This window comes from Schistocerca gregaria, chromosome 2 (assembly GCF_023897955.1).
Source record: "Schistocerca gregaria isolate iqSchGreg1 chromosome 2, iqSchGreg1.2, whole genome shotgun sequence".
NCBI lineage: Eukaryota > Metazoa > Arthropoda > Insecta > Orthoptera > Acrididae > Schistocerca > Schistocerca gregaria.
Window position 1 is genome coordinate 427,446,174 of NC_064921.1, and position 144,179 is coordinate 427,590,352.

The 144,179-nt window shown below is 44.3% G+C and overlaps 1 protein-coding gene across 1 annotated transcript; it reads right to left on the minus strand.

Moving 5' to 3' along the window:
• Positions 1-4,641: 4,641 nt before the first annotated feature.
• On the minus strand, positions 4,642-93,147 carry LOC126324229 (uncharacterized). Its single transcript, XM_049994943.1, has 3 exons — positions 93,097-93,147; positions 30,467-31,309; positions 4,642-7,508 (listed from the first exon to the last, which is right to left on the minus strand). Exons 2-3 carry the CDS (start codon positions 31,292-31,294, stop codon positions 7,119-7,121), a joined length of 1,218 nt encoding a protein of 405 aa, XP_049850900.1. The 5' UTR covers positions 31,295-31,309; positions 93,097-93,147; the 3' UTR covers positions 4,642-7,118.
• Positions 93,148-144,179: the final 51,032 nt, after the last annotated feature.

Here is a 144,179-nt window from a genome sequence, read left to right on the forward strand (position 1 = left end):
GTAGCTAATCGTTGTTTCAACGAATATCTTAGTCCATTAGAATGTAAGTTTGCTGCATTGAGCAGATGATTTGCGATCACAATACTGTTTCACGTTTGTTCACATTAGAACGCTGTAATACAGTATGTTGTGTTGTTCTCTACATCGAGTGACGTCTATTTATTCTACAATTTTATACTTTTGGTTTTATAAATGGTTTGTTTCTCCTTATATGTATTTTGTGAAATCTGATGGGACTGCCAATTTTCGCCCCTAAACTGTTACTACTATACTCATGAGAAATACAAGGGTGCATGGCACATTTGTTCATGAGGCTATAGTTCGGAAAGTAGATCTAAAGTAGTTATCCACATATATGGTTTTCTATATGCACAACACTATGTTAATCGCATTATTTAAGTGATACGATTGTTCATCTCGTACTGTAATTTTTATCCGAACTCTGTAAACTTTGGAATTTGTATTCAGTAACATAGCGTCATCTATTGGAAGTAACATAAATATGTCTTTTGATGCATTTGTAGTTCGTATGTACAACGGCAGATGGCCATTGATACCACTATTCGGTTTCGTCAATGACAAATAAGTTTCATTTCCTAAATTTGTGTGAATGAAATCATGTTTTTAGCGAGTTTATCTCTTCTTTAAATTTTGGCGATCGTGGTTTTGACGTATTTCATTTGTTATTATCATCTGACGAACAATGTTAAGACATTTTCACTTGCTGTAATTATTTAAAGTGTTATTATCAATTACCATCACTGTACAATGTTTTGTAATCTGATATATTCCATATTGCTTGTATTTTATATTACTGTTGTATTTTGCATAGGGAGCGGTTATTGCAACGTGGCGCCACTTCATTTTGTCTTGTTGTAGTGTTGACCTATAATGTGTTACTTCATGATAGAAATCTGCCAGGCCAAGCGGTTCTAGGCGCTCCACTATGGAACTGCGCGACCGCTACGGTCGCAGGTTCGAATCCTGCCTCGGGCATGGGTGTGTGTGATGTTCTTAGGTTAGTTAGGGTTACGTATTTCTTAGTTCTAGGGGACTGATGACCTCAGATGTTAAGTCCCATAGTGCTCAGAGCCATTTGACATTAGAAATCTGCTAAGGACAGTCCTTCTGCTTATGGCACGTATCGGTTAGAAAAATGATATGACTTTGAATTTTTATTTCAGGCATCTGTATGTGTTGTAATTGGTGTAACTATGTTTTTTGCCAATTTTTTCGTTTGTTAAAGTAGTTGTTGTGTATGCCTTGTCTCTTTTAGTTGTTTTAGCACCGATGATGACTGATATCAGCCGAAATCGAATTGCAACAAGATAAATAAATTATGTTTCCGTGACTGGTTGCTACATTCCTTTTAATTTAATATTATATCAGTATGTGATGATGACATGTAATGAACAGCTAAAACACTTTGAATCAGTCTGCGTATCTCGACTACACACTACTGAAACGAAACACCGACGGAGGAGTCACAGTCCACTGTTGGCAGCGGTGAGGCAAGGACGGCGTGGTTGTGTCCCGCCTGTTAGCATACCACGCGCGCGAATGTTTTCCTGTTTACCTTCCGCTGTGGCGAGTGTAACGCGTACTCTCCCGGTAGTGCAATGGCACACTCGTACCGCAAGTCTACAATTAAGAACACAGATGGTTCAGATGGCTCTGAGCACTATGGGACTTAATATCTCAGATCATCAGTCCCCTAGAACTTAAGCCTAACTAACCTAAGGACATCACACACATCCATGCCCAAGGCAGGATTCGAACCTGCGACCGTAGCGGTCGCGCCGTTCCAGACTGAAGCGCCTAGAACCGCTCGGCGACATTTAAGACCACATTTCAAGCGGATTACGCAAGACCTTGAGCACTTGAAATTGAACGTTTCATCCGAGAAGAACTTCACTGGGACCCACTGTTCTATAACAACCAGTGTCGTATACATAAAATTGATCAATGAAGAGGCGCACACTGATGTTGTGTGCAGACACACTCATGGACTTAAATTTAAGCATCCTGATGGCCACATAGGAACAGTAACGATCGACAAGCTGGATTAGGCCTTCGCACTTTGAGGGTCTTCGAGCTGCCATTCGAAGACCCGCCAGATGTGATGACACCTTTCAAACCATACGGCAACGTGCTAAGCCATCTGGCTGAAAACTGGAAAACTTTTGGGGTATACCCCATAGTGCGACTAATTAAGATTGCAATGACGAAGCACGTGCCTTCCTGTTAGTAATTGGAGGCTGCTGTAATGTATGAAGTACAACCGCGTACTTGCGCCGGCTGTGGCCAGGGAGGACATGTCCAATAGGCGTGTATTCAACGCCGACTGACTCAGACACCGGTTGGTGAAATTCCATCCCCAGCGACACCTACTTCATTTTCCATCACGTATGCAATGGCCGCAACCGCAACAGCTGTTCCTGCCCAGGATCGAAACAACATATTACAGTCAATGGTCGATGACAGTGTGACGGACACCATATCTCCCTCCACGACGTCATTGGCAGTATTACCTCAAGACGGTGATCAATTGTGCCACCAAGACGAAGATGAAACTAGAAAAGAAATTGTCCCGACTTCTGCCTTTCCACCAATGGAGACCGCATCAGACGACAGCCGCCCGCACTCTGACACAGAACAACATGTCCGAAAACAACGGTCCCCGCGAAAGCGCAAGAAACGGCGCCATACGCCATCCGATGATTGCCTGCTTCGGATGTGTGACCCGGAAGAAGATCCGGCGTCGGATGACACACAGATCTCTACCACCACAACCCGCCCGTCCCGTCACGATGCTACAACGAATACAGTTCCTGAGCCTCAGACTGACAGCACTAATCAATACTTACCCATTGCTACATCTGATTCTTGGGTGGATGATGTCGAGGATGAGCCATAGCGCCCGGAGGATGTCGAAGGCAGAGATGCTCCCTCGGCTGTACCCAGCTCCGACCAGCCACAGTGACTACCGCTGTATCGTCAGCCTCTGGGGGCCACCCCTGCCACCAACACCTGACCTCCTAAACAACCCAGTTGCCGACCTGGCTAACCAGACATACCGTCTAGCAACGATTAACATCAATAATATACGTGCCTGGCATATCCTAGCCATGCTACAGGATCTGCTCAATGCAGCAGACATCGACATTGCGCTCTTCAAGAGGTGTATGTCGAAGACTTCAAGGAACCCTATGGCAACAAGACTTGGGTCTCACATGCGTCGGCCAGTGGCAGTGGTGTGGCAGTGATGTACCCGCAGAAGACATCTCCCTGATGCCAGAGGCATGGCTCTTACTTTCCAAGGAGTCAAACTTACTAACATCTATGCACCGTCAGGATCTGGTCGGCGTCGCGAACGATCAACCTTTTTCGCTCATAAAATCACGCTCCTCTTTATGGGCCGTCAGAACGCCTTGATATTCGGAGGGGACTTCAACTGTAGCCAAGCACCTATGGATCAGTTACCACATCATTCTCCCTGCTCAGAACTTGGGACAATTATAAATAATCTTCAATTGGTGGACTCGCGAGAACATGTTTGTGGTGATCGGCCCGGATCTACTCATTACACCAGCCATTCCTCCAGCCGCATCGACCGCATTTACATCTCGCGCTCCATAGCTGTGGGGAAAAGAGCTGCCGAAGTTTGGTCCACAGCTTTTTCTGACCACGAGGCCTACATCTGCGCCATTACCCTCGGCCGCCAGAAGGTATGGCACAGCCGTGGTCCTTGGAAGTTGAACGTCGCCCACCTAGCCTCTCAGAAATGTCGGTGCCTTATAAAGAACACTTGGGATTCCTGTAGTCACCGGCGTGGCACCTACCGATCTTCTCTGGCGTGGTGGCTACTCTGCGCCAAACCAGCCATCCGGAAGACCTTGATAGGCTACGGTCGAGATGTAGCAGCATGGAAGAGACATACGATGGACTTTATTACAGCATCTTAAGGGAATGTACAACATTGCCGTACTCACCTACCAGGCAGGTGACGGTGAACTGTGCCAAGGTACGGATCATCAGATTTTCACGTTGTCACCTTGAGGGTGCGATCGTCAGAGAGCGCAATCAAGACAGAGTGGCCCAGGAGGAACCGTCCATGTACCACGTCACTGCACAACGACGGCGCCGACGCAGGACACTGATCCAGGCTATCACGACGAAAGACGGACGACGCCTTGATACCCAGCGCGATATACGAAACGTCCTTCATGCTCACTACACTAGGCTGTACTCGGAACACCTACATCCCCCAGTCTCTCAACTCACTTATGGCACGATCTCTCAGACATCTGCAGCGGATTTGACTGCAGAGGTAACGGAGGAGAAAATCGTGGAAGCAATACAAGCGGGGGCTGCTCATAAGTCCCCGAGACCTGATGGCCTTCCCCTGGAATTTTATCGGACATATCAGCAAGTCTGATCTTTTCAAATAAAGAGTCTTTATGACAACGTCCTGTTGGCGCTAGTGTAAATAAACTGTTTCTGGGATACACGCTTAAAAACAACTTAGAAGTTAATTCCAACAGTAATAAAATTCGAGACAATAACCGTCGATAATTTCGTGTTGCTGAGAGTGTACCAGGCAGCTACTTTCTTTTTAAATGAGTGAATGTAACACTCGCATGTTTTGAAGGAATTCTTTATACTTTTGTAAGCATATAACAGCAGACTTCTGTTATAGGAGAGAGACAGTCATGCAAATAGGTCAAAATAAGCATAGTGCACTGCTAATTTTTTTAGGCACATATTCACTTGTTCGATGGGCCACAACAACGTACCACAAGCTGTTACTCTTGCAGGCAGCCAGTGATACATCAGAAAAATGAAGTAATTTCGCATCTATCTTTTCCCAAATTAGTTGTCATTTGATTACTTATTTGCTTTAAAACTCGATATATTTTACATGTTCATATTTTAGACGTCTAAAGTACAATTATTTAAAAATTTTGCCTGTAAAATGTCTCCATACATTACCTTAGTACTACTGGCCTTATGTGTGGTTTGAAGTAATTAGCTGTCTTTGTAGATATCTCCAGTGAATCTAGACAGAAGTCATCGGCGTTCCCCACTGCGAAGCCAATACACAGATGTTACAGACAACAATAAAGCCTGCAAAAACTCATTGTGCTTGCTTTGTGGATATATTCATCACCCTCAAGTATGCCTTTAAGTCAGTCCATCGCAACGTGTATTAGATTCCAAAAATAATTCATGTGAACCGAGAATTTCTTCTATCTACTCAATTTCTGTGACTCGCATTATGAATTATATCTACACATCGTGCTCTTATCCTAGAACTTACAAATCTAAATCGCTCTTTCGGATAGTTATGTAGAGGATTCATACAACAGTCACTGAAATATTTAGATTTCACATTTAACATAGTCTTTCATGTGTATACCCACAAATAACGTGACTTTGGAAGTGTTGATATGCTTATAACACCAGTTTCTCGTCATTTATTACTACAGGCTTGTGCCGTAGTGCAATGCAATCTTGAGCTGGATAACAGGTAAAATAATAATTCTAACATTTACACGACCATAATGTTCCACAGCTGTTGACAGTTTCAATGACAGTCTTCTGGGACAGTGACCACAGCAGCTTCCCCAATGTTCGACGTTTCGGTTAGTTATAATAGAGGCCGAAAAATTTAAACTTTTTTTATGACACAGCAAAAAGTTTGATTGAAAAGTATGATTTCATGAACGGATAGCGCAATGTCGCAAAGGTTTAATATGAAGATGGAATGGAAGAGTAAATTGTAACAGCATCAAATATTGAAATAGGTACACAGTTTGTGGAAGACATAAGAAGCATGGATTCGTGGAAAGAGGAGAAGACTGAAATGTGGCAGGAAGAAGTGCTGGAAGGAATCAAACACACTCAAAGTTCTAAAAAGACCGCTCAATCAGTGAAGTCCATGTTAAACATCTCGGAAGGAGCAGCTGAATATCAGATTTGAAAGCCCAGTGTTACATTTGTAAAGGGATTTTTTTGTGAAACCGATCGGTATTCTATGATAGGTTTGTTTATAAAAATGAGTTTTCTTTATATTCTCTGCCATTTTTACGTAATGTTTTTGATGTGTGAGCATTTCTTCTTTGTTTAGTTGACTTTAATGTAAAATATATAAAAAATACGTAGTTTTTAGTTGGTTATCGATTTTAATATGCAGCTACTGGCGAAATTTGGAAGAACTAGTGCTTTCAGTTTTCTTATGGTCCATTTGTGCACAGTCTCGCACATGTCTTTAAACATCACCAACAATTTTCTGTGCACATTATTAATCGAAAATAACTTACATAAATAGTTACAATTACGTTTTTAGAAAAGTGTAAGTAGAAGCTCTTCCAAATTTCGCCACTAACTACATATGAAAACCGATAACCAACTAAAAACTGCACGCTTTTCATAGATTGCAGCAAAACAAAGGAGAACCTCACACACCAAAAACATTACGTAAAAATGGCGTAGTACACAGACAAAATGCCATCTCCCGAAAAGCGTCGTGTAAAATATGGATAAAAGAAAACTATAGCTGGTTGCAGAAAAAATATGTATTTTCAGTTACAGGCTTTCATAAAACCGTTTTTAACGGACAAAACCAGGTATTTTACGAAATAAAAAGGTTTAGAAGTAACAGACAAAGAATTCAGAAGAAACACATGCTAAAAGAAGAGACAGATTAGTCGGACATGTGCTAAGGTAACCACGAATGGCTAACTTGGCTCTGGAAAGAACAGCAAACCGATGAAAGTAAAGTGACAGGCAAAGATCAGTAGGGAGGTTGACGTACAGAGATGAGAAGATCAACGCATGAGTCGAGTAGACAGAAGACTGGATCATGGGATCACATCTACAAGAACATGATGAATTTTGATGTCTTCTTCTAGTGTACGGGTTTAAGTGGCGACCAGACGCTCTCACCAAAATGCGCACTCACTAACTCGTCACCCACCACTGCCATAGCCTCCTGCAGCACGCACACGCCTTACTGCCGAGAGCAAGCATCGCACATCCGTGACAAACTGGCGACATCGTGGTTAGTTCTCGCCCTCGTTTCAGCTATAAGCGAGAGGATCGTGGTAGGATGCGTGTCAGAGGAGCCCCTTGCTCTCGAAGATGGGCGTGACGTGTTTGATGTAGGAGAGAAGCGCGGGGTTGGTGAAGACCCTGCGGTGGACGGCGGGGCTGTTGGAGGCGTTGGTGGCGATGGCGTTGGCGGAGCCGCTGGGCGCCAGCGTGAAGCCCATGGCGTTGCAGGCGCAGTAGAGGCCGAGCAGCGAGTGGTCGTCCATGTCGCGGCGCAGCTGCTCCAGCGGGTAGGACGCCGCCCGCTCGTGCTCGCCCATCGCGCTCAGCGTCGACTGCAGCACGCAGTGGTACTCCGACAGCAGGTACTCCATGCTGCTGCGGTGCACCTCCTCGCTCGCGTTCCCGTACAGGAAGAACTGCAGATCTTGAGCTGGAGAGCCAACGTACGCCATCTGCGGGGGAAAAAAAATTGAGTACATGACGGCTGCACAGGCAGTGGTGTTACTGAAAAGGAAATGACCCAGCCCGACATGTAGAAATCCGGTGAGCCGTGTATCGACTCGTGCTACACCTTGTGTTTGGATTGCATTGGTTTTCCTTTCCTTTCCCTGACATGTTTGTTTGGTATGTTGTCTGTCATTAAGTGGCTGCTTGGTTGTCTTTTCCCTCTGCTATCGATATCTGCGTTTTTGCTTCCGGGAAACTGCTATGGAGGAAGTGAGGTCTTTGACCGGTTGTAACCTCGTATGGTGGCGCGGAAGGAGGGGTGTTGCGCGCAGAGAGTGTGGTGAACACGGGAGGGCAGTGTAGCTCTCCAGCGTGAAGCAGGCGTGGTCGGTTGTACCGAGTCGCCACGTGATGTATGTCGGCTGTGTGTAACGAACGGATCGAGTTGACGGAGCAGCTCCCTGCGTGTTGGTTGTATACAGAATCGCCCCACCAGTAGTTGCTGTTCATTTCACCTTGGTGGGACGTTAACAAGCTTCTTTAAATCCTCCGTTCCAACACTGGAGTTTAAAAGGGGACACATAACATGAAGGAGCGGTCACTACCCGTCAATGTTGCAGAGAAGACGTGAACTCCCGTGACAGAGCGTGTTGTCGCGTGGCTGTCGCGTGTTGGGTACGCTGGCGAAGCGTGCGCGGTCGGATGTGTGGATCCTTGCCATCAGAGGTCGTGTACTGCCTGTTCGAGCATAATTGCAAATTACGTTCGTGGAAGGTTTACTCATTAAGTAATAATTTTATGTAACCAGTGTCTCTTCGGCCTTATGGCCTCCGGCGACCGGGTGTCCTGTCCCTGGCACCAGTGTAATTGAAGACAGTGATCTTTCCTCCTCCCCTCGCTACTGTCCGATGGGAGGTGTAGTTTTGGCAGTTTAATTGTTTCGCTATTCTGTCATGTGTTATGAGTAAATTTATGCTTCTTGTTGGTTGATCGCCGGCCGCGGTGGTCTAGCGGTTCTAGGCGCTCAGTCCGGAACAGCGCGACTGCTACGGTCGCAGGTTCGAATCCTGCCTCGGGCATGGATGTGTGTGATGTCCTTAGGTTTAAGTAGTTCTAAGTTCTAGGGGACTGATGACCCCAGATGTTAAGTCCCATAGTGCTCAGAGCCATTTGAACCTTTTTCTTTTTTTTTTTGTTGGTTGATCATGTGGTCGCTCATTTCAGGACTGTGTGGTGTAATCTTTCCTTGCACGAGGCTAGCTCTAATTCTGTCAGCAAGTTAAGCCATCTTATAACAAGTTTTCGTTGGCTTAAAGTCGGTGCAGTGACTAGCCTGAGGGTGGCAATTGTGTTTATGGGCGTATTTAAATTGGTCAGTACTGTGTCTAACCTGAGCATCCCTGAGTGGGTGATTTGTGGCCGCCTTACACGGGCCCGTCATATCTTTTATGTTCTAATCATATTCCAGGACACTTTGGTTTAAATTCCTTTAAAATTTCTCCAAGTTTGTAAATTCCTTTTATTGCCATTAATCGTGTGTTTGCTGAGACCTGTTTAATTTTTTAAATTGCGGTGTTGGTAGCTTCACTACCTCACCGAACTTTATTAAAAAAGCTCTGTATTTACTTTAGTAGCCTGTTTACTAATGTTCTTCAAATTTATTTAAATTGTTGTGTTGCTATAAATTACTTTTATTGGCGTTAGCTGCATGTTTTAAAAGTCAGTTTATTGCCGTACTGCTAGCTTCTATGTTCTAAAAAAAATTTAAACTGTTGTACTGCAATAAATTACTTGATTATCGTTAGCGGCGTGTTTTAAAGGTTGAGTATTGCTGTACTTCTGGCTTCTGTGTTATTTTTTTTAAAATTAATTGTTGTATTGCTATAAATTACTTGATCGCCGTTTGCGGCATGTTTAAATGGCTGTTTATTGCCGTAGTGCTAGTTTCTGTAAGATACGAATAAAACATTTGTGAAAATCTCAACTTGACAGTAAACTACTAGAAATTTGGCCCCGTTTCCGAACTTGTGGCGTGGCTTGTAGTAACCGTAACCACTGTGTGTGTCATCCGACCTGAAACTATTGTTCATGAAGAAAAGAACGAAATAAAGGCACTGCAAGCATTTTTTTTATTGTTGGAGTTTACTCGTTGTTTTCGCACGAAGAACCGCTTAGCTGTAGTGACACAAGCTAATCAGAAGCACCCAAACCACACAGAAAATGTCATGTGTTATTAACGTTTTGAATGAGAGTCAGTTCACATCGACATCTAAGCTGTTGCGTATGCAAGTCTCACAAACGTGTCTAGCGGACGAAACTTCGAGGAGCGTTCGATAAGTAGCGCAACACATTTTTTCCTCGGCTAATTTTCGTGGATAAAATGCACAGTTTGTTGTGGAACATCGTGGAGTATACCCGCATTAGCAGCGACAACTTCGTGAAGTTCTCACCTCCTCCCCAACACCCAATGTGGCATTCGACCTTCCTGCTCTGCCGATGACCAACTCCTCCGCCTCACTCATCTCCTCTCCCTCCAGCTTAACTCCCGTCGCTCCGCCATTTTTGTCCCCCTCGACCTTGAAAAGGTCTCCTATTTAATATCCAGACCTACGCCCTTCCTGTCAACTACATCCGTCTGATTGTCTCCTTCCTCTCCCACCGCCCCTCCTATGTTACCATCCATAGCGTCGATTCCTGCACCTTCTACCCCTCTCCAGGTGTGCCCCAGGGCTCTGTCCTCTCCCCTCTCCTCTACCTCCTGTACACGTCAGATATGCCCCAACTCACCCCCCTCCAGTACACCTCCTGCAGTATGCCGATGACACCGCATTCCTTGCCCTTGCTCTTACCCTACAACGTTTCCAACACCTTCTCTGGAATCATCTTGACCTTTTTGCCTGATGGCATAACCAGTGGCTCCTGAAAATCAATCCTTCCAAGACCCAGACAATCATCATAGGTCGTACCACTCACCCCTTCCGGCTCCTTGATTTCTCTCTTACCATCTGCGCCCATCCTGTCCGCCTCTGCCCCTACCTCACCTACCTTGGCGTCACCATTCACCGTCACCTCACCTGGATCCCTCACTCCGCTCTATCCAATCCAAATCCCACAACCGCCTCAGCCTCCTCAAAGTCCACTCTGGCCGGACATGGAAGTTGAAGCTCTCTACCATCCTCCACACCTACAAATCCTTAATCCATTCCATCCTCTGTTATGCCAGTTCCAGCTGCATATCTAACCCCCCCCCCCCCTCCAGATCATCGAGTGCCATGCACTCCGCCTCACCTTCCATATACGCCTCCTATCCCCCATGTGGAGCCTGTATGACCTGATTTCTTTCCCCCACCTGCTCCTATTCCTTGAACATATTTGCATACTCTACACCTCCCGCCGCCTTGATCCCCTTCCTCCCCTGGTTGCTTCTCTCCTCTCCAACCACCGCTCTCTGTCACGTCTTCACCGTTGTGTCCCCCCTTCCCTCCATCTCTACACCCTTCATCTTCTTTCCCAAGGTGGCTTCCATCGACTCCCCTTCCCAGACGATGCCCTCTTTCCTGCCATTTATTCCTCCTGTCCACTCTGATCTTCACCTACAACTCCCTTCCTCTGTCCTTTTCCTGGGCTCCATCCCCCCTTCCATCCTGTTTTTTCCCCATCTACCCTATCTCTGCCTCCCTTCTCTCCCCCAAGCCCTTTTGCATTTCTCTCCTCTGCCTTTCCCCATTCCTCTCTCGCATCTGCCCTGCCCCCCTCCCTTTATGAGTCCTCTTCCTCTGTCGGATCCCCGCCCCTTCGTTTTTCTTCTAGTCCCCCCTTTTTTTCCTCATCTGTCCAGCTCGTTCTCATAGCTGGTGGCGCTACACGTCGTCTTCAAAAAGGAGTCGGTAACGGAGGTGCGTTCGAAGCAGAGAGCTGTCATTTTGTTGGAGGAAACTGAGAGCTTCGCAGATATCCACAGGTGCTTGCAGAATGTCGACAGAGACCTGGCAGAGAACAAAAGTACGGTGAGCACCGACGAGGCGACTGTCATCGTCGCAACATGGTCGCGCAAATCTGTCCGATCTTCCGCGTCCCGGTTGGCTGCACACATGTTGGAACGTGCGGAAAGACTCATTCGAGGTGACCGATTGATCACACTCAAATACTTTGCTGCAAACTGGACGTGTCTACCAGTAGTGCCGGCACATTCTTCCACCGATTGGAGAAATCGAAAAGCGTGTGTGCCTCGCCTTCTAACAGAAGACCATAAAGAGTAGGGACGACCATCCCTGTGAAATCGCTTGCGCGTTACGAAGCTGATCGCGATAATTTTTTGTCGAACATCAATGAAACATGTCTTCATCACATCGAACCGGAAACAAAACGGAAATCCGTGGAGTGCCGCCACACAACTTCTCCTCCGAGGGAAAAGTCGAAGCATCCCCATCAGCGCCGGCCGGGGTGGCCGAGCGGTCCTAGGCGCTTCATTCTGGAACCGCGCGACCGTTACGGTCGCAGGTTCGAATCCTGCCTCGGGCATGGATGTGTGTGATGTCCTTAGGTTAGTTAGGTTTAAGTAGTTCTAAGTTCTAGGAGACTGATGACCACAAATGTTAAGTCCCATAGTGCTCAGAGCCAGCCCCATCAGCCGGTAAAGTCACCGCGACGGTCTTCTGAGATTCTGAAGGGGTTTTCTCTTTGATGTCCTCTACCATCGTGCATCGATTAAGTGTATTATGCTAGCCTCAGGAAACTTAAACGACTTCAGCGTGTTCGTCGCCTCTGCATCAGAGAGGGTCTCACAGAACGTCATTGGAAAGTTCGTCCTCATTCGTCCTACAGCCAGATCTCGCAATTTCCACCTGTTTAGCCCAATGAAGGATGCACACCACGGGACGCAGTACAAGGATGATGGCGGGCCTATTGATGCAGCAAGGCGTTGGCTGCCACGATGACCAGCAGCGGTACTACGAGACGTACAGACTCTCCAAGTAAGCAGGCGTAAGGCCGTCGCATTGAAAGGAGACTATGTTGAAAAATATGGTTTTGTATCCAAAAGAGTGGGGAACAATGTAGTGCATTGAAATCCTGAATAAAACCAACCTGCTTCCAGAAAAAAAGTGTTTCATTTCTTATTGAACGACCCTCGCGAATCAAGGCAGTGTTTGACGTTATATTAAAGACGACTTCCATCAATCACGACGTTAATTCATCGAATGAAATATTTCTTACATATACATCATTTTATAACAGTCCCTACTGCACAGTTCTTGTGATAGCTTCTGAATAACCAATATTTTATTTACAAGGAGCTCCTTCTTTATTCCGCTTAACCGACAGTATAATGTGAACTGTCAATCGAATGACAAAGACAAACATTTTCCTTACACCAAGCACACCTGATGAAAGAAAATCAATGCTTTCAGGCACGTCACAGTAATTACTAGTATTATTTAGACAGAACTGGTGTGGAGTAAGAAATAGTACTGCCCATTGCTTTGCTTACTGTGCTGCACAATGAGCATAGTGAAAGCAACTTGTAAAATGTGCCGATGCAAACTGATAATGCACAAATGACTGAAATTTAAGAACACTGTCCTCCTAATACACCGTAAATGACACGAAGCTATCTGAAATAATATTGTCCGACTGTTTCCTTAATAGTTCTTTCACATAGTGGAAAAAATTCTATAGGAGGAATCGCATTGGTTATACCGGATGGAAACTGAAATATATCGTCTTTTCGTCATCGTCCTGAAAGACAGAGGTATCGTTATGTCAAGACCAAGAGTCCAACAACAGTAATGAATTAATTTCTACAACTGGTTAGAAACTGTTTCAAATGAAATGTTAAAAATTATTGTTTCCTGTTTTTTTAGGTTTTCATACACCAAGTATAAGAATTTGGCCTAATTTGGTCCTAATTTGTCATGGGGTCGCTGAAGACAAATGTAAATCTGCACAAGCAGTAATCCACTCTTATTTATCGCTGTCATTGTTGTATATGAATATTTCTTTATTCTTCTTTCTCGGGGCCTTTGTCCCACTGCAGTGCGGGGTCGGCTTTGTTACTACGGATTTGGCAGTGTTAATTGCAGAGGGTGGCCGGCTGCCCTTCCTGACGCCACCCCGAACCCCCCAGGATGGAAGTAGTGTACCCCAACTGTCTGCTCTGCATCTAGGGTAAGTCATGAAAGAGTGCGAACGTTTTCAAATGTCTGTGAGTCGTGTAACTGAGGCGGAACTTGAGGACCAGCTCGGTATTCACCTAGCGGGATGTGGAAAACCGCCTAAAAAGCACATCCAGGCTGGCTGGCATACCGGCCCTCGTCGTTAATCCGCCGAGCGGATTCGATCCGGGGCCGACGCGCCTACCCGAGTCCAGGAAGCAGCGCATTAGCGCCCTCGGCTACCCTGGCGGGTACTGTTGTATATGAATGTGTCACCTCGAAATGATAAACGGCGGTTTGCTCGCAGTTCTTTCATGAAAACTGACTGATCAGAGTTGTACACAGCAGATGTGGGGATGACAGCAAGCTTTGTCTTCACGTCAGCAACAAATTAATGGCATCTCCTGCACACTTTTACTTAAATTAAACATAGTTGTTTTGCGACTTCCTATACTGTATGATTTCTTGAATTTGCTTCACCAGGTCAAACAAGACTTGAAATCACTAATGTTCATCTTAGTTGCAATTTGGAGGGCCCAGTATCGTAGATCTCCATGGTAGGGTGAATTCTTTCTCATGAGCAGCTCTCCATTGCTCATATCCAATGACGTATTGAGTCCTAGGCAGAATAAGCAGCTGTCCAGGGTGGCGGATTTTAGAGGGCGGTGGGTTTGAAAGGGTAGCTTGTAAGACAATGCAAACTGAATTCACAGAGAAAAGGTTGTGAATAACATTGGTAACTATCACCTCAAATTTCATGAACTGTCTGGTTGGGCGGCGGAAGAATGACACGTTTTGTTTTAGTGATGACGTTACGTCGTGACAGTGTGACCATTATTCACTTTATTCAGTGTCGTGCCTACTAATTTGGTATACGTTAGGAAGGCAAATCTAGTTGCTCGCAGTTAAGCTTTGTGACGGAAAACGCCGCTATCACTGTCATAGATGTAGCCTGGATCGGCACTCAAGAGTGCCCATTCGAGCTTCAAAGTCACAGAAAGTACTAGCAGTCATTCTAACAGTCGGTCGCTTGACTGGCAGTTCAGTTTCATTTATATTTTAGCATTAATTAAAATGAATGACAGTCGGAGAAGAGTAAATGGTTCTCGATACACGAACTTCGCGAAAGTTAACAATAAAGGAAGAGGAAATTATGAGAAAGAGTATAAAAATGGATGTACTATTTAATAATGAAGCACAGCCAGCTAGTTCCGGCCCGATCTCGACTCTAGAAAAACCATATTGTAACAATGTGGAGTATAATAATGTGGTGAACAGTATCGAAAATAATGCAGGGTGTAATTTAAGAGTCAGTCGTTCCTGATATTAGAAACAATAATAATAGCGCGGAAACAATCAATTCAGTTGACCCATATGATGCAGATAAAGCGAATGATGATTGTGAACCAGTTTCTGACGATCATGCGAACTGTACAAGCAATGAATTCCAACGTCGTCATATCGCTGACCAAAGTCATGTGGCTCAGTAGATGGACTTCGATTTCAGTAATTCATGCAGGCAGTGTATTGATTTTTAAAGCAATGATATAAGTACCCTGCGTAACATGTTTATTGTTTAATGGAACATCATGAGGGATTTAATGAGTAGAAAAGCGGTTGGTCACGATTAGCTGCTTATGAAAATTCAGCTGAATATAGGAAATATAAGTTAACTTTAAAAGCTAGACAAAAAATCACGTGAAGAACAGATAAGAAACTAACATCTCAGCTTGATACAGCAGTAAAACTTTGGAGGGGTGCGTTAAAATTAGTTGTTGCTGTGGTCAAAAACTCTTCCATACAAAGTCTATCTTTCAGGGTTTCAATTATGGTTTAGGGTCAACACATTACGGAAATTTCGAGATAGCACTACAGCTAATAGCAAGATTCGATCCTTTTCTAGCTAAACATATAGAACTTTATTAGAAACAACGGAAAAGGGAGTACATCATACCTTTATTTACAAAAGTGTGAAATATCTATTCTAGCAGAAATGGTGATGAAGTATATTGTAGATCAAGTGAAGGAAACTAAATATCTTTCCACCACATTATATTTCACTCTCAGTATTAGATCAGCTGTCTTTTGTTACAAGAGATTTATTTAAAAATGGATTACCTGTTGAAAGCTTTATCTGTTTTATCACTAACTCGACCACAAATCAGAAGAATTAACTGATTCAGTAATAAACTTACTAAGGAAAATATGATTTGAACATTGACTTATGCAAGGGTCAGTCACATGGCAATGTAAGCAAAATGGCCGGTACTTACATTGGTTAAACAAATCAACCCTCTTACTGTTTGTTGCGTGTGCAGCTCACTCCCTTAGCTTGGTAGGATCGTAGGAAGCAAACTGTTGTCCTCAAGCAGATTCGTTTTGTCGTCTGTTGCAACAAATTTATACTATCTTCTCTGCTTCGATGAGCCATTGGAATGTTTTGCAGTCAAAAACAAATAGTTCAGTTTACGTAAAACGACTTCATAAACACGCTGGTAAGGGCGCCACGATGATTTCTATTGCCTCAGTGTTAACCGGACAGAAATAATTATAGCTTTGGAAGTTATTCAGGACGACGAAACTCAAGAGACTTTATTAAGATGCGAGGCGACTAGAATGCTGAGCAATGTGCAGAGTCTGGAAACAGTGATTACGAAACTCTTTTGTCAGTGATACTGAAGAGATTTAATGCCACAAACAAATTGTTCCAAAGTGTTGTTACTGATATTCGGACTGTAATAAAGTTGTATGATTTGTACTTGAATACGTTCGAGAGAATAGTTCTGTGTATGACACATATATAAAAACGCTGACATGGAATAAATATGTGCAAAAAAGTCAATAAAACTGGAAACAGACGAAACAGCTGAGCTGATACTTCTTTTGAATGAATGGAAGATTTTTCGGATGAATACATTACTGGTTATTATAGACAGATTGATATCTGAATTGGAGACAAAATATTATCGGAAGAGGACAGCAATTTTGAGTTTCCATACAATTTTCCTGGACGAGACAACACTTGACTATTGAATGTTTTAGTACACTGCACTAATGTTTACAAAGGTGACTTTTTTTTAATTTTTGAGTTATGAGTCTTTTTCATTTTAAAAACCCCCTTCCTAAGAACTTTATAGTATTTTCTATAGTGTGTTGCGTGAAAACCAAGATCAAGAACTGACTCCTAATTCGGAGAATGCACTACGAATATTTATGTGAACCACTGCAACCAGCTATTCGGCCGAGGTCTCTCTCTCTCTCTGTCTGTCTCTCTCTCTCTCTCTCTCTCTCTCTCTCTCTCTCTCTCTCTCTCTCCTCAAAAGATTCAAGACTTATTTGCTGTCACCCAGTCGCAGGATCGAGTCAACAGTCGTGTTGTCCTCTTCGTGTATTCAGACATAACACAACAACTAGACTGCGAAGATATGATCAACGAATTTGCTACGTAGACAACATGCTGTAAACGGTTTTTTCTAACTTCAATGTGGCGAATGCAGCGTACTTGTACTTATTATTATCATTATTATTGTATTTTATTTTTGTCATTACAGGGTAATTCAAAAAGAAAGAATAGATTTCATTTGTTTGTTACAGACAAACCATGAAAGACATCTCGGATATGCACATTTTCATCAGATGTGCTTGGCGGACCAATGCCCTTCCCTTTGCACATACAACGAAGTTCCATGAACGTTGTATTCGAGTCATGAATCTACTTGTGAAGGGCGCATTCTTACTGAATCGACGTGGAATGCTCATTGCACTTGAATAATGGATTGACTTCGCGCACAATTCCAACGCACAAAATGATTTCTCTTGTGGTGTAGACATTATGCTGCTACAAACAAACAATGCAGCTGTGTCAAACTTTTGAATAGTGAAATGTGCAATACGAATCTATGTTTTACAGTTTTTATGTAATAAACAAACAACTGAAATCGGTTCTTTCTTGTTTTAATCAACCAGTACTATTATTAGTAGCAGCAGTTATGTGCAGATGTAAGTTTCTTGGTAATACATTTGTGTCGATATAAAACGCCGAAATATTTTCTTTGCGTAGGGGCAGCAGATGACTAAATTCGACCCTGTTCATGTCTCAAGAAAATTCCTCTTAACAGCTGTTGTTCACGTTGTTTATTCTACACTCCTGGAAATTGAAATAAGAACACCGTGAATTCATTGTCCCAGGAAGGGGAAGCTTTATTGACACATTCCTGGGGTCAGATACATCACATGATCACACTGACAGAACCACAGGCACATAGACACAGGCAACAGAGCATGCACAATGTCGGCACTAGTACAGTATATATCCACCTTTCGCAGCAATGCAGGCTGCTATTCTCCCATGGAGACGATCGTAGAGATGCTGGATGTAGTCCTGTGGAACGGCTTGCCATGCCATTTCCACCTGGCGCCTCAGTTGGACCAGCGTTCGTGCTGGACGTGCAGACCGCGTGAGACGACGCTTCATCCAGTCCCAAACATGCTCAGTGGGGGACAGATCCGGAGATCTTGCTGGCCAGGGTAGTTTACTTACACCTTCTAGAGCACGTTGGGTGGTACGGGATACATGCGGACGTGCATTGTCCTGTTGGAACAGCAAGTTCCCTTGCCGGTCTAGGAATGGTAGAACGATGGGTTCGATGACGGTTTGGATGTACCGTGCACTATTCAGTGTCCCCTCGACGATCACCAGAGGTGTACAGCCAGTGTAGGAGATCGCTCCCCACACCATGATGCCGGGTGTTGGCCCTGTGTGCCTCAGTCGTATGTAGTCCTGATTGTGGCGCTCACCTGCACAGCGCCAAACAAGCATACGACCATCATTGGCACCAAGGCAGAAGCGACTCTCATCGCTGAAGACGACACATCTCCATTCGTCCCTTCATTCACGCCTGTCGCGACACCACTGGAGGCAGGCTGCACGATGTTGGGGCGTGAGCGGAAGACGGCCTAACGGTGTGCGGGACCGTAGCCCAGCTTCATGGAGACGGTTGCGAATGGTCCTCGCCGATACCCCAGGAGCAACAGTGTCCCTAATTTGCTGGGAAGTGGCGGTGCGGTCCCCTACGGCACTGCGTAGGATCCTACGGTCTTGGCGTGCATCCGTGCGTCGCTGCGGTCCGGTCCCAGGTCGACGGGCACGTGCACCTTCCGCCGACCACTGGCGACAACATCGATGTACTGTGGAGACCTCACGCCCCACGTGTTGAACAATTCGGCGGTACGTCCACCCGGCCTCCCGCATGCCCACTACACGCCCTCGCTCAAAGTCCGTCAACTGCACACACGGTTCACGTCCACGCTGTCGCGGCATGCTACCAGTGTTAAAGACTGCGATGGAGCTCCGTATGCCACGGCAAACTGGCTGACACTGACGGCGGCGGTGCACAAATGCTGCGCAGCTAGCGCCATTCGACGGCCAACACCGCGGTTCCTGGTGTGTCCGCTGTGCCGTGCCTGTGATCATTGCTTGTACAGCCCTCTCGCAGTGTCCGGAGCAAGTATGGTGGGTCTGACACACCGGTGTCAATGTGTTCTTTTTTCCATTTCCAGGAGTGTAGTTTAGTGGTTTGTGTTTGTTATTAATGGTAAGGAGGGAGTCGCCCCCGACTAACTGCGCCACGTTCGTTTTCTACTGAAACACCAGAGCAAGATACGCTGTTGGGCTGTACTAATATGCAGGCGTATTTTTATAAAGTTCGCTTATTTCGTACTGATGCGCAACATTAGCGCTTGTGGTGAAACTTTCATCACTTTCAGTTGCGAGGGTCACACTATTTTTTTTTAATACATCTTTTATTCTACATGTTTGAAAGTTTTACAGTGTGTAGATACATCCTTTAGGAACAACATTTTCATTTCTCCACATAATTTCCATCCCTCTCAACTGCCTTACGCCATCTTGGAACCAGCGCCTGGAACAACCTGTTGGAGCCACTGTTTGGCAGCGTGCACAAGGGAGTCATCATCTTCCAACCTTGTTCCACGAAGAGAGTCTTTCAGTTTCCCAAAGAGATGATAGTCACATGGAGCCAGGTCAGGACTTTAAGGCGAGAGTTTCAGTGTTGTCCATCCGAGTTTTGTGATCGCTTCCATGGTTTTTTGACTGACATGTGACCATGCATTGTCGTGCAGCAGCAAAACATATTGCTTTTGCCGATGTGGTCGAACACGACTCAGTCGAGCTTGAAGTTTCTTTAGTGTCATCACATATGCATCAGAATTTATGGTGGTTCCACTTGGCATGATGTCCACAAGCAAGAGTCCTTCGGAATCGAAAACCACCGTAGCCATAACTTTTCCAGCAGAAGGTGTGGTTATTGAATTTTTTTTTTCTTGGGTGAATTTGCATGATGCCACTCCATTGATTGCCTCTTCATCTCTGGTGAAAAGTGATGGAGCCATGTTTCATCACCTGTCACAATTCTTCCAAGAAATTCATCTCCACCATTCTCATACTGTTCCAAAAGTTCGCTGCATAGCGTTTTTCTTGTTTCTTTGTGAGCCACTGTCAACATCCTGGGAATCCACCTGGCACAAACCTTTCTTAACGCCAACACTTTCAGTATTTTGCAAACACTTCCTTCCCCTATCCCAACGTAGCGTGACATTTCGTTCACTGTGATGCGTCTGTCAGCAGTCACCAATTCGTTAACTCTCTGCACATTGTCTGGAATGTGTGCAGTACGAGACCTGTCACCGCAAGGACAATCCTCAATATTGCTGTGCCCGCTTTCAACAAGTAACCTGCTCGCCCACCGACTAACTGTACTGCGATCGACATCATCTCCATACATCTTTTTCAACCTCTTGTGAATCTTTCCCACTGTCTCGCTTTCACAGCACAGGAATTCTATGACAGCACGTTGCTTCTGACGAACGTCAAGTGTAGCAACCATCTGGAAGACATGCTGTGACAGCGCAACTTACGGGAACAATTTGAACTTGAAAACAAGCGGGAAGGATGTATCTACACGCTGTAAAACTTTCACACATTCAGAATGAAAACTGTATTTTTACAAAAATAGGGTGCATTTCTTTTGGAGTGACCCTCGTATATATGAAATCTAAAGCTTGAACAAATCGGGAAAATCATTTCAATTGATGACCGCGTTTTTATTTATGACAACCGATTTCATTATTGAGCGAACTGCAACTTGGGGATTGGAAACTTGAAAGTAATAACTACGCAGTTTCGACGCCAAGATATGACTACTCGGTTTTCTTGTATGAGGTCGGAAAGAGCATTTACTAAACTCACATCTGGGGTGAGGGGGGGGGGGGGGGCGGTGGGTGGTCGGTGCTAATTCCACACAGGAAATCAATTATCGTCGTGGGCTGCATAATCACATATGAGCCCAGAAGCAAAGTAGTCGGCTCTTAAAAATCCGTCCGGGCGCCATCCTCCGTCAGTGGAATCGGGCGTTGTACAGAACGCATTGTATACAGCTAGTTCGGAAAGAAAAGCGTACTGAATGGCACCACAAGGACCAAAGAAAGGCAAAGGTTGAGAATATTGTAAGTACATATAAGGGGAGGAGCAGCTACTACCAACAATTCATCGATGTATCGCAGTAAAAGGCTGTTACTTGGTAAACCTTAATGTTCTCAAGATATTTTAAAGTGAGCAGGAGTGCAAATTATAAGACCAAAGGTGGGCACAACACTACTGAAAAAGATAAAGCCTAGTCAAGTCCAGGAAAACAGTCAATAGTCGAAATGATGGAACAACCCTGCGTATCTGTTGCATCATTCATTTGAAGCGCTTGCATACTCAAAGAGTCCCGTGCTGGGCTGCAGCCAGTAACAAGAGACTTCTTTCCCCGTGTCGTGACGTCTGCTCAGGTTGTGTTTCGCTCGGTCGTCGCGAGAACGGGTTCGTGAAGGCACCGCGCGCGGCGCATGATGCAACAGATGGTCAATAACCTCGCAGAGCCGTAAAAATGACTATCACATCGCTATCGGAGCAGGACACGGTTACATGCATCAGACGTTTCAAAAACACATATATTTTCACTAATTTTTATTTGGGAAAATGATTATTATTGTCACAGAACGAGTTTTTCACCATTATCAAGTGAATATCGAAATCCGATATTTGCGCCCCCCGCCCCTCCAACTGTTTCGAGTTGGGAAAACATTTGAGTCTCCGTCCTAGCTTGCTGCCATTTGGCTGAAAAAAGAAACATGGGGGTGTTGTGTGATGTCCTTAGGTTAGTTAGGTTTAAGTAGTTCTAAGTTCTAGGGGACTGATGACCATAGATGTTGAGTCCCATAGTGCTCAGAGCCATTTGAACCGTTTTTGAAAAGAAACAAGGAAGTACTTTAACACTCCGCCAAGCTCTCACAGGTATGGAATGAAAAATACATCCAAGCTGCTGCTGAAGTGACGCTAAACGTTCTGCTGCCGTCGTATCGTCATTTGACAGGATCTCTCACTCACCTTCATTTTCTCGTGTATTTCAATAACTACTGTCTGTGATTTGCTTCTGTTGGCCGAACTGTAACTGTGTGTCCAACACGTAAAAGTTGAACTGTTTATACGTGTTTTGCGTCTCATTTCAGTACTATGACATTGGCAGATTTAGTAATTTCCTGTACCTGTATATGAGGGCATTATTCAACACTAGTGACCCGGAGCGGCTTCGGGCTGGTAGAACAAATTATCTTTGCCGAACGACTTGCTTATAATACGTAAAAATGTACACAAACATTCCAAGTGAACCAGTCTGTCTATTAGGGACAACGGTATCATAATCACTACAGTAGTTCCCGCGATCAGCCGTAACATACAGAGAGAAAAGCATGGCAACGGACCTTATATACATATATTCTTTTTCAGTAATCAGTATTCCGGTTGGTTTGATCCATCCCGCTACGAATTCCTCTCCTGTGTCAACCTTTTCATCTCGTATTAGCACCTGCAATCTACATTTTCCATTATTTCCTGGATTTACTCCAATCCCTGTCTTCACCTACAGTTTTTACCCTCTATAGCTCCCTCTAGCACCATAGAAATTATTCCTTGATGTCTTATCAGACGTCCTATCATACAGTACTTTCTTCGTGTTAGTGTTTCCTATATATTTCTTTCCTTGCCGATTCTGCGGAGAATCTCCTCATTCCTTACCAAATCAGTCCACCAAATTTCCAACACTCTTCTGTAGTACTACATCTCATATGCTTCTACTCTCTTCTGTTCAAGTTGTCCCTAGTCGATTACCTCTCTACCATACAATGCTTCCCCCAATAGTACATTCTCAGAAATTTCTTCCTCAAATTTAGGCCTGTTTTCGATACAGGGTGACACAGAATAACGGGAATGTTTGAAATCAGTAGTGGCAGCCATGGGCAGATGGCAACATTACGGGTTCTTGACAGTTAGCGAGTAAACAATCCGCCATTTCAGTAATCATGGATCAGTGGAACGGACAACAGGGTGCGTTAGCCATAAAAATGTTTTATCAAAACAATGATAGTTTGGTAGCGGCGCAGAGGCAGTTTCGACGTTTTTATAATTTAGGACGTCATGATGCAGTTCCGTCGAAACTCGCGATAAAATGTTGGGTTAATAATTTTGAAGAGACTGGGTCTGCCCTTAAGAAGAAACCAACAGGCCAACCAAGAAGTTCGTGTTATCCAGCAAACATTGATGTTGTACGCGAGTCTGTCTTACGGAGCCCACGGCATTCAATTCGTAAGCAAGCACCAGTGGTTGAATTGTCCCGGGAGACAGTTCGCAGAATACTTCATCTTGATTTAAAAATTCATCCGTGAAAACTACAGATGGTGCAACAACTGAAGGACAACGATTACCGGTTACGATTAGGATTCTGTCTACAAATGATAACAGAAATAAACTATGACGATGAATTTGTAAACGAGTTGCGGACGTCAGATGAGGCACATTTTCATCTCACAGGTTATGTGAATAAACAGAACTACGTTAGCCGGTGCGGCTGAGCGGTTCTAGGCGCTTCAGTCTGGAACCGCGCGACCGCTACGGTCGCAGGTTCGAATCCTGCCTCGGGCATGGATGTGTATGATGTCCTTAGGTTAGTTAGGTTTAAGTAGTTCTAAGTTCTAGGGGACTGATGACCTCAGATGTTAAGTCCCATAGTGCTCAGAGACAGAGAACTACCGTTACTAGGCAAACACAAATCCTAATGACGTTCATGAGCACACTTTACACGCTAGTAAAGTGCCAGTATGGTGTGATGTTTCATCACATGGTATTATCGGACCGTATTTTTTCACAAATGAACAGGGAAACACAATATGGTTGAAATGGCTCTAAGCACTATGGGATTTAGCATCTGAGGTCATCAGTCCCATAGACTTAAAACTACGTAAACGTAACTAACCTAAGGACATCACACACATCCATGCCCGAGGCAGGATTCGAATCTGCGACCGTAGCAGCCGCATGGTTCCGGACTGAAGCGCCTAGAACCGCTCGGCGACAGTGGCTGGCGGAAACACAATAACTGTCAATGCCTATCGTTACGTGGAGATGTTACGAACTTTCCATATGTTCAGGAAGCCTGGTTTCAACAGTACGGAGCGACATCCACACTGCAGGGCAGTCAATGGCATATGTGCGATAATTGTTTGGTAAGCATGTGATCTCACGATTCAGTAACATTCTCTGCCCCCCTTGATCGTCAGATTTATCCGTTTGTGATTTTTTTCTTGTGGGACTACCTCAAGATCAAAGTCTACTCGGCTCGACCAAGAACCCTGGAGGAGTTGAAACAGAGAATTCTGGATGCAGTTCACTGTATCCCAGCTTAGATGCTGCAGCGGTCAATGAGGCATTTCAGCAGCAGACTTCACGAATGTATTCGTATAGGAGGACACCATCTAAAGGACGTAATTTTTAAAAATTATTAAATGCCATCAGTGTTTCATAAATAGCCAAGTCGTAAGGTTTCAGTTACTATGAATGCAATTTCTTTCCTTCATCACTTCTAGTTTTATTGGATTGTGGAAATGTTCCCGTTTTCTGTGTCATCCTGTACTAGTGGATTTATCTTGGTCAGGAATACCCTTTCTGTCAGTGCTAGTCTGCTTCATATTGTAAGTAGGCTGTTTACGTTTTTTTATTGGTAACGCCGCCGCCTCGTAGCACTCTGTATGAAAATCACTGGCTGTGCCGTGTGCAGTCTGTGGCTGGTTTGCATTGTTGTCTGCCACTGTAGTGTTGGGCAGCGGCAGCTGGATGCTAACAGCGCATAGCGTTGCGCAGTTGGAGCTGAGCCGCCAGCAGTGGTGGACGTGGGGAGAGAGATGGCTGAGTTTTGAAATTTGTAAGAATTCGTGTCATGAACTGATATATATATTATGACTATAAAGGTAAATACATTGTTTGTTCTCTATTAAAATCTTTCATTTGCTAACTGTGCCTATCAGTAGTTAGTGACTTACGTAGTTTGAATCTTTTAGTTAGCTGGCTGTAGTGGCGCTCCCTGTATTGCAGTAGTTCGAGTAACGAAGATTTTTGTGAGGTAAGTGATTTGTGAAACATATAGGTTAATGTTAGTGAGGGCCATTCTTTCATAGGGATTTTTGAAAGTCAGATTGCGTTGCGCTAAAAACTATTGTGTGTCAGTTTAAGCACAGTCGTGTACAATTGTTCTAAGGGGACGTTTCAATATGTTCTCCTTGCTCCGTACATCATGGGTTATTTTGCTATCTAAGTAGCAAAGTTTCTTAGCTTCATCTGCTTCGTAATCACAATTCAGATGATAAGTTTTTCGCTGTTCTCATTTCTGATACTTCTCATTCCTTTTGTTTTTCTTTGATTTACTCTCAGTCCATATTCTGTTCATCCCGTTCAACACATTCTGTAATGCTTCTTTACTTTGACTGAGGATAGCAATAACAACAGCGAATCTAACCACTGATATCCTTTCACTTTTAATTTTAAATTCACTCTTGATCCTATCTTTATTTCTGTCATTCCTTCTTCTATATATAGATAGAATAGCAGGGGTGAAAGAATACATCACTGTCATACATCCTTTTTAATCTAAGAACTTCGTTTTTAGTCTTCCAGTCTTACTGTTCCCTCTTGGTTCTTGTGCATTTTAGATATTTCCCGTCTTCAGCTTACTCCTATTCTTCTCAGAATGTTTGCACCATTTTAGATTGTCCAACCAACGCTTTTTCCAGGTCGACAAATCTTGTAATGTGTCTTTATTATTTTTCAGTATCTCTTCCTTTATCAAGTGCAACGTCCGAATTGCCTTTCTGATGTCTTTACCTTTCCTACAGCAAAATTCGTCATCTGACAGATCCTCAGTTTTCTTTTCCGTTCTGCTGTATATTATTGTTGTCAGCAACTTGAATGCATGAGCTATCAAGCTGACTGTGCGATAATCCTCGCACTTGTCGGCTCTTACTATCTTAGGTATTGTGTGGATGATTTTTTTTTTCGGAAAGCCTCATGGTATATCGCCAGTTTCATACGTTCTACACCCCAGCGTGTACAGTCATTTTGTTGCCACTTCCTCCAATGTTATTCACCCCTTCTGCCTTATTTGATTCTAAGCCTTCCCAAGCTCTTTCAAACTCCGATTCTAATACAGGATTTCCTATCTCTTTTCCTGTCGTCTCTCGTCTCACATGTATAGAGATCTGTTTACCTGAGTGTGTCTAAAACTTGCACCACCAGAGTTAAGCTGTCAGACAGAGATCTCGTATCTCTGACGGCCGGAGTTTGCAGCGAGATAAATACTAACAGGCTGTCCGAATTTCAGATTAATTTCGTATCCTGTATGAGGCCGTAAGAAGGAATTGACTACATAGCTACTTGTAGTAGGCCACTGATTTATATGTTTACTGGGGCAGGAATCGCAACATCAATAAATAAGAGATTTAGAAAATACAAAACCGAGATATATTCTGGAATCAAAAGAGAACCGTGTACCATTTAATTGGGGGCAACCTCCAATGACATAAACACATTCGCAAGAGGACATAACAAAATTAGTAATGATCTCCGCCACACACCGTCAGGTGGCTTGCGGAGTATGGATGTAGATGTAGATGTAGACCTAGAGTCACAGACACATAATCGAGAAGACGTCAGAGAAAGAAGGCAGGACCATGAGAACCAGATTTGGGCACAGCCGACTCTGCTTCTGTCCCATTGTACCGCGAAATACTCTCTATCACCAAGCAAGCAAAATAGGGATCGAAATCGGGCGACATTACTAAACGCTGTTCAAAGTAATAAACAGTTGAATTTTGGTGTACCATGTTGGTGAAAGGCAACAGCGATGACAGGTTGCGGACGAGGCAGCTGCTCCAAGAGGACCTTACCGAGTGGTTGGCGTGGCGGCAGTCAGGCGTTATGTTAGTTGGGAGGAGTGTACTTACGCCCTCAAACAATAGGGCAGGTACCAAACCTGCTGGGTGAGTCAGCGGCTTATTCTCGTTCTGCTGGGCCATAGAAACTGGACGCTTCCCCTTTTCTGTTAGAGGTTCCCTGCCCTAACGCTGTTAACAACATTCAGTACGGCGGGCCTTCCTCTGTCCCAGTGCATCTCACCACACTCCGTTCAAAATGAATCTTTTCAACGGTAATTTTTTGGAAATTCGTGGTAAGGACTTATGGGACCAAACTGCTGAGGTCATCGGTCCCTAAGCTTACGCACTACTTAATCTAACTTAAGCTAACTTACTCTAAGGACAACACACACAGAACCATGCCCGAGGCAGGACTCGAACCTCCGACGGGGGGATCCGCGCGGACCGTGACAAGGGGCCTTAGACCACGCGGCTTTTCAACCGTCGCTGACATCTTGAACACATTATTAATTCATCTCAAAACGACAACAGCCGTTATCTGTTTACAGATTTTGGTTTTCTGTATTCGAGAATTTTTATAATGATGTCTCTTTCCTCTGAAGTTACTTTCGTGCTTTATTCGTGGTTGAATTTTTTTAGGTATTTAGCAGTGAAACTGATGCACAAATTATGAATATAATAGCTGTATGTTCATCCAGAACCGGTCATCTGACTTAATACTTATTTAGGGAGGGTGGGCACTTGCCTGCAGGGGAACACCGACAGTTAGAAATTACAGTTGTAGAGCCGCAACAAGTCGCATGTAACTTTTTTCTTTAGAATTGGGGAAATCCTATATGTTACAGCACCATACAATAAGAAATTCGCAGATTCAGCTTACTGTATGGTATCTTCCCGCGCGGGATTAGCCGAGCGGTCTTGGGCGCTGCAGTACGGCTCGTCCCGGCGGAGGTTGAGTCCTCCCTCGGGCATCGGTGTGAGTGTTTGTCCTTAGGATAATTTAGGTTAAGTAGTGTGTAAGCTTGGGACTGATGACCTTAGCAGTTAAGTCCCATAAAATTTCACACACCATTGAACATTTTTGTATGGTATCCTGCATTACGTAGCCGACGGCCAAACGTTACAAACAAAAATGGTTCAAATGGCTCTGAGCACTATGGGACTTAACAGCTGAGGTCATCAGTCACCTAGAACTTAGAACTACTTAAACCTAACTAACCTAAGGACATCACACACATCCATGCCCGTGGTAGGATTCGATCCTGCGAACGCAGCGGTCTCGCGGTTCCAGACTGACGCCCCTAGAGCCGCACGGCCACATCGGCCGGCGACGTTACAAACACCGGGCTGTATATAGCGCTTCCGTCATATGTAAAATGGAGTTAATGGCTGTGTACAGTTAACGTAAAATCTCTGATAAGTTGCGTTCTGAGATTAAATAGCAAGATACACGATTTCGTGTAATACATAGCCGTACATTAGTCTTTATGAGGTAGCTTCAATGACAGCGCATTTCGATAGTGCTTTAATTCGTTCAACAGGAAATAAGCCTTGCTCCTTAATCTCAGAATTCACGTTAACTTTACACAACAAATTTACTCCATTTTATGTATCAGGGCCGCGCTATGCACAGCCCGACATTTTTAACGTGTGGCCTTCGGCGAGGTAATACAAGTTATTACATTGTAAGGTGAATCTGTGGATATATCTTATTGTACGGTGGCGTAATATACTGTACTTTCATAGTTCTGTAGATAATCGCATTGATCGAGTGGAACATGTAAAATAAAGAATAGTTACATGGGATCTGCGGCGAAATCCACAATTGTAATTAAAATTTGTTGATTACTTCTCGACGCGTCCTTTGTTTTCCGTCTTGCACGGCCGACTACACGCTTATTACGTCACATGGCGTTCTTGGAAGAGTTTGTAACACGGTGCGTTGGAAATTCTTATTTACATAGTGTTTAATCTCCTCATCTGTCGTTAATTTGTGTTAGTAGCTTGACAATAATCAACGATTAAGCTCTACGCCCCTAGTAGCTGAGTGGTCAGCGCGACGGAATATCATACCTAACGGCCCGGGTTCGATTCCCGTTGGTGTTGTGTTGTCCTTATCATCATCATTTCATCCCCATCCCCCACGCAAGTCGCCGAAGTGGCGTCAACTCGAAAGACTTGCACCAGGCGAACGGTCAACCCGACGGGAGCCCCTAACCATTCTGCATTTCCATTTCCAATGTTTAAGCTAGAGGTGGAGGTTAATTACGCCTACAAATACGAGAGGAAGCTGACACTTAGGTAATACGCAGGATAGAATGTGTGAGGCAGGTATCTATTATAGCAAGAGAAGACACTACCGGGAAGAGACTCACGAGGAAACACGGCAAGCGCTATTAACCGATTTCACAGGACCTTTACTCAATGGAAGGCGGTTCAAAATAAGCGAATACCTGTTTCGGCTTCTACGTAGATACTCGAACGTTTCTGAGAAAACGACGGTAAAACATTTCGAGGTACTCTATGAGCCCTTTAGCGTGTCAACAAATCAACTGAAGCGGCTTCACAAATTTGCTTCCCGTGTTCGGAGCCGGATAACTGCTCTTAACTCTGGAGTTCATGAATCTACACATGTCCGTAGAAAATTAATACACGAATGGTTTCCAGTGTACATTGAAATAGCATTGTTGTTATTATTTTCAACCATAATGGCTATGTTTGTGAACCGTGGCTGTGTGGGATAATTATTTAAGTTTCTGCTACCAGTCACTTTTTATTTTATGCTTAATCTAACATAACGCAAAGTGTTTAGAACATGTTCTGTTCACCTTCAGGCGTATATACATACATACATGCATAAGGAAATGTTACTTAAAAATAAACAGTCTTAAACTAGATTAATCTAGAACACTTTGTCCATTGTTTTTTACTGTAGCTGCTGGTGTGGCATTTGGGCGGAAGGAAGGGGGCAATGTACGGCGAGAAATCGAAATCAGTGATGTCTTCTGCTGGTTTTCTTCTTTGTGGATGACTATGTATATCACAGCCTGAATAGGATGCTGATAGATTTGCATCAGTTATGTATTACGAAAATAGTGTGAAAAGCTTTTATATGACAGTTGATCACTATTTTCGTCCTTGTATCGCGTAAAATGGTTATAAACATCCGTGTAGTAACTTTTGTAAGTACATAGGTAGAGAAATGAAGGAAAGTAAAACAAATTAAAACAATATTCGGGTTTCGAACAATGAGCGTAAAAGTGAAGAACCGCTACGATAGGCACTGTGCCACCATTTCGTCCATAGTGAATGCGTGCTGCAAGACATCTAAATTGCGCGGAAATCTTTGACCGCCATTTCTTAAGAAACGAGACGCGTGTCCGTGTTTTCTGAGTCCTGTTCCACTGGGCGAAGTTTGTGGGAAGTCGTGTTATGGCACTGGCCGTGTTTTGCCCGTCAGTACAGACTCGTACAGAGAAAACTTCCTTTACCTGGAAGTCGACCAGTCTGACGTCGACGGGCCGGCCGTCGGAGTAGCGGAACATGAGGTTGTTCCGCCAGAGGTCGCCGTGCAGCAGCACGCGCATGCGGCCCTCCTGGTCCCGGTGCAGAGCCAGCAGCCGGTCGAAGATCTTGACGGCCAGCTGGCGGTACTTTTGCGCGTACCCTGCGAAACCGGGCACGGCGTCGAGCGCCTCGGCCACGGCGAGCATGTTCTTCTCGGTGAAGTGCTGCATGTCGGGGCGCGACGCCTCGTTGAAGAAGGCGGAGTCGCGGAAGAGCTCGCCGACGTAGGGCTGGCGGTCGACGAGCGGCGCGGAGGCGGCGTGCAGGCGCGCCACAGCGCGGGCCACAAGCGCGCAGTGCGGCAGGTCCAGCGAGGCGCCGCGAGCCGCCAGCCGGAAGCCGGCCGCCGACAGGTCCTCCAGCACGAGCGCCTCGCCCGACAGCAGGCAGCGCGCCGCCACCGGGTGGAACGACGCGCCCTCCGCCGCGCGCAGCGCCGCCTCCGCGTCCGGCAGCGCGCGCGAGTAGACGAACACCTCCCTGCGGAAGGTCTGCTGCAGCTGCGCGCTCATGCCCACGGCCGGCGTCTTCAGCACCAGCCGGCGCGGCTGCGCCGGGCTCCCATCCGGTGCCTCCAGCTCCGCCGCGAGGCGCAGCACGCGGCTGCCCGCCACCTGCGCCGCCGTGTTGAGCGGCGTCGCCGCGAACGACTTCACGCGCAGCCCCGCGGCTCCGTCGTCCTTGCTCAGGCAGGTGGCCACGAAGTCGCGGTCCAGCCACTCGGGTGTCGTGTCCAGCGTCGTTTCCGTCATCGTACGGGACCTTTCCTGTTCACAGGGGACATCGAGCACGACTCGGTAAGCGAGCCTCCGTGGTGACTCCCCGTACACAGCACTGACTGTCACACAATGTAGTAACACTTTCATCGCGCTCACTGCGAAGTTAGAGTAACCTTCTTTCATACAATAGTATTGCAACGTCTCAACATCTCTATACTGCATGATTCTAGAACATATTCTATGCAGGAACACCCTGACATTTGTCGAAGATATGAAGCTTTTCTCCAAGAAGCTGTGATGCACTGTTAAAAATTAAATTAATTTTTAAAATATTTTTTTGATAATACCCTAATATTGGTATGATGGCGAGTCAAATCAAAACCTTAAATATTTTTTAAAATACACTACCCGCCATCAAAATTGCTACATCAAGAAGATGACGTGCTACAGACGCGAAATTTAACCGACAGGAAGAAGATGCTGCGATATGCAAATGATTAGCTTTGCAGAGCATTCACACAAGGTTGGCGCCGGTGGCGACACCTACAACGTGCTGACATTAGGAAACTTTCCAACCGATATCTCATACACAAATAGCAGTTGACCGGCGTTGCCTGGTGAAACCTTGTTGTGATGCCTCGTGTAAGGAGGAGAAATTCGTATCATCACGTTTCTGGCTTTGATAAAGGTCGGATTGTAGCCTATCGCGATTGCGGTTTATCGTATCGCGACATTGCTGCTCGCGTCGGTCGAGATCCAATGACTGTTGGCAGAATATGGAATCGGGGTGTTCAGGAGGGTAATACGGAACGCCATGCTGGATCCCAACGGCCTCGTATCACTAGCAATCGAGATGACAGGCATCTTATCCGCATGGCTGTAACGTGCAGTCACGCCTGGATCCCTGAGTCAACAGATGGGGACGTTTGCAAGACAACAACCATCTGCACGAACAGTTGGACGACGTTTACAGCAGCATTGACTACCAGCTCGGAGACCGTGCCTGCGGTTACCCTTGATGCTGCATCACAGACAGGAGCGCCTCCGGTGGTGTACTCAACGACGAACCTGGGTGCTCGAATGGCAAAAACGTCATTTTTTCGGGTGAATCCAGGTTCTGTTTACAGCATCCTGACGGTCGTTCCGTGTTTGGCGATATCGCGCTGAACGCACATCGGAAGCGTGTATTCGTCATCGCTACACTGGCGTATCACCCGGCGTGATGGTATGGGGTGCCGCTGGTTACACGTCTCGGTCACTTCTTGTTCGAATTGACGGCACTTTGAACAGTGTACGTTACATTTCAGATGTGTTACGACCCTACCCTTCATTCGCTCCCTGCGAAACCCTACATTTCAGTAGGATAATGCACGACCGCATGTGACAGGTCCAGTACGGGCCTTTCTGGATACAGAAAATGTTCGACTGTTTCGCTCGCCAGCACATTCTCCAGATCCCTCACCAATGGAAAACGTCTGGCTAGTCACAATACGCCAGTCACTACTCTAGATGAGCTGTGGTATCGTGTTGAAGCTGCATGGGCAGCTGTATCTGTACACGCCATCCAAGCTCTGTTTGACTCAATGTCCAGGCGTATCAAGGTCGTTATTACGGCCAGAGGTGGTTGTTCTGGGTACTGATTTCTCAGGATCTATGCACCCAAATTGCGTGAAAATGTAACCACATGTCAGTTCTAGTATAATATATTTGTCCAATGAATACCCGTTTATCATTTGCATTTCTTCTTGGTGTAGCAATTTTAATGACCAGTAGTGTACATTAGTATTGCAACGTCTCTATACTGCATGATTCTAGAGCATATTCTATGCAGGAACACCCTGACATTCGTGAAAGATGTGAAGGTTCTCTCACAGAAGTTGCGATGCCACCGTTAAAATTAAATGAATTTTTAAAATATTTTTTTGTCTTTGCTTTAGGGTGTTGATACGAGGGTGAGTCAAATGAACACCTTAAATATTTTTTTAAAATATTATTTACTGTGCAGAAGTGGTACAAAACTGTATCGCTTTTCAATATCACCGCCACCACGCTCAATTCAAGTCCTCCAGCGCTTACAAAGTACATAAATTCCTTTAGAAAAAAATTCTTTTGGTCGTCCGAGCAACCACTCATGCACCGCATGGCGTACCTCTTCATCAGAACGCAACTTCTTTCCTCCCATTGCGTCTTTGCGTGGTTCAAACGTATGTGCCGCGCGGGATTAGCCGTGCGGTCTGGGGCGCTACAGTCATGGAGTGTGGGGCTGGTCTCGGCGGAGGTTCGAGTCCTCCCTCGGGCATGGGTGTGTGTGTTTGTCCTTAGGATAATTTAGGTTAAGTAGTGTGTGAGATTGGGGACTGATGACCTTAGCAGTTAAGTCCCATAAGATTTCACACACTTTTTTTTCAGACGTATGGAAATCGCTTGGGGCGAGGTCTGGTGAGTATGGTGAATGAGGAAGACATTCAAATGCAGGTCTGTGATTGTTGCAACTGTTGTATGTGCAGTGTGTTGTCTTGCATTGTCATGTTGCAAAAGGACACCTGCTGACAGCAATCCACGTCGCTTTGATTCGATTGAAGGCCGCAGATGATTTTTTAGGAGATCTTTGTATGATGCACTGGTGACAGTCGTCCCTCTAGGCATGTAATGCTCCTAAATGACGCTTTTTTCGTCCCAAAAGAGAGTCAGCATAACCTTCCCTGCTGATGGTTCTGTTCGAAACTTATTTGGTTTTGGTGATGAGGAATGGCGCCATTGCTTGCTCGCTCTCTTCATTTCCGGCAGGTAGAAGTGAAACCAGGTTTCGTCCCCAGTAACGATTCTTGCAAGAAAACCATCACCTTCTCGTTCAAAGCGCCGAAGAAGTTCTTCACAAGCATCAACACGTCGTTGTCTCATTTCAGGAGTCAGCTGCGGTGGCACTCATCTTGCACACACTTTGTGAAACTGTAGCACATCATGCACAATGAGGTGTGCTGACCCATGACTAATCTGTAAACATGCTGCAATGTCATTCAGTGTCATTCGGCGGTTTGCCTTAACTATGGCTTCAACTGCTGCAATATTCTGGAGTCACAACTCCTTGTTCCTGAGCTGGACGAGGAGCATCTTCCACTAAAGTCACACTCTTTGCGAACTTCCTACTCCATTCGTAGACTTGCTGCTGTGACAAACATGCCTCACCGTACTGAACCTTCATTCTTCGATGAATTCCAATAGGTTTCACACCTTCACTACGCAAAAACCGAATAACAGAAATCTGTTCTTCCCTGGTGCAAGTCGCAAGTGGGACAGACATCTTTATACTGATACTGAGACGGTATGTCTGCATCTGTACTATGCTGCCACCTATAGGCCATTCTGCACGCTGTTTGTAGCATGCTCACCAACTTACAGGATAACGGCGCGAAATTTCGATTTGTTATTACAAATTTAAGGTTTTCATTTGACTCACCCTCGTATGTTGAAAGATCGATATTCGGTGTTACAGAGAGATGTAAAAGAAGTCAGCAAATGAGTGTATAAAACGGTTATGTTTGTATGCAACGTTCTTTGACATAAAAGAATTATTTCATACCCAATTGTTAATTAACGACAAGTAAAATGTTACAGCCATTCATTAAAAAAATTGTAATGACTTCAACCGCCCCAGAGCAAATTTTCATGGTTAACATGTTAAATAAATGTACAGAATAAGATGAGGGGAAGCAAAAGGGTTTTACGTGACCAGTTGTGAAGGTGACCTTGGCGAGAGGAGCGCCAAGGGAAAAGACGGTGGAAAGACAGGCAGTTGCGTGGTAGCCTTCACAGTGTGTGTATCGGACTGTGATAGGTCCGCTAAAGTGAGGCTTATATGGTGCTAAAGTTGTGAAAGAAGTGCAACCAAATATTCGGATGTCAGCTGCTTTTAAGCCCCAAAGTCGTCTCCAATAAGTATCAAGTCGGAAAGCAAGATAATCCGAACAATTTTATGATGGAATTCGGCCGACACTTCGACGAATAAAGATGACTGCTGTTTGTGACGTGGCTATCATTGGGGACGTGAAGAGCCGACCGAAATTGTTGTACCAACAGGACTATGAGCCCTCCAGCGCGCTACTCAAGGCAAGCACTAATTTTATAGACTTGTTTGTTCGATATCAGAACATGTAAGGGGTTACAGCCAACTTACTTTGAAATGAAAAAAATAGAAGATTTGCAAGTTTATTCTCCGAAAATTTCGGCCCAAAGCCATCACCAGTCCTGTTTCCGGGTCATGTTTGTTGTGTAGTGACGGTTTGGAAGTTAAATTGCTTGTTTGTTTAATAATTGAGTAAAAGGTACGATAAGTTAATTCATTATTATTACTAGCTGCTTCATAGTAGAGGGAGGGAGACTTTCAATCTAAGAAATTGCTTTGATTTATAACACAGTCTTTAAATGTGGTCGCTTTGTTCAAAGAAATTAACTGCAGTCCATTGAATAACATTAATTGTGCAACAAATTTAAATTTGCTTTGCTTGCTAATTCGTGATTTCCGTAACAAGTTTTAAAGTAAAGTTGGCTGCCACTTGGCCAGTCCCAGTTTCACTCAGCAAAAAAACTAACGTTATTATGTGCACTGAAAATATATTTACCTAAACAAAATTAGTAGAAGGAAAGACGTATGTAGTTAACAGTTTTTTTTTTTTCAGCTACGTTTCGTAAAGACAGTACGATTCCGCTCGATTTCGTACGAGAATTATTTAATACTGCAAATCGGTCATACGTGGAATCGGCGGGTTCGGTCACAAAGCCTCAGGATACACTAGTCTTGTAAAACACAGTCCTCCTGCATATTCTACACTGAAGCGCCAAGGAAACTGGTATAGGCATGCGTATTCAAATACTGATACACGTAAACAGGCAAAATATGGCCTTGTGGTCGGCATATGTCTATATAAGACAGCAATTGTCTGGTGCATTTTTAGATAGGTTACTGTTAGTACAATGGCAGGTTATCAAGATTTAAGTGAGTTAGAACGTGGTGTTATAGTCGGAGTGATGGGACCCAGCGTCTCCGAGGTAGCTGTGCAGTGGGGATTTTCCCGTAAGACCATTTCACGAGTATACCGTGAAAATCACGATTACGGAAAAACATCAAATCTCCGATATCGCTGCTGCCGGAAAAAGTTCTTTTAAAAATGGGACCAATGACGACTGAAGAGAATTGTTCATCGTGACAGAAGTAATACCCTTCCACAAATTGCTGCAGATTTCAGTGCTGGGCCCTCAGCAAGTGGCAGAGTCAAAACCATTCAACGAAACATCGATATGGGCTTTCGGAGCCGCAGGTTCACTCGTGTACCCTTAATGACTGCACGACACAAAGCTTTACGTCTTGCCTGGGCCCGTCAGCACTGACATTGGATTTTGATGATTGGAAACATGTTGCCTGGTCGGACGAGTCTCGTTTCAAATTGTATCGAGCGGATGGACGTGTACGGCTATAGAGACAACCTCATGAATCCATGGACCCTGCATGTCAGCACAGGACTGTTCATGCTGATGGAGACTCTGTAATGGTATGATGCCTGTGCAGTTCTAGTGATATCGGATCCCTGGTACGTCTAGATACGATTCTGACAGGTGACACGTATGTGAGCATCCTGTCTGATCACCTGTATCCATTCATGTCCATTGTGCTTTCCGACAGACTTGAACAATTCCAGCAAGACAATGTGATACCCCACGCTTGTAGAATTGCTACAGATTGGCGCCAGAAACATTCTTCAGAGTTTAAACACTACGGTTGGCTACCAAACTCCCCAGAATGAACATTATTGAGCATATCTGGGGGATGTCTTGCAACTTGCTGTTCAGAAAAGATCTCCACCCCCTCGTACTCCTTCGGATTTATGGACAGCCCAGCTGAATTCATGGTGTCAGTTCCTTCCAGCACTACTTCACACATTAGTCGAGTCCATGTTGTGTCGTGTTGCGTCACGCCTGCGTTCTAGCGGGGGCCGTACATGATATTAAGCACGTGTGCCACTTTCTTTGGACTCTTCAGTGCAAATCTAGCGTAATAAAAGTTACGTAGTAAATCTGGCGCTATGTACTGGCCTTCCAAGACATTCCGAGACTTATTTTATTCACAAATTTCCTGTTGGCTTCTGTCTCAAGGTTCTTCGGCCAACGAATTTTTTTGTGATTTTTCGTAAGTTTCGCCAGCAATAGTGTCTGGCATTGTCAAAGCTTCGTCCTCCATAGCTGGTTTACTGGACTGGAGGCCAGCTCACGGCAGCAGATTACATGTACCTCGCGCGACAGCGTCCGAGGGTCTTTCCGGGGGCATTTCCGATGCGCTTCTCCCCTTGCTACCTGTAACGATCGTTTGATGCAGCACGGGAATCCAGGAACCGTTTACCTTGAGGCTTTCTTCTTTCTTGTTGAAACTATTCCCAAGTTTGTGTATTTCTATAGCTTCTCTTTACAAGTGGTTGTAATAGCTCTCTTCTACACCAAGAACTTCCGTGTCGGTGAATTTTACTATGTGGTCGGTCTCACACAGCGCATGCTCCGCCATAACAGACTACTCTACCTTCTACAACCTGCAGTGCCGATTATGTTCGGTGTTTCTGGTACTGATTGAATTCCCAGTCATTCACACATAAACTTTTCCTCAAGTACATGTTATGTGGTGTATTCCTAGGTGGATCCATTTTTTTACTTTGCCGATTTGAGACACTCTTTGATCTTTGTCGCCGGAAAAAGAAATGTTGGGTGCGGCCTTTCTGTCTTACATTCCCAGAGTGATGGTCAGAATATTGCGCAAACACAATGTAGAGATTATTTATAAACCGGCGAAGGAGATCAGTGAGCGTCTCAGATCGACAACGGAAAAAGGGCACCCACTTGCAATGTAGGGAACATACCGCGTACATGCGGAAATGTCTGTGGGGGAATAACTGCTGTAGAGAAGGCAAATCACACCTGCTTGTTCAGAGAAGCTCTAGAAATACGCAAAGATAAGAAAAGCTTCAACAAGAAAGAAGAAAGTCTCATTGTGAACGGTTCCTGGATTTGTGTGATGCAGCGAATTTTGTACTTATTTTATTCCTGGCAAATAAGGGATGTCAGTAACTTCGGTCGCAGCTTGAATTAACACCTGTAAACAAGGAGAATGCAATCGACCAGTCAATTGTGACAGGCTGTGTTAAGTAGTGGAAGTGCGGTTGAACGAGGGGTGTTCAATAAGTAATTCTTCAATTATTTTTTCTCTCAGCCAGTTTCGCATAAGAAAATTTGGTGTGGGACGTCGTGCTGCATTCCCGTTTCACCTCCTATAGTTACATAAAGTTCCTATGCGTAGCCTTCAAAATGGCGTCTGCTGCGGAAGTGCGTTCAAAAGCAGGTGATGATGATTATGATGACGATTTGAGGTGAGGGGCGCTCAACATCATGGTCATCAGCGTGCTGACAAAAGTCAGCATTCCAGTGTCATGGTTGGGGACGAAGGCTGTCCCCACATGAGGACCTGTTTATAACCCATTGAAGTCTGTCTCCCTTCCCCAGCAATTTAGGAACGAGATCTGACAGTTCCCAAAATTTTACCACTATTGTATCACTGGAATCAGTATCAGCGAGGATAGTGGACAGATCTCCATCGAGACAGAGGACTGCCCTAATATCATTATATAGGACACATGTTGCCAAAATATGCTGAACTGAAAGTGGCAGACCCCAAACTTCACAGAGTGATGGATCCTTCCGCAGGAGGAGGAAGTCATGTGTTAGAGTGATGTTTCCGATGCATATCCTTATAAGCAGAACCTCCTTCCAGTGGTGACGCTGACATGAAACCATTCACAGTGAATGGCTGTGAGTGAATACAGCCATTCACTCACCCCCGCTAGCGTAAACTTTCGACCTTTGTGGTCGATCTGAGCGACCGCAGTTTGTTTTCTATCACCTGTGAACATTCAGTCTCACACTGACACATGATGCGTGTGAGGTAACGGGCGAGTTGTGGCGCCCTGGAAATAATCTAAGTTCGGAGTTGGCGTTGCCGCACGGGCCGTTGGGTGGGCTCGGCCCGCTCAGCAGGCCGAGCATGTACTGCCAAAGCAAGAGCGGTGCATCCCGATCGCGTGGCTAGGAATTCCATGTTGACGCTGTGGCGAGGACGGTGCTTCGTGCTGATGAAGGAGATGTTTATGCTGGGAGTGCCAAAGATGGTAGACTTTGTGAAACCATAATAGCAGACATTTCACACTTCTTATAGCAATTAATAGTAACCAGATGAATCATGATACCTCAAAAAGAAACATGTACATTACCACTATCTGCACGACGGTTCTGAAGGTGTAATCATATTTTCAATATCTTTATTAGTTTAAAGTTTAGTATCTGACAATAAATTATACAACTAACACCCAGCAACGAATTTCCAAAATCTAAACGATTAAGTCGACCGACGTGTCTTTAGAAAGCTATTAGTGTAAACCTAAATTAGAAAGATATTAGTGTAAACCTGAATTGGTATGAATTACAGGCATGTAACTTTAATAGCACATGAGTTATTGGAGGTCAAAGTGGCCGATTACTATCGATCCTGTCAGGCCATAAGTACTCCACAGTTACACGAAAAAACGGTAGCAGCATGCTTATAAATATATTTATTCATCTATGTCTTTGTTTATATCCGATATATACTATTCATGAAGAAACTGGTCAAATATTTACTGTGTTTTAGAAAGCACAGAGACATTAGGCTACTGGCCTACTTTTGCTTGCTATTCCTTTGATATATGTTTATCTAATTTGTTTATATATTTAATAATGTATGTTAGAGCATGTTTATGGTCCAGCCGTAGGAATATATATTTTATTTCAAGTTATCTAAATGTAAATCCAGTATTTCGAATGTGTTTTAACATGTTTGTAAGTGTGCGTTGGCTTGAAGACATGGCTGGAGCGCTCTAGCCAATCACAGTATTCGTTAATGGAGGGACTTTATGGAAGTGGGGGAGGAGCATGGTGGACGGCACAGAACACAGGAGGCGCTGGGCGTGACGGCGCGACGGACGACAGTCGGCGTAAAGACGTCGACAGTGGAGCAGCTTGCGCGTGGACGCGGAGGATAGCAATATTTCGGAGTGCCGACCTGTGCTCTTGTGTGATTTCCGAGGCTTCTGTAGTGAAGACGTAGCATGCATTCAGAAGTGAATATCTCGTGAGGTATGTTGTTGTTCATAACTAATTACCTGCTGTAGGGATCTATTCTTTCCCCGTTATTCAACTTGCTGGACCATCGACACCAATAAGTGTTTTGCAGAAATGTACCGAATTCTCAAAACTACATCTATTATCGCACGCATCATTTAAAGTCGTCAAGATAGTACCTGCGGATTTTATCTAATTGCAATCTTTCATTTATAAATTTATATGTTACATTCATAATTTTCAATTGCCGAGTGATAGAAACTTTCGACCATTCGATTCACGTGTGTATTCATATCATATACTATAGACCCAGCAGTATTTGGCCTGTGATGCGGCAACTACGTATCCCAGCCCCTAGACAACGAAACCATCGAAGACTTTCAAATTGCAACTTTGAGCCTGAGGGCATGTAGTTGAGGGTCACCACCTCACATGTTTTCATTATTTAATTAGAATGTGCGCATGCGTCTGTCATAAAATGAGGTGAGTGCAGTGGGATGGGACATTGATACACAGCACCATCCCGACATGCTACCTTGGGTGGCTTCGTGAGCCATGTCATTGCCCTGATCCCAATGTGGTCAGGTACCCAGCAGACAAGACCACGCCCTTGCCATGGTGTTGGAGCCACTGTAAGGAGTCATGGACGAGCTGAATCAACTTCTCTACGGGATACTTTTGGTGAAGTGCTCGTAGTGCACAAAGCGAGTTGGAACAGACAAAAAACCTTCTACAGTTATGTCTGTGAATCCTCTCCATTGCCATCGTAATTCCATATAACTCCACTTAATAATTTGTAAATTGTTCTTTAAACGAACGTACATACTTAAAACACACATCAAAAAAAGGTTTGCATCAACTCGGTTCCGACACCAATAAGTGTTTTGCAGAAATATACCGCATTCTCAAAAGTACTCAACTTTCAAATTCGTTAAGATAGTACCTCCAGTATTGACCGTCTAGGCATGGTTAACTACAGACAACACGAGCCATGTACCTCCTTCCTGGTGGAATGACTGGAACTGATCGACTGTCAGACCCCCTCTGTCTAATAGGCACTGCTCATGGTTGCTTACATCTTTGGAAGAGCTTAGTGAAATTCTGAATCGTCAAAGGGACTGTGTCTGTGATACATTATCCACAGTCTACGTCTATCTTCAGGACCTCTGGGAACCGGGATGATGCAAAACTTGTTTTGATGTGTGTAGAAGGAAACGGAACCGTATATACGTAATCTAGAGTACAAGTTTTCTTGTACCGTGTCAAGCTTAAAATCACTTTGGGCCTCTGAAGACATCAAGAAGCAAACGGAACCGTAAATACGTAATCTGGAGTACAAGTTTCCTTGTACCGTGTCAAGCTTAAAATCACTTTAGGCCTCTGAAGATACCAAGGCATTAACGAATTCCATCCCTGGCTGTCTATTTGGAGTTCTCATAAATACAGGTCCTGGAGACTGTCAGTAGCACATATACCGAATGGCTCAGTCGCAGAGGGCTGCCTACTTATTAGCCATTCAAAGTTGGGTTGGACCAATGCACTAAATGCCAATGACTGATGTGATGTTGAGATTTTCAGTGCCTGTCGAGCCAAAAGGGTACATCACCGAGTGGTGTTTCACCAGCCCCTGCACACAAACTCTGAACTGGGCTTGTCCAAAAGATTCCTGTCGGTATCCGAATGATCTCATGGTAGACAGCGTCTAACACCTGAGGTAGGCAATATGTGCTGATCCATAGACCACTCTGCCATAATTTAAACATGATCGATAAAATCCCCATGCCTTTCTCCTAAGGTATTTCAAAATATTCAGTGACTGGAAGCCTTTTTCTTGTAGGTTCCTCAGATGTGGAAGTTAATTTCGAGTCAAATAATAAACACAATGAGCGCACAGTTTCTTGAAAACCGAAAACATTGTTCTCCATTGTGAGCACTGATTGATTAAAGCTTCGACGACTACAATTAAAATTGACAGACATAGTTTTCTCTCGTGACAACCGAAAACCAGTTGTCCTGGCACAGGTTTTCAACCTCCTGATAGTCAGCTGTAGCTGCCTCACCGTCATTGTAAGGTGGGAGGAAGATTGCGAAGTCATCGACAACAAAAGAGAATTTGACTGGGCTCCTAACTACGGAGGAAATGACATTAAGTTGTCAAGGATGGAAAGGTAGCGCTTAAAACCACATTGGGAGCGGCTCAGGTGATCTCAGGATTCGAGCAGCCAGAGGGACCATGCGTCCAGGGGCCTTACCCATACAACTAATAAGGTCTACAGTGCTTAACGGTCCTTGTCTTGTTTCCAGAATGGAATTAATATTGCATCCTTCCAAGTTCTGGGGCACTGTCGATCAAACCAGATCCGATTGAAACGAGAGAGGAGCTGTTCCTGCGCTTCAGGGCATGGATGACGAAGCATGGCACAATCGATCTTATCAGGTCCTGGAGCAGTGTCTCTGCCCACAAACGGAGCTGATTCCAGTTCCCACGTGGAGGTCAGAAAGTTGTCAACTCCCTCATTACGCTATCAATACATGGAGCTTCTTCGTCTCTGTGGTCTTATGGAGCACCTGAAAAGCAGGAGCTTGTCTGGATGATGCAGTGACAGTAAAAAAGTGTTTAGCTAAACTCTGAGCCATGGCTTCTGGCATGCCCACCAAGATCAACAAGGCTGTAAGGGGATATGTACTCCCCTTACCTGACAACCGCGTTATTGATAAACAAACTTGCACAGTGGAAGTGGACCGATTAATTCTTTCCAGGAATCTCTCTACCGTTCGTTTATCACTCGCCTCACATATTCTGTTGCAGATTTGAAGGCTGAAGGTTTTCTGTAGTTTGATGGTGTTCGTAGTTCTGCAGAGCAGTTCGTCTGGCTCTGATTGCTGAAGGACAGTCGTCCAAGGTACAGGCCGTCGTCTGAGGTGATTAGTAGGCCAGGGAATGGGCTCTGAGGCAGCAGCCCATTGGCTCTCACAAGTGATATGGGCCACCGTCTCGTGTGTACAATTCTTTTGTTCAAAAATAGTCTGTCGACTGTACTGTAACCAGTTTCCCCAATCAATCACCCATCTTCGTGGTCTCCTGTCGGCCACCGTCAAGTCGGCAGACGAATTCACAATGGAAAATGGTCACTAGAACGTAAATCTGTAGCCACTTCCCACTGAACTGAGTCTGAAATAGTTGGTTAACAAAACCCAAGGTCAAAGGCCCTGTAGCTGTGGAAAAGTGAGTCATCTGGAGTTCAGCAGAATGGACGAGTCGCATCATTCGACCCCTGGAGCAAGTGGCAGCCGAGCCCCAAGGCACAGTGTGTGCACTGATGTCCCCCTCAAGAAGGAATGGGCGTGGGAGTGCCCGCAAGATTTCTGTCAGTGTGGTGGTGGTGGTGGTGGTGGTGTTTAACGTCCCGTCGACAACGAGGTCATTAGAGACGGAGCGCAAGCTCGGGTTAGGGAAGGTAATTGGCCGTGCCCTTTCAAAGGAACCATCCCGGCATTTGCCTGAAACGATTTAGGGAAATAACGGAAAACCTAAATCAGGATGGCCGGACGCGGGATTGAACCGTCGTCCCCCCGAATGCGAGTCCAGTGTCTAACCACTGCGCCACCTCGCTCGGTTTCTGTCAGTGTGTCTGCATGCAAAGCACCTTGAGGTTGAAGATATAAAGAACACACTGTGGTGTTAGATGGTGTTAGAACATACACAGCAACTGCTTGTATGACCGTGGAAAGTGGGACAGGAGAGGGGTGGCATCTGTCATCAATGAAAACAGCCACCCCCCTTCAGCTCTGTTTCCAGTAATATCGTCCTTCCTGTAGGGGTGGTAGCCCTATAACGCTGGTGTGTCGGTGACTTTCAAATGAGTTTCTTGTAAACAGATGCAGAACGATTTCTCCTGGACTAGGAGCTGTAATTCTTCCAAGTGTGATTGGTATCCATTTAAATTCCACTGCAACATAGAACTCCCTGTGGGAGCCATTGATTAGCGATGGTTAGTCTTGTCTTTCTCCCTTAGAGACGGTAATGTACTGGGGAGGGCAGGGGGAACCTTAGCCGGTTCCTGGCTCTCCAGTTCCTCCAATCGGAAGTCCATATTGACAAGAACATAGTTACCTGACAACATTGCAGCGCGTCAGCAATCGTTTGTTAATATAGTTACCTGAGAGGGAGATAGCTCCCCAATCCGAAGGTTGAACTGCTACTTTCTTCGACTCTGAACTACTTTTTGAAGTACTTTTTCCTTACTTTCCCACAAGGTTGGTTGCTTGGGTTAAGGGGACGTCTTAATAGGCATCTGATGGTAGGCAGTGGTATGTGTTTTATATGGTAAGCCCGTCGCCGACAGCTTCGGAAAGATTTCTGGTTGAAGTGTAGCATTTCCCCCGCAGGTACTTGAATCCGTGGTCTGAGTTTGTGTAGAGACATCACACTTGGCGATTGGCTTCTTAAGGGCCGATGCAAAAGAAATAGCAAAAACCGTAGGTTGCATAGCTTTAACAGCTGTTTTAGCTTCACCGCAGGGTATGCGTCTCGTGACTTTCAACTCCTGAATTTTCCTGTCCTCATTGTAAACATCTCACATTCTGCTCCACACTGGTTGATCCCTGGAGCAGTTTATACATTTAAAAGGGAATGTGCAAGAATTGTCTGATTCGTGAGCTGGACCTCCACAATTTCCACACGTGGTCCATTACATCCCATAGTAGTATGGCCAAATTTTTGACATATGAAGCATCGCATTGTGTTAGGAACAAACAGGCGAACCTTAAGACGGATATAGCCTACAAGGATGTGTTCAGTTAATTCTGGAGTACTAAACGTTAGAATAAGTGTTGTAGATTTTTTCCAATGTGCCATTGATATTTCTCATTTAGTTCTACACGTTCGTGACGCTCCATATTTTTTCAGTCTTCACATAACTCTTCGGTGTCCATCTCCATCCTATCTAATCCGGTAACCATACCTTTACTAACGTTAAGTGTGTTTTGCAACTCGTCCTCGACTGGGTAGTCACCTAAGGCCTTACATCCCAGAATCTTATATACTTTGCTGGAATTAGCAGTTTCAACTAGAAGTGTTCCATTACGGAGTCGTTTGATACTTTTTGGGAACCCAGCAATACCCTCCAATACCTTATGAAAACGGAAAGGGGAGACCTTGTCAGAGGTTTCCTCTGTTCTTTTGACTACAATGAAAGCGTTATGGCACACTAATGCCCTATTACTATGATTCTGAGACTTCTCTCAGAAGGACTGACCAGCCGAGCTCTCTTGGATGAGTGTGTGTAGGTATTACCTGACGGTACACCAATCGATCAGAAGTAGTAGGTTGATGAGACCATTCCACAGGGACCCCACGAGTCGCTAGGGAAACAACTGTAGGACTCAGTCAGAGCTCCGCATGCCGAGCAAGCCTCCTACAACTGGAGAGGGAGGGGTGAGCGGATTGGGTGGAAGGGCAAAGCCAAGACCGCCGCATGCCCAGAGCTCACGGTAACAGAGGACTGGTGGAGCTTACCAGTCTGCAACTCAGGATCCCGGGATCGCCAAGCCCGTACCCAGCAACTGCATGCTGAGTCCATGAGGGGTTCAAAAGCAGAGAGCTGTCATTGAGTTTCTTTTGGCGGAAAACCAGAGCGTCGCAGATAGGTGCTTGCGAAATGTCCTACAGTGACTTGGCAGTGAAAGAAAGCCGGGTGAGTATGTCAGCATCGCAACAAGGTGGCGCAAATCTATCACAATTCCCGCGTGCTGGTCGACCGTACACAACTGTGACTCCTGCAATGTCAGAAGGTGTGGACACACTCATTCGAGGCGATCGACGGTTCACAATCTAACAATCTGCGGGCAGCAGTGCTTAGATGATAGGGAGGTTATTGACGCAGCAAGGAGTTGACTCCGACATTGACCAGTAGAGTGGTACGCTTCGGGCATACAGGCCCTCCCTGTAAGGTGGGGTAAGGCTGTCGCATTAGACGGAGATTGCGTTAGAAAATATCGTTCTGATAGTTTTGTACCCAAAAGAGTGGGGAATAATATGGTGCACTGGGATCGTGAATAAAACCAACCTACTTCCAGAAAAAAAACGAGATGCATTTCTTATTGAACGCCCTCGTAGTTCGCCAACGTTTTGTGTCGCAGGTCGCTAAGGAAGACCATCAACTGTTCAAGACACTTTCTAGAATGTTTAAGGGAAGAGCAAAGTGTGTCCAAAATTTGTCCCGCACACCATGACTCCCGAACAAAGACGAGGACTTGCAGGTGCCTGCCGCAACTTTATTGAAGTACAACACGTGGACAGTTCTTTTCTGAAGAAAATCTTCACTGTTGACGAGACCTTGTGTTATCGGTACCAGCCTACCAAAAAAGGCAAAGTGGAGAAATTCACTTGAAAGGTCAGCACTTTGACGATATAACCGACATTGAAGCCAGTGTGAGGTGCGAGCTGAGCAACGTCCCAAAGAAGAACCTATCTGAAACTCTCTTGTGGTTCCACGAACGTTTCGTGCGCTGTACACTGTATAGAACACCGTGAGAGTTAAAACCACGGTCTTAACATTTCTCATTTTTTGATGATACAGTCTCGAAACGTTTAGGACTGACGAAGTATTTCAATGTCGGTTGATAACCACGTCACGCGGAATATCTTTGCGAATACTTAGTGCCTCGACAACTATTGACCGATAGAGTTGAATGCATTATACTGACGACTTACGTTCCATAGAAATGAAGCTAATCTGAGGTGTGCTCGAGGAAGCGTAATAATGGCGCTCATATATTCAGCAAACATTAATAATACGTCAGACAGTGTCGCCAGCCGCATTACATTATCCGCTAACGATTTTCTTCTCCATACGAGAACATTATCAATTCATGATCCAATGTAAGGAAACTCAGAATGACATGGACAGGATTTAGGCGTGTTGCAATGAACGAACGACAGTTCTTAATTGCGAATACATGAGAGATAATAACAAACAGAAAGATCTCGACAGTATTCAGTTAGATCAGTTGTAAACTTCTTGGCACATTACGTGGTTTAAGTATCTAGGGATAATGCCACCAAGCGATATGAAAAGAGACGTACGTGTGACAGAAATGATAGCGTAGATGTTCTAAATAGTTTTTTGAAAGGTACTCGAAAAGTGCTGGAAAAGTGCTGGAAAAGAAACTACACTGAAGCGAGTAACGAGACCGATTCTAAGCTACTGCTCCATCGCTTGGATTCTATATCAAGTCAAGTAGGAATGGCAGCAGCACCTACTTAATTTAGAGACGCACTGCTTCAATCGCTACGGTTCAGCCCATGTGGAAATACTGCAAAGATGCTCAGGGGACTTAACAGAAAAACTGCAAACAAATCGAAACGTTGTTGGGTATATTTAGCGAAACAGTATTCACAACAGTTTATGCTGCCACCATCGTATATCGCGCATCGGTACTTCTGACATAAGAAAAGGAAGATTAAGACTAGAACTGAGATATACAGGGAGTTACAAAAAGGTACGGCCAAACTTTCAGGAAACATGACTCACAAACAAAGAAAGAAAATGTGTTATGTGGACATGTGTCTGGAAACGCTTACTTTCCATGTTAGAGCTCATTTTATTACTTCTCTTCAAATCACATTAATCATGGAATGGAAACACACAGCAACAGAACTTACCAGCGTGACTTCAAACACTTTGTTGCAGGAAATGTTCAAAATGTCCTCCGTTAGCGAGAATACATGCACCCACCCTCCGTCGCATGGAATCCCTGATGCGCTGATGCAGCCCTGGAGAATGGCGGATTGTATCACAATCATCCACAATACGAGCACGAAGAGTCTCTACATTTGGTACCGGGGTTGCGTAGACAAGAGCTTTCAAATGCCTCCATAAATGAAAGTCAAGAGGGTTGATGTCAGGAGAGCGTGGAGGCCACGGAATTGGTTCACCTCTACCAATAAATCGGTCACAGAATCTGTTGTTGAGAAGCGTACGAACACTTCGACTGAAATGTGCAGGAGCTGCATCGTGCATGAACCACATGCTGTGTCGTACTTGTAAAGGCACATGTTCTAGCAGCACAGGTAGAGTATCCCGTATGAAATCATGATAACGTGCTCCATTGAGAGTAGGTGGACGAAACTAAAATTAGCTCTAACATGGAAATTAAGCGTTTCCGGACACATGTCCACATAACATTATTTCTTTCTTTGTGTGTGAGGAATGTTTCCTGAAAGTTTGGCCGTACCCTTCTGTAACGCCCTGTACAGATAGTGATTTTTCCTTCGATCAATGTACGACAGGGTCTAGATAATACTGAAATGGCGTACCCTCCGCAAAGCAGTAAACAGTAGCTCGCGAAATGTATAAATTATCTTCTCATCTATTTCATACCTTTCTCGTGACCTATCTGTCTACTTTCCAGGCAAATTGTTGATTACACAACACATTCTTCAAGAAAATGTTTGTATTACCGCACACAGCAGCTTTCGACTCGGCGTATACGTCACGAAACCGAAGTATCTGTTCTGGCGCACGTTTCAGATTTTCCACCTGTGTTCTAAGACCTTTCAAATGTGTGACAACAACGAACTGGTTCAACAAGAGTAAAACAACGTATACATTACAAAATCTGGCCTCTTGTTGCAACCATACCCAATGGGAGACGAGTGGCAGACCACAATGCGACATTCTACGCAAAACGCCTGGTGGAGCTTGGCTTCCTACGTTCGATGGGGGAAAAAATACTACATTCCTCCTACCTTCGCTTGTCTGTGAAATGACAAGAGAAAACAGTACTTCAAAAGGTGAAGATATTCTGGCGGCTTTTGCTTCCTTTGACTGTATCTAACATGAGAGCACAAGACCATAATAATTAGGTGACAAACATAAATATTTTAAATTCTTATATTTCAGATTTACTGCCCTCTTCTCATTTAGTAACTGAGAATATTGTTTAATTATTTTCAGTATTTTACAAGCTTTTAAGTAAAATGAGTAGTAGTGATGAAAAAAACATTAAGACGAGATAGAATACGAGTATCAATCATTTTGACTTAACATACAGCATAGAAATTTCAGCACCATATATAGTACACGATATAATAACGCTTTAGAAATTTTCATGTTTGTAATTAAAATAGCTCAAGGGACAGAGTTTTAAATCGGCACTGTCGGAGGTGAGAGTCTGCAGCAGTCCCATTCGAAAAATAACAGTTTTCATGTTTATAGGAACCAAAAATTATAATTAACTTCGTTTGATGGAAACTTCAGTCTATTATCGAGAAATTTGAAGTTAACTTAGATTTCCAGTTGGGAAAAAATTTAGCGTTTTTATATGACGTGAGAGCCCTTCCTTAGTCTCCAGTAAAGGGCTAGCAGCAAGAGATTTCCCTGTGTCGCCCGAAGCAACGAACGACAGACAAATCGCAATCAGTGTGAACGTCTAAGCCGAGTGGTCTGTATGATCAGCCCGTCCTAGACTGCGCGAAGAGGCTGCTACAAATGTGTACCTTGTTGGACGGTTTTGGTAAATGTCGTATTGTGAAAAGGACAATGTGAATATTTTATAGCAGTTACGAAGTTATAATGAAAGTGGCTTGTCGGTTAACATATTACAGATTTCGTAAAATGTTCTGTGAACCACCTGCGTAAAACATCTCGTCGTCCTTTCTGGGCGAGCAAATTTACTTTTGATTTAAGTGGCTAATAATTATTTCAGTTAATACAACCAAACAATGGAATATTCTCAGACTTTCAAATAGGAAACACTCCAGGTGCTGTTTGTTTATATCGTAAAAGGGCTTGCTTTCCAAATGAACTTTTAATATACTACGTCAGTTCTGCCAGATTCAGATTTACCTTTTTTCTCGAAAATCACAGTTTTGCTATCAGTTTCCATACTGCAGGCAGTGTTTTTCAGCAACTCGAGCAGAGGTGTCAGCAGGTGGTCTGAAGATTGCAGGTACAGCTTCCAGATCATTTTCAGTTTACACTATTCGAGCGATCTGCAGGTCCTTGGTGCGTTACTTGCAAATGAAAATAGTGGAGAAGGAAGATTGTGTAGAACTGTGTAAAGGGAATTTCGTGCGATTGCATTGTGCATGTACCGAACTGTGTTTAACTATCCATTTCTAAAATAAAGCCGGCCGGAGTGGCCGTGCGGTTCTAGGCGCTGCAGTGTCGAGCCGAGCGAGGTTCGAATCCTGCCTCGGGCATTGATGTGTGTGATGTCCTTAGGTTAGTTAGGTTTAAGTAGTTCTAAGTCCTAGGGGACTGATGACCACAGATGTTAAGTCCCATAGTGCTCAGAGCCATTTGAAACATTTGAACCTAAAACCAAACAGCCAATGTAAACAGAAAGTCGTCACTCCACAAAAACTAAACTAGGAGAACATTGCTCCCTGCCTGTAGAAGTGATGATTGACTTTATAACTTTTCCTTTTTTTTTTTTTTTTTTTTTACCAAAGGCTAATGCTCGTGGATCAGTTGCAATAATTCAGATGGCGCCACATAAAATATCTCCAACACTGATGAGTTACATTAGAGATACCAAGTAAATGATCCAGTCACACTGAGTCTATATGTCTCATTAATGTAATACACAAAAGACTAAACAAATTTCTGGGTGACGAACGATTTACGAAACAAGTGAGTGGCAGTTCGGATTTCGCAAGCAGGCATATTGTTCAGTGGAAGTTGTTCAGACATCAGAATATAGGTATGTTGAAAGTACATAAGCTTCTGTAGCCAGTATCAATTGGAATAAAATCTTTGTGTATTAGCCCTCGTATTAATGAAACGCCGATCTTTCGACTGTCATCTTACGGCCACTGCAGGTTTCAACAGATCAAGTATGTGGGCCCACGCACAAGAATCATACCCACTACTGACACAAGTGAGCCATTGTGATAAAGTAATTAAGGATGTCCCAGAAAGAGGTTTATATGGTCTAAACTTTAATAATTCGAACAAAAATAAAAAATATCACGAACTATAAATTTTTAGGTCACATAGGTGGCCACGACATGATTGGTGATGTTTTGCTGTTTAGTATGTTCAAAATGTCTTCTTTCGGCAGGAATACAGCAGCTGCATCGCTGCGGAACAAGTCCACACACATCTGTTATGGTTACCATTGGAATGGATACACAGCCAGTCACAATCTCCTCCCTACTGTCACTCAGCGTACGCGGCTCTGAGGCGAAGACGGTGTTCTTCAGACTTCATCACAGAAAGAAGCCTAATGCTGTTAGATCAGGGGACCTGGGTGGGAACTCAGCACTTCTTCGTTGTCCTAGCTACCTCTCAATAAATGTTTCATTCAGGAACTGCTGCACAACTCTATAGCACCGACTAGTTGAAATAGTCTTGACCTCGGTACAGCTGGTAAACAGATGGTACGATTCGTTTCTGTAACATGGTAAGGTCATTTACACCTGGTACTGTTACTTCAAAAGACAAAAACCCTAAAAGTCCTCTGACAGGCATGCCACACCACACTGGTAATCCAGGAAGATTAACAACTCATTCTTCCGTAACATGAGAATTATCTCTTGTCCAGTACACACAGTTACGGTGATTGATGGATACAGTCAGTTTAAATGTTGCCTCATCAGACCAAACAGTGACACCAGTCAACTGTTCCCTAACTCAAGTCAAATCACAAAATTTGTGGCGCCTATCTGGATCGTCCTCACTCATCGCTTAAAGCAGCCTGGGAATGTAGTGTTTCTACTTCGTTCGCTTTAATATGTGGTGAGAACTGTTTGGTTGTGGTTGGTGCACGTGCAGCTTGCCGTATGGATCTTGTGGAAGCTTGTATCGCTGCATCCAACCCTCTTTCGTCAGCTACCGATTCCTCCTTTCATACCGTCCCTTGTCCAGATCACGCGCCGCGCTGGGTAGCCGTGCGGTCTAGGGTGCCTTGCCACGGTTCGCACGGCTCCTCCCGTCTGAAGTTCTAGTCCTCCCTCTGGCGTGCGTGCGTGTGTGTGTTGTCCTTTACTTAATCTAACTTAAACTAACTTAAGCTGTGTGTGAGCCTAGGAACCGATGACCTAGGAAGTTTGGTCCCATAGGAACTTCCCACAAATTTCCAGATCGCGCAACTTCCTTCCTCACACATTTGCCGCGTAATTTCGTGACGGTGGCGGAGTAGCAATCACTGGCCACCATTGTCTCTTCAGTTCTTTCACGTTTTCACATTTCCAATAACATTTAAAATTCTCTTCCTTTTCTCCAAGGACAAGTTCCCAGTCATCTTAATGTTTACGTGTAGTTACTGGCAACTGAAAATTAACAGAACAAAAAAAAAGGCTTGACTACACACATTAGCCATGGCAGCAACATACAATCACAATTTAATGACGTTATCCCTAATACCTATTCAGCTATTTAAGTTCAAACAGTATATGAAAAGAATAAGTAAATATAAGTTATATTCTTGGAATCATGACAATCCAGGCAGACCTTCACTGCTCTCTTAGTTATGGGAGATATAGTGCTCGAAGCCACTGACTGTTTGGATCACAACTGGTAGAAACAGATGTTGCGTCTGTCAATCCAAGAGATATCTCTGAGGAAACAAGAAAACCAAACGACTACCGTTTGGAGTCCGTTTGCGAGTCCTTCTTTTGAGACATTAACATACAACTAGTACTGGAGACCTTACAAAACGAAGATTCTTCTCTTGAGAACGGCAGCAAATGCGGACGGTCTCTTTTGCTAGCAGATCAGAGATCGAGCAGAAGAGTAGCTTCGAAAAATGGACTTCTTGCGTGGATGCACGAAGCTTTAAATTGGTTTCCAAAACTCAAGCTATCTACAGTCTAGTACTAAACGGCTAAACCGATTCTTGGTTCGTGGTTCACGGTGAACGTTCCCATTTGTAAGTTGCTTATTTAAGAGGATCCAGTGACAACAAAAATTTGGCTTTCAGTTTTCAGATAATTATTCACCGAATTTAAAAATTTAAATTGCTGTCATAATCAACTCGTTAAGAAGTCTAACCTTATGTTAAAGGTTTAACATAATAAGGAAAGTATTACAGTTAGAAACATAGTGCAGCGTAGTTCACTACGCTCAAATTTACAGCACTACATTCATCCAGTATTTGAGAATGAGAGCATTTAGCGGCTTCCAACAAACTTTAAATATAATTTCCAACCTTTTTAAGCTTTTTCTCGCTTACGTGCTTAGCGCCAAACTCCTAGCACACCGGCCCCTTCCCTTGCGGATATGTTGTGTCAGACGTATGTTTGTGTTGTCATGATGATGACGATGATAAGAGAAGGGAGAGTGTGAAACCTGGTGCCAGCACATAGCCTGCTCCTCTCGAATAGCACAAAGTGGTCGCCGAGCTTAAAAGTTACCCTCCGACGGACAGATCAGTATCAACAGTCTTACGGGCTCTCGTTGCTCAGGACACTACGGAGAGGTTTGGAGTTTAATCCAGGACACTGGCGACAAATTTGGTGATCAGGAACTTTTCACTCCTTGTCGGCTAAATACTGGAAATGAAAAATTTTCCCCGTACCTGGATTCGAATCTGATACTTCTGAGTCTAGCGCCACCTCAGACGCTGGCGTTGGAGACCTCTGTTACCGTTACCAAGCTTTACCACAACGGTTCACTTGCTACAACAGTGGATGTCATTCAAGTACCAGCAGGATTGACACCGTTAAACCTGTCATGGTCGCAAAAAGTAGAAATATTATTCCCAGAAGTTCTGGGACCTTTGGTTTAGTCCAACGGAAGCAATAATAGCTGTACCGACGCTATGCCCATTACACTGGTAATTTGGCGAGAAAATGCATGTAGGGTTGTTCCAGTAACAGTAATATCAGCAAGTATCGATACCTTTGTTTCGGTACACATAGTATAAACATCGAAAACACCTATTCGGTCATTCATATAATTGCAAGATATTGCAGAGTTTCAATATTGGAAGTATCGTGAGGTGTGGTATAAAATAATATCCTTTCAGTGCTAATTAAATGGGTATTAATTACTATGCTGTATCTCTGTAGCATACAGGAGACACAAGGCTTGTACTAAAAACTATACAGGATCGTCCATTGATAGTGACCGGGCCAAATATCTCACGAAATAAGCATTAAACGAAAAAACGACAAAGAACGAAACTCGTCTAGCTGGAAGGGGGAAACCAGATGGCACTATGGTTGGCTCGCTAAATGGCGCTGCCATAGGTCAAACGGATATCACCTGCGTTTTTTAAAAATAGGAACCCCCATTCTTTATTACATATTCGTGTAATACGTAAAGAAATATGAATGTTTTAGTTGGACCACTTTTTTCGCTTTGTGATAGATGACGCTGTAATAGTCACAAACGTATAAGTACGTGGTATCACGTAACATTCCGCCAGTGCGGACGGTATTTGCTTCGTGATACATTGCCCGTGTTAAAATTGACCGTTTACAAATTGCGGAAAAGGTCGATATCGTGTTGATCTATGCCTATTGTGATCAAAATGCCCAAAGGGCGTGAGCTATGTATGCTGCTCGGTATCCTGGACGACATCATCCAAGTGTCCGGACCGTTCACCGGATAGTTATATTATTTAAGGAAACAGGAAGTGTTCAGCCACATGTGAAACGTCAACCACGACCTTCAACAAATAATGATGCCCAAGTAGGTGTTTTAGCTGCTCTCGCGGCTAATCCGTACATCAGTAGCACACAAATTGCGCGAGGATCGGGAAGCTCAAAAACGTCGGGGTTGACAATGCTACATCAACATCGATTGCACCAGTACCATATTTCTATGCAACAGGAATTGCATGTCGATCATTTTGAACGTCGTGTACAGTTCTGCCACTGGGCACAAGAGAAATTACTGGACGATGACAGATTTTTTGCACGCTTTCTATTTATCGACGAAGCGTCATTCACCAACAGCGGTAACGTAAACCGGCATAATATGCACTATTGGGCAACGGGAAATCCACGATGGCTGCGACAAGTGGAACATCAGCGACCTTGGCGGGTTAATGTATGGTGCGGTATTGTGGGAGGAAGGATAATTGGCCCCCATTTTATCGATGGCAATCTAAATGGTGCAGTGTATGCTGATTTTCTACGTAATGTTCAGCCGATGTTACTAAAAGATGGTGATGTTTTTCCAACATAATGAATGTCCGGCACATGGCTCGCGCGCGGTTGAGGGGTATTGAATAGCATATTTCATGACAAGTGGATTGGTTGTCGAAGCACCATGCCACGGCCCGCACGTTCACCGGATCTGACGTTCCCGGATTTCTTTCTGTGGGGAAAGTTGAAAGATATTTGCTATCGTGATCCACCGAGAACGCCTGACAACATGCGTTAGCGCATTGTCAATGCATGTGCGAACATTACGGAAGGCGAACTATTCGCTGTTGAGAGAAATGTAGTTACACGTATTGCCAAATGCATTGAGGTTGACGGACATCATTTTGAGCATTTATTGCATTAATGTTGTATTTACAGGTAATCATGCTGTAACAGCATGCATTCTCAAAAATGGTAAGTTCGGAAAGGCACATGTATCACATTGGAACAACCAAAATAAAATGTTCAAACGTACCTACGTTCTGTGTTTTAATTTTTAAAAACCTACCTATTACCAACTGTTCCTCAAAGCGAAAAAGTGGTCCAACTAAAACATTCGTATTTCTTCACGTACTACACGAACATGTAATAAAAAATGGGGGCTCCTATTTTAAAAAAACGCAGTTGATATCCGTTTGACCTATGGCAGCACAATCTAGAGGGCCAACCATATGGCCATCTGGTTTCCCCCTTCAAGCTAGACAAGTTTCGTTCCTTGTAGTTCTTTCGTTTGACGCTTATCTCGTGAGATATTTCGCCCGGTCACGATCAGTGGACCACCCTGTTTAAGCTATGACCGTGTTTGGCCTACACGTGTTCTATCGGCAACAGATGTGATGGCTATGGGATACCTCAGTATCACGCAGATGGTTTAAAGAGGAAAGTGCCAAGTGTTATGGAGCATTGGCACCTTGAAATATGGCACCACAGTAGTGTCGCATGCGAGGTAACACATGAAGTCGCAGTATGTCGGTGATGTGCCGTTGTCCCGTCAGAGATCCGTCAACCAGTGCCAGCCGTGACCTGCACTCACGGCTCCCCATACCATAGCGCCAGGAGTAGCACTGCTATGCCACTCCAAAACACTTGAAGAGTGGGACCTCTCCGCAGATTGCTGCCGTACTCAACGAGGAAGGTCATCCAGGGTAGCACGAAAGCACGATTAATCGCTGAACGCAATGCGACTCCATTCATCAGCAATCCATGCTTCCCAGTCACAGAACCACTTCAAACGCAGTCGCTCGTGTTCTGGTGTAACGACTGCTTCACCATAGGATGCTACAATTCCAGTGCGGCTGATGCTAGTCTCACACAGCTGGTGTGGGATGACACAGAAGGTAGAAGGGAGGCCACTGCTTGTTCTCGGATGGCAGGTGCGGATGTGAAGGGCTTACCATTTGCACGGTGCACAGTGTCGTGATCCTTCCTTGTGGTGGTGAGACGTGTCTGGCTGGGACCTTGACGGCGAGTATGCCTGCCCGTGCAGTTCAACATCTGTCCATTGTCGCATCCAAATGCCCCACACAACTAGATATTGAATGATTCCACCAGCTGGCAAAACGGAGACCCACAATCAGGCCCCTTTAGAGCTACGTAAGTGCTGGTATCACTGTGTCATACGAGCACGTGGCTTCTCCGTGTCCTTCATAATGATCACTCGACATCTGACGCTGTTCACGCACATTAAACACACTACAAATTTTTCCACGGGCTTCTGATATAATATAGTTTCACTTGAACGCTATTTGTTAATGCTGTATATCGGAAAGTGCATCAGATCTTCATTCTTCAACTGATTTTTGAAAATAACTTCTATCATGAAATTTTCACTCTGCAGCGGAGTGTGCGCTGATATTAAGGTAGGAGACTGAGTAGTGGAGAATTAAAGCTCTGATGACGGGTCGTGAGTCATGCCTGGGTAGCCCTTTTGACAGAGCACTTGCCCACAAAACGCAAAGGTCGCGAGTTCGAGTCTCGGTCCGTCACACAGCTTTAATCCGCTAGGAAGTTTCAGAACTTCCTGATAGAATGTCTTAACGTATTCCCTCATGATGGTAATAATCTCGTCTTCTCCTTCTACTTTTAAATTTAAACCAGTCAGTGTTTCACAATGTCGAGCATGAACAATAAATCTTACCACAGGCTTGTGTCTTGAGTTTTAGTTGTTAAGAACTTATTCTCCCAAGGCTCAAAATTGTTTAAGAATCTTCTTCCGCTACGTCTACAGAAGCAACGGTAAAAGAATATATGGGAGCTGCCAGTTCATTAGTCAATCAAATGTGAATGGTTACTGGAGCGATATGCAGTGTTATAAGAGACAATTTCTTTATTTTTGCCTCACCAAAATATGTGTCAGCAGCTTCAGTGTGTTGTTTATTACTCTGAAAATAGTTGTGAGGTGATAACATCTTGTGGAGGTTACGTTAATGTCTGCTTAAAGTTATTTCTGTATACAAAGGAGCGAACAATTACATTAAATTTTACGTTGGTTTATACTTTCGTATACGGCTGGCGAAATATGTTATACAACTGAGTCATGAAATATTTTTATTCTGTGAGAGCAATGATGACTATGGCACCGATTCAATTGCAAGATATAAATGCACATCTTTGTTGCAAACGTTAATTTTAAATTTACCTGTGTCGTGTTATGAGCAACTAATCTCTGTACGTTTCGACACTACAACGTCTTGACCGCCAGCATTTCGGCAACATTCAGTCGCTGCCATGATTTCTTCACTCTGTCGGCATCACAACTAAAGGGATCTGATTCCTAACGCCTCTTCCAAAAAGGGTGGGGGGGGGGGGGGGGGGGGGGAGAGCGGGGTGGGGAGAAGGGGCCAGAAACAGAAAAGCTCTTGCTCGGCAAAATAGGACCCAATTTTTCCACATCACTCAATATATAAAGCTGACAGCATTTGAAATTTCTGGTCTGTGTGTCTCTTTTATCTCAATAGAATGATTCATAAGCCGTAAGTTTCAAAGTCGAACTATGCGAGTGCACGAAAGCGCTTTACTCCGACCGCTCACGCAGTTCACGGGACAGTTATAACAACCGAGTCGGAGCAGCCTTTAGTGGCTACTGCTGAGTGAGAGCCACTAACGCGGTTTGTCCTCTGCCAAGGACGCGTGTAGGTCGGGCGTCAATCACAAGGTGTGAAACAGCGCCGGCCGCCCACCTGTCCCTAGGCGACCGCTTGTTTGCTGGAAGGAACGTCTGGAGCCCGCCGCATGCTTATACAGTCGGACACTCAAGTCTACATACACCCTAAAAATAACACTTGAAATCAAAATCAATCAAGAAAATATTATGTATTCACTTTCTGTGACATAACCAGACATGTTACGAGCTGAAAAACAACATACACTGCATAATTAATAATAATTCCATATACTAACATCTTGAGCATACAAATGAAACACCGGTCAGGTACAAAAGTAAACATACACTGTCATGTTCTTCACTTTCAGGTCCAATTTAATATTTTGTATTGCCACCTTCTGCTTCGATGACAGCTTCCAAACGTCGAGACATTGATTCCACTTTTTTTTTTTTTTTTTTTTTTTTTTTTTTTTTTTTGTGTGAACGCAGGTGTTCAGTTATTCCACTCTTTCACTAAGGCTGCTTTTGAATCATCTTTGCTTTTGATGTTGTATTTTTTTTTATCATACGCTATAGTTCTCCCCAAAGATGTCCAACTGAGTTAATGTCTGGTGACCGGGGAGGCGAATGCAACTGTTTTGGTACATTGTAAAGTAGCCATTCTTTTACAACAATGGCCGTATGCTTGGGGTCATTGTCTCGCTAAAACAAACAGTCTATTCTTAGTCCCAGTTTTTCCGCAGATTGCTTCAGTTTCTCCTTTAAGATGGTGAGCTACTTCCACTTATCCATAATACCTTCAAAAAATACTAATTTCCCAACTCCAGCTCCAGAAATGCAACCCCACACATGAATACTTCCACTACCATACTTCACCGATAGGACAAGATTTCTTTTCTTCCAACTTTCACTCCTTTTACGCCACATCTTTCGCTGTCCATCACACTGGAAGATGTTAAATTTACCATATTAACAGAATCTTCCGTCGGTTCTTGGTAGAACAACATTATAATAATAAATGAAAAGCACCAGTTTGCTTTTGTTCTACAATATTATTTTTATTGCTAACCGGTGAAGATGGCCTTGTAAGCCGAAAACCGGTTAGCAATAAAAATAATATTGTAGAACAAAAGCAAACTGGTGCTTTTCATTTATTATTGTTAAATTTACTCTCATCCGTGAACAGTACTGTATTCCAAAATTGGAATCTTTATTTCGGTGCAAAGTTACAAATTCTAGGCGCTTCTGTTCATTTACGTTGATTATGAACGGTTTCTTCCTTTCTGTTCTACTTTCAAGTCCATGATTGTACAGAAGTCTTCGTACTATTATGGGATGAACATTATTTCCACCGGTATTTGCGACATCTAATGCCAACTCTATCGCTATAATTCTGGGATCCGCGTTCTCTTTTGTAATGATGTGTCGGCGCTGCCTGTTAGATAATTTTGGTGGTCGTCCACATCTAGCTTTGTTTTCTACACTTCCTTCGATCCCCGTAATTTCTTGTTCCGGTTTGGACACTTGCAAGGCTCCTTCTAACAACTCCTCCAAATTTCCGCAGTGAAAAGACCTTTTTACTGAGCTCAATATTATTTTTCCACACCTCCGCCGGTTTCTCGGTTCTTTTTGAATCCATGTTACGCGATCGAATGATGTATTGCCATATACGTCTATTACATCAACAAGCCACACCACTTGCGCTGTGTTGATTGCAACGTCTCTAAATGGTTCCAATGGCTCTGAGCACTATGGGACTCAACTTCTAAGGTCATCAGTCTCCTAGAACTTAGAACTACTTAAACCTAACTAACCTAAGGACATCACACACATCCATGCCCGAGGCAGTATTCGAACCTGCGACCGTGGCGGACACGCAGTTCCAGACTGTAGCGCCTTGAACCGCTAGGCAACCCCCGCCGGCTGCAACGTCTCTCTTGACGGACTCGAAGTGTGAGTTGACTTCTGGACCGCAGTAAACAAACACTGTTGTATCGACGAGGTGTGTTTAAGTAAATACCGTTTTCAAATTTAAAAAATACGTGCTAAGATATCTCAATAATTTGATTTTTACATGGAAGCCTGTACCTTAATCTACTTTCCTACATAATTTCCGTCAATACTGAGCCACTTGTCATAATGTTGTTCCAGTTTTTGAATACCCTCCTCATAGAAGTCTGCTGCCTGACTTGTTAACCACTGCATCACCATTGTTTTGACTTCGTCATCGTCTTGAAGACGGTGACAGCCCAGGTGTTTCTTCAAGTGCAGGAACAGATGGTAGTCACTGGGCGCAAGATCGGGGCTGTACGGAGGATGATCTAGAGTTTCCCATCGAAAAGATGTGATGAGATCTTTGGTCTGATTCACCACATGCGGACGGACATTGTCTTGCAGCAAAACGAAGCCCTTTCTCAACTTGTCACGTCTTTTGTTCTGAATTGAACGGCGCAGATTGTGCAATGTCTTACAGTAAGCTGCTGCATAGATTGTCTCATTACGAGGCAGAAATTCCACAAGCAATACTCATTTTCTGTCCAAAAAAACTGTGCAGATGATTTTCCGGCAGAAATTGTTTGCTTAAACTTCATTTTTCTGGGTGAATCTGAATGCCGCCATTCCATGGACTATTGCTTTGATTGTGTGACGTAGGCCACCCATGTTTCATCGCCCGTAGCAATTTGGCTTAAGGAATCATCACCGTCGTTGTGGTACCGCTCAAGCAAAGTCAATACACGGTCTACACGTTTGGTTTTGTGCACGTCCGTCAACATTTTCGGTACCCCACGGGGGCCCAATTTTAATGAATTCGAGCGCTCAGTAACAATGCCATACAAAACACTACGAGAAACATTTGGAAAGTCATCCCGCAAGGAGGAAACCGTGAAGCGTCTGTTTTCTCTCACCTTATTGTCCACTTCCTGCACCGAACTTGCATTAACGACCGAAGGACGCCCACTCCGTCGTTCATCATGTACATTTGTGCGGCCATCTTTAAATGCTCTCACCCACTTTCTTACCATTCCATCACTCACAATGTAGTCTCCGTAAACTGCACAGATCTACGATGAATATCGATCGCTTTTAGGCCTTTAGCACTAAGAAATTTTATAACAGCCCGTACTTCACAGTCGGCGGGACTCACGATTGTCGGAGACATCTTAAACACTCAATACACAACGTAAACAAGGAAGAATCAGACTGCAATGTCCTCAGTGCGTAGACAACAGATGTAGGTACCCAGCGTGCAAGCGCAGAACGCCGACCGCAGCACTGCGGCCGCGGTGTGGCAAAACGGTACTTACTTAAAAAACACGCCTCGTATCACGCATGCAGTGCACGATACCGATCTGAAGACCTTGGTTTATGTTATTGTGGACGCAGGCACAGAGTTGCACGTCTACCTCTGTACATCCGGGCAGTACGCAACATGCTGCAAAATGGGGGTGTATATAGACTTTAGTGTCCGACTGAACTCTGGTGCAGTAGAGTAAGTGACTGTTCAGTCAGGATTCTCAACTTAGCTTCACAAGCAGAACAGGACTCTTTTCTACCAGGCGTTTGATTACGTTAGACATGTAACGAAGAACCAAATTAGTTAACTCAGTCAGAGCAGTTCCACGCAGTAACAAGAATGAAGTCTATGGCACACTTTTTTCCAAGCATTTAAATGTCACGTAACGGTGTAAGGTGGCAGGCAAATCCAACACCTTCCATGAAAACCCTGACATAAGCAAATCCAGTAGTATGTCACATAGCTCCGAATAAATTTTGACATTAAATTAACCAAAGTAATACGAGTAACGAGTGAGCAAATGGAATACCACAGATTAACACAAGAATGCCTAAATGCATGTCATACCTTCCCACCGTGATACCGACGCAGTTCCGAGGGGAGAAACGAGAACAGAAGCCAAGAGCAGAACCGTGTTAAGCTAGAAGGCCCTACGATAAGGGGCAGACTGGACACCCACGTCGCCAGCCTACCTCTAAGACTACCACCCGCACGTTTTAGCGTGAGACTTTTTCGCGTCTCTGTTACGTCAAGGACCACCACCCAGCCCATGTTAAAAGCTAGAGTCCTCCAGAAAAACAGTATAGATCTTACGATAACACAAAAAGGGCCACTACAACCCGCAAGTTTTAGCGTGAGACTTTTTCGTGTGTCTGTTACATTAGGACCACCCCCCAGCCCATGTTAAAAAATAGAGCCCTCCAGAAGAACAGTATAGATCTCACGATAACGCTAAAAGGACCACACCAGCTGCAGGTTTTAGCGTGAGACTTTTTCGCGTCTCTGCTACGTTACAAACTTTAAAAACATTGCCCCACCACGAAAAGTATAACGTTTCTCATTGGATAGACAGAATTTTTGTAGGCGGAGCTTAAGGTTAACATTGAGACCCTGATTGGTCAGATTAAAACACAGCCAGATAGTTTTTTCAAACCAACTTCGGTAAATGTAGTAAGGAGAAAGAGTTGCTTCCGAGATGGTGAGGTGAGCGGAGCTGTGCTGCCCGCCGCTGCCCTGACGCTGCCTAAACATGGACAAGGTAATGAACGCACGCGATGCCGCATTTTTGAGCGCATAAGGCTTCACTCAGAACTGCAGAAGTCTCATCTGTTACACCCCCTTTTTTGCGTAATACTAGTGTCGATCGTTAATTAAAACTCATGGTGTTCACATTTGCCACTTGAAGAACAGATCTGAAACACGATGGTCAGCCACTGTAATTTACAACAAGTTAGATAAGTAATTAAAGATAATTGAGGGTCACTGTAGACCATTTTGATAGTTTTATCTTTTGTGAAACTTAAATTAAACGTAGATTATAGATGTGATATGGCATGTCATCCTTCGATCGATTGTAGAACTTGGAAACCCATTCTGGGAATATTCGTTCACGTTTTTGTTGAACGCAGTTGGTTTTTACCATCCTGTATTAAAACATTTCCTTTTATGAATAGTGCAATTCATAAACGATGTTTTATGAGTATAATAAAATTTCCAATGGTAAACTTAACTGCTTTTTCGACTTTATTTTACCAGCTAACTAAAAATAGGAAAGCCTTGAACCCTTTCCACTAAATTTAGTTAGTATTAAGATTCTTTTACAGGGAGTGCAGTGGAGCTGACGCTGAGATCATTTAGTATTTGGTTATATCATCGCTAGTCTCACTGAACTCTTCTGAATGCTACATGTCATGTGTAGTCTGGCGTCTCCTTACCAGCAACAGGTCCCAGATGACAGCAATCAAGTGGTGTGTTCAGGAGAATACCTTCGATTGTGAGTCATATGCTGGATGTGGTTAAGCCCCCCTCCCCCCCCCCCATTTATTCCCATTTTGGGTCCTCTATATGTCCCATTATCAGCTTGCCTGGTAACTGGCTGAACAGAACCGCGGCTTTCATCTGCCGGATCTCGAACAGCCCGTTCCGCTCTGAAAGGAGTAAACAGTAAAAAGGAACTGGAGACAGGTGTCACAGGTCACCAGTAAAGACCAGTTTCAAACTTGTCAATAATCCGACTGTAAAAAACATCATGGTTCACAGGCGACGCTAATGCGGGTTTCATACGGCTCATTTCATAGCCTTCTCACTCCATTATCAGCGGGCATCCACTCGTCCGCACTGCACTAAAGTTGGTGCCCTAACTGCAAAGAGTCGCTCGCGGGTTACCACCTACGTCGAGGGTTAAATAAATACTCTGTTTGTAGTGCATTAATCTTTATATTACATACCTCTGATTAGTAACGTAATAAAAGGTGTAAGAACGATATACGTGCCCTGTCAGTTATTGTACGATGCGTAAAACGGTGACGCAACGCTGGACGCTGTGACTGGTGGTCAAGGAACCTGCTGCTAGACGGAAAATGAAAGAAACGAGGTAAGAGCGGAGACAGGCTACAGCAGGGCAGCTGTGCGGACATTAAATCTTCGAATCCCGAATGGAAGAAATATTACTCGGCCAGTGCAGCTTGTCATCCCAATAGAGATCGACGAGGGTGGGGAAGATGCTGAGGGCTAAATAAATACTTTTTGCAGCGCAATAATCTTTCTATTATACAGGGTGAATCAAAGAATCATCCGACATGGCACGTCCATATTTCTGAAACTAATAAACATATACAATGAATTTTGTTTTTTGATGAATGGGAAAAGCAAAAATTTATTTTTCAGACCTTTTCATAGGTGTTTAATATGCTCCCCTTAAGAAGCACAGCATATGTCAGTGCGGTATTCAAAATGTTCCCACACTGCAGCGAGCATGTCTTGCGTTACAGCTTCCACAGCTGCTGTTATGCGATGTCTCAGTTCATTCATTGTTGTTGGTAACGGAGGTACATAAAACAGTCAGGTCCGGTGACCTTGGAGGCCAGTAATGTAAGGCTGAATCATTCGGTCCAGTGCGACAGATCCATCGTTCAGTACTCCTTTGATTTAAAATATCCCGCACTTCTAGATGCCAGTGTGTGCCCCATCCTGTTGGTAAATCAAGTGGTTCGAATCAGTCTCCAACTGTGGGAAACAAAGTTGTCAAACTTGGCTGATGCGTTCGACGTCTGTGTCAGACACTCTGATACGGCCCGGCGATTTGTGTTGACACGAACAACCTGTTTCTCGGAATTGTTCATGCCATTGTCTAATGCTCTGCTCTCTAGGAGGATCCACACCATACCCAATACGAAAGTCACGCTGAACAATTATTACTGACCACCACTGCGCAAAACGTAGAACACAAAACGTTTTCTGTTGTCCCGACACCATTATTACTAGAACTGAAGTTGGCGCACACTGCTGCTACCTAGTGGGAACCATGTAAAACTCGAGAGTTTGCTCTGTCGAACAGTACATTGTTCGCGCACGTATCTCAAATAACATAATAGTTATTATTTTTTTAAAATAGGTTGATTCTTTTTGATACACCTTGTGTATCTCTGACTAGTAAGGCAAATTAAGCTATAAGAACGATATATGCTGTCCTGTCAGTTGTTATAAGATACGCAAACACCTTGCATGCTCAGCACTTAACGGTGAAGTGGGTCGTATCGCAATTCTGTGAATTACAGTTATTGGGATCCTAAGTGTTTTACATCATTGAACACTAAAAATCCCAAATAGAAAACCAAGTGTTACGTTACAACAATTCTTTTTCTCAAGATGCAAATACTGCATGATAATTACTACTGCATGGAAGTTACTACAAGCATCGATAATACAAAGTAAAGTGTTTGTTTATGTGTCACAATTTTAACCAACATACGGTATAATAATAAAAGACAACCCAAGTTGTGAAGGTGGAGGTAGGGATGGGAAAGTAATAGGTAAACATAGCTGTCGAACGGCATGAGCAAAATCAGACACACTTTTCATTCACAGTGCATGGTTTCCTATTAAGAAAAGTATACTGCTGAGATAAGATACCGTTGGCGCCCTTGGTTGGTTGATGATATACCCGATGACATTTAACCCTTAGGGGCAGAGGTAGCTTTTGGAGGAGGTCAGATGTAAAGCATAGCTAAGGAACGCTTCGATCAGAATCAGCCAAACTCCGTACAGGTACGGCTTACTGTCCAGTAAAAAATACCGTGTAAGACAGCCCTAGCTCCGCTTAGAGTGCAGCGAAGATGGAGAGCACATAATATATAAAAATAATTGAAAACGACTGATATTTTTCGTTCCTATAAGGGTGACTGATTATAGTCTCGGTGGCAAATTGCCCGTGAGAGTGTGAGTAGCAATACAATGGGACGATTGTTAAAAATAATCGAAAAGCACTAAAATTAATGCCAAATCGCCAATTTTCGGTATCTCAGATGTGATAGTTCAAATATCATTTTTCACCTAGTGTTTCATGTTAGAGAAGGAGAAGGAGTGACGCAGGAATAACAAAAAAAAAAACAACGGTTATTGGTGTCGAAATAATAATACACTACTGGCCATTAAAAACGCTACACCACGAAGATGATGTGTTACAGACGCGAAATTTAACCGACAGAAAGAAGATGCAGTGATATGAAAATGATTAGCTTTTCAGAGCATTCACACAAGGTTGGCGCCGGTGGCGACACCTACAACGAGCTAACATGAGGGAAAGTATCCAACCGATTTCTCATACACAAACAGCAGTTGATCAGCGTTGCCTGGTGAAACGTTGTTGTGATGCCTCGTGTAAGGAGGAGAAATGCGTAACATCAAGTTTCCGCCTTTGATAAAGGTCGGATTGTAGCCTATCGCGATTGCGGTCTATCGTATCGCGACATTGCTGCTCGCGTTGGTCGAGATTCAATGACTGTTAGCAGAATATGGAATCGGTGGGTTCAGGAGGGTAATACGGAACGCCGTACTGGATCCCAACGGCCTCGTATCACTATCAGTCGGGATGACAGGCATCTTACCCGCATGGCTGTAACGGATCGTGCAGCCACGTCTCGATCCCTGAGTCAACAGACGGAAACGCTTGCAAGACAACAACCATCTGCACGAACAGTTCGACGACATTTGCAGCAGCGTGGACTATCAGCTCGGAGACCATAGCTGCGGCTACCCTTGACGCTGCATCACAGACAGGAGCGCCTGCGATGGTGTACTCAACTACAAACCTGGGTGCACGAATGGCAAAACGTCATTTATTCGGATCAATCCAGGTTCTATTTACAGCACCATGATGGTCGCATCCGTGTTTGGCGACATAGCAGTGAACGCACATTGGAAGCGTGTATTAGTCATCGCCATACTGGCGTATCACCCGGCGTGATGGTATGGGGTGCCATTGAGTACGCGTCTCGGTCACCTCTTGTACGCACTGAGACACTTTGAACAGTGGACGTTACATTTGAGATGTGCTACGACCCGTGGCTCTACCCTTCATTCGATCCCTGCGAAACCTTACATTTCAGCAGGAGAATGCACGACCGCATGTTGCAGGTCCTGTACAGGTCTTTCTGGATACAGAAAATGTTCGAATGCTGCTCTGGCCAGCACATTCTCCACATCTCTCACCAATTGAAATCGTATGGTAATTGGTGGCAGAGCAACTGGCTCCGCACAATACGCCAGTCACTACTCTTTATGAACTGTGGTATCCTGTTGAAGCTGCATCGGCAGCTGTATCTGTACACGCCATCCAAGCCCTGTTTGACTCGATGCCCAGGCGTATCAAGGCCGTTATTACGGCCAGAGGTGGTTGTTCTGGGTACTGATTTCTTAGGATCGATGCACCCAAATTGCGTGGAAATGTAATCACATCAGTTCTAGCATAATATACACTCCTGGAAACGGAAATGAGAACACCGTGAATTCATTGTCCCAGGAAGGGGAAACTTTATTGACACATTCCTGGGGTCAGATACATCACATGATCACACTGACAGAACCACAGGCACATAGACACAGGCAACAGAGAATGCACAATGTCGGCACTAGTACAGTATATATCCACCTTTCGCAGCAATGCAGGCTGCTATTCTCCCATGGAGACGATCGTAGAGATGCTGGATGTAGTCCTGTGGAACGGCTTGCCATGCCATTTCCACCTGGCGCCTCAGTTGGACCAGCGTTCGTGCTGGACGTGCAGACCGCGTGAGACGACGCTTCATCCAGTCCCAAACATGCTCAATGAGGGACAGATCCGGAGATCTTGCTGGCCAGGGTAGTTGACTTACACCTTCTAGAGCACGTTGGGTGGCACGGGATACATGCGAACGTGCATTGTCTTGTTGGAACAGCAAGTTCCCTTGCCGGTCTAGGAATGGTAGAACGATGGGTTCGATGACGGTTTGGATGTACCGTGCACTATTCAGTGTCCCCTCGACGATCACCAGAGGTGTACGGCCAGTGTAGGAGATCGCTCCCCACACCATGATGCCGGGTGTTTGCCCTGTGTGCCTCGGTCGTATGCAGTCCTGATTGTGGCGCTCACCTGCACGGCGCCAAACACGCATACGACCATCATTGGCACCAAGGCAGAAGCGACTCTCATCGCTGAAGACGACACGTCTCCATTCGTCCCTCCATTCACGCCTGTTGCGACACCACTGGAGGCGGGCTGCACGATGTTGGGGCGTGAGCGGAAGACGGCCTAACGGTGTGCGGGACCGTAGCCCAGCTTCATGGAGCCGGTTGCGAATGGTCCTCGCCGATACCCCAGGAGCAACAGTGTCCCTAATTTGCTGGGAAGTGGCGGTGCGGTCCCCTACGGCACTGCGTAGGATCCTACGGTCTTGGCGTGCATCCGTGAGTCGCTGCGGTCCGGTCCCAGGTCGACGGGCACGTGCACCTTCCGCCGACCACTGGCGACAACATCGATGTACTGTGGAGACCTCACGCCCCACGTGTTGAGCAATTCGGCGGTACGTCCACCCGGCCTCCCGCATGCCCACTATACGCCCTCGCTCAAAGTCCGTCAACTCCACATACGGTTCACGTCCACGCTGTCGCGGCATGCTACCAGTGTTAAAGACTGCGATGGAGCTCCGTATGCCACGGCAAACTGGCTGACACTGACGGCGGCGGTGCACAAATGCTGCGCAGCTAGCGCCATTCGACGGCCAACACCGCGGTTCCTGGTGTGTCCGCTGTGCCGTGCGTGTGATCATTGCTTCTACAGCCCTCTCGCAGTGTCCGGAGCAAGTATGGTGGGTCTGACACACCGGTGTGAATGTGTTCTTTTTTCCATTTCCAGGAGTGTATTTGTCTAATGAATACCCGTTTATCATCTGCATTTCTTCTTGGTGTAGCAATTTTAATGGCCAGTAGTGTACTTAGGTTTTAGACTGATTGCTTAAGGTTCTTATGAGATTTTGCCCTTAGGGCTGGGTGTGGGTTTGGGGGACGAGAAGAGGATGACATGACACCTTAATAATGAGCTGCGTGAAATTTCAACCAGTCTTGGATGACGTTGGGTAACCATCTACGCACTGTGACGTGGTCAACCACTCGCAACACACAATATGCACTTATTCTGGTTGTTGTGTACGAGTGCCGAGCAGAGCAGCTGGTCGTAACTGCTCATTCAGTTCCGAACTTTTTCGTAACTACATTGCCATTCAGTTACATCTTTTAACAAGCGCTAGTGAAACAATTTCAAAATATAAAATTATTGTATTACTTCCAGTATTAGCTTTCCCACTGGTAAAACTACCTTAATAAGAATGGTAACATGTATGTTTCTATCTCGAGCATGTATTACTCCCATTACTTACTAGCTGACTCATCAGTATGTACTGAAGTAATGCAAGTCGTGGGATAGCGATATAGACACATAGACTGCCTTGGCGGAGCTGTCATTTGTATTCTCATTCACGTGAAAAGGTTTCCGACGCAATTACGGCTGCATGACGGGAAATAACAAGCTTTGAACGCGGAATGGTGATTGGAACTAGACGAAGGGCACATTCAATTTCGGAAATCGTTAGGGAATTCAGAAATTCCGAGAACCACAACGTCAAGAGTGTGCCAAGAATAGCAGATTCAGGCATTACCTCTCATCACGGACAACGCATTGGCTGACGGCCTTCATTTAACGACGCAGAGCAGCGGCGTTTGTCTAGGGCCACCAGTCCTAACAGACATGCAACACCGCGTGATATATCAGCATAAATCAAAGTGGGATGTTCGACGAACGTATTCTTTAGGACAGTGCGGCGAATTCTGGCAGTAGACGACCGACACGAGTGCATTTGCTGACGAGACGTCACCTGCAGCGCCTTACCTGGGTTTGTGATCGTGTCGGCTGGACCCGAGACTACAAAAAAACCGTGGCGTCGTCAGGTGAGTCTCGATGTTAGTTTGGAAGAGCTGATTGCAGGGTTCGAGTGTGGCGTAGATCCTACGGAAGCCGTGGACCTGTGAAGCTGGTGGTGGCTGGTGTGACTGCGTTGACATGGAATGGACTGGGTCGTCTGGTTCTACTGAATCGATCATTGACTAAATTTTATGTTCGGGTACCTGTAGACCATTTGTAGCTATCAATGGAGTTCATGGTCCGAACAACGATGCAATTTATGTAGTTGACAATGTGCCATGTCACCGGGCCAAAATCGTTCGCGGCTGGTTTGAAGAACATTCTGGACAATTCGAGCTAGGCCACCCAGATCACCCGACATGAATCCCACCGAACATATATGAGACGTAATCGAGAGGTCAGTTCGCGTACAAAATCCTGCAACACTTTCGCAATGAAATGAAATGAAATGATCGTGTGGCATTGTTGGCCGGGAGGCCCCATCCGGTGAGTTCGGCCGCCGAGTGCGAGTCTTAAGGCTGCGTTCACCCTGCCGGCCGGGCTGAGCCGAGCCTGGCCGGGCCGCCGCCCGCTTCGACATCAAACACGTGGTTTTGCATTGCGGTGTTCACACTGGCGGCCGGGCCGCGCCGACACGGCGTGAGCCTCCCGGAGCCGAGCCGGCGCGAACCGACCGCAGGCGCGAGCCTGTGGAGCAGCACTACAGCTTCTGCAGGACACGCATCACACGTCTCCCTTCTGCTTTCATCACAAATATGTCTGCACACGTCTTTTATTTTAAGATGTTACCTCACATTTCACAATCAATGAGGAAAAATTTCGTTTATTATAATGATACGTGCGAAATTACTTTTATTTCATTCATTTAATCTGCCGTATTTACATGCATTTACAGCAATTGCTTGCCAGCGATCGCGGCGTTGCCGCCACTGAATAGTTCGCATTTACTTGTAAACGGAGACAGATATGAATGTCACTGAGGGACGGAAATGTGTCCCTACCAGATGATAATGCATTGTAAAGTCATGCTGTGGCAGTTCCTTATCAGCGGAAACAGAACCACTGAGTCAAAGGGCATTATCTCAAAACTCTCCGCCTATCAATCTGTCTATCTTACAAGGTAACGAAAAGAATTCTGTGAGGTCATCAGTGGCTGCACATAATGAACCATCACCACTGCCAAGCGCTGCATCATGACGAAAAAAGAAGAAAAAAGTTGGAAAATTCTGAAGGAGTGTTTGTGCGATTCTTCGTTGAAGGCACAGCAAGACATTACCCAAAATGACGAACCTAATTACTTCCTAATGATTCTCAGGAGTCCCATAAACTCTCTTCCCCTCAGAGGTAAGCGTTTGTGAAATTTAAAATACAAAAGCATGACTACCATTAATTGGAAGTAGTGAATGCCGTACAAAGTTCTACTGCAAAACCAAAAAGTGTGTACTAACGAATCTTACCTTATCGTTATACACAATTTTTCTTCTGCTGTTATACTTCTGCGAAAATTTGTATTCTGTTTAGAAATTTTGTCTTGAATGTTCTGCAGCACATACTGAAATGTATTATGATTCATTCTGTAATTTAAATAAAATTTTTCAGGATAGTTTTTAAGTTCTTCATATAAAGAAAAAAACGCTCCTAAATGTCTGGCGCTATTTATCGGATGAATCCATAACCTCCTAGTTCTTCTGTACTTCATAACTCGACGAGTTACTGCAGAGTCAAAATAATACCAATTAAAGAGTGAAGACATTGTTCTACACGACAGCACAGACTAGCTAAAGGCGAGCAACTGTTGACAGCAGCTGCGTTTTTTACTGACTTGCTTGTCAGCTGTCGAAGGGTGGGGATCTTTTTAAATTTATTTATTTGGCCTCCGGCCAGCCATTTAGCCAAAGAGTGGCGATTACCTTGACAGTGCAGCGCAGCCCGCCAAGGAAGGAAAAAAAACAATGAAGAACAATGAAACACACATCTGTACCGATCTACAATAGTTTCATTAACTCTCCTTTATTTTTTCTGTCAAAGTAGACAACGGAAATACAGAATTGCGCTTCAGTTATCTTTTAGTTCGAAATACGAAATGTACATCATACTAATTGTAGGATGTTGATGACAAATAATTGTTTGTCTTTTGTGATGCAACGTGTGGCCAATTATAAAAGCATAGCAGATGATTGTCCAATAGCCGAGGGAAAAATTCTTATACATTTGGATTTATCTAGAGAATGAGACCATTAAAATAATACGAGGGACCGGCACTAGGTCTGCGCTGATCACTAGTAATTAGTTTTTTTCTGTCCTGCATTATATGACTACACTAAACCAAGCTGTAACCGCGCGAACTCCGTGGCTTGCGGACGCGGCACTGACGCCACCGAATAGCTCGCATTACTTGAGACCAGAGACAGATATCAGCATCATTATCATTTCAAAAACTTTTTGGTACTTTTAGCTACATTTCATTCCCAGCAATGTATGGTCTAAAACGGATCTAACAGTAAGCTACCCGCTACACAACTTTTTCACTACAAGGTTTGTAAATCAAGTGCACAACGTTGACAAATAGCATCATTTCACAATGACTTAAGAAATATGGAAAGATAAATGATTCAATACGAAGCTAAGATGTTGCACTACCAACAAAAATCAGATTCTTTAGCCGCATACTTTCTTCAAAATAGATTGGGAAGCCTTAAGACTTACGAAACTAAGAAATCACGCGAAACGAAAAGTAGACTTTTTCTTTTTTCACGACGTAAGTAACGCTTTTAAAGAAAAAATAAGTTCATAAAACGATGTGGTGAAGTCTTATATACCGCTAAGAATTTTTAAAACATGAAAATCGGAGAAGTGGATTTCCCCCCATTTCGCCGTCCCGACTCGGCGCGGCGCGCAATGTGAATGCACGGGTCAGCCCGGCCCAGCCCGGCCGGCAGTGTGAACGCAGCCTGTTATTGTAGTCGACGCCACATTGGGCGAATTGCGTGCCGGTGACGAGGATGAAATGATGATAAGTACAACGTAACACGCAGTCCACGAGCGGAGAAAATCATCAACGCGGCCGGGAATCGTACACGGGCCCACGGCAGGGTAGGCAAGCACGTTACCACGCAGTTAAGCAGGCAGACACTTTCGCAATTATGAACGGCTGTAGCGGTAGAACGACTCAGTATTAGTGCAAGACGTAACAGAGGTAGAGTATGTCAAAGCATTGTTATTTCAAGCGGCGCAACAATAAGTTATGTAATCTTGTAGCGAGTAGCACAGCCCATGTCGCGGTGTATTGGTCACGATAGGCCTCGAAACTCAATTGTTGGCGCCCGCATCTCGTGGTCGTGCGGTAGCGTTCTCGCTACCCGCGCCCGGGTTCCCGGGTTCGATTCCCGGCGGGGTCAGGGATTTTGTCTGCCTCGTGATGGCTGGGTGTTGTGTGTTACCCTTAGGTTAGTTAGGTTTAAATAGTTCTAAGTTCTAGGGGACTGATGACCATAGATGTTAAGTCCCATAGTGCTCAGAGCCATGTGAACCATTTTTTTTTTTTCAATTGTTGGCGGTATAGGTACCACCTCAAATACTTGGCGGGTCGGCCACGCCGAGTTGCTGCACTACACCGTACCAGAGAAGGTCCGACACGATACTCGGAGATATCCCATGATTTTTGTCACCTCCGCGTACTTAGTACGCTGGATATTGCTTCTGACTCACACCAGAGTGTGCCTTACCTAATGCTTAGACGCTGAGAATCCACAGGCCAAACCACAGCATTAGCAGTTGGCCGCCGTAGCGCAAGCAGCTTGGCTGCCAGCGTCTATAATAGGGGTCTCCAAACTACGGCCCGCGGGCCGAAACCAGTCCGCGTGACGGCCGGCAAACTGGCCCGCGTTAGCTGGCCGTACATCCCCCCCCCCCCCCCCCTCGGTATCCGTCCCGCCAAATATTTTAGGTGGTACCTACACTGCCAACAATTGAGTTTCGAGGCCTATCGCGACCAATACACCGCGACATTGGCTCTGCTACTCGCTACAAGACTACATAACTAAACCTAGTGTTGCGCCGCTTGAAATAAAAATGCGTTGACATACTCTACCTCTGTTACGTCTTGCAGTAATAGTGATGCTAACAAAGATTTTGAGATTTCGTTAACTTTGCAGTACGCTTTCGTGAAGAATGTGCAGTCACATACTTTTTTGCCGGTGAAATTCGCCAGAATAAAATACGCCAGAATTTCGGTCAGGTACGTCCACCAATCAAAATTATGTGATTAAATAAAAATCGTAGTTCGTTTCACTGCTAGCTATTCCCACAACTTTAGATTTTTGCGATTTCATCTTTCCTTTAACCTTACATTACGGTGATCATGGAGAGCTAAGGTGCTTTAATTCCACTAGGAAGATATTGGCCCTTATGACTTCGTGGAGCAGTCAATGTGGCCCGCCGACTAAAAAGTTTGGAGACCCCTGGTCTGTAACATATTCGTCAGCCAATGTACTCTAAGGTGCCACGACATGGGCACTTACACGTTAGCTTACCAACATTAGTATTAATAATAAAGGAACTGGCAAGGGCATCAGATCATGACTCTATTGAAGTATGATAAATATGAGGCACTCTCGAGCAGTATTCCCTGCATGTCTGCATGACTGAGCCACTAACTTAACGTGTTGGTGAAAAGAGTCGGAAGTGGAGAATTGTGGAATATAAAGTCTGCAGCTGGCCGTAGCTCACCAGGCAGCCGTTGGGGGCTGGCCGTAGCTCACCAGGCCGCCGTGGCCGGCAGGTACCGCTCACCGGAAACGCGGGACAATGCGGCGCTTTTGGGGATAACCCGGCATCCGGAGCCACCTGTACTGGGCAACACGTGGCGAAGACGGGAATTTCGTTTGCCTACGAGAGTTATAACCTACTCGATCATTGGGTAGATCTCAGAAATGCCGTTGGAGGGATTACGGCGATGATAGAGCGTTCGACATTTGCCGAAACTAAGTATTCTTCCGCCACGTTTTCGTACGAGTGAGAGACGGGAGAATTGTGGAAAGAGTGGACTTCGCCTTCAGCCATCGAGCGGTACGGACCTGGAGACGGCGTCTGGGCCATCGTCTTCGAAGGGAGAAGATATACGGTCTGTATCGCAGCACTGCACCAACGCGTGTTCCGTGCAGAGTTGTGCGGTTAAAGCTCTTTGTGCGCTCAGAATCGAGATTTTCACCCAACGCTTAACCACTTCCAAGAACTTGCCTAATATTCCTGATCTGGTAGTTATCCTTGCGAGGTGCCGAGTATTTATCAACGCAGCTGCCGGTAATAGGGGGCGCGTAATTGCAAATTGTTAACGTGCCATTCTCAGGAGTGTGTGGGTGGACAAAGAAATTCACTTTTTTTTGCAAATTTTGTCAGTTGTGGGGGATATCAAATTAAAATGCAAATATTACAATCGAATTATCGACTTCATTGTAGCTAGCATTTACCCTGTCCCAGTAAGCTTTACAAGTACTCTAGTCACTGCTCAGCTTGCCCAAACGGGAAGGAAAGAAGGTTTGCGGTCTTCTATGTGAGCGACGGACAAATATGCTTACAGTACGACACGTTGATGTGAGAACTAGCTCGCCACCGAAGACTTTAATTTTCCCTTTAAAGTCTGAAATTTTTTTCAGTAGTGGAGAAAGCAATGGCACACACGACAAGAGTCCATCCAATAGACAGTTTGGAGCCATCGACACAGCAGATCCACAACCGTTGCAGCTCCGACCATCCACCAATATCGTGGACGAAGTTGTTACGAATAATCTCATGCTGTGGCCACATTGCCTACTCAGTGCAAATTAACTGAGGCTTGTTGTCATCTTCTACCCACGTGTTCATTGTCGGAACAGCATGCCCTGTACGAGTCAAAACGTCAAGAGTATGACGGAGCCCGATCGTTCTACGCAGTACAAACTCAGTCGCTTGTCTTTGAACTTCACGCGGCATACTGATACTTGTCACGTTTCTGCCTCTTTCTCAAGCCATTCACTTACTAAAATTTCTGATTACGCAGGAGCGAGCGGCTTCAGCCTTAGGTGAACATCTCTAAAGTCTTAATTATGTATTCCTGGTACTCTCCTATGCGTCATCTGAACTTTGATTAATTTTTTCAGGATGTTGTTCTTTTCTCAACTATTAGCGTATTTTGCACAAGGTTGGTGCATAAGTTCGTAGTGTTTTTGTGTTGCTTCTTGGTATCCGGTTGCTAAGGGTTTATTTATCTATTGTCTTTCTTCATTTGTAGTTCAGTGTTACTATCTGGGTTTAAATATAGTCATCTTGTCATTTGGAGATAGTGAATGGAGCTATGGACGCTAGAAAGTGTAGTGCCAAGAGGACAAATCGGAACATTTCCGATGTATTCTTCTGTTTGAGTTCAACAGAGGGGTGACAGCAGAGAGGCAGTCAGAAACGTTAGCGCTGTGTGTGAGGATAATGCCACTGGGCAGAACGAAGCAAGAAAATTGTTTTCTCGTTTTAAGGGGGATCGTTTTGATATTATTGACTCCACGTTCAGGAAGACCTTCGGTGGTTGATGAAGATCGTCTAAAAACACAATGATACAGGTGAGTGCACTCGAGAACTGGCAAATGTGATGAAGTGTGATCATCACACCATCGTACGACATTTGCACGTAAGGGGGAAGGTTCAAAAATCGGGTGTAATGATACCGCATGCTACAGGCCAAAATCACAAAACTCAGCAGGTGACCATACGTGCATCTCTGCTTGCAAATCATCAGTTAGCTCGTGAACAACACCGACCATTCCTATCCCGTATTGTTAGTGGTGACGAGAAAAGGTGTCTTTATGCAAATATAAGGTAAAGAAAGGAATAGTTGAGCTCAAACAAAGTAGCAACTCCTCATACAAAGACCTGTGCTCATGCACAAAAGATAACCTTATGCATACGGAGAACAGCAACGGTGTGTAGTATGGCCTTCCCGACGTTTAACCCTCAGGAGGAGGTGACGTTCATTGTGGAAAACAGACGTCTTGCAGAAGCAGACTAAGAACAACGACCAGGGAGACTGCGTGACGTGACACTACTCCACGACAAGGCCCGCCCGCTTTCTGCTACACAAAAAACGCTAGACAGGAGTTGTTGGATTGGGAAGTCATGGCGCCCCCACCTTATTCATCTCATCTTGCACCCTCACACTTTCATCTTCTGCGTTTTATATCCAACAACTTTAAGGAATTTCCTTTCCGGATGAAAATGCGCTGCAAACATTGCTCGATGAGTTCTTCACCTCAATACACCGTGATTTCTACAGTCGCGGAACAGAAATGTTACCCCAGCGCCGGCAGACTGTAGTAAATAGTGAAGGAGAATATACACTACCGGCCATTAAAATTGCGACGGCAAGAAGAAATGCAGATGATAAATGGGTATTCGTTGTACAAATATGTTATACTGGAACTGACATGTAATTACATTTTCATGCAATTTGGGTGCACCGATCCTGAGAAACCAGTACCCAGAACAACCACCCCTGGCCGTAATAACGACTTTGATACGCCTGGGCATTGAGTCAAACAGAGCCTGGATGGCGTGTACAGGTACAGCTGCCGATGAAGCTTCAACACGATACCACAGTTCATCAAGAGTGGTGACTGGCGTACTGTGACGAGCCAGTTGCTTGGCCACCATTGACCATACGTTTTCAATTGGTGAGAGATCTGGAGAATGTGCTGGCCAGGGCAGCAGTTGAACATTTTCTGTATCCAGAAAGGCCCGTACAGGACCTGCAACATGCGGATGTCCATTCTCCTGCTGAAACGTAGGGTTTCGCAGCGATCGAATGAAAGGTAGAGCTACGGGTCGTAACACATCTTAAATGTAACGTCCACTGTTCAAAGTGCCCGTCAATGTGAACAAGAGCTGACCGAGAAGTGTAACCAGTGGCACCCCATACCATCACGCTCGGTGATAAGCCAATATGGTGATGACGAATACATGCTTCCAATGTGCGTTCACTGCGATGTCGCCAAACACGGATGCGACCATCATGATGCTGTAAACGGAACCTGGATTCATCCGAAAAAATAACGTTTCGCTATTCGTGCACGCAGGTTCGTCGTTGAGTACACCATCGCAGGCGCTCCTGTCTGTGATGCAGCGTCAAGAGTAACCGCTGCCATTGTCTCCGAGCTGATAGTCATTGCTGCTGCAAACGTCGTCGAACTGTTCGTGCAGGTGGTGTTGTCTTGCGAACGTCCCCATCTGTTGGGTCAGGGATCGAGTCGTGGCTGCACGATCCGTTACAGCCATGCGGATAAGATGCCTGTCATCTCGACTGCTAGTGATACGAGGTCGTTGGGATCCAGCACGGCGTTCCGTATTACCCTCCTGAACCCACCGATTCCATATTCTGCTAACAGTCATTGGATCTCGCCAACGCGAGCAGCAATGTCGCGATACGATAAACCGCAATCGCGATAGGCTACAATCCGACCTTTATCAAAGTCGGAAACGTGATGCTACGCAATTCTCCTCCTTACACGAGGCATCACATAACGTTTCACCAGGCAACGCTGTTTGTGTATGAGAAATCGGTTGGAAACTTTCCTCATGTCAGCACGTTGTAGGTGGTGCCACCGGTGCCAACCTTGTGTCAATGCTCTGAAAAGCTTATCATCTGCATATCACAGCATCTTCTCCCTGTCGGTTAAATTTCGCGTCTGTAGCACGTCATCTTCGTGGTGTAGCAGTATTTATGGCCAGTAGTGTATTATTGGTGACTATAGTCTCTGTTGTGTGTATCTGTTGTATTTATTAAATTTACAGAAAAACACTACGAAATTACACACCAAGCCAATAATATTGTGTAGCAACACTGCTTAATTAATGTTTCAACGTACTGCTTTATGTTTCCCACAGTTATATCACTCTTTGTGTTTTGTGAGCACGACCCGCTGTTACAGCTTTGTTTCTGCCAGCACTTCTCTCCCTCTTTCTCAATTTTCCGGAAAATATGCTGCATTGCTTGCAGGGCTAGTACTCCTGGAAGAAAGAATACTGCGGAGAAGTGGCTTAGCCACAGCTTAGGAGACTGTTTCCAGAATAAATCTTGGACTCTGCAGCCGAGTGTGTTCTGTTTTGAAACGGGACGTGATCCTTAATGTTTTAAACATTCAGGAATTTTCAGCATCATACTGTAGTATGTTATGTTGTGCGGGAATAATTACCTGCAAGCAATTCGTGTTATCATATTCTTCTGCATCTCGAGTGTCAGCGATACCACAAGACGTTGTACCCTGTTTACTGTCGACTTTATGATGATGTCAGAGTCAATCCTGCGATATTATGTGCCTGTTACGTAGCCGGTAGCTTCACGATAAGAAGATCGAGACACAGGTAGGAGTTATCATGTGTGCTTTGAAGTGGAGAACAACGGCCAAAATCCGAACTGGTATTAAAAACTGTATATGGAGACACACAGAAAAGAATTTTTTTTCTGTTTGATCGTAAGTAGAGAAGGAAATGGATGCACAATTCGACGAGCGCCCTAAGATCAAAAATGCATGTTACTTGTGATAATTCGCTTTCTAGCCTTAGAAGAAGAAAGATGAGTGTTTAAGATTCATTATGGTAAAGAAGTTATTAGAGACGAGGAAGCAAGTTTACCGTACTCTTTTAAAACAAACTATCCCAGATTTTGGCTTACGCGACGTAGGGCAACGACAGAAAACCTAAATCTGGATGTCCAGGCAGGGATCTGAAGCTTGCTCCTTTCGAATGAGAGTCTAGTTTTCTAATCATTGGATCATCTTGTTCGATTTAAAACTTATAAAAGATTCCAGTTATGTTCGTGCAGGACTCGTAGTGAGGATGTGAATAAAACCTACTCGTGCTTCAACTACACATCCTATCCGAATGGACAGATTGAAAGCGAGCCTAGTGCTCGTTTGCACGGAGTAATTCTCATTTAAGTTTATGTGTTGATTAGTAATTAAATCGATTTAGACTGGACTGAATCACTGAGATATTATCTCTGACTAGCATTTGATCAAATTTAGAATAAAATTTTGGTATTGACACCAAATGAAAGATCAAGAAGCCAAATAGTCAAACCAGGTGTATGTGAGGGAGCCAGACTATAAGTTGTAGGGGTTTCACGAGTAACGTTAACAATACAATTTAAAATTCATTTAATATTTACACACTAATAAAATCATTAGTAACTTCAATAACTTATAATAATGATCGCTAAAGGAATGCTTGAAATTGTTTTTATAACACGGTAACTATTTCAGTAACTCTGTTGGAGTATGGAAGGATTCGTCTCATCTACATGCACAATCACATTCATTCCAGAATTCATACACAAAAAGTAGAAAACGTAAGGATAAATGTACACACAAGATTAAAGCACGCTGGGCCAGAGAAAGGATCGACTGCGTGGTTAGAAGCTCGCTTAGAAATTCTCTATCTTGGAGGTACGACAATATATGGAAATACATAAAATGAAAGCAAATTGTTATACCATTCGAAATTCAAGTTGGGCAGCACGCTTGAGTGAATAATAACGTTGAGCTGAAATATCTCTACGTAGCGTGAATGCATGTGGTCTAGTTTAGCTAACCACCACTAAGAAACAGGAGGCTTACGAAATGAATTTAAAATTGTGACAATGATAAAGAATTCCAACACGACAGACACAAACACACACACACTTACAGTGAGACAAAAGCTGGACTAAGTACTCTCTCATCACCATGTAAGGATAGGACAAAGACTCGCTTAAATAATTAAAATATTAATAAGCATAGCCATTGTCCCCCAACTGAAATAAATACGCCGGTACGGTTTACCATGGCTATACTGCTTACCAGAGAGGCTACTAAAACTCTGAGATTTTCAAGTATGGGCAGCAAGATGGAATAGTATTCACATAATAAACATACTTTGAAATATTAAGTATTTTAAACTTTGTGATTTATAAAACTCACTAAAATCAAATTCCAATGCTAGGTAAAAAATACAGAATTCCCTGAGACATTATGAAATTTCTGAAATTTCCTGATATTTCCCTGATTTTCCAGGTAAAATGTAATTATCTGAGAATTTCAGGTTTTCCAGAAAAATAGCCACCCTGTGCTAAGAAACTTATTAGCATCTCAACTTGGACCAAATTCCTACACGTTCCAAATACTTAAACTTAAGTAACAAAGAGAAGAGATGAAAGTCCGATACAGCCATCAACAGCCCGACCAGAGACGCTACGACGGAACAGATATGAAATCAGATGGAGAACTTGACGGCGTGAAAAAGATGAACGAGGCCGAAGAAAAGAAGACGAAGAGATCACAGATCGGGTAGAATACCATCAAGAAAGAAAAGTATAGAGAATTACAAATAGCGAACAGAGCAGATAATGGAAAGTGCAGTTATGGACAGTAATTGCACGTGACTATTTTACGAAAATAACTCATCTCTGCATATTGCTGTTAATTTACATGCTAGAGAAAGACAAGTCTATTCGTTAAATGTGGTCCAGGAAAAAGTTCTAAGCGAATAGTATTCAGTAGATATTTCTTGTCTTTAAAAGCAGATACTGGTGTAAGCCAGACTAGTTTTTTAAAAAAATTGATGATTAGTGCACTAAATGAACTGTACAAGGAAGTATAGTAATGGTAATATCATTAATTATATGAAGTACGACACAACCCGCCGGGACAGCCGCGCTCTGGCACGCCGCTTACGGAATTCGGAGAGGCGCGCCGGCTCCGTATCTAACCCGCCGGTGGATTAACGGCGAGGGCCACTGGGCCGAAAAGCCTGCACGTAGTTTGTCGGCGGTTTCCCACATACGACTAGGTGAATACCGGGTTGGTAGCCACCTCCCGCTTCAGACAGACGATTAGCGAACATTTCTATAGCGTTGGCACACTTCCACAAGAGATAGCTTTAGACGCCGACAGATATGATACATAAATTATGTCCCCAGAGAGAGGGGGGGGGGGGATAAAGGTGTGGCTACAGGAAGGCCTTCTGGCCACCCTCTACCACTGACATTACCAGATCCTTGAAGATTCCGGGGAAGGTGAGGAAACAGAAGAAAATACAGGGTGAGAATTATTGAACTATATTTTTAAAAAAAGGTAAATTAGTTATAAACTACGGCGTGCAAACACTTTATTGAACATGTAAACATCACTCCAGACATTCTGATTTAGTTTATGACATGTTCTATATGCCTGCCGTCATTGGCCGTGATGCATAGATAAATAGCGAAATTCTGCATGGCGTGTTGAAGTGTCGGAAAATCCATGCTCTCGATGGCCTCCTAAATGCTGTTTTCAGCTCAGCAATGGTTTTGGGGTTATTGCTGTGCACCTGGTCTTTAATATGGCCCCACAAGAAGGAGTCGCATGTGCTCAGATCCGGATAATATAACGGACAATAAAGACCCATGCCAGTGGTCTCTGGGTACCGCAGAGCCCAGGGCCAGAATGCAGTCCCCAAAGTGTTCTTCCAGGACATTTAACACTCTCCTACTTCTATGGGGGTCGAGCTCCGTCTTGACGAAATCATGATCACTTGTGATTATGGGGATGAAATAATCTTCCAAAACCTTCACGTGCCGTTCAGTAGTCACCGTGCCGTCAAGGAATATCGCACCGATTATTCCGAGACTGGACATTGCACACCATACAGCCACCCGTTGAGGTTGAAGAGACTTCTCGATCGCGAAATGTGGATTCTCAGTCCCCTTAATGAGCCAATTTTGCTTATTGACGAACCCATCAAAATGAAAGTAGGCTTCGTCGGTAAACCAAACAATGCAAGCACATACTAATTCCCATCAGGCGCCGCCGCCAACTGTGCAGTTTGAACGTCGTAACGCAAACCGTTCAGAAGTTTTGAAGCTTTTATTTCATATAGTTCAATAATTGTCCCACTATATAAGGTACAAAAAGTTAGGCTGAAGAACGATACAGGCTCTAATGTGCTGTTGACTATGGCACCGAAAACCGGTGCGTTATGGTACGCACAGCCATAGACACTCGCGGCAGCTGATGTCGGACTTAGCGCACATCTACCACGGCCAATCATAAAACGAGTATTTGTTTACGTTTTTACGGCAACATCTCAGTACTGCCTCACTGCCCCCGTTCTAGCAACCTATGGTTTTCAGCTTAATGTACGAAAGGTTTGTGTGCATGTATTCCACAGATTCTGTAGTTGAATTTCTTGAGATTTATCGTAAAAATTGCTTCTGGCAGCGTACTGAAGAAAAGGTGCTAAGCTATATAGTCAACAGTATGTTTACTTTGAAAGGGAAGGGTACAATGACAGTACTTTGATACCAGTCAGTAAAGTAATCAAAAGAGTGGTACAATCGTTGAATATATCTACAGTAACAATTAAGAGAATGACGGATGAGAAGGACACTGTTAATCCAGTTGGAAACTGTTGTTGTGGCGGTCGGGAAGACGAAAAAGAGATATTGCCCAGTTACAAATTGACAGTTTCCATGAAAAATGCAATTAGGAAGCCCATACACTAACAAAAACGGCTGCACCACGAAGGAATTATCCGGTAGATGTGATGTACACAAATGTACAAAGAAAATATTTCAATTCAAGAGAAAGAGCTTCACAAACTGAGCAAGTCAACGCGTTTGCCCACCTTTGTTCCTTATGCAAGCAGTTACTCGGCTAGGCGTTGACTGACAGAGTTGCTGGATGCCCATCTGAGGGATATCGCGGTGGCCGAGCAGTTCTAGGCGCTTCAGTCCGGAACCTCGCGACCGCTACCGTCGCAGGTCCGAATTCTACCTTTGGCATGGATGTGTGTGATGTCCTTAGGTTAGTTAGTTTTAAGTAGTTCTAAGTTCTAGGGGACTGATGGCCTCAGATGTAGTGCTCAGAGCCATTTGAACCGTTTGAGGGATATCCTTCAAAATTCTGTCCAACCGGCACGTTAGCTCGTCAAAATCTCGAGCTGGTCGGAGGGCCCTGCCCATAATGCTCCAAACGCCCTCAGTCTGGGAGAGATCCGTCGACCAAGGTGGGGTTTGGCAAGCGTGGACATTCTCTTGCTGAAAAGTAAGCCCAGGATCTCATTGACTCGAGTCTCTTTGGCAGTGATGAGTCCCGCTTCGAACTGTGCCCCGATCACCAGTTAAGACGCCACCGACAGCAATGGTATACCAACCTGGTTGTCGCCCGCCTTACGGGCCGAGAGCCGGTAGTGATGGTCTGGAGTGCCATTTCTTTTGATAACAACTCTTTGGTTGTCATCCGCGGCATCCTTACAGCACAGGGGTACTTCGACGATGTTCTACGTCCAACAAAATTTGCCCATATGCACAGGGCGACAGTTTCTACTGATCGTCTTCGTGCTTGACGAACTCTGCCTTGGCCAGCCAGATCTTCCGATCTCTCCCCGATGGTAAACGTTTGGAGCATTACGGGAAGGGCTCTTCAGCCAGCTGGGCATTTTGACACGCAACTCGCCAACACCTACATCTACATCTACATCTACAGCCATACTCCGCCAGCCACCTGACGGTGTGTGGCGGAGGGTACCTTGTGTATCTCTATCGGTTCTCCCTTCTATTCCAGTCTCGTATTGTTTGTGGAAAGAAGGATTGTCGGTATGCCTCTGTGTGGGCTCTAATCTCTCCGATTTTATCCTCATGGTCTCTTCGCGAGATATACGTAGGAGGGAGCAATATACTGCTTGAGTCCTCGGTGAAGGTATGTTCTCGAAACTTCAACAAAAGCCCGTACCGAGCTACTGAGCGTCTCTCCTGCAGAGTCCTCCATTGGAGTTTATCTGTTATCTCCTTAACGCTTTCGCGATTACTAAATGATCCTGTAACGAAGCGCTCTGCTTCAAGCAGTGGGCGAACAAGCGTACTGTAATCTACTTCCTTTGTTTTCGGATTGCATTTCCTTAGGATTCTTCCAATCAATCTGTCTGGCATCTGCCTTACCGACGATCAACTTTATATAATCATTCCATTTTAAATCACTCCTAATGCGTACTCCCAGATAACTTATGGAATTAACTGCTTCCAGTTGCTGACCTGCTATGTTGTAGCTAAATGATAAGGGATCAACTGGACTGAATTTGACACGATATCCAGAGTTCGGAAGTGGATTTCAGAATGAATGTCCGGTGATTTGAAACTTCCTGAAAGAATACAACTGCATACCAGATCGAGACTCATACGTTGAAAATTTTCCTTTTCGCGGGTAAGTGCTCTATCGACTGACCTATCCGGACACGGCTAACGACCTGCCGTCGCAACTTTACTTCCCCAGCACCTCTCACCTGCTTTCCGAACTTCACAGTGCTCCTGAATATTTAGCAGGATATTTTCATGAAATTTTGTATCATTATCAGGATTGCGTTCAGTAAATCAAATTATAGCTAGATTATTTTTAGCTATATCTTACACCTCATTTATTGATAGTAAAAATTATAGTAATTGATTCAGCACTCTTGGAAGTCAGTAGAACATTTTCCCGCTAAAGGTAATGGTTTCTCATCCAGTCCCGTGAGGCATACACGTCAAATTTACCAGAAACTTGGCTGTTTCACTGTCAGAAATGATTACATTGCGTACTGATACGACTGCTTAGGAGCCCTTTACTGTAACATGTGTGGCCTGAATTTGAATTTGTTATCATAAACTTCTGCGAACATGAACTGTCACATCACTTCTCAATAAAACGTCCTCGACGTTGAGGCTGTTTTTTCTGGCAGAGTATGCATTGAACAGATTATGTAGAAAGAAAAACAATTAGAATTAGTGAAAATATAAATCGCTGGAAAACACAAGGTGTAACATGTTCATCGGCATAGAACCACGACCGTATGTGAGACGCTACAAGACAAATGCAGTGCATCGCACAGAACCTTCCTCTCAGAATTACGGTCTTATATATCAAGAAGCTTCCTCCTACTTGTATTTCTCATAATTATCAAGGGGGTGAAAACAGCTACAGCGTGGTGTGAGTATGCAGAAGGATGCCAGCCGTCCTCTTTGCACCGCGCAACGTTTGTGAACGGAACAGGAAGTAAGGACAACTACTCCAGTGCACTTAGTGCCTTCCGCCACACACCGCACGGAGGCCTTAGCCGTACAAACACAGGTATCCCCATGAAAACGGAGATTTATATGCAAGCAAATCCACTTTCAATTATTCAAAAACAGTCTCAATCGCATTTGTGGTGTCACTCCTGTCTACATAACGGCAGGAAGCTATCAAAGTGACACCACCAACAGTCGACCAATGGTATAAACGCCCAGAAGATGACCCCTACGTCGGGTTGAAACCGCTTGGCGGTATAATATAAATACGATTAAGACTGTTTTTGAATAATTGATTAATCATACTAATCACTGCTTCATCTCCACAACCATGTTGTCCAAAAATCCATTTTCGTCGTCTGTGTCTCTGAAGCAGGCTCCTGTTCGACTCAGAGGTGTTTCGCAGCGGTGTGACAGAAACTCCTATCACCGATATTTGACCATCAAGGATAGGACAGGTGACGGTGTGCATTTTGTCATTGCAAGACGGATTATTTTACGCTGACCAGCGAAGGTTAGGTTAGGTTAGATTCACTGCCTACTGCGACGTTGAATGCCATCTGGTGGCGTTACGGGCACGTGATTCGGTAACAATAGTATGTAAGCGGAGCAGACATGGATCTTGGCTGCAAATGGGAAAATACATTGAGATAAGCGACTTTGACGAAGGGCAGATTTCTATTACGTAGAGCCTGTGAACGAGCATATCGAAAACGGCAAAGCTGGTTGGATGTTCACGTGCTACTGAAATACGTAGAGCAGTGAAACTACCACCAGACGCTAAATGGTTGGACGTCCACGACTCTTCACTGAACGTGGGGTTCAGAGTCTTGTCTTCTCTCTAATGTAGGATAAACAGCCATCCGTGGCATCTCTCCCGAGAGAGAACTTCGGCTCTTCGGGTGAATCACATTTTTGCTACACTAGGTCGCTGGTCGTCTCCACAAACGCCGTCATCGAGGTGAACGGCGCCTCGAAGTATGTATCGCGCCACGGACGCAGGCTGGTGGGAGAATTATTATGCTATGGGAGATATTCTTCTGCTCTTACGTGGGACCTATAGCAGTACTCGAAGACACGCTGACAGCTGCAAACCATCTGCATCCCTTCATGCTTGATGTATTCCCCGATTGCGACCTCATCTTTCAGCAGTACAATTGTCCGTGTCGCGGAACCAGAACAGCGCTACAGTGGTTTGAGGAGCTGTATAGTGAGCTCATGTTAATGTTTCGGTAACCAAATTCGCCTGGTGTAAACGCTATGGAACCGATCTGAGTCGTCATTGGGCGCGATCACCTCGTACGCAAATCAGCGGTTCGTTATTTACGTGAATTACATGACCCGTGTGTAGAGACCTAATGCCACACATCCCGACAAACCTACCAACAAACCGTCGGATCCCTAATACGCAGAATCTGTTATGTATTTCGTTCCAAAGACGGACAAACAAGCTATTAAGCAGGTGATCATAATGTTTTGGCTTGCCAGTGTGTATCGAACGTGGCCACAGTGACATGTGAAATGAAGGTAAGTATTTCTGGGATCTGTTTCTCGGATAGCTACAGCAATCTCAGAACATTCTCCTAATAATTTGCATCGCAGATTACTGAGACTGAACTCTTCGATTCAATCCCCTTTGTCTGTTTAATTTTTTATGGTGCAAAGACTGAAACTGGATCCATGATACCGATTGACAAATGGTCCAAATGGCTCTGAGCACTATGGGACTTAACTTCTAAGGTCATCAGTCCCCTAGAGCTTAGAACTAATTAAACCTAACTAACCTAAGGACATCACACACATCCATGCCCGAGGCACGATTCGAACCTGCGACCGTAGCGGTCGCGGGGGTTGCAGACTGTAGCGCCTAGAACCGCTCGGCCACCACGGCCGGCACCGATTGACACATCGTTCGGATAAACCCACATAATAGTGATATACAAATTGCCAAAGTGGCATCTACATCTACATCTACACTCCACAAGCCAACTTGCATTGTATGTGAAGCGTATGTCGAGAGACTAATCTACAAGAGTTTTACGTATTAAAATTGGAAGACTGAGTATTATTCCAAAGTACTACAACATGTTACACCACCGAGTTCCATCATCCGCTTTTCATTTCCTGTTCATCCGTAGAGTAAAAATTGTTAAACTGCTCAAGGTCCACACGACAGATGCATACGCTATCGAATAAAAGGTATCCGGATATCTATTAGTGGACATCAGTGTGGGGTGTTTCCAGAGTTCGCGTTTAAGGGTGGGGACGCTTTCAGTGAGAGGCCTGAATGTCTGCGGAGGAATAGCACCGAATTTGTTTCTTAAAAACCGAAATCAGAGAAGCTATTGACATTGGACGCTTGAGCTAAATCGAAGTTCCAACTCATCCCAAAGGTGTTCCATAGTAGTCATGCTGATACGAACACACATCGACTCCTTAGTCTTCCTCAGTTGTACGCAGTACACGAGTGTTGTAAAACGTGTTCGTATCCTTCCTCATTTAGTGTTTTCTTAAGCGCTATTGGGGGACCACACCCTAACCGTGAAAAACACCTCCCATACCGTAACATCACTTCTCTGTTAGCACTACACATTATGACAGATATGATTGTTCTGGCATCCGCATGCCCCAAACCCACTGTTTTGCCATACCGTACAGGGTGAGTCATCACACCAAATAACTCGTTTCCAGTCATCCACTATCCAGTGACGTTCCTTTATAGACCTCATAAAGTTTCGCTTACCATCGAATACACAGATGTGTGGCTCATATGGAGCTAATCGACCACTGTACCACATTCGTTTTAGTCGTGGCGCACGATCATTGTGCTATCTGTTTCCGACCACACGAGTGATTGTTCACGCTGATTTTACGCTGCATGTTTACAGTCACCATTCGCAATGCTCGTCGGTCCCTGATTCGTCAGTACATGGAGTCTTCCTTACCTTTGTTTACTTGTGCTTGTTCCTTCGCATTCCCAATACAAAATCACATCGCAAACAGCCGAAATGAACAGCCCTGTAAGGGTTGAAACGTCTCTGATAGATCTGTTACTCAAGTGACGTCTAATGACTAGCCGATGTTCGCAGTCACTGAGCTACCCTGATCAAGTCATTTTGCGTTGCTGCTTCTCTACTGGCAACACCTACTGCGGGATCCTCCCCTAGTGACAACTAGGGTCGATTAAGCATTATTTCCGGATACTTTTGATTAGGTGGTGTATATTCGACCCTTCTTCAAAGGTCAGATACAGGTAACAACAAATTCCCTCTACTACTGTCGCGGAGCGCAAATACTCCTCTAGAACGATTTTCGCCTCTTGCTGTTCCACTCTCGGGCAGCACGCTGAAAGGGCGATTGTATAAATAAGAATCTCATTAGCTTTTCCGTTGCGTTCATTACGCGAGTTTCACACAATCGGTGCTTGCAGAATCCGAGTTTTTCGATCTCCAAAAAAACGTCTTCGTACCTAAGTGCAAATAACGGTATATTGCATAACTCTACAGGATATTCTCAGCAGACAGTAGATATCGGCGGCCCGTTGATGCCGCGTTTCTTTACCCAACGGAAGGTGTTCGATACATTCCCTCACTGTCTTCTAATGAACAAGATACGAATGTACGGGATATCATACCAGTTTGGTGATTCGATTGACACTTTCCTAGTAAATAGAACACGAAGAGAAATTCAGGTGTAAAGGTAGCTTCAGATATGTGGTAGAAGCACTTACCCTGAGTACCTGGTTATCGGCGGTTTTTTTTTTTTTTTTTTTTTTTTTTTTTGCAACGGGGATTAGTTTTTGAGAAAATCGATTTTGAAATTAATTGCGCTATGTGTATACCTGTAACATTAGATATGTTCCGAGCAAGTGAGTGTAGCGCAGCGGTAAAGGTTCACGGCTACCGCGCTGGAGGTACCGTGTTCGAATCCTGCTCGTGTACTTATTTTTTCAAAATAAAGAGAATTTTTCAATTTCATTTCAAAGAATATCAACAAACAGTGTAATGTGTCCGAAATTATAAAGATACATTCATTTATTATTTTTTTTCAAATATTCATTCCATTTGGTTCGCATCATATACTCCCAATTCATCTGTCAATTCATCATCAATAATGATCCGTCTTTCGACCAAGAGATCTATTGCGATGCATATCTCATCGCCAATTGCAACGGAATTGACAGAGATCACGCTAGGTGGTGTATTAGTTATGAGATTCAAATCGCGGAGTAGATTTTCGGCGTATTTAATGGCATTTGTGATTTCGCCGTTTGATTCTTCATTCAACTTTTCTACTTGTGGATCTTCTCTTGGCTGCACTACTGCAGAAACACTTGGTTCTTCCACCTCACAGAATTTTTCTAACACACGGCACGACAGACTCTTTGCGAGCAACTGACGCTGTAGCTAGATGGGAAGTACAGGAATGCAACTCGCATCCTCATTGGCTAGGAGCTGGGGTTCCCGTTACGGCTAACGGTATTCAGGCGAGAGGGGACGATAATGGGTGGAGGTCGATTTGAGGTAATACAAGAAGTGACGGCTGTACGAACATTTGGAACTCCAAATGCAAAACCACAAACGGAATGAATATTTGAAAAATTAATAACTTACTACATCTTTATAATTTCACACTTTGAAGTGCATCAAAATCCGTTATTTACAGTATGGATGGTCCCCCTTGTTAGCGGATAACGTTGGAAGCGCATAGAGGTAATTCACAGAGGATACTGTTGTGTGTACAGATGTCGCAACCGTGAAAGACTCCAGCGAAATGCAAGAAGACCTACTGGTGACCGACAGTTGGTGCAGGGACTGGCAGTTGACTCTCAAGTTTAACAACTGTAGCATACTGGCGTATGAATAGAAGCAAAGACCCATAATAATTTGATTGCACGATTTCTGTACAATGACAGTAAACACTCACATCCATTAAACGTGTAGGAGTATGCACACGAAACGGTTTAAAATGGAACGACCGCATAAAGCCACTCGTTAGAAAAGCTAATGTCGAGCTGAGATTCATTGCAAGAACATACGGGAAACATAATCCATCCACGAAGGTAGTAGCTTACAAAAGAACTCGTTTCACTGATATCTGGGTAGACTGTTACTCATCTGTCCGGCCCTTACCAGATGGAATTTATCGAGAAAGAGGAGAAGATCAAACGATGAGTAACGCATTTCGTCACAGGTTTGTTTAGTAAGTGCAAAACGTCGCGAAGATGCTCAGTCTAATTCCGTGGCCGACGGTAAAGAGAGGCGCTGTGCACGACGATGTTGTGCGCTGTTAAAATTCTGAGAACGTTTATTCGTAGAATCCATTGCTTCCTCCTACAAAATGGAATGATCATATAAAGTTGATGGTCGGTAAAGAAGATGCCAGACTGAGATTCATTGGAAGAATCCTAAGGAAATGCAAACGGGAAACAAAGGAAGTAGGTTACAGTACGCTTGTTCGCCCGCTGCTTCATACTGTTCAACGGTCTGAGATCCGTACCAGATAGGGTTGATAGAAAATTAGGTGGACTGATAAGGTAAGGAATGAGGAGGCTCTACGCAGAATCGGAGAGGAAAGGAATATGTGGAAAACACTGATAAGGAGAAGGGACAGGATGATAGAACATCTGCTAAGACATGAGGGAATGACTTCCATGGTACTAGAGGGAGCTGTAGAGGGCAAAAACTGTAGAGGAAGACAGAGATTGGAATACGTCAAGCAAATAATTGAGGACATAGGTTGCAAGTGCTACTCTGAGATGAAGAGGTTAGCACAGAAAAGGAATTTGTGGCGGGCTGACGAAAAAAAAAAAAAGAAGCTCTTGCAGGAGAGATGCTCAGTAGCTCGGTACGAGCTTTTGTTGAAGTTTCGAGACCATACCTTCACCGAAGAGTCAAGCAGTATATTGCTCCCTCCTACGTGTATCTCGCGAAGAGACCATGAGGATAAAATCAGAGAGATTAGAGACCACACAGATGCATACCGACAATCCTTCTTTCTACGAACAATACGAGACTCGAATAAAAGGGAGAACCGATAGAGGTACTCAAGGTACCCTCCGCCACACACCGTCAGGTGGCTTGCGGAGTATGGACGTAAATAGATGGTTCAAATGGCTCTGAGCACTATGAGACTTGACTTCTGAGGTCATCAGTCCCCTAGAATTTAAAAATAATTAAACCTAACTAACCTAATGACATCACACATATCCATGGCCGAGGCAGAATTCGAACCTGAGACCGTAGCGGTCGCGCGGTCCCAGACTGTAGCGGCTACAGCCGCTCCGCCACTCCGGCCGGCCGCTTCCTCCTACATAAGCTCGCGAAAGAACCACGAACGTAGCAGTAGAGAGCCGACGCGGAAGCCAACCAAGGGTCGCTCTTCTCGCGCACAATTTGCGTCAGCAGTAGGAGAGGGCGAAGTGATAGACAAAATACCCTCCGGCTCACACTGTAAGGTGACTTGTGGAGGACAGGCACAGATGTAGGCGGAGACGTTAGTGATATAGGCCTGTACCTCTCCACATCTGTTCTGTGACAACCTTGTCGGATGCGACGACCCACAACGGCACATTCCGCGACACGTGACAGAAGTAGGTTAGCGACAGCCACGTACCTCACAGGCCGGTGAGCAGCGGAGACGGCCGGCTGGCGGGGCCTCTGGTGGGCGACTGGCGCCGAGAGCTGCGTCGCTTGCAGATAAGCGAGGCGATAACACAGCCCGGGGGCGCACCTGTCGCACCGCACCGCGCAGTACAGTGCTAACTCAGCGGGACCTTCACCGGACCGGCAGCCGACGCAGCAAAGCATATGCAGAGCATTCGTCCGAAAATTTCACAAGTTCCGAGTGATTCTAAAAGAAAGAACAGGTTGCGAGGTGCCGGGCCTAGCAGTGTATTTAACACTAAATTCTTCTAGAATTTTCATATGTAAATTATGCTCTGTGCTCCCCCTTTTCTAACTCCGACTCTTGCTGTTGCACATGGATTAACAAGAAACGCGAACTGACTGTAATCGACCCTGCAAGTGGAGTAGAAAAGAATTTGGCACCTGCAATAATTTAATTTGATAAAGGAAAGTTTCATTAACGTAGTGAGAAATGAAAGGGTTGCTCTAGAGATTAACAGAATATAAGTTCTGTCCAAAATAACAATTTGATTTATTATGACTAAACTCAAAATAATAAACATAACATGTGAAACATTTACAATACATCAAATTGTATCAAATTGGATACTCAAATAAATGCTGTGAAGATTAAGTTGTCCATAAACTAGATTGAGACATTTATGACGAAGTGGTATGTGGAGCCAATTCCTTGCAACGCAAATCTTAAGAGAAAAACCCAACCAATCCAACATTAATTGCTGCTACAGTAGTGAGAACTCAGACAATGAACACCCAAGACAGAACAGGCGAGCTCTGCTGAGCTCTGATTATCACTTTGCAAAATTCCCTAATCTGCCGGTGCTGCGGATATACATTACCAAGCTGTCTTCTTAACTGCAAGAACACGATCTGGCGTACCGGAGGCGATGGCTGGTTTCTTCGACGTCACGTCGTGGTGATGATAATGTCGTGAGTATAGCCCGAAACAAATTATCATGGTCTGGCTGTTCCAGACTAAAGACTTCTGAGCAATACAAATGTGCCTCTGAGGGAGACGAAGAAAACCCGCCACAAAATCACTGACGTTACAGTAATTGATTTCAACAAGCGAAGTCACACAGTAACTACGGTACAGTCAACTTTAGCCAAAACTGCTCAAGGCAGACAACATAGCCCGCTTGTACGCAGAACGCTCAATTGCCAATTTTACGCTGAAAGTTACGTAGAAGTCGAAACTTCAGCAACTTCGTCAAACAGTTAAAATTAAATAAAAGTATATTAGACAGCCAACGGAAGGCAGGCTGTCCAGAGCAGCGAGAGCTCAGTCTTGTAACCTACTCCGACCGAAAGGCGGGAGCCGACTCTCTCAAGATCACCCGTACAAGCCGAAGACAGAACATTCTCGCCCCCATGACAGTGGCCGTGGTTAAACGTTCCAATCAGCAACTCGAAAACCGGCGGAAAATTCCACTATTGCCGAAGCACTACCATTCCACCAATGGAGATTCTTGGCCCCAATTTCTGCGCCGATTTTGCTACGTCACGGAGCTATGGGCTTGAGCAAGCCAATCGCAGTCACGATTTTGCAGAAAACGCGGGAATTTTCCCGTCAAGATTGCCTGGGAACACAAGTCATTCCCACGCCTCGCTGGTAGCCCGCCAGAAAGTGTTTTCACTAAGTTTCCGCGAAATAACAGAATCTCTAGCCCAGCCGCTCCTTCAGGCCCCTGTAGGCGTGTCGCCCCTGCTCTTATGACAATGTCGGCGTCTGGAAAGCATCCACTCGACTCCCTCACACCCGTCGGCTTAACCCCTCCACTCTCAGCAGAGCCCGCCTGTCACGAGACCACCCGGGTGACGAGAGACGCTCTGTGGGAAGTCCGCGTGTGAAGGAATAGTAACTTTTCACTGCTTACAATTAGAGAGGAAAATCGAATTATCAGAGTAAGATAAAAATATGAGAGGGGGCTCATGCCACCTCTCAAGGTTTCTGTTGTTTATTACAGGCAAACTACAAAAGAAAAGAACACACTGCGCACGTCACTGGCTAGAGGAAGGTTCAGAGTTTTAACACAGCCGCATTGTATGTTTGTGGCAACATGGCGACTACATCAAGAGAGAAAATATTTTGTATGTTGGGATTTGTGAAAAGTCAACCCGTTGTTTAAATGCAACATGGATTCCACGTCGATTCAGCAAGAAGCCGCCACTGCGCAAGCAGGTTTTCCTGGTGTACAAAATTGTTGCAAGTTGGTTGCACATGCAAAGTGAAGAGCACTGGTCGGCTACGCCACGTCTGATGAATATTTTATTGATTTATTTATTTATTGTTCTGTGGGAACAAATGAAGGAGAAGTCTCCATGGTCATGGAAAGAGTCAACTCATGAAATTATAACACGATAGTAAAAACAGATAAAATGAAATATAAGTAACATATTCAGGCGACAATTCGTAAGTTTAAGTAAAGAAAAACAACAATGCAACAGTGGAATTTACTTAATTTTCCAGCTCTTCCAGGAGCTCCTCGACAGAATAGAACGAGTGAGCCATGAGGAAACTCTTCAGTTTAGACTTAATAGTGTTTGGGTTACTACTAAGACTTTTGAGTTCTTGTGGTAGCTTATTGAAAATGGATGCAGCAGAATACTGCACTCCTTTTTGCACATGAGTCAAGGAAGTGCATTCCACATGCAGATTTGATTTCTGCCTAGTATTAACTGAGTGAAAGCTGTGTAAGTAGGCTGCAGAGGTTTTTTTTTATTGGTAACGCCACATAGCGCTCTGTATGAAAAATCACTGGCTGTGCTGTGTGCAGTCAGTGGCTGGTTGGCATTGTTGTAATACTCGCCATTGTAGTGTTGGGCGGCTGGATGTTAACAGCGCGTAGCGTTGCGCAGTTGGAGGTGAGCCGCCAGCAGTGGTGGACGTGGGAGAGAGATGGCGGAGTTTTGAAATTTGTAAGAATGGATGTCATGAACTGATATATATATATTATGACTATTAAGGTAAATATATTATTTGTTCTCTATTAAAAATCTTTCATTCGCTAACTGTGTCTATCAGTAGTTAGTGACTTCCGTAGTTTGAATCTTTTATTTAGCTGGCAGTAGTGGCGCTCGCTGTATTGCAGTAGTTCGAGTAACGAAGATTTTTGGTGAGGTAAGTGATTTGTGAAAGGTATAGGTTAATATTAGTCAGGACCATTCTTTTGTAGGGATTATTGAAAGTCAGATTGCGTTGCGCTAAAAATATTGTGTGTCAGTTTAAGCACAGTCTTGTATAATTTTTCTAAGGGGACGTTTCATAGCTGCTAACTCTTGGGAACAGGCTAATATTGCTAACAACAAACGACATTATAGAAAATATATACTGTGAGGGCAATGTCAGAATTCCCAGACTATTGAATAGGGGTCGACAAGAGGTTCTCGAACTTACACCATATATAGCTCGAGCAGCCCGTTTTTGAGCCAAAAATACCCTTTTTGAATCAGATGAATTACCCCAAATAATAATACCATATAACATAAGCGTATGAAAATATGCTAAGTAGACTACTTTTCGTGTTGAACTGTCACTTATTTCAGATACTGTTCTAACGGTAAATGAAGCAGCATTTAGTTTCTGAACAAGATCCTGAATGTGGGCTTTCCAAAACAGCTTACTATCTATCCGAACGCCTAGGAACTTGAAGTGTTCCACCTCGCATCCGGCGTGCGTTCACATGGAGTCCTCTAAGTCCGTAAGACGGGCAGGTCAGGAACTTCGACTCCCTGAAACTGCGGTGCGCAGCGTTCTGAAATGACGCCTGCATATGAAGCCTTACAAGTTGCGGTTACGGCAACAGTTGCGTTCCAACGACCGTAACAGAAGGTACGACTTTTGCATTTAAGTTCTCCAGGCTATGGAACACGACCCTTTTTTCGAATGACTCATCTATCGGGTAAAGTAAACTGCCATAATCTAAGAATCCGAGGGTCACAAAATCATGGCGTCGTCGTCGAACATCAAAGAGACTCTCCAAAACTGAATCTCTTTTTCGCCGCTTCAGTTCACAAAGTTTATGGACCTCCCTTTTTTTTTACGGAGGAAACTGTGACAGGAATATTATACCTGGACATGCTTCAAAATTATGGTTGTTTCCTCAACTTCACGATGATTCCAATGATTTCATTTTTATCCAGGATGTTGTCCCACCTGACTTTTACACTGAGGTGCAGCATTATATTAGCAACAGCATCCAACAACTTTGGACTGGAAGAAATGACAACGTCTTGTTCATTGCTTTTGGCTTCCCACGTCACTAGACCTCACCGACTTGCGATTTTTTTTTCTGTGGTTGTACATAAAAGAGAGTCTTTGTCCCACTTACGACAGCTACCGGGAAATCGAATTGTTGAAGTTGTCGATTCAATAAACAGGGTCCTGTTGCTTCATGCGTGGTATGAAATGGACCATTTCGATATTTCTCGATCAATGCATGCTGCTCATGTTGAGGGTATAGTGTAGTGTGTGTGTAAACACAAAATTTTCAACCTTCATCTATCAAGTAACATGCGCAAGGTGTTTCCATCTTTCATTTTTTCTCTGTAATAAACAATTGAAACCTATTCTTTCTTTTTTAATCAGCCTGTGTATGTGTCTTGCAATTCATTTAAGAATCTGAAAAGTGCATGAGTGTTTCTTTTCTAAAAGCATAGACTATCCCAAAAGTTGTGATACTAAAATCTTGTTACTTTCAAGATATGCAAAATCTATAGTCCTAATGCCCCGGAGACACAATTAGGAAAAGCGATCTGACTCCTAAGTCGAATAGAAAATAGCCTCGCAACACACATAGACGTTCATAAATTTTGCGTAACGAAAGACAATGGGCCTGCGTGTCTAATATTTGTATATTGCACAATGAGTGTACTGGTTCGTAAAGGAAATGCATTACGTTGAACATGTGTTTTCTGCTCATAGTGTCCAACTGTGCACTGAGGCTCTCTCCTCATATGCGTAAATGTAGGTTTGGTGTTGCTGTTGTCTTCAGTCCAAAGACTGCTTTGATGCCGTTCTCCGCACTACGCTATCCTGTGCAAACCTCTTCATCTCCGAATAATTACTGCAACCTACATCCTTCTGAACCGCTTACTGTATTCACCTCATGGTTCCTCTCTACAATTTTTACCTCCCACACCTCCCTCCAATACTAAATTGGTGATCCCTGGTATCTCAGAATGTGTCCTACCAATATATCCCTTCTTTTAGTCAAGCTGTGTCACAAATTTCTTTTCTCCCGATTTCTATTCAGTATCTGCTTATCAGATACGTGACCTACCCATCAAATCCTCAGCATTCTTGTGTAGTACTAAGCATCTGTTCTCTTGTTGTCTGAACTCTTTACCGTCCATGTTTCACTTCCATACAAGGCTACACTCCATACAAACACCTCAAGAAAAGAATTCCTTACACCTAAATATATATTCGATGTTAACAAATTTCTCTTCTTCGTAAATGCTTTTCTTGCCATTACCAGTTTACATTTTACACTCCTGGAAATTGAAATAAGAACACCGTGAATTCACTGTCCCAGGAAGGGGAAACTTTATTGACACATTCCTGGGGTCAGATACATCACATGATCACACTGACAGAACCACAGGCACATAGACACAGGCAACAGAGCATGCACAATGTCGGCACTAGTACAGTGTATATCCACCTTTCGCAGCAATGCAGGCTGCTATTCTCCCATGGAGACGATCGTAGAGATGCTGGATGTAGTCCTGTGGAACGGCTTGCCATGCCATTTCCACCTGGCGCCTTAGTTGGACCAGCGTTCGTGCTGGACGTGCAGACCGCGTGAGACGACGCTTCATCCAGTCCCAAACATGCTCAATGGGGGACAGATCCGGAGATCTTGCTGGCCAGGGTAGTTGACTTACACCTTCTAGAGCACGTTGAATGGCACAGGATACATGCGGACGTGCAATGTCCTGTTGGAACAGCAAGTTCCCTTGCCGGTCTAGGAATGGTAGAACGATGGGTTCGATGACGGTTTGGATGTACCGTGCACTATTCAGTGTCCCCTCGACGATCACCAGAGGTGTACGGCCAGTGTATGAGATCGCTCCCCACACCATGATGCCGGGTGTTGGCCCTGTGTGCCTCGGTCGTATGCAGTCCTGATTGTGGCGCTCACCTGCACGGCGCCAAACACGCATACGACCATCATTGGCACCAAGGCAGAAACGACTCTCATCGCTGAAGACGACACGTCTCCATTCGTCCCTCCATTCACGCTTGTCGCGACACCACTGGAGGCTGGCTGCACGATGTTGGGGCGTGAGCGGAAGACGGCCTAACGGTGTGCGGTACCGTAGCCCAGCTTCATGGAGACGGTTGCGAATGGTCCTCGCCGATACCCCAGGAGGAACAGTGTCCCTAATTTGCTGGGAAGTGGCGGTGCGGTCCCCTACGGGACTGCGTTGGATCCTACGGTCGTGGCGTGCATCTGTGCGTCGCTGCGGTCCGGTCCCAGGTCGACGGGCACGTGCACTTTCCGCCGACCACTGGCGACAACGTCGATGTACTGTGGAGACCTCACGCCCCACGTGTTGAGCAATTCGGCGGTACGTCCACCCGGCCTCCCGCATGCCCACTATATGCCCTCGCTCAAAGCCCGTCAACTGCACATACGGTTCACGTCCACGCTGTCGCGGCATGCTACCAGTGTTAAAGACTGCGATGGAGCTCCGTATGCCACGGCAATCTGGCTGACACTGACGGCGGCGGTGCACAAATGCTGCGCAGCTAGCGCCATTCGACGGCCAACACCGCGGTTCCTGGTGTGTCCGCTGTGTTGTGCGTGTGATCATTGCTTGTACAGCCCTCTCGCACTGTCCGGAGCAAGTATGGTGGGTCTGACACACCGGTGTCAATGTGTTCTTTTTTCCATTTCCAGGAGTGTATATCATCTGTACTTCAGCCATCATCAGTTTTCAGCCAGTAATCTTTATTCGTTGTCGAGCTAAATATAACATGTAAACATCATTCTTACGTGAATTAAATGCGCTGAAATGGTTTAAAGCGATTCAAATAACTAAAAAATGCGTTTCTACCATAAAATGGAAAATTTGCATTCACGAAGCATCATCCCGGTTTTACGTGCAAAAAACACGTTTATCGTGAGTTCCTTTATGCGCACAACCTACATGTTTCAAATCGGTTAAGATTTTGTATGAAGGTAGACAAATACATGTAACTGATGGTAATCCTTTTGCGTCATGAAAACTTTATCCATTGTTACGGTATAAGTAACATGATTCGAAAACAACGAAAAAACCTGTACCGGATCAGTCGTCGCCCGAGTTAACAAAACTGTACATCGCATACCAAGCTGCGGCGGTATAATGTCAAAATTATGCTACAGTAAAAGTTAAGAACTGCATTGAAAAATGTTATCACAGCACAAAAAATGCATTATGTTCTGGGAAGAGTTAGGGATGTAACAGAAGGGAAATAGATTTTCGACTATCTGGCACCTTCAAAGACATTTAAATCAAAACATTTTGACATATTCCGGCTTTATTACCAGATAACCCTACTTCCCCAGGGCAGAGAGCTCTCTTAGTTCCAAGGTGCTGACACACGTGCATCTTGCAATTTATAGGCTACAGTCCCCGATCCTGTGCCCAAAATCCAGAAGATTCCCCAGCCATAGTAAGATACATATAATATCATATGGCTGAAGAGCAAACATGTAAAGACTAAGAGGGTTTTTTTTTGGGGGGGGGGGATAAAATTTCTGCGGATCGATTTGTTCCTGAGGGAAGACACCATGTATCACGTTACTGTACTTGACACGATACGTTGTACACAGAAGAGTCAAAGAAACTGGTACACATGCCTAATATCATTTAGGACCCCCGCGAGCACGAAAAAGTGCAGCAACACGACGTGGCATGGACTCAACCAATGTCTGAAGTAGTGCTGAAGGGAACTGACATCATGAATCCTGCAGGGCTGTCCACAAAGGACTAAGAGAGCGAATGGGTGGAGATGCCTTCTGAACAGCACGTTGCAAGGCATCTCAGAACTGCTCAATAATATTCGTTTCTAGGAAGTTTGGTGGCATCGGAAGTGTTTAAACTCAGGAGAGTGTTCCTGGAGCAATTTTGGACGTGTGGAGTGACGCGTTGTCTTGTTGGAATTGCCTAAGTACGTCGTAATGCACATTGGACATGAATGGATGTAGGTGATCAGACAGGATGCTTACGTACGTGTCACCTGTCAGTATCTAGACGTATCAGGGATGCCATTCATTCCAACTGCACACGTTCCACACCATTACAGAGCCTCCACCAGCTTGGATAGTCCCTTCCTGACATGCAGGGTGCATGGATTCATGAGGTTGTCTCCATACCCGTATATGTCCATCCGCTCGATACAATTTGAAATGAGACTCGCCAGACCAGGCAACGCGTTTCCAGTCATCAACAGTCCAATGTCGGTGTTGGAGGGCCCAGGCGGGGCGTAAATCTTTGTGTCGTACAGTCATCAACGGTACACGAGTGGACCTTCGGCTCCGAAAGCCTTGATCGATGATGCTTCATTGCATGGTTCGCACGCTGACACTTGTTGACGGCCCAGCATTGAAATCTGCAGCAATTGCGGAAGGGTTGCACTTATGACACGTTGAAGGATTCTCTTCAGCCACCGTTGGTCCCATTCTTGCAGTACCTTTTTCCGGCCGCAGTGATGTTGGATATTTGATGTTTTAACATATTCCTGATATTCACGGCACACTCGTGAAATGGTCGTACGGGAAAATCCCCACTCCATCGCTACCTCGGAGATACTGTGTCCCATAACTCTTGCGCCATCTACAACATCACTTTCAAACTCACTTAAATCTTGATAATCTGCCATTGTATCAGCAGTAGCCGATCTAATAACTGCGCCACACACTTGTTATATGGGCGATACCGACCGCAGCACCGTATTCTGCGTTTTAATATATCTCTGTATTTGAATGCACATGCCTGTACCAGTTTCTTTGGCGCTTCAGTGTATTACGTGGCATGGGTACTAATACTAGCAAGTAAAAGTAAGCCGAATATGTCAAGATTTTTTTTAATTTAAATGTCTTTGACGCTGCTGGATAAGTCGGAAAGCTAGTTCCCTTTCTACTTTTCTAACTCTGTCCAAGACACATCCGCCTTTTTTGTACTATGATAGGAGCATTTTTCGCTCGGGTACGTAAAGAAAAATGGTTAATCCTCACGTCAATATTAAAATCATGATTCTCCTTCCTACATAACATCATAATTACTTTTTATTACTAATGCTTAGCGGCAGCTCAACTGGTGATTGCCTGTCCAACAGGGTGCATCTGAGTTGTGTAGTTAGCTCACAAATTTCAAGATGGCGCCCAAGCACCAAGCAACGTGGCACAATAGAGTGGCTGAATACGAAGAATGATTAAGTTCTTAGCAAAATGAAATAGAGAGAACTGAATTAACATGGAAATAACGGCACAGCTCAGCAGGGGTGTTTCAACCTACAACTGCAAGATTTAGATTTACAAGTAGAGGAAACATTGTCATCGCAACTCTTAATTGTTGCTGAGGCAGAAATTAGTCTTCACAATTCAGGAGAAGATGACATTCTGGAATTTGCGATTACATGAAGTGAAATAATGTATGACGCTATATCGGCTTCCAGTCAGTTACATGCAAGCAATCGGTGACCTCCCATTTCACCATTTCACTACATTCAAGCACGCGACTCAGTACCTACTCGCGAATGATCTTAACTAAGCAGTGGCAAACTAATCTCCCCTTGAAAATCTGATCTGCATCCCAGCAAACAAATTGCAATGGTTTCACCCAATTCTTTATTCATTGCAGTACTTGCACAGCAGCATGCACCTCCGTCGGCCGGCCAAGGTGGCCGAGCAGTTCTAGGCGCTACAGTCTGGAACCGTGCGACCGCTACGGTCGCAGGTTCGAATCCTGCCTCGGGCATGGATGTGTGTGATGGCCTTAGGTTAGTTAGGTTTAAGTAGTTCTAAGTTCTAGGGGACTGATGACCTCAGAAGTTAAGTGCCGTAGTGCTCAGAGCCATTCTAACCATTTGAGAGCCTCCGTCAGGAAATAGCAGTCGTCCTCTCAGCACCAGATTTAAGGCTCGAGACACCAGCAAACAGGATTCGAGCAGCGAATCTAGGATAATGGCGAATATTTTTCAAACGAGCAGAACCACATTGTCAGCAACCTGTGAACAGCTCCCATTGGTTGAAAGCAAAAGCTGTCTCCAAAGACTTAAAATTGCCACAGAGACCTATAAAATACGTTACTACTGAGTTTGTACTGATTAATCGATCCTGGTTATAGCAATCACATAGATTATAGCGCCGCGCGGGATTAGCCAAGTGGTCTTAGGCGCTGCAGTCATGGACTGTGCGGCTGGTCCCGGCGGAGGTTTGAGTCCACCCTTGGGCGTGGATGTGTGTGTTTGTCCTTAGGATAATTTAGGTTAAGTGGTATGTAAGCTTAAGGACTGATGACCTTAGCAGTTAAGTCCCATAAGATTTTACACAGATTATAGCAAACATAAATATCGTGATTTACTAGAAACAAGACATAATTGGAGGAAATGAAAGAGCAGAATAAACAGTCACCTCATAACATGGATACTTTCTGAGGGCATACAAAGAGAATGGCGTAGCCACAACGGCTGTCCAGCCCAGTCTCTGACGCAAAGAAAGAGGGCCAAATAAAATTGATTTCGTGATTCGGATTACCTACAAAATTTTGAGCTTTTTGATAGACTGGACGCATCATTAAATAAGAAGTTGTAGAACTTAATCGATCAATTTATGCATTTATATTAATTTTCACTGGCCAACAATTACCACCGATGGATTGCCCAGTGGAGGAGCATCGAACAGAGATGGGGAAGGAATCTCCGCACTTTCCATTTGTTTATTGTAGGAAGTCTTAAAGATAACCAAATTCTGCAGAAGTTCTTAGCCGTTACATTTGAATTTAAGTTGAAGCCACATGGTGGTTGATACATACCAGTTTCTCCTTCTCCTGTGAGTCAAAGAGACCAAACCGCCCACCGGGGCGTGGCTGCACCAGCAGTTCGTTTCCTCCGTCTCTCCTGTTGATGTTGGCTGCAGGGGTCTATTTGTTAGCTGCGGACGCACACTGCGGTGCGGCGTCCGAGTTTACAAATAGCACGGAGAGCCACCATCCACGCCCTTTCGGTCAATGATGACAGGATAGTAGGAGTGCCGCAGTTCCAGCCATTTTGGTACGCAAGCGTTGCATTACACAACCCTGCGAACAGCCTTTGTTAAGACCGTCGGGTTTGGTCATCTTGATTCTCGTCAGCAAACGCGCAGCAACTAACGGTGGCTGCTTCCGTGTGGTCAGACTGTTTTTGAGCGTGAGGTTCCGACATGGCTATTCCATTGATAGCGGTGTGGTGAGTCCTGACGGTTGGCCCTGCCTCTGTACACGTAATATGCAGCTCATTGCCATCAACTCTCAGTTTCGTTTCACCTGCCAAGTGAAAAGGTCTTTACGGTCCAGGGGCAGAAGCTTTGGAGGCAAGTGCTACTAACTGTCCTATAGAGTAACGGTTATAACCATTTTTCCCGTTTTCTTCACGCCATTTATTAACTACAGACCAGACGCTACAACCTTTCTAACTATAATAGCAACACACTCCAAAACTGTGGCAACATCAAAATTTACACAGCACAAATTCTAAATCCTTATGCATTTTTGTAGGTAAGTATTTCACTCACCGCTATGATTGTGAAGGCAGATCGACAGAATGTGGCAAGGCGGGGTGTAAACGAGGTGAATGCTGTTTCTACCAGTCATTTCCACACATGAACGGCAACCCAGTGATCTTGTTATTTACTTCTTAGTGGAAGTGAGGAGTGTCTTGCCCCTTTACTCCTGGCTTACTCAATATCCAGTGTTTTTGCAAGAAGTACCTGTGGACCCTCGAACCGCGTCGGCTTTGTCGCCGCTAGCAGGTGCAGTCGGTCTATAAAAATATTACTATTTCTGTTACTTTTACAATAAATTTATTCCTGTATTTTAAGAATAATGTGATTTCAAGAAGTGCGATTGGACCTTTCCTGTTTACGTTAGACATAAATGATGTACGAGCAAAGCTGCTTCTTTATGCATCAGAGCATATCCCGCTTTTCCTCGCAAATGTTATGATATGTCCCTACCCACCATCCTACAAAAATGGACAACTTCTAAGGTCATCAGTCCCCTAGAACTTAGAACTATTTAAACCTAACTAACCTAAGGACATCACACACATCCATGCCCGAGGCAGGATTCGAACCTCCGTCGCGCGGTTCCAGACTGAAGGAGCGCTTTTTCTTTCTTTTCGTTGAGTTTTTCGGTTCAAATGGTTCAAATTCCTCTGAGCACTATGTGACTTAACATCTGAGTCATCAGTCCCCTAGAACTTAGAACTACTTAAACCTAACTAACCTAAGGACATCATACACATCCATGGCCGAGGCAAGATTCGAACCTGCGACCGTAGTGGCCGCGCGGTTTCAGACTGAAGCACCTAGAACCGCTCGGCCACCTTGGCCGACCAAGTTTTTCGGTTGATCTTTATGATTAATGCTTGAACTGGTACATTTTGTTGACGCTGAAAGTGACCACATGCCGTCAGCACTGGTCTCTCTTTGAATACGAACCATGTTTTGATTAAGAATAATAAAATTGCAAGAATGAGAATGCTGATTTAAATTTTATCCTTAACCCTAACCACGTAAGTCCTACTCCTCCAGCAAACAGAGCAAGTCAGCAAGATAACTGACGAGCTAGAGGTTTCGATTCTAACAGTGAAGCAATTATAATTACGGCGTGAGGTGGACTCTGCACGTGTGCGATCACCATCAACGAAAGTGAAGTCATTGCTCAGGTTCAAAGAAAATCAGGCCGATATTAACTGCAAGATACTCTTTCTCCTCCAGCATAATGCTGATCACATTAATAGCGTACAAACTGGTGTGTCTGTCCAAAAAAATTTACTGTGTCCAGACTCTTTGAATGGCCTACGTACAAGATTCTGGACTTATCAATTTGATAACGCAATACCGATGTCCTGGTTACACATATTAAAAATTAACTTTGGTGTGGATGCCTCAGAGAAACAGTAGTAGCCCAGATAAATTTACTAGCACGGAAATGCAGGACCTATGAAGAGTTTAAACGTTCTTTCTTAGACGAGTACTGGTCAAAGAGTAACCGGAACCAAGTCAACCTTGACATCTTAATGATGGAGGCATACGGGAGCTCTGATTATCAAAACCCAATACAGTACTTTAAGGAGATGATACAAAGGGATCAGTATCTGGACCCATCATATGATACATTTGAGTGGACTTAACCGACTGCAATGAGAGATAATGTTTGTTGGTAGGAACACGCATCGCATTAAAGCATTCCAATGCCTTCTACAGGAATTCCGCTATGATCATGGAACTAAAGTGCGGGAACCTGTGCATACTGTAAGGAATAACTTTAGTCTGGAAGGAAGAAAGCTGGAGAATAGTAACTAGCGATCATTAAAGTATCCACCATTAAAAAAAAATAGTCGCACATGGAATAGGATCATTGGTCAGCGCAGAATAGTCACAATGGGAGAACAAATTTTGATTGAGGGGAGGTAGTAGCATGTCACGAGTAGCCAAGGATAGTTGAAATGAGAGGAGCAAACCCTCGCAACAGGAAATGGAATGGAGGTTAGTGCAACTTTTCTTGACAGCATAAATATGAATGAGCACGTGCGGTGCTGGAAAAATAGCTGAAGCAAGAACTGACGAGTATTTTAAATATTCATGCGAGGGTGTTCTCAGAGACCACAGGCACCACACTAAATACCGCATAGCAGTTCAAAGTGAAGGAGATCAATAAGATTTTTGTCCGACTGTACCCCGTATTCTTCATTTATAAATAGCAGGTTGTAAAGGAGATTCGAACAATTCTTGTCTAAGGGGCTATTGAGAATGAGTGTAGCTCACGTAATAGTCTTGCCCTCTGCATCACTAAAGAAGCAGATTGGTGCTTGATTCCAGATAAATCAACGCCATCATAGAGTCGGATAGACCAGAGGCCCTTGACGAACTTCTTCAGTGATTCCTTGGTGTACATGTATTCACTTCCATGAACCTTAGGGACAGTTATTGACAAAGGAGCTGCATCCGAAGTGTCGCCAGTATAAATTATTTTTATGTTATGCATGTTTAGAAAGGTACCATTTGTCTTAAACCTGCCTTCAGCTGTCTCCATTAGGAGACTTCATACCACTATTCCAGAAGAGTTGAAAGAAAAGTGACTCTTCACATTCATGTTGTATTAATAGAAGAAATTCTTGGGGATATTATAATGTAACCTTAGATCTGTTGCTGAAAGCCATTGTGGAGGACAGAGCTACAATCAACCTAATGAAGCGAGAGATCAACCATAAGGAATTAGGTCTTCTGGGTAACATTATTTCGTCTGATAGCATCCATCCTGATCCCGATAAATTGGAAGCTATAAGAATTTTTCTTGTGCCAAATATCAAGCGTCAAGTACATGGATTCTTAGGCTCACGAATTTCTACACGCACTGATCGTTCTATTACTATTACACACCAAAGTAGCCAAGGAATTCTCCCTGTCGTCCAAATCCTCACGGAGTGGGTGAGATACACATTTGTCCCAGGAGAAAGAGAAAGATACAGCTATTACTCGACAAACAATGCCCTTCACCAGTCACACTCTAAACAAGTCAGAAATAAATTATTCAGTAACAGAGTTAGAAGCATTGGAAATCATGTGGGGATTCTTAAGTTCCATTACTGCTTGTTTGGAAGGTCCACAAATGTTATAGTGACGGCTGAATTGACACACAGACGCCTTACTCAATGAGCATTATACTTAACGTGACTGATGTTTCCATATTCTTTACACGTCAGGAAAAGAAAACGTTGCTGCTGGTGCTGTATCTCAAGCACCTACTGGATTAAACTGTGGCTGTGACAATGAGTTGAAGGAAACAAATTTTGATGTCATATATCTGAAGCAGGTCAATTTTTCGAACTTCATCAACATGAATCCCACAGGTATCACACAGCAGCAAGATAAAGTTCTAGTTCTCAACGACGTGAATATCCAGTGACAAAACGATCATTTAACTGTACTAATTGGTAAATTATGGAATTCTGTTTAGTCGGACCAATCCGTGTGTTAGAAACTGGGTGCTGTGTGTACCTGAAGAGTTTATTAATGAGTTGATTTAGTTCACTCGCCTCAGGGACACACATTTCGAACTACGTAAATTCTATATTAAAAAAAAGGAGTCTGTTAATTTTAGCAGCATGGACAAGACGATAAGGAAAGTTCTTGCTTCCTTTGGACGCTGTCAGAAACGCAAGCCGCCCACATTATCTCACCGTTGTTCCATTATTTCCGATAGTACCCACACGGCTGCTTCAGATTGCGCTTCCGACCTGTTCAGCTAGTTTCTCCAGATATGTAAGGGATTTCAGCCTGTATTAGTAGCAGTGGAAATTACTTCCATGTCTGTCACATTCACTTAGTTAGATAGTGCGGCAGTTAAATTGGTGATGAAAGCTTTTACCGATCATTTTTTTATATTGCTGGGAAAGTGCAAAGAGTGATCTGAGAGGATGGGCCAGAGTTCTGCTCCTGGAGAATGCAATCATTCGTGCAGAAGGAGGTGTGCAGATATTCATGAGGGAGTGCAGCACATCCTGGTCGTCAGCACTACCTTCCTTCAATACCACACTTCGACGTATGGTTTGTAGAAAGAACGCTACATGTATGAATTAGGTAGTATATATGTCAAAGAGAATACTGTTCGGATGTATTGTTCACGATATGAAAAATACGTATATCTATAATGCATATGGTTTATGTTACAAGTATTCTGTTCTGTTCATTGTTGTTTATTCTGTTACATGGATTCATGGGCACTGGAGCAACAGTGGCGGACTTGCTACAGCAAAGCACGGCATCATTGGAAGACGGTTACCATTTGCACCAAACTGGCAGCAATTGGGCAAGAGGGGTATCAGTGCAGTTTGTTAGTGCGGGTTAGCTACATCAGGGGCAAGCATACATTCAAGGCAAACCTGCTGTTCACTTTTGATTGAGAGGTCAATCTGATTGACTAATTAATTAACTCAATTAATTAATTATCCCCCTTTTGAGAAAATCCCAACCGTCCCCCACCCCTCCTCCACCTGGAAACTAGCGGGAAAAAGACTAATTTGATTGGCCATGCTGTTAACCAATTTACACAATGTGTAGAATATTGTTCATTTAAACAATTTATAGGATACAAGACCAAGTACGGAATATATTTGTTTATTTAAAGAATCAGGTGGTAAATCGAGTGCAGTATATGGAATATTGTTTAAACAATTTAGACAATGCATAGAAAATTGTTTATTTAAACAATTTATGCTGTGCAAGATGGTGTGTGGAATATAGTTTATTTATTTATGTAAGGAGTGTGGCGGGGAACAGATTGCAGTGTGTGGTTCAAATGGTTCAAATGGCTCTGAGCACTATGTGACTTAACATCTGAGTCATCAGTCCCCTAGAACTTAGAACTACTTAAACCTAACTAACGTAAGGACATCACACACATCCACGCCCGAGGCAGGATTCGAACCTGCGACCGTAGCGGTCGCGTGGTTCCAGACTGAAGCGCCAAGAACCGCTAGGCCACACCGGTCGGCGCTGTGTATGGAATATTGTTTAGACAGTTTCGACAATGTGCTCAATATCGTTAAATTAAACAGTTTATGGGATACAATGTGGTGTATGAAATACAATTTATTCATTTATTTAAAGAAACTGGCGGGAGATCGTTTGCAGTGTGTCGAATATAGTTTAAACAATTTTGACAATGTGTGAAATATTGTTTATTTAAGCAATTTATGGGATACGTGGTTACGTATGGAATACTTAAACAATTTCGGAGCTTTTCCATTCCGTTCATGTAAGAAACACATAATTACACAGTCACAGATAGCTTAACGATATCTGAGAAACTTTGTGGTACCCACCACCCGTGCTGGTTGCCCAGAATCAGGGTTCGCCGGAGGGTCAAGGAAGCACCATCCTGCAAGCCGCTCCACTGTCGGCTGTTGGCTGCCACCTCAATTGATCACGTTCTGTTTCTGCATGCGTGGACCAACCTGTCGGACACCAGTGCACGTAAAAGACACCTTTCTTCCAAGGCAAATACCTGACTGGGAATCTATCATGAAATGTTGCTGAAGTTAATAAATAATTTCCGGTCACATGATCGTGATGTAGGTATTGTAAGGCAGACACGATAGCTATTCATAAACATATACATTGGCGACGTCACAAAATTATTAACAGGCTACATCGAAACAAACTTTAAAAAGATCGCTGAATACAAAGAAATAGAGAGAGAGAGAGAGAGAGAGAGAGAGAGGAGGAGCTGTAGTTTGGTTTTTCATATGACATAGTAAGTAACATGGGATATTTCATTCCGCCACTGACTCTAAACTGCCCTAGCCTTCCTGGTGAACTTTTTGAAGTACATTTTGATGAACTGCTTCAGGTGTCATTAAATCTGGTGCGGAATATCCCATGTTGGAACTATCACATGTTGCTTCAGAAGATGTGTCACAGCAAACACTAATTACAACGTTAATATAGGCGTTTAAACAATTTGCTTCACATAATTTAATACTACTCAAAACAAGAAAATGAAGACACTGCACAGTAGTTTGCTTGCATAAACAACAGTGTTTCGGCGAGAAATATCATTAAATAATCCAAACCAATTATTATTTGACGTCACGATTGGAAACTGTAACGTATGAAATGATAGAATTTCAAATTTTGACATGAATTTATAATCATCCAGATTATGGAGTTTCTGGCCACTACAGGTCTGCTAAATGTACTTTCTTTTTTAAAGCACTATAGAATTCCTAAATTATTTCTCTCCACTTCACCAGGACGAAGAAGGAGGGAGGAAAGGGTCTACCACATGATGGAACAATTGAATTACACCCACCTCTCCTTCTGAAATTAGAAAGATAATAAACTCTCACGAGAATAAAAGCTCACATGGAATTGATGACATTTCCAGCAGGATAATAAAAGCTTGTTCCCAAGAGATAAGTGGGGTTCTTAGCCACATATGCAATAGCTCTCTGAAACAGGGTATTTTCCCAGATAGGCTGAAGTGTGACATTGTTAAACCACTGCATAAAAAATGGGATACGTCTTATGTCAACAACTGCTGCCCAAATTATCTTCTGACTGCCTTATCCAACATTCTTGCAAAAGTAATGTATTGTACAGTAGCCTCACACCTTTGTAAAAATAAAGTTTTAACAAAATGTCAGTTTGGTTTCCTGAAAGGTTCAACGGAAAATGCTATATATACCTTCAGTAATAAAATATTAAGTGCTCTGAGAAACCGGAAGGCAACCGTTGGGATTTTTTGTGATCTCTCAAAGGCTTTTGATTGTGTAAATCATGGAATACTTCTAGATGAGCTCAAGTACTGTGGTATGAATGGAACAGCGCTCAAATGGTTTATATCATACCTAACTGGAAGACTGCATAATGTTGAAATAAGCAGTTCACATAATATGCAAAAAACTGGTAATTCCTCAAACTGGGGAACAATTAAGAATGGGGTGCCGCAATGTTCGGTCTTGGGTCCTCTGAGGTTCTTAATATAAATTAATTACTTGCCATTCTATATTTACGAATATGCAAAGCTGGTACTTCTTGCCGATGATACAAGTATAGCCAACAGACAAGAATTAACTGATGATATTCTAAACGATGTTTTTCAGAAAATCATTAAGTGATTCTCTGCAAATGGGCTCTCATTAAACACAGTGTATACAGTTCCACACAGTAAATGGAACCATTAATAAACATAGAATTCGATCAGAAATCGGTAGCTAAGGTAGAATATTAAAAATTTCTAGGTGTATGCATTGATGAGGTGTTGAACTGGAAAAAACACACTGAACATCTGCTGAAACATTTGAGTTCAGCTACTTATGCTGCTAGAGTCATTGCAAATTTTGGCGATATACATCTCAGTAAATTAGCTTACCACGCATATTTTCATTCTCTGCTTTCGTATGGCATCATATTCTGGGTAACATTTAGTAAAAGAGTGTTCATTGCACAAAAGCGTGTAATCAGAATAATTGCTGGAGCTCACCCAAGATCATCCTGCAGACACTTATTTAATGAGCTAGGGATCTTCACTGTAGCCTCACAATAAATAAATAAATATATATATATATATATATATATTCACTTATGAAATTTATTATTAACAATTCGAACGAATTCAAAAGTAATAGTAATATATATGGCTACAACACTAGGAGAAAGGATGGTCTTCACTATTCAAGGTTAAATCTAACTTTGGCTCAGAAGGGGGTAAATTGTGCTGCCACAGAAGTCTTTGGTCACTTACCTAATAGCATCAAAAGTCTGACAGATAGCCATATGGCATTTAAAAGGAAATTAAAGGAATTTCTGAATGTCAACTCCTTCTACTCACTAGATGAATTTTCGGTATACAGTAAGTGGGTAATTTCCCCACCCCCCACCCAAAAAGAATATTAAGTGTCATGTGTAATGTAATATCTTGTACAGGCACTTTTTATTGACCTGACAAGTTCCACATCATTACGAAGAGTCGTATTCATGATCTACCGAAAAAGTACTAATCTAATATAATCTAAGAACTGCGACAACAAATACCTCCGCAAGACAGAGTACACTGTGATGTATTGAGAAGCACAGAACATGACACACTTAAATCACTATCCATACTACTACTAGTAGTAGTTGTCATGCCTACAAATCAGAGATCACTGTCAGTCGGGAATTTGACATCGCAATTGAGTTTGTAAAGCATTATAGACTTCTTAAATTGGTTCTTTCCACTACATTCGGAAGGAGGGGGAGGAAGAGGAGTAAGGGTCTACTGTGTGATAGGATATACGCAACCACTCCAAGACAGAGCTCATTGCGATGTATTGAGAAGCACTACACACGACACGCTTCCACCGTGATCTGGTACGTAGCAGTTGTTGTGCCTAGTTCTCGGAGATCACTGAAACACACATCCTGATCACTCATGTCCTGATGTCCACACACATCTCGCTAATCCCTTCGTACTCCGCCAGTCCCAACGCTCAGAGGTCGGTGGAAGCTGTCACCTTGGCCACAGCCCCAGTCGTGGTCTCGAGTGCATGCCAGAGTGCAGAGCCCATGGAGGGCATCACGGATGATTCGAATGGTAGGATTCGGATGTTATCAACGCATCCAGCGCGAACACCCGTCATTTGAATCTTCTCTCATACAACACACGGGCGCTTCTTTCGCTGCTCGCTCAGCATACTAGTCAATTCGCTAGACCCCGCTACCGCAGACAGGTTGGCGCATTCTTTGTAACTAACCGACCATCACAGGCTGAGCTAATCCATTACTTCCGGTTGCTGACTCCTTATGACCGCCCTTGCAGCCAGCCACAGCGCACTGCAAAACAAGCAGTTTCGACTTATACAGTAAATCTAGCAAATTCAGTTCCGACAGTTTAAAAAATCCACTTTACCCAATCTGAGATAGTGATGTTGTTGACCACAAACCTCGAATTTCTCAGGCGAAATGTAACTTTCTCTCTTTTATACAAGTAATTTACGAAGACAGACAAAATCAGGGCATACACGCTTTTACACATCGCTGAAGTATCGTTACTTGTTGTGAAAATCCTGTAACAGTAAGGCATAGGCTACATTTCCTCTGAGTACTGTCTCGTGAAGTAGGAAAAAATTTCTCTTATCTCTTTCGTCATGCATCACAGGACTAGAATATTAAAATCATTTTTGGCTCATGACAGAGTGCTTAGATCTACCACAACCATAGAATGCCTCCTCACTTTCCAACTCTCTTGAAGTAACCAAATGCCTCGACTCATAACAGCTCAGAGAAGTTGTAAATATCAGGTTTATTCTATGCATCACTTTATGAATTCGGAAATACATCTGATTTTATTACGATGGTCGTCACTCTATGTGTAGATAGGCGATTCAAATGTCGTTAAAACGAAACAAAACGCCTATTTACTGCTCCAACTCAAGAATCATATACGTTGTTCTCTACCTATAGCTTCCACTCGCAAGACGGCATGTCACTAGTACTAAATTGATAAGGTAATTAATTAAATTGATCGTGAGGGTCACTTTTTAGCAGTCGGATTACACTCATCATGTAGCTGAAATAAGAATCCCTGAAGGGAAGACGATGTTCCTTTCCTGAAACATTACTGAGAACCGACGTTTGCCGACATCTGAAGCTGACCACAGAAGGATTCTACCACCACCAGCATACATTTCGCGTAAAGAATCGCGCTATTAAAAACACGTCGACTATTGTACTGTCACCCCACGTAAAAAGCGGTCTTGGTCCTACAGGCACACGCAAGATTCGCTTATAGTGTTATGCTGTTTGGTAGAAATACTGTCTGCAATTTGGAATCAAGTCTATCCTATAACCACATTCTTGCGTTGGTTCTATGGAGAAGTTTCTTTTAATGATTACAGCCACTGGTGAATCATGCTCGTGACACTCTCATATTTCGAAATTAGTCACGTTTTCCGAACCTATCTGCTAAGGATCTCATATAGTAAAACTCCAACGTGATTTTAGACAATCTCTCTGCATCTTATAAGTGTTTCTTAGTCTCTGCCCAGCCCTCCCTGCTGCTTTGTCCATGTGATCCTTCGAATTTAAGACGGAAGTGAGAAGTAGGAAAGGAACGCCATATCTAAGATCTTGTGCATCCCATGGAGAAACAGGGTAAGCTGAGTTACAGTGACGAGATCGTGTTCTGACCACTAAAAGGAAATGGGAACATGTTATCGTAGCTCCGCCAACCATGCACATTGTGTAAGGCCAGCGCAAACCAAGCTTTCTCCTGCAACACGAGGTACAAGAAAAGACAGTGTGTGCAGTTACTGTGGTGTTCCTTATTGGTAAAATTAGAAAGACGCCACATCATACAGGAACGGGAAGAACAACGAGGAATTTGCTAATACAATGCGATCCCTCTCCAAACTACTTACAGGTACTGCACTCCAAAGGATATCTGCAGCCCTCAGCGTGCATTCGTGTCTGTCACCCAAGTATTCTCTCTATCCTCATTATTTTATACAAACCAACAGAGAAAAACTATTGCTATAACCAGGAATAACACAATAACCTCTTCAGTCTGGTTTATTAAATCACAAATCACTTTTTAATAATTATGTTAGCCAAGCGTCTATCCAGGCTCATACTCAGAAGTAATGCATGATTAAAGTTTGGTTATACCAATGTCCAAATGTGCATGGTGGGGTGCACGTCCCGTAATTGTTCCCAAGTCCAGTGAAGTTCAGTCTCCCTAAGTGAAGTCGCAAGGTTTCCGCCGAGCAGCCAGGTAACCTCGAGTCGTGCGGCGCGTCATCCACAAGCAGCTGGAACACGGCGTACTGCACTTCCCGATGATAAATGTCGTTTGCGGCGGCTGCCGGCTTTATATAAGGTTTCTAGTTAATGGAGCCGTCGGCTGGGGTCGCTGTTTTCGAGGGAAAACCAATCGCAATGTTTCCTGGCGTAGCCAATTGCTGTGTGCTGACAAACGGGCGCGCGCGAAGGCGGCCAGCGATGGTAGCCGCGAGCCGCCCGGAGAAGTGCGTCCAGCGATGTATTTCTCGGCCACGTAAGGGCGCGTGCGTGAAAAGACGGCCAGCGATGGAAGCAGCGGGCCGCCCAGAGAAGTGCGGCCAGCGATGTATTTGACAGCCGCGTACTGGAGCGCGTTGTTCGGTGTTCGTTAGAAGTGGTGTATACCACACCCCTTCCCTCCTCCTCTGAAACCTCGGCGTCGTCGGCGAGACTGGGTACACGAGCATACGGGCGAAAACGCCCTGGCCGTGGGCGAAGGTTATAGGGTGCGGACCGCGGCAGCAGAAGAACCAGTGACATGTCTTCATTGGCATCCGGAGTGACCTGGGGATGGCGATCGGGGGAGACCTCGGATTCCCCGGCTGGCTGTGGCTGGGTCTGGTCCACGTCCGGGGAAAGAAGCTCTGGCTGGGAGGCATCGTCCCTGAGCCGACCGGGGGCCAACTGTGAGGACCACCCTGGCATGTCCTCCTCTGGTTGGCGTGGGGAAGCAGGGGACGGGAGGAGAATATGCCGATGGGGGGGGGGGGGGGGGGGGGGAGAGGAGAAAAACGATTGGGAATGCAGGCGAGGGCGAAGCTGATTGGCATGTCGAAGAACCTCGCGGTCGGGAAGTTGAACCTGGAAGACTTTCCTGCCCCTGCCCTGGATGATGGTGGCCGGAATCCAGGCTGGTTGTCGGCCGAATCCCTTCGCCCACACCAAAGTACCTGGGCGGAAACGAGAAGCAGACAGTGACGGAGCCAACCGAGGTGTCGCCAGAAGCAGATTCAAGAGGGTCCGGGGCTGCCGTCCGTGAAGAAGTTCCGCCGGGCTTTTATCTCTGATGGGCATGGACCTGTAACTGCTGAAGAAAAAAGTAAGAGATGCGTCGGGGGAGTGACTCTGGAGGTATTTCTTCATCAGCGTTTTGAAGGTGCGGACCATCCTCTCTGCCTTGCCATTAGATTGAGGATGGAAGGGGGGCGTCGGAATGTGGCGAATGCCATGCCGGGCACAGAAAACCCGAAAATCCTCACTGCGGAACTGCGGACCGTTATCCGAGACGAGAACCTGCGGCAGACCTTCAATGGCAAATATTTTTCCTAAGGCTGCAATAGTGGTGGAGGTGGAAACGGAGTTGCAGCGGACAATATATGGAAACCTGGAATATGCGTCGACGACAATAAAAAACATGACATTAAACACTGCCCCAGCAAAATCAACGTGCACCCGTTCCCAAGGGCGAGCACATGGTGGCCAAGAGGCAAAGGAATGTCGTGGAGCTGCCTGCTGGCGTTGCAGGAGGGACACGTCTGCGTGAGGCGTTCAATCTCCTGAGTCATAGCGGGCCAGTATGTGAACCGGCGAGCCAAAAGCTTCGTCCGGGATGTCCCCCAATGACCTTGGTGTAACAGGTGCAGAACGTGCTGACGTAAAGACTGCGGAATGACGACCCGTGCATGTCCGTCGTCCGAAAGAAGGAGAAGGACCCCTTCAACCAACTGAAGCTGATGGCGGACAGTAAAGAACTGACTAAACGCTGCAGAAGCCGTGGGAGGCGGTCGTTCGGGCCATCCATTACGCACGTGACGACAGACTTGTCGGAGTACCTCGTCGTTACTGGTTGCATCCGCTACCCGAGAGCTGGTAATGGCAAACGCCTCTATAGTGGCCTTAGCTTCTTCGTCTACGTGAAACACAGGATTTTCTCTTTGTCGAAATCCAAATCCGGTCCCCATGGAGGGCGGAGAGGGCATCAGCGTTGGCATGCTCGGTTGTGTTGCGAAAGTGAATTTCAAACTGATATCGTGACCAAAAAAAAAGCCCAGCGCTGAAGACGGTGAGCATTCCGGTCAGGGATTCTTGTTGCAGGATTGAATAATGATATGAGGGGTTTATGATCCGTAATGAGGTGAAACTTTTTACCATACACAAAAACATGGAACTTCTTTAAGGCGAAGATGATGGCCAGTGCCTCTTTTTCAATTTGGGAATACCGGCGTTGCGTATCGGTTAATGTTTTCGATGCATAGGCCACAGGGTGCTCCGACCCATCTGCCACCCTGTGAGCCAGGACCGCCCCGATGCCTGTATCCGAGGCATCCGTTGCAATGACGATTTGCTTAGTAGGGCCAAAACGTGCGAGGCACGGGGCCTGCAGTAATTGGGATTTCAACCTGTGGAAGGCGCGGTCGCATGCCGGCGTCCACTCAAAAGGAACCCCTTTTTTTGCACAATCGAGACAAGGGGGCAGTTGCCGTCGCAGCCGTGGGTAAGAATTTTCGGTAATATGAAATCTTCCCCAGAAAGGAGCGAATTTGTGTCAGTGTTGTAGGCCGTGGCAGCTTGATGATGGCTTCTATATGTTCCTCTAACGGACGAACACCCGAACTGGAAATGACGTGACCCAGGTACTCAATTTCAGGTTGGAAAAAACAACATTTTTCTTTCCTACATTTTAGGCCAGCCTCCCGTAAAACATGGAATAAAGATTGCAGGTTGTGAAGGTGTTCCTCCGTCGCACGACCCGTCACCACGATGTCGTCCAAATAGTTAATGCATCCATCCACTTTAAGGGCTAATTGTTCCAAAAACCGCTGGAAAATAGCAGGGGCACTGGCTATCCCAAACATAAGGCGTTTCAGACGATATGACCCGTGCGGTGTGTTGAGGGTCAGGAACTGCTGAGATGCGTCATCAAGTGGGTGTTGTAGGTATGCTTCAGCAATGTCTATTTTGGAGAAGAATTTTCCACCCTTCAATTTGGACAACAACTCCTCCGGCTTTGGAATAGGATATGTCTCGATCTCTGATTGGGCGTTAACTGTTACTTTAAAGTCGCCGCAGAGACGGAGCTGCCCTGACGGCTTCCGAACAACGACGAGGGGAGTAGCCCACTGACTAGAAGGAACAGGCTCAACTACGCCACTCGCCGTGAGGCGGTCCAACTCCTTCTTCACTTGATCTCTGGAGAGCTAAAGGAACGGTACGGGCACGAAAATACCGAGGCCGTGCATTCCGTTTCAGTGTGATGTGTGCCTCAAAATTCTTTGCGGAACCGAGGCCGGGGGTGAACAGGTGTGCATAATCTCGGCAAAGCTTGTCCAGATCCGAGTAAGGAAACCTCGTCCGACACCAAAGTCACCGGATCGTCGATTGAAAAACCAAATTTCCGAAATGCATCCATCCCAAATAAATTCTCAGAGGAATCCCTGTTAACGACTAAGAAGGTGACCTGGCGGGTGACATGCCGGTATGTCGTCGGCAAGTCGACCGCGGACTGGAATGGAATGTTTACCATACGCCATGAGCCGTCGGTGCGTGTAGTGCAAGGAAGGATCGCCAAGTCTCAAATATGTAGCGTAATTTAGAATGCTCACGGCTGCGCCAGTGTCGACCTGTAATTGAATCGGTTTATCCGCAATCAGGACTCCAATGAAAAGCCTATTGGTGGCCTCCTCATGATCAATAGCAGCGATCAGATTAACATCCATCGGAAGAGCCGAAGGTTGCTGCGGCCAGCGGGACTTTCGACACACAGAAGCTAAATGGCCCTCGGAAGAACATCTGTAGCAAAAGGCCCATCGATCTGGACAGTCATCTCGATGTTTTTTTTAAAACAATCAGGACTTGAAGCCAAACATTTTGGCACCCACGACCAGTTTGAGAGGTTGGAGCGAGGTGGCGGACGGTTCTGCTGAGTGGACCGGCGGCCTGCCCGCACTATCGATATTTCGGAATCACCGCTCGGGTGGGCCTTAGCCGCCGGCTCCGATGTGTTTACATGGACTGCCGCAATGTCGACCCACGATTCTAGTTTCTTGCCTGCTGCACGGGTCACCTCGAAGCTTTGTGCCAAGCCCAAGACTTTATCCAATGAGGGGTCGACGAGCTGAAGGGCCTCATGTTGGAACTCCCTGTCTGGCGTACCCTTGATTATCAAGTCCCAGATCATTTCTTCGGCGTAGGAGTCATTTTTAGAGGGAACAAAGTGGCATCGTCGCCCCAAGCCTTGCAATTCCGCTGCCCACTCTATGCGTCTGATTCAGCTGTTTCTTGCATTGGTAAAATGTGACTGGTAATGAAATAACATGGATATGGCGCTGGTAATATTTAGTGAGAAACAAGCGAATCTCTGCAAAAGTCAGCTCCGAAGGTTTTGATAAGGGGGCCAGTTTGCACAAGAGCCGATAAATCTCAGGTTTAGACCAAGACAAAAACAAAGATTTCATGAGGCCAACGTCAGTTACCTTGAAAGCATGGAAATGTTCCAGCAATCGGGATTCGTAGGCTTCCCAGTACTCTAACGTTTCTTCAAAAGACGGAAACGGCGGTACTTGCTGCGTGGCCTACGTCTGCATGAACCCTTGTATAAGTGGCTGGAGGGTATGGAGTAGCAGCCTGTGGTTCTCGTCCTGCTGCTAGAGAAGTTTCTTGAGGAGATCTTCCAACGTCTCCTGGTGCGTGGTCGTCGCCATTTTATTGTGTTATAACCAGGAATAACACAATAACCTCTTCAGTCTGGTTTATTAAATCACAAATCACTTTTTAACAGTTATGTTAGCCAAGCGTCTATCCAGGCTCACACTCAGAAGTAATGCATAATTAAAGTTTGGTTATACCAATGTCCAAATGTGCATGATGGGGTGCACGTCCCGTAATTGTTCCCAAGTCCAGTGAAGTTCAGTCTCTCTAAGTGAAGTCGCAAGATTTCCGCCGAGCAGCCAGGTAACCTCGAGTGGTGCAGTGCGTCATCCACAAGCAGCTGGAACACGGCGTACTGCACTTCCCGATGAGAACTGTCGTTTGCGGCGGCGGCCGGGTTTATACACTCCTGGAAATTGAAATAAGAACACCGTGAATTCATTGTCCCAGGAAGGGGAAACTTTATTGACACATTCCTGGGGTCAGATACATCACATGATCACACTGACAGAACCACAGGCACATAGACACAGGCAACAGAGCATGCACAATGTCGGCACTAGTACAGTGTATATCCACCTTTCGCAGCAATGCAGGCTGCTATTCTCCCATGGAGACGATCGTAGAGATGCTGGATGTAGTCCTGTGGAACGGCTTGCCATGCCATTTCCACCTGGCGCCTCAGTTGGACCAGCGTTCGTGCTGGACGTGCACACCGCGTGAGACGACGCTTCATCCAGTCCCAAACATGCTCAATGGGGAACAGATCCGGAGATCTTGCTGGCCAGGGTAGTTGACTTACACCTTCTAGAGCACGTTGGGTGGCACGGGATACATGCGGACGTGCATTGTCCTGTTGGAACAGCAAGTTCCCTTGCCGGTCTAGGTATGGTAGAACGATGGGTTCGATGATGGTTTGGATGTACCGTGCACTATTCAGTGTCCCCTCGACGATCACCAGAGGTGTACGGCCAGTGTAGGAGATCGCTCCCCACACCATGATGCCGGGTGTTGGCCCTGTGTGCCTCGGTCGTATGCAGTCCTGATTGTGGCGCTCACCTGCACGGCGCCAAACACGCATACGACCATCGTTGGCACCAAGGCAGAAGCGACTCTCATCGCTGAAGACGACACGTCTCCATTCGTCCCTCCATTCACGCCTGTCGCGACACTACTGGAGGCGGGCTGCACGATGTTGGGGCGTGAGCGGAAGACGGCCTAACGGTGTGCGGGACCGTAGCCCAGCTTCATGGAGACGGTTGCGAATGTTCCTCGCCGATACCCCAGGAGCAACAGTGTCCCTAATTTGCTGGGAAGTGGCAGTGCGATCCCCTACGGCACTGCGTAGGATACTACGGTCTTGGCGTGCATCCATGCGTCGCTGCGGTCCGGTCCCAGGTCGACGGGCACGTGCACCTTCCGCCGGCCACTGGCGACAACATCGATGTACTGTGGAGACTGACGCCCCACGTGTTGAGCAATTTGGCGGTACGTCCACCCGGCCTCCCGCATGCCCACTATACGCCCTCTCTCAAAGTCCGTCAACTGCACATACGGTTCACGTCCACGCTGTCGCGGCATGCTACCAGTGTTAAAGACTGCGATGGAGCTCCGTATGCCACGGCAAACTGGCTGACACTGACGGCGGCGGTGCACAAATGCTGCGCAGCTAGCGCCATTCGACGGCCAACACCGCGGTTCCTGGTGTGTCCGCTGTGCCGTGCGTGTGATCATTGCTTGTATAGCCCTCTCGCAGTGTCTGTAGCAAGTATGGTGGGTGTGGCACACCGGTGTCAATGTGTTCTTTTTTCCATTTCCAGGAGTGTATAAGGCTTTCTAGTTAATGGAGCCGTCGGCTAGGGTCGCTGTTTTCCAGGGAAAACCAATCGCAATGTTTCCTGGCGTAGCCAATTGCTGTGTGCTGACAAATGCGCGTGCGCGAAGGCGGCCAGCGATGGTAGCCGCGAACCGCCCAGAGAAGTGCGGCCAGCGATGTATTTGGCGACCGCGTACTGGAGCGCGTTGTTCGGTGCTTGTCAGAAGTGGTGTATACCATAACTGCAAACTATAAAAACACTGATAAGATCATCCAGTGGAGAAATCGATAAGATCCTACCATGTCCCTCTCTTCTGACATATCGGCAAACGAATACTATCTGCGTGCTGACATTGAGTATATGTGGAGATCCTATTAAATATACAGGTGTTGATTCATTGGAGCAGGTGGCCAGTGATCAAAGTCGCTTACACAGACCAGAGTAAAGTTTAAATCACTTGTACTGTGGGAGGACCATATCCAACAGACTATCAGTCACAAGAGTAGATCCCTGTGTTGATGTTTCATATATTGTTATTTTCTGCTGTAGCACGTCAAAGCACAGTATGACTACTGCTTTGTACACCGCCATACAATTTGTCTTTCCCACCACGACATTGATGTCTGTGCCAGGTTGTAAACTGACATTAAAACATTTCAATCCACTGGCTCTCACAGAAAACTGAACATCGCGCAGTCTAAATTATGCTGCTGCTGCTCCCACAACAAACAGGATGATTGAAATAAAAGACAACGGCGGCGTTCCTTGTCGACAAAAATGCGTAGGACATCGGATTTTGTGGCACTGTGCAGTGTTTCTAAACAGCTGTCCAAAGCTGAATGATGATCTCTCTAATTATACTCATCTTTCACAGTGACAGGGTAGCAGATGTCTCAGTGTTCCATTTCGAATGATTCCTTATATTGCGGTCATGTTTCGGTACAGGTCATCCCCGGAAGGTCTCACTGCCCCACCAAGACACTTTCTCCATCTCAAACAAGTGATGTCAGTCAATCATTATGTGTTTAATCTACAGCATACCAGTGGATGGATGGGATGGAAAAGACATCATCGATGTACTGCAATAATCACCACAGTTTACCATGCGATCAGTTTTAGCAATTTTAAAAGTTAATCCGTAATTTCAACATGACCCAATGACCTGGCAGCAAGCTTTCCAAGAGCTGTATCATCACTAAAACAACCTTCCACTACTTTGCCAGTGCCATATACTATATTGCGAATGTAGATATATGACTGTGCAGTACGCTCATTCATGGTTAATTCTGGAACGTATGTATACCAAAGTATACCATACAGTTTCCTACAACGATCTACATATTTCTAGCACTTAGATCAGAATGCGTAATTTACGATTACGATTGGTCACTCTCCCTATACGGAGAATTCTCGCATTATGAGGATATGGTTAGAGATTGTAAGATCTCCCCGCACTGCCATTGACCAGCCCTCACTGCAACGCTGTATATGGCTCTAAGCACTATGGGACTTAACTTCTGAGGTCATCAGTCCCCTAGAACTTAGAACTACTTAAACCTAACTAACCTAAGGACATCACACACATCCATGCCCGAGGCAGGATTCGAACCTACGAGCGTAGCAGTAGCGCGGTACCAGACTGAAGTGCTTAGAACCGCTCGTCCACAGCGGCCGGCCCTGCAACACTAATTTACAGCTGATCAGAATAAGACAGCTACATTACACGTCTCGTGAAGGAAAAGAGTGAGCCGAGTCCGTAACTGCTGTTCAGCGAAGACTGGAAACACCAGTCTTACTCACGGGGCCCATCCAAGTGCACAAGATCTCTTCAGATGCGCGCATGTCGAGGAGGTTAATATCCCTTGTCGATGTTGGTAGATATGAGACTACTGTGTTGATATAACAGACGGTTACGAAGAAAAAATGTGTATTTTATGCATGATGGAGTAATAGACAGACGTATTTTGAAGCATTTTATGGAAATCATCTGCGCTATCAATTCTGAAGGATTAATCTAGTGTCTGGAGTCAGTACCAGGAAGGTAGTGCCAAGAGAGAACTGATCATGGAACATAAACACATGCATTCGTAAGGCTACACAATTCTGCACTTAAAACTCGCTATAACGCTAAAGCAGTGCGCATCCGACGTATTAGTCATGTGGGATGTAACGCTGCTAATATTCCAATGTAAGAAATATGTCCCCAGCTCATGACATACGTTGTCCCTGCAAGTTTCTGCACGATAAACTATGGTGATCAACTGTTCTAGGCGCTTCAGTCTGGAACCGCGCGACCACTACGGTCGCGAGCTCGAATCCTGCCTCGGGCATGGATGTGTGTGACGTCCTCAGGTTAGTTAGGTTTAAGTAGTTCTAAGTTCTAGGGGACTGATGACCTCCGCTGTTCTGTCCCATAGTCCTCAGAGCCATTTTTGATAAAATTACTAGCTTCCACACGAAAGAAACATCGATTCTTTGTAACACAAACACGACATCCATCCCAGAGGTGTATGATGCCTGCTGTTTACGAAGTTCAAGCCCAATTACGGTTCTGAAATTAAGGTCTGTTCACAACAGTCCTATAAAATGATCGCCAGCAGCTGAAAATGCATAAGAAGGAACAATGAAATCTTACAAGGATGTAAAATTCAAATGTTCAAATGCCTCTAAGCACTATGGGACTTAACATCTGAAATCATCAGTCTCCTAGACTTAGAACTACTTATACCTAACTTACCTATGAACATCACACACATTCATGCTGCAGGCAGCATTCGAACCTGCGACCGTAGCAGCACCACGGTTCCCGACTGAAGCGCCGAGAATTGCTCGGTCAGAGCAGCCGGCAAGGAAGTAAACAAGAAGATCAGTAGCCAGAGGATATGTAACACACTTACCGCAGTTTACAACCGCCTCAGGTAACCTTCCTCTTGCATACAGAAGTCATGGTTTGATGTTAGGCTGTACTGTTGTGCAGGATAATATTGTCGTTTCGTCTTGACACTACGTCTCCAGAGCGCGTCCTCTGTCCACTATATGTAGCATCAGTCCTCCAGAACACGCAGGTTTATTGATTTTGCTCACTACTCATTTCGTGTAATGTGTTTCCAATTTTATGGTTTCTGAAGGTGACTAGATGCATTTGAGCACAGTGCTATACTATGCTGTCCGACCAGAAAAGTAGTGCATTTGCGCCAGGTACTGTACCACAGTTACATGCAATTTTAGAATACGTGGCGAGAAGTGATGTCATGATTGCATGGGCATAAGTGACATAAAAGCGATAACATTACAAAAAATGACGTGACGTGCATATAAATTGACGGAAAATACTTCAAAATGCCGGATGAAACTGAACTGAAAAGAGGTAGTACTTGCCTGTCTTCTGCTTGGTGCAGGAAAATTCTTGTACATGGGAACGAGTATGCGACAGCTAGAAGAACATGAGAAAAAGTTGACACGGAAGCACTGGGAACAAGAGAAACGGCCATTCTCCGTGGACAGCGGTAAGATAGTTAGAACAGAATGTTTAACATGGATGATCACCAAATGTAAAGTAATAAATTTATTTACATTGGATCACAAACCCAGGTGTGACCCCGAAGTTATCGGCACCCGCCTTATAGATTTTTATAAAGTGTCCTTACCTAAAGAGCGTTGTATTAACTGCTGGGGTGACTGCAGTATACAACTACAGAATGGATCGCGTGTTTGACCATTGCAGGACTGTTTAGGTATTTTAAACCTTAACAGGAAGTATTTACAATGTGCTTCTCCGTACTCAGCACCAATCACAACCATGCGGTGTTGGCTAACAAATACCTGACAAACAGTTGCTGTATAGCTTTTTAGCGACATCTTACTGAATGTCTATTGAGGTAATAGTGACTGCTGTCTTTAATGTTTCCCTGGAAAAGATCGCCTTCTGCCTCTAAACGGACAGGGATTTGCGTTAAAGGATGACAGAAAATAGGTGGAGTGATCGGTTGTGAGGGATTGCAACGAGATATGACCTAACGCTAGACTGATGATGCATTCTAGAGACAGGGACATGTTGCTGCAGGTCATGCAGCACTGATTTGACCATTTTCCCCGGTGTTCTCTCGGACTGCATTAACAGTGTGGTATAACGTGCGATCGACTTGTATGCAGTTGCATTGTCTTCGTGCGACTTAGAGCACAATATAGCTGCGATCGTTAACAACAAAACTCTCCATACAACAGTCATCATAGGCCTTCCAACTCATGTCTGATTAAACGTGTCCAAAGAATGAAAACCTGCTTCGGTACCCTCCTCTAGACGAACAAAAATGTATCTGACATACTCCATTCCGCTGTTACAACTTGGACATAAATCGTGTCTTCGGTGTCATATGTGTACGTAGCGTTTGTTACTACACTTTTAGTGTTCGTCCTTTCCAAAACGCATGAATGTGGATCATCGGGTGCAGGGCAAGTCCTAGGATTTTTAGTAGGTCGATGAGTAAAATGTGCAAATGTCCTCGTAGATAATTAAACATCACATAGGCCAGCAATATGACCATATACATGTGGGAAACGGTGATGAAAATACGGAAATGTCATAAAATCTGTAAAATTCCAACAAAAACTGGTATAATCACGAACATTTCATATGAGATACGAAAAAATCGAGGAAAATCCGATGAAGTTTACAGGGTGTTACAAAAAGGTATGGCCAAACTTTCAGGAAACATTCCTCACACACAAAGAAAGAAAATATGTTATGTGGACATGTGTCCGGAAACGCTTACTTTCCATGTTAGAGCTCATTTTATTACTTCTCTTCAAATCACATTAATCATGGAATGGAAACACACAGCAACGGAACGTACCAGCGTGACTTCAAACATTTTGTTACAGGAAATGTTCAAAATGTCCTCCGTTAGCGAGGATGCATGCAGCCACCCTCCGTCGCATGGAATCCCTGATGCGCTGATGCATCCCTGGAGAATGGCGTATTGTATCACAACCGTCCACAATAAGAGCACGAAGAGTCTCTACATTTGGTACGGGGTTGCGTAGACAAGAACTTTCAAATGCCCCCATAAAAGAAAGTCAAAAGGGTTGAGGTCAGGAGAGCGTGGAGGCCATGGAATTGGTCCGCCTCTACCAATCCATCGGTCACCGAATCTGTTGTTGAGAAGCGTACGAACACTTCAACTGAAATGTGCAGGAACTCCATCGTGCGTGAACCACATGTTGTGCCGTACTTGTAAAGGCACATGTTCTAGCAGCACAGGTAGAGTATCCCGTATGAAATCATGATAACGTGCTCCATTGAGAGTAGGTGGACGAAACTAAAATGAGCTCTAACATGGAAATTAAGCGTTTCCGGACACATGTCCACATAACATCATTTCTGTATTTGTGTGTGAGGAATGTTTCCTGAAAGTTTGCCGGTACCTTTTTGTAACACCCTGTATAACATCACGAAAACCTAGTACATTTATTGAAACTGTTTGAGAAACCATAAAATTTGAGACAAATTCCAAAAAATGAGTACTGAGCAAAATCTATAAACCTGCGTATTCTGGAGGAAGAGCGTAGGCTGATGCTACATATAGTGGGGAGAGGAGGCGTTTTAGAGACGTAGTGTCAAGACGAAACGACAACATTATTCTGTCCATCAGCAATACAACCTAACATCGGATCATGACTTCTGTATGCAAGAGGAAGGTTACCTGAGGCAGTCGTAAACTGCGGTAGGTCTGTTACATATCCTCTGGCAACTGATCTTGGTGTTTACTTCCTTGTAAGATTCCACTGTTTCTTTGTATACATTTTCGGCTGATGGCGATCATTTTATAGGACAGATGTGAACATACCTTAATTTCCGAACCGTAATTGGGCTTGAACTTCGTAAACAGCAGGCGTCATACATCTCCGGTAATCTATGTAGTGTTTGTGCTACAAAGAATCGATGTTTCTTTGGTGTGGAAGGTAGTAGTTTCATCACTTAACAGTTTGTCACCATAGTTTATCGTACAGAAATTTCCAGGGAGAGTGTATGTCATGGGCTGTGGATATACTAGCAGCGTTACGTTCCACACAACTAATAGGTCGGAAACAGCACTACATTAGAGTTACAGTGAGTTTTAAGTGCAGAACTGTGTAGCCCTAGGAATGCATGTGTTTATGTTCCACGATCATTTCTCCCTTAGAAATACCTTCTTGGTACTGACCCCAGACACTGGAACAATACTTTATAATTGATAGCGTAGTTGATTTACGTAAAGTGCTTCAAAATACATCTGTCTACAAGTCCATCATGTATAAACAACACATTTTTTTCGTCATAACCGTCTGTTACATCAACACGGAAATCTTATACAGGGTGTTTCAAAAATGACCTGTATATTTTAAACGGCAATACAAATTAGACGAGCAGCGATAGAAATACACCGTTTGTTGCAATATGCTTGGGACAACAGTACATTTTCAGGCAGACAAACTTTCGAAATTACAGTAGTTACAATTGTCAACAACAGATGGCGCTGCGGTCTGGGAAACTCTATAGTACGATATTTTCCACATATCCACCATGCGTAGCAATAATATGGCGTAGTCTCTGAATGAAATTACCCGAAACCTTTGACAACGTGTCTGGCGGAATGGCTTCACATGCAGATGAGATGTACTGCTTCAGCTGTTCAATTGTTTCTGGATTCTGGCGGTACACCTGGTCTTTCAAGTGTCCCCACAGAAAGAAGTCACAGGGGTTCATGTCTGGCGAATAGGGAGCCAATCCACGCCGCCTCCTGTATGTTTCGAATAGCCCAAAGCAATCACACGATCATCGAAATATTCATTCAGGAAATTAAAGACGTGGCCGTGCGACGTGGCCGGGCACTATCTTGCATAAACCACGAGGTGTTCGCAGTGTCGTCTAAGGCAGTTTGTACCGCCACAAATTCACGAAGAATGTCCAGATAGCGTGATGCAGTAACCGTTTCGGATCTGAAAAATGGGCCAATGATTCCTTTGGAAGAAATGGCGGCCCAGACCAGTACTTTTTGAGGATGCAGGGACGTTGCGACTGCAACATGGGGCTTTTCGGTTCCCCATATGCGCCAGTTCTGTTTGTTGACGAAGCCATCCAGATAAAAATAAGCTTCGTCAGTAAGCCAAATGCTGCCCACAAGCATATCACCGTCATCAATCCTGTGCATTATATCGTTAGCGAATATCTCTGGTGCAGCAATGGTAGCGGCGCTGAGGGGTTGCCGCCTTTGAATTTTGTAGGGATAGAGGTGTAAACTCTGGCACATGAGACGATACGTGGACGTTGGCGTCATTTGGACCGCAGCTGCAACACGGCGAACAGAAACCCGAGGCCGCTGTTGGATCACCTGCTGCACTAGCTGCGCGTTGCCCTCTGTGGTCGCCGTATGCGGTCGCCCTACCTATCCAGCACGTTCATCCGTCACGTTCCCAGTCCGTTGAAATTTTTCAAACAGATCCTTTATTGTATCGCTTTTCTGTCTTTTGGTTACATTTAACCTCCTTTGAAAACTTCGTCTTGTTGCAACAACACTGTGTTCTAGGCGGTGGAATTCCAACACCAGAAAAATCCTCTGTTCTAAGGAATAAACCATGTTGTCCACAGCACACTTGCACGTTGTGAACAGCACACGCTTACAGCAGAAAGACGACGTACAGAATGGCGCACCCACAGACTGCGTTGTCTTCTATATCTTTCACATCACTTGCAGCGCCATCTGTTGTTGAAAATTGTAACTACTGTAATTTCGAAAATTTGTCCTCCTGAAAATGTACTGTTGTCCCAAACATATTGCAACAAACGGTGTATTTCTATCGCTCCTAGTTTAGTTTTTATTGCCGTTTCAAATATACCGGTCATTTTTTAAACACCCTGTATCTACTATTCCACTATACATCGATAAGGGATATTAACCTCATCGACATGAGCGCATCTGAAGAGATCTTGTGCGTTTGGATGGGCCCACTGAGTAAGTCTGGAGTGGAACAGTCTTTGCTGGACAGCAGTTACGAACTCGCCTCTCTCTTTTCTTTCATCAGACATGGAATATAGCGGTCTACTTCTGGTGAGCTGTAAATCACATCGGTGACAGTGTTGCAGGGAGGACTGGTCAATGTCAATGGAAGATCTTACAATCTCTAACTATATCCCAAAATGCGAGAATGCTCTGTGATTCCTATCCATATAGGGAAGGATGGGCGATAATAATCACAAATTACGCACTATGATCGAAGTGCTAGAAATATGTAGATCGGTATAGGACGCTATCTGTTATACTTTGGTAGATATATATTCGAGAATTAGCCATGAATGAGCATACTGCACAGTCATCTATCTACATACGCAATTTAGTATATGGCACTGGCAAAATAGTGGAAGGGTGTGTTAGTGATGATAGAGAATTGGGAAGATTTCTGCCATGTCATTCGGCGGCTTTGAAATTACCGAAAAACTGGTAAAATTGCTGAAACTGATCTCACGATCAAGGTGTGGTGCTTATTAGCTTATTACAGTACATCGATGGTGTCTTTTTGATCCCATCTGTCCACTGGTATGCTGTACATTAAATACATAATAATTGACTGACATCACTCTGTTTGAGATGGAGAAAGAGTCTTGGAGGAGCAGCAACACCTTCTGGGGATGGCCTGCACCGAAACAGTGATCGCTTACATGATCGCAGTATTAGGAATCATTGGATATGGAACACTGAGACATTTGCTACCCTGTCACTGTGAAAGATGAGTATAATTAGAGAGATCATCAGTCACCTTTGGATATCTGTTTGTAAAACCTGCGCAGTGCCGCAAAACCCGATGTCTTCCGCATTTTTGTCAATAAGAATGAATGTTTCTATCATTCATTTCAATAATCCTGTTTGTTGTGGGAGCAGCAGCAGCATAATGTACACTGTGCGATGTCCAGTTTTCTGTGAGAGCCAACAGACTGAAATGTGTTAAAGTCAGTTTAGAACCTGACCCAGACTTCAATGTAGTGATGGGAAAGACAAAGCAGTAGTCATACTCTGATTTGATGTGTTACAGCAGAAAAAACACTGTAAGAAACAATGACACATTAACCCTCTCCTGTGACAAAAAGTCTGTGGCATATGGTCCTCCAACAGTACAGACCAAAAAACTTTACTCTGGTCTGTGCAAACGACTTTGATCATTGGACGCCTATTCCAATGGAGCAATACAATAGAATTAAAAATGCAAAGTAAACGTAGCTCAATAATTCCATGAGAAATCACAAAGACAGGTGATGGCAGATTGTAGGCATACAGAGAGAGAGAGAGAGCTTCCCCCTGCCCTGCCCGCTTGATACAATGCTCGCTAAGAACAAATCCATTATGAACTTACAATGTATGATGGAATGTACACTATTGACCATTAAAATTACTACATCAAGAAGAAATGCAGATGATAAATGGGTATTCATTGGACAAATATATTATACTGGAACTGACATGTGATTCCATTTTCACGCAATTTTGGCGCATAGATCCTGAGAAATCAGTACCCAGAACAACCACCTCTGGCCGTAATAGCAGCCCTGATACGCCTGGGCATTTAGTCAAACAAAGCTTGATGGCATGTACAGGTACAGCTGCCCATGCAGCTTCAACACGATACCACACTTCATCAAGAGTAGTGACTGGCTTATTGCAACGAGCCAGTTCCTCGGCCACCATTGACCAGACGTTTTCAGTTGGTGAGAGATATGGAGAATGTGCTTCCCAGGGCAGCAGTCGAACATTTTCTGTATCCAGAAATGCCCGTACAGGACCTGCAACATGCGGTCGTGCATTATCCTGCTGAAATGTAGGGTTTCGCAGGGATAGAATGAAGGGTAGAGCCACGGATCGTAACACATCTGAAATGTAACATCTACTGTTCAAAGTGCCGTCAATGCGAACAAGAGGTGACTGAGACGTGTAACCAATGTCACCTCATACCATCACGCTGGGTGATACGCCAGTATGGCGATGACGAATACACGCTTCCAATGTGCGTACACGGCGATGTCGCCAAACATGGATGCGACCATCATGATGCTGTGAACAGAACCTGGACTCATCTGAAAAAATCACGTTTTGCTATTTGTGCACCCAGGTTCGTCGCTGAGTGTACCATCGCAGGCGCATCTGTGATGCAGCGTCAAGAGTAACCGCAACCATGGTCTCCGAGCTGATAGTTCATGCTGCTGCAAACGTCGTCGAACTGTTCGTGCAGATGGTTGTTGTCTTGCAAACGTTCCCATCTGTTGACCCAGAGATCGAGACGTCGCTACACGATCCGTTACAGCCATGTGGATAAGATGCCTGTTGTCTCGACTGCTAGTGATACGAGGCCGTTGGGATCCAGCACCGCGTTCCGTATTGCCCTCCTGAACCCACCGATTCCATATTCTGCTAAGAGTCATTGGATCTCGACCAACGCGAGCAGCAATGTTGCGATACGGTAAACCGCAATCGCGATAGGCTACAATCCGACCTTCGTCAACGTGGGAAACATGATGGTAGGCATTTCTCCTCCTTACACGAGGCATCACAACAACGTTTCACCAGGCAACGCCGGCCAACTGCTGTTTGTGTATGAGAAATCGGTTGGGTACGTTCCTCATGTCAGCACGTTGTAGGTGTCGTCACCGGCGCCAACCATGTGTGAATGCTCTGAAAAGCTAATCATTTGCATATCATAGCACCTTGTTCCTGTCGCTTAAATTTCGCGTCTGTAGCACGTCATCTTCGTGGTGTATCAATTTTAATGGCCAGTAGTGTATATATAAGAGTGCGCTCTCCTAGGAATGAGTTGCAATTGTCAATAATTTACAAATTAAGCGTGAATCACGCAAATGCCAGTAAATGTTCGAAATACGTTGACCATTGGTAAAACAAAGTAAGTACCACTCAAAATAAAAAGTATAGAAAATATTAATACATATGAAAAAGAATTAAAACATTACTTAGTCTCAGTCATCTATAAAGTATAAAAGAAAATTTCCAAGATAGTCATTTTAGGAGACTTATTTCCCGAACAGGAACGTCTTATACACATCCAGATCTAATGCAGAGGGCGAGACAAAAAGGACTTTACAATTTTGTAATGACATAGAAATTTATTGAGATAATTTACAGAATCGGTAGATGTGTCATTTTGTTGAAAACAACCTCGAGTTTGAGTCACACAGTGCATCAGTACTCCATTCCTCCACCAGGAGCGCCAGCATAGTGCACAGTTAAAATGACTCCTTTCACCGGTGCAGAAAGTGTTCGCTGTATGTTTTGGTTTGACGAAGAGAACTCTGCAACAACTGTTCGCGTAAATTTCGTAGCGAATACGCTAAAGAACCTCCACAGACCTTCTATTTACCCGTGAACCAGATTCGAGGTTTCCTCGATAATCGCTTCCCAGATAGGTATATTGGCCATTAAGGGCCAATTTTATGGCCACCTCGCTACGCAGACTTGACACCACTAGAGTTCTTTCTCTGGGGTTTCATTAAGGACTTTGTGTATGTTCCTCACTAACAATTTATTCGAGCTGAAAAACTGAATCTACGACGCCGTTGCACAAGTAACTCCTGGTTTGCTGCAACGAGTATAGGAAGAAACTGGTTACCTGTGGGATGTGCCGCATCACAAATGGCTGTCATATCGAACCAAAATGACACTTGGCGCTTTAATGTGAAACTTGAAGTTTTTTGCTACAAAATGATGCATCTATCGATCCTGTAAGTTCTCTCAGTAAATTCCCATATCATTATAAAGTTGTAAAGTCCATTTTTACTCACGCTCTATTGTTGTACTGGTACAGGAATGTACCTGCAGCTTTTTTTTTCTCGGCAGCCGATGTGGCCGAGCGGTTCTAGGCGCTACAGTCTGGAACCGCGCGACCGCTACGGTCGCAGGTTTGAATCCTGCCTGGGGCATGGATGTGTGTGATGCCCTTAGGTTAGTTAGGTTTGAGTAGTTCTAAGTTCTAGGAGGCTGATGACCTTAGCAGTTAAGTCCCATAGTGATCAGAGCCATTTGCCTAATCTTAAAATTCTTGACATATTTATGAGCTGATATTATCAATAATAATTTTCATGGTCATGTTATACCATTATGTGGAGATTTCCTTACCAGCTATAGATTGGGACATTCGCTGATCAATTCAGGTAGTAGGGACAGGGAACGATGTGAATTATTCGAAAATTACCTTGAACAGATAATCACAGAACCGTCTCGTAAAAATGACACATTAGATCTTCTGGTCACCATCAGACGCGAATTTTTTGACTCACCATAGAATGGGTATCATTAAACTGTGACAGCATGATTGGATATGATAGTAAATAAAAATATAAATAAATATAGGAAAAATATTTCTGATTATCAAGAAATGTACGAAACAGATTTTAGTTTACTTAAGCAGTGTCATATCCAGCATAGGCAACGCTGAGAATTGATGTTCACAGTTCAAGAGTATTATAGACGGCTTTGTGCCGAGGATAGCTTCGACGGATAACGTGAACGAAGCCAAAATTAGTGTAAGGAAAGCCATGCCTGTATGAAGCAGTCAGAGAAGTCGAAAGTAAAATTCTATCTACTGACCTGACAGAAAATCCTAAGAATTTATAAGTAGGTAGACTATGTGGTTTCTGGCCCACTTCACATTGGCGCCAGATTTCTGACGACATCTGTGATAACATCATGCACTATTGCCAGATTTCTCATGTCCCCACTTCTGCAAGCCTCTGGCACACCCCTTGTGTATACAGTGGCCAGAAACTCAAAAATGGTAGGAAATTCAAAAAAGTCCTATTGTTCTACATGTTTTTCCTCCAACTCCTATGATGTCACTGTGGAAGTAGGGCTGTTGTCATAATTATAAATTCAAAAATCCAAGAAGGACTTTTTCCCAGATGTGAAACAGAAAATATTAAAAATAATGGACATGAGCCACTTCTGAGACAAAGGGCATTGTCTCCCACCACCCTCTGCATTTTCCAGTCCTGAGATGAAGAATGGTTTTCCCATTACCTGTCTGAACCTGCCATGTATTTGTAGGATATGTAAACATGTTTTCCACCCTACACGTAGCGAAAAGTGTGGATTTTCTACTATTTGTAGCTTATCTGCTTCCAGTCATATGAAATACAATTTAACACCATTAATGTCGAGTGTCATGAATTCACATCATACCAATTCTGTGCTAATAACTGTAAGGTTAACTGTTTTTGAATGCCAGTGACAGTAGATATTGATTCTTCGTGAAGTTACCAACACTTTTGACAAGTGCTTCACTCTCCTGGGTGTTTTGGGTACCTCTAGAACATCACAATTTTTTATATTTATCTTTTATCTAGCAATTCATATAAGTATTAATAGATTAAGGTATTTTCCCCATGGAGATAGAAAGTAGTTATTCACTCAGATGTGTAGGGACCTGCAGAGCTATTTATAGGAGTCATGGTCATCAGATCACTTGTTCCATATATAGAATCTGAGGTGGTCACTTAGTGTTTCCCTGATATAATATGTACAACAAGTCCTAAACTACTGTCCATTACTGCTATGTTAAAAATAATTCCCCTCTGAATTTATAGTTTAAACAAGCAGACTGAGAGCCATCGCTGCTGGACTGGAGGGCAGGGCTGGACCATGAGTCTTCGACAACCCCACGACCAACTGGCCATGACCATTGTTGCGTCAGCCATGGCCACTGAAAGCTCGACCATGACTGGGCAATAAATGAGCTTTTCGTTATACATTGTAGTTACTGTGCTGCATCAAATTAAGTAAAATGTTGCATAATATGTAAAGTGTTTACAAAGGTAAAAATCCATTGCATAAATTTAGATATGGCTAATTTTAGCTTGTACATTGCAATAAATGAAGTGAGAGTAAAACATGGAAATTTTGTTTAAAATTAAGAGCAGAATATCTCATTTTGTTCTCGAGGTAATGATTTTCATATCTGATGGGCACTCTCGCACAATGTGCGCTTTTCCATCCTTGAGTATCAGGACTTATATGTCGTAACAATCGCAATTTTTCATAAATTGTGCAAGATATAAAAACGAGGATTTTTGCAAATGACAGCACGCAAAGAGACAATATGTTGTATGAAACATACTCATAACCTTTTTATTCGAGGAGGTATAGAAGTATCTCGTCCACAACAGTGAGAGTTTGGTGTCAGTAGCACAGTAGGGAAACCCAAGTGGCACAGGTCACTTGTTCATATCATCTGGGGAGTGATGGAGCAGGACATGACTACACATTCACAACAATGGAAGGGTTAATGAAGTAGAACTATTTTGTAATATGTTTTCTTCAAATCAACATAATTTGTTTTATCCCATAAGCTGGACAAATTTATAGACACTTTATGTGTTTCAGATGATGTCTTGGATAATTCTGGAAAGAAGTGTTCATCTCTCATAATGTTCACAAGAGTTACACCAACCGATCTGAAACTTACAGCTAATACATGTTTAAATAATAACCTCCAGTTACCATGAATTTAAGAAAAAGGGAAACTCCAAGCTCACTTGTGCTGTTTAAAAATTTAGAATGTGTGTTGTTGAATGGATATAAGCATTTATTTACTTGCTTAAACAAATTCAGGAAGGACACTTGAGCAGTTGACACCTTACTCATGGCTGAGTTATATTCAACCTATACAACAGCATGTGCATTGCAATGAGCAGCTTATCAACAAGCGAATCACACCAAACCCTTGAAGCTCTGAGGTACTTAAAGATCAGAAAATATGGGAAGGAGCTCATTTGAATTAATAATTCGAAAGCTTACAGTTACATGCATTACATGCTATTATAATTGTTCTCTTGCTATTGTCAATGTGATGTGGCCTCATTTTGCAAATACTTTACTGTCAGTTTTAAAACGTTTATAAATTACACACAGTTGTTTATATAAGATAGCATTACACTGTTGAGCATGACAGGACAATTATATGATGTGTAGTTTCATAGTTTTATATAAAAATGTACTGTCCTCACATAAGTTTGTCTATTTGTTTTGTTAATAATGATTTCAGTAGATGGCGAGGCGAAAAACAGAAAAACTATAACTACAAAAATATTGCAATAAAAGCAGAGAGTTTAATGTAAGCAGGTGAACCAGTAACACAAAAGATGAAGGCGACATTGTTTATTCTCCTTTGCCTGCATGTAGTGTAGATTCATAGGACAACTGTAATCATTCAACATATATTTCATTTTGTGTCTGACTATTTCAAGAAATTGTGTTAATTAGTTTTAATGATAGTATACCTACTTTGTGCAAAATGGCTGATGCACATTGTAAGCACACATGATGGCACAGTGTATCTTTATTTTTTTCAACCCTGTTGTGTCATCTTTCCAGAACATCCTGGCTCAACAGTTCTGTTATTTGTGTGTGGATATTAAATTCAGATATGTGATTTTGCATATGTGAAATCACCCATGTTCTTTATGTTTCGGTAGAAAATAGGAAAGTCAACCACAACAGATACAGAAACATATAATAAGAAAATTAAATCAGCCTTCAACTACACGCAGAATTAATTTAATACAGTTTATGGTGAGATAGCAGCACCATTAAAGATAGGTTTCAAACAAACATCAAATAAATTATGAACTCAATTAAAAGAAATATAAAGTCAGATGTCTGCTATGCATAAAGAAATTTCAATTAAAAATGATGAAATATCATTCAAATATGACCAAATGTCAACTCAGTTGAATGAATATAGTCACCTGATGTAGCGAAATGTGCACTAAATATTGTAAACTGTCTTCTTCAATAAATAAAATACCCACTGAGTATGATGAAATGTGATATGCATCTAAGGAAATGTTATCTTACATAAATCAAGTGTTCATTAAGCCTGAACCTATGTTGTCTAAACCAGAAACAATGTACTCTGAGATGCTAATCAGCCATAAGAAAAAGTTTGATTCAAAACTCTCCTCAACATGCTGTTGTCGAACCCTCATCACAGTAGGATGCTCCAGAAGAAATAATTAAAACTGAAGTAAACCCAACTGAGACCCAATAAGTAACAACTTACCTGAGGGGTGATATAATATTATGTCACAAACCAGTAGTGTACAACAAGAGCAATCAACTTTAAAACAAACAGTACCTGACACATTGCCCTACATTGATAGAGTCAGTGGTGAAAATATTAGTGTTACACTACATGGTGAAATTTATATTAGCAAGACAGAACATATAGGTCTGTCACCCAAGCTCATATTTATTGGGTGGGGACAGCATTTTGTTCACAGTCAATTTTGTTATGTGAATATTTGTTCAAAAACAAGCACATTTGGATGTTCATAACTAATAATGTGAAAAGTAATAATAGCAATATCAATAGTGACATAGCTCACTTCTCTCTTTTGCACATGAAATTTTATTGTCATGGCAGATTAAGAGACATTGCATCAATCCCATGTTGCAGCTGACAATGCTCAGTATGCCTAATGCACTCCACCCTATCACATTAAGAGACTGTGGGATGATAACAAATACCAAGCCAGTCACCACTGTGTCTGCATAGGACAATGCCACAGGTAAGACAAACACAATGTCAACAAAACCTACTTGGTCATGTAGAAAACCATACAATAGAAACAAACCAGTGAACATGTAAAGACATAAACCCACAGTGAATATTACTGAGTTGGAGGAAGAGCCACATGCCACATGTAAAGTTTAACGAACTGAATGCCACAACAGACTGTAAGATGTGAGGTGGTGTGGGGGCAAAGTATGTAATTCAGCCAGTTTATTATGATACAAAAATGACACAGACATAAGAGACAATTTAACGACTGTCTGATACAAATGCCATGATCGCAGTGAAGAAGTTTGTTCAAGCTACTGCACATGGTATTTTGTAGGTAAAGTACCAACAGCAAATTATTTTTTTACACATGGATGCTATGGTGTACCAACAGAAAATTATTGTTTTAGACATGGATGCTATGGTGAATTTTATGTCATCCAGTTTAATCAGTTAAGATTTTTGTGGTCACAAAAATACCCCCATTTTGCAGGTAGCAGCTCAAATAAGAAATGGAGTTATAGATTGCACTTTCCTAGTAGTAAGTGTGTTAGTTTTAAAATGCATTTTCAGCATTGATTAGCTAAGGGAGAAGGACATATTGATTGATTTCTTCTCCAGCAAGTGCTTTCTAAACATTAATGGCCAAAATATTGTAGCTGCTTTATTAAAAACAAAGATACAGCACGGTAAATACTAACAAGGCTTAAACATAAAGTTCCTCGAGATGAAGACAGCTTGCACTGATAGTACACCTTTACATGGGAGACAAGTTCAGAGTACTGAAAACCAAGTAAAAAATAAGGTTACAGAGTCTAAAACCATTGACTCCTTGCAAAAATCAAAAATAAAGAAATTTCTTTTGATGTATGTATCAGTATTTGAGAAAAAACCTGGTATAATTAACACATACCAATATCAAATGGAAGTTTGCCCCTATGAAATATACTGTTAGAATATGTACTCCATACCACAGATTGAGAGAGCGGCAGGCATTCATGAAATAAGGCAAATAAAATATGTTAAATTACACCCTACAAAGTCTGCTGCAGTAGACCCAATCATTAAAAGAATAGTAAATGATTATATGCATACAGCTGGTTAGCCTACAACCTTGATGTGTGTAAATGTATCATACTTCACTTTTCAAGCATGAAAACATTCTTGCATGAACGACAGATTAAACAAATACTAATATCACGATTTCACCCAGAAGGTAACCTCACAATGAGGATTTTCCATTAGAACAAGCACATTGAGTAAAATACCTAGGCTTGTTCAAATAAATCATAGCCAATTTGCTGCTATTCACTCTAGATAAATTAGTGTTTAAGACGAAAGAAAAGTATTAGTGAATATAGGTGCTTTTACGTCTTCAGACGGAAGAATTGTTCCTGGGAAGAAAAGGTAAGACAAGCCTTAATTGCACTCATCAAGAAACATATTTGAGAAGGGCCCACTGTGGTAGGAAATCGCAACAAATGCAAAGATAACAGGTAGGAGAAAATTTACTTTTGAAATCTCATCCAAAATATTCACTTCTTCGCAAAAGGAATCGTAAATGGCAGCTACTGTATACAGGTCCTCATAAAATAGTCAGGATTCCTCATGAAGTTACCTCCTCTTGGCCAAACCCGAAGCCAATAAAGTTATGGGGTTTATGTTCACCAAGATCTTAGAAATACCTACAGGAATTATTAATCTTAATGTTATATGAAATGTTTGTACATAAATTAATTATTAATTGAGCTCTAGCAACTGAGTTAATCAATTATGTTCACAGAAACTTTTAGAGCCATATGTAGACGAAATAGAAGCATGGACTGAGAGAATACTGTGTGATTAATACTATACGTACTTGGACATTTATTGCAAGGAGAAAAACTGGATTAGTAATACGAAACTAAGCAAATTTTCGATTGCTAGTTGCATATGTCACATAAAATGATTCCGAGGCACTGCACTGTGTGTATATTACTCAAATACTTACTTATTTGTGTATGTGCTGATGCACTGACTCATAACCTGAGTGAGAAAATCAAAATGAAATGGTCATGTGGCACTGATGGCAGCCAGGGCTCATCCAGGGAAGCTCGATCGCTATGTTGCAAGTCTTATTTCGGGAGATGCCATATTGGGCGACTTGCGTGGTAGTGATGATGAAATGATGATGAGGACAATACGACACCCTGTCCTTGAGTGGAGATCTCCAACATGGCTAGGAATCAAATCTGGGTCCTGTGCATGGTAGGCAAACACGGTATCACTCAGCTAAGCAGGCGGACACATGAGTGAGAAGTTTCACTACTTCCAGTTGTTTGACAGAAATGAAATGACACTATCTCATTGCAGATTATCATATCCATATTTGGTGAAGAAGAGGAAGTCATTTATATATTGTGTGTCTAGACTCTCCACTGTGTGAACAATTTATTATAACGCTGGAAATACTAAGTTCAAATGGTTCAAATGGCTCTGAGCACTATGGGACTTAACTGCTGTGGTCATCAGTCCCCTAGAAATTAGAACTACTTAAACCTAACTAACCTAAGGACATCACACACATCCATGCCCGAGGCAGGTTCGAACCTGCGACCGTGGCAGTCCAGCGGTTCCGGACTGCGCGCCTAGAACCACTAGACCACCGCGGCAGGCCAAATATTAAGTACTTAGGTGTAACGATAATTATGTATTCTTCCAGTACTTGAAGCACAAGTGAAATGGAAGACTGGCACGAGAAAGAGGCGCCTTCATTACCAATTACTTGCAAATACATGACATGTCATCTTGCTGTGTAACAAGGATGGGAAGCTTATTTACTGTCAGTAGCATTAAAAGCTTGTAAATAGAAGCTTGCATGGGGAGGCCACGAAGTTCGGTTCTTAAATTTACTTCAAACTTTGTAAGACTTTAGTAGGCCATTAAAACAACATCATGTGCAATTATAAGTGGCGTTCAAAAAGAAAAGAGCAGGAGGAATAATTACAGAAAGCAGTACCTGTATGTTAGAAGTATTGACGCTGGCTGTTGAGACACTTGTCCCACTGTGACATAAGGCAGTGAATGGCTGTCTCATGAAATTCCTGAGGCTGCAGTGTTAACCAGTTCCGCACATACAGCTGGACGCCGTCGTCCGACGTGAATCGTTTGTCCCTCAGAGCCTTTTTAAGGGCACAAAAATGGCGTAGTCACAGGGAGAGGGGTCCGGACTGTATCGAGGCTGGCCGAGAGTCTCCCATTTGAATTTCTGCAGGAATGCCGCGACTGTGTAGGCCGTATGAGGCTCTGCATTGTCACGAAGCAGAATGACCCCACAAGTGAGGTTGACTGGTCGTTTTCAATTGATCGCTTGGCGAAGGGTGGTCAAGCTTTGCCAGTAACGCTGGGCATTTACTGTTGTCCCGTGCTGCAGGAAGTGAATCAGAAGGGGGGCATCTTGGTCAAAGAAGAACGTCAACGTAACCTTTCCTGCACTCGAGTGGATGGCCTTGGCTTTTTTGGTGGTCATGACCCGGATGCTTCCACTGGAGACTTCGTCGTTTTGACTCTGGTTCGAAGTGATGACACCATGACTCATCTTCAACCACCACTCGCACCGGGAACGCATTCCCTTCCCGAGCATAGCGCTGCAGATGAGCAAGACAGTGGACCATTCGATATGGTGCCTGGTGTGGTTGAAGACTGTGGGGCACCCATTGGGCGCTGTTACTCGGCGGTCCTTGGTAATGAGTGCATCCACCGGCTGGACGATGTCATCGGTAATGCAGTGTGGTGCTCCAGACCGTGCATCATCGGCTAACAACACCCGTCCTTCCCTGAAGCTCTTGTGCCACACCTTGACCCTTGCAAAGGACATGCAGTGTTCACCGTATACTTATGACATTCGTCAATGAATGTCCGTTCCCCCTACTCCTTTCACTGTAAGAAAAGAAACCACACTATTTGCTCTTCTTTTGACGCCTCCATGTCGCTGTTTGCAATGCAACTGGCAGCGTTGGACGATTGATGCGTGCTGCTACTAGTTCTGTACAGCCACGAGACGTGCACGCGTGCCCTCTAGCGACGGGCTGTCAAGTTCCATGCTCTGGTCGCAACCACGCATCGTTACACACGCCACGATATTACCCTCTTGTCACCGGTTTGCGCATTCCAGACTCCAGCTCGTTTCTTTTTGAATGCCCCTGATAGTAAGGTGCATTACTCTGGTAATTCTGGGAAAATCGCAAGAGAAATTTTACGCCTCTGTTACGTGACTTGTGTATCTCTGCATAGGTGCTGGCAGTTAGTGTTCATGGTGGTCAAGTGATTAACATTTGAACTTCATAAGACGAACGTGTATGAGGTGACAGTTCAGCCCATTCTCAAATGTAATCATTAATCAATTGTTTTCAATCACTGGTCATATTATTTAATTTATATGACATTTGAGAGATAATTTAATGAAAAAGCCACATGTATCTGCGTGCACGAAATTACAATTTATGTTTTCCATGTCTGTGTGACAAATATCATCCTGCAACGTGTGATATTGCACATTACTCTTGTAGTCCGCCACACTGTGGCTTACTACATTACTGATTGTGAATAATGTCATTCACATCGTTATTTATCGAGGTCTGACTTTCCAAGCCTGTCCCTCGTCCTTCAAACATTTTGTTGTGGTATCGGGGGTTGAACCCAGGACTCCAGATGGCGCAGCTGAAGCTGGGATATACCGCGCCGTATTTCGTCAGGAGGCGAGCAAGTTCAAGAGCGTCGAGGGACAGTGCAGAGTCATACAGCGGTATTCGGTAACATTGCTTTATTCAGCTAATTTGCAGTACTCGATGGTGAAGGGTAGTGTCAGCGTGTCGCCCACCGATGTCCCGCGAGTCCAGCCAGCTCAGCGGACTTCTGGTATTCCAACGCCGCTGCTGTCATCAAGGCCGTCCGATGATGGAAGTCGGCCGCCGCTCTCCCGGCCGCCGCCTTCCGATGCGTTGTGGCTTGAGCCGCGCTGCTTCCCCTCGATTCCGGAGATCGCCACAGTGCCTGGTCCTCGCCGCCCTCTGCCCAGTTTGGCCTGCTCTGTCCGACCATGGGATGAAGGTGGATGTACTGGTCACCCATGGCACTCGGGCCTCCGCTGCTCCAAGGACAGGACCGGACTCGAACCTGCGCCCTCTTCGACACTGTGCTCCAACTTACCGCTAGTGGTGCTTGCCGGATGGCAACATCCGCCGTCGTCTCTGGCGCTGTCGCCGCGCTGCTTCGCCTCCAACAGCGTACGCCTCGCACGGACCCCGATACGCCAGGTGGGAAGCGAACCTGACCAGTAGCCTGGAGTGGAACCGAGCCCCTCCTGGACCCACTGTAGACAGCTGTCACTGCCCTCTTTCAGGCAGACCGTGCGATATCCAAGTTCCAGGCTGCTGTTCATTCCCGCCCTAGTGTTGTGTCCCCAGAGGCGATTGCTGGCAGACCGGCCCCTATAA

Coding starts and splice junctions, on each gene's coding strand:
- LOC126324229 (XM_049994943.1), bottom strand. CDS start 31,294: ATGACGGAAACGACGCTGGACACGACACCCGAGTGGCTGGACCGCGAC. Junction 7,509..30,466: donor TCAGACTGGTCGACTTCCAG/GTAAAGGAAGTT, acceptor TTTCCCCCGCAG/ATGGCGTACGTTGGCTCTCC.